General features: G+C 42.3%; 2 protein-coding genes across 7 annotated transcripts; one reads left to right on the forward strand and one right to left on the reverse strand.

The window, feature by feature from the left end:
• Nucleotides 1-27,394: 27,394 nt before the first annotated feature.
• On the forward strand, nucleotides 27,395-33,384 carry LOC147619343 (BTB/POZ domain-containing protein At5g48800-like). 4 transcript variants are annotated; one of them, XR_015261839.1, is made up of 10 exons: nucleotides 27,722-27,937; nucleotides 28,056-28,095; nucleotides 28,227-28,322; nucleotides 28,805-28,877; nucleotides 29,555-30,895; nucleotides 31,058-31,174; nucleotides 31,343-31,570; nucleotides 32,210-32,426; nucleotides 32,601-32,644; nucleotides 32,754-33,384. XR_015261839.1 is itself a non-coding variant. In XM_086772969.1 (8 exons), exons 1-8 carry the CDS (start codon nucleotides 27,913-27,915, stop codon nucleotides 32,417-32,419), a joined length of 2,130 nt encoding a protein of 709 aa, XP_086629095.1. In that variant the 5' UTR covers nucleotides 27,722-27,912; the 3' UTR covers nucleotides 32,420-32,599. The 4 variants fall into 4 exon arrangements, 3 of the variants coding, with proteins under 3 accessions (XP_086629096.1, XP_086629097.1, XP_086629095.1); XM_086772969.1 differs by lacking the exons at nucleotides 32,601-32,644; nucleotides 32,754-33,384 and having other exon boundaries at nucleotides 32,210-32,599; XM_086772970.1 differs by lacking the exons at nucleotides 28,056-28,095; nucleotides 32,601-32,644; nucleotides 32,754-33,384 and having other exon boundaries at nucleotides 27,395-27,993; nucleotides 32,210-32,599.
• A 2,329-nt stretch (nucleotides 33,385-35,713) lies between these two features.
• Nucleotides 35,714-93,163, reverse strand: GC6 (golgin Putative 6). 3 transcript variants are annotated; one of them, XM_086772972.1, is made up of 19 exons: nucleotides 92,848-93,163; nucleotides 91,671-91,726; nucleotides 70,296-70,423; nucleotides 70,124-70,176; nucleotides 56,483-56,629; nucleotides 56,158-56,231; nucleotides 56,001-56,070; nucleotides 55,799-55,852; nucleotides 55,521-55,616; nucleotides 55,340-55,390; nucleotides 55,155-55,244; nucleotides 54,911-55,024; nucleotides 54,736-54,807; nucleotides 38,680-38,865; nucleotides 38,483-38,592; nucleotides 38,343-38,391; nucleotides 37,773-37,838; nucleotides 36,838-37,641; nucleotides 35,714-36,721 (listed from the first exon to the last, which is right to left on the reverse strand). In XM_086772972.1, the coding sequence occupies exons 1-19, from the start codon at nucleotides 92,890-92,892 to the stop codon at nucleotides 36,122-36,124; spliced, it is 2,865 nt and encodes a 954-aa protein (XP_086629098.1). In that variant the 5' UTR covers nucleotides 92,893-93,163; the 3' UTR covers nucleotides 35,714-36,121. The 3 variants fall into 3 exon arrangements, with proteins under 3 accessions (XP_086629098.1, XP_086629100.1, XP_086629099.1); XM_086772974.1 differs by having other exon boundaries at nucleotides 56,001-56,063; nucleotides 92,848-93,104; XM_086772973.1 differs by lacking the exons at nucleotides 70,296-70,423; nucleotides 91,671-91,726; nucleotides 92,848-93,163 and having other exon boundaries at nucleotides 70,111-70,165.
• Nucleotides 93,164-144,179: the final 51,016 nt, after the last annotated feature.

A 144,179-nucleotide genomic window follows, 5' to 3' on the forward strand; every position in this document is an offset into this window, starting at 1 on the left:
TGGATCAATAATGACATTGGATCTAGCTGCATTATTGGCTTTCTATTCCTAGTACACGATTTCTCATTATACGATTAATTGATGCTCTGTAAAAGCGAGAAACTCTTTGTCTTATAACCACATTAGTCATGAGATTGCCAGATTGAGGGAGTAGGCATAGGCTGGGGGGGATTTGAATGAATTAATGATACATGTATTTTATGGGGTTTTAAAATATGACATTCATCTATTAGGTACTTGGTTTATTTATGTACTTTAGCCTAAGGTTGAGTGTGCCAATTAGGGAGTGTGTAGTTTAGCGACATTTGGTTGGACACATGGCTCACATGCAAAAGTCTTATCTTTTTATGTAAGGGTGCTACCCTCATTGTATGGTGAGAGATAATCTTGGAGATGATTCAAGTTTCATTGGGTGCCATGTCTTGTGTTCTCATGTCCATGATGCTTCTCTGTCTCCCTCCTTCCTCCACATATTGGTTATCTCTTTGTGAGTTCCTTGTCACATGAGATCTGGTTCCATGTGAGTGTAGCTTCTTGGAAGCTTTATGGTTTAAGCCTCTCTCCCAAATTTTTCTAATTAAATGGGAAGATTTGGACACACATCTGACATAATTTGAAAGTATGTGGTTGATGAATGGAATGAGGCCCACAATTTTAGACAAATGAAACTTAGCATTATGTGGAACCTTATGAAAAATTCCACTGACTCATTATATCATTAGAATCATTTTGCCACATATAATGACTTTAAAGAAGCCTTATTTCTCAATTCCAAATGGATAAAACATCTATGTAATGGCTAGATAAGCTGCACAACCTACATAAAAAATATCACTTGTAGAAAACTATGCCATGGAATTTTAAACCCTCATGACTCACTTAGAAGTGGCAAAAAGGCCAATAAAAGTAAGCATAGAGGAATGGTTCATCAGACGCATGCAAAAACACCTTAAGTCATCTATTGCCTTAGTGAATCAATCAATGGCTTTAATGGGTTGGTGGAAGTAGCTAAACATGCCGGAAAAGAACCTTTAATAGTCCAAACAAAAGAATTCTAAGAAAAATAAATAGGAATCTAACTCTAAATACTCTAAAGAAGAAGAGTCAGACTGAGACCAAGAATCTAGTTTTGATTTAGAAGGAAAGAAAAAGAAGAAGTCCCATCTCTGTGAGACAGTACTAATAACATTCATGAGGTGAAGACGCTTCTTAAGAAGACGTTTGAAATTTGGGTGAGTTGTGATACTTCATGGATATAGAGGTGATTACAACAAACACGTAATGGATATAGAGGTGATTACAGCACGCAATGGGATTTGACTTAGGGAGATGAAATATGCTTTGAACGTGTTGTTTAGTATGATATGACGGTGTAATCCACCAATCCCTGTGCCATTAGAGTAGAACATAAGGTTGTCTATAGATACAGGTGATCTCTTGGAGGAGACCCTACTATGTAGAGGTGCATAATAGGTAGTTTGATTTACATGACTATCACTAGGCCTGATTTGAGCTATTTGGTTAGATTATTTAGCTGGATTATTTAGTCCAAGGAAGTCACATCTAGATGTGGCTAGGAGGATAGTCAAGTACATAAAGTCCAAAATACATTATGGACTTTTCTATGAGGCTGGAGTATAGGTAAATGTATATGTGCGTACAAGCATAGATGTAGATTGGGTTGATAGTGTCTTAATGTAGATTGGGTTGATAGAGTCTCAAACATGAGATCTACTAGTCGCTTTATGTAGATTGGGTTGATAGTGTCTTAATGTAGATTGGGTTGATAGAGTCTCAAACATGAGATCTACTAGTGGCTTTATGTTCTCTCTTGGGGGTGCTACTCTTAGATGGAGTAGTAAGAAGCAAGTAGCTTACGTATGAGTACTGCTTTAGTGACATATTCTTCAGAGGGAGAGGGGGTCTCTCCTCCATTTTCCATCTTAGACATGTCCCCCATCTCGGGCATTACTAGCAATTTGAGGGGGGATCAAGCTATCCCTCTTCTTGCTCTCAGATCTCTTGTGGCGATGCTACTTTGTTAACTCTTCTCCATGTCCTTCCCTTGATTAGCTCTCCACAGTTTTGTGATCCACTTGGTATCCTGGATGTTTTTGATTCCACCACCTCCTCTCTTCCCTTATTTAGGTTGTCTCCTCCTACTTTCCCAAGACAATCTCTCATTTCCAACCTTGGTGTTCCACAAGGAAAGTCGTGCACAACCATTTCCAGTACTATGTAGGGGATGGAAGAAGAAGGAAGGAGGGTTGTCATGCTTATGGTAACCATAGGCTTAGATCAAGGGGAAGAACTAAACCAGTCCTCACATCTCAAAGCTAATGACCAAATTGGATAGAAATGGAAATCCCATAGAAAAGTTTAATAAAGTTTGTGAAGCTCATAGGAGCCTTCCTAAAATCTATGCATTTGGACTTTGGAAGAAAGGAAAAGTAGGTAAGAGGTATAGATCCCTAAACCCACTAGAAAAGAGTTCGTATGAGATCTTGATTCATAGTAAGAGCCTCATTGTTCAAACCTATAACCTCAAGCAGGAGGAAGGATAATCCATTTGGGACTATATTACCAGATCCTAGTATCTCCATATGAGATGCGGTGCCCAACAAAGACTGAATGATTTATCTAAAGAGCAAGAGACTACTTGACCATTTGACACATCATCTTTGTTGATGAGTATTGACATGAGGTAGTTGACTTAGGAGACAATCTATAAGACAAGGATGTAGAAGTTGCCCATCTAAACAAAGGGGATGCATCATCCAAAGCCTCCATATTAAAAGGAGCCCACCAACCACTATTAGAGGGACTTGGTCAAGGAAATGAGCATTGATGAGTTGGCAAACAACCTGGTTAATTGATTAAGCCAACATTGGCATGGTCAGCCCCAAGGCCACATTAGTTTTGTAGCCTATACATCCTTACCTACTTCCATAGGGAGATATGGTTTGGTGTGGAATCTATTGCCAAAGTCATACAAGCGTGAAGTATCCACACGAGTGTCTGATGTTGAGGCCTTTATGAAAAAAATTTGTGCTCATTTCTAGTGCTATGGGAACCATGATAAGCCTAACACAGTGGGCTCTGACAATGCCCACACCGACTAGAACCCCTTAATGAGAGGAATGTATAGACCACCACAGATGCCATTGCCACCCTTGGTGCTACCACCTGAACAAGTTCCATTGATAATCACACTACTACAACAATACTCTTCTGTAACCTTGCCATACTCAAAGAACTTGGAACATGAGAGCTATGAGTCTTATGACGAGTAAGACCATATAAGTCGTACTATCCATATGGGTATCTTGAATTGAACAAGGCCATAGATTATGCTTCATTATTTAAAGCCATGACTCTTATGAGCATTAAGACCATATGAGCAGTATGAACCATATGGGTTGGTGCATGTACCCAGGCAAGGGGGGCCCGAGCCCTTCAGGAAGCCCTGTGGTGGCTGGGGCCTAAAGCACACTATGCTTCAACAAGTGGGTATCTTGAACTGAACTAGGCCATAGATTATGCTTCCTTATACAAATCCTTGGTGCATCACAGAGAAAGAGACCTCAATAATATTTCGCGAAACTCTCAAAGTTAGCAATCAATAGCTCATATGCTCAAATATTTCCACTTTTGACTTTCCATGAACCTCAATTAATGAAATCTATCAACACACAAACCACGATAGACTTTAAGAGCTAGATCTTCATTATGTTTATCACATTGAGAGCTATTAACTCAAAGATAGTGAGTAAATTGACACAAGAAAAAGATGGACATATTGAGGAGGTATGTCAAGGGTCACACGCACCAGTATACCCACACTCATAACCCAAGTGAGTCAATACCAATAATGTGTGTGCAATAAGAGAGGCAAGAGGGAGGGGAACCCCACACAATAAAAGAATCCCCATTGTAAAATACCTCTCAAATAACTAAAATGTGTGTGTGAGGTAGCAAGAACTTAAACGACAAATTGTGAAGCAAGTGGAAGAATATCACCAATGAAATAATGAAAATTAATGAACCGACATATGTATAATGAAAATCAATGAACCAACATGAGGGAGTAGATCTATGCTTACATCCATGTTATGGCTCACCCAAACCCCCTTCGAAATACATCCAACAAGAAGATTACCTGGTGAACCATAACTGTCATGAGGATCTTTCCATCGGCTGAGCTCGTAACCCTTGAGTTCTCCAAGCTCCACAACTCTTTAAGAAGCAATTCCACTGCACCTCCCGTCGCGCGAGCGTTTTCACACCGTCGCGTTGCACTACGTGTACTCGTCGCTACTCTCACCTCACTTCACTCACACGCACTCACTAGCATGGATTAAAGAGAGATTATCAAAAAGATTAGCAAGAGCAAGACTCTATTGCACAATGGGAGAGTCCTTTGTATTATGAGAGATATTCACTTATATGCATGGCCATAAGTGTTCACACCTCACTTAAACTATGGCCGACTGGGCACTTTAGGCTCATAAGAGGCCTAATGCTATTACAATGACTACTCTCATAATATATCCATGATGTACGTCACGTGGGACTTCATCCTAACTTGCTACCACACGCTCTTGAAGCGAGAATTGCCATAAATATTCCGTCGGGCCATTACGGATGCTCGTCCAAGTTGTCGATATGGACACCGTTGCTTCATATCTTGAATGTATGACCTTTTGGTGTATTTACCTTGACTCCTTATTAATGTAAGATAATGGGTTAACATTCCCCCCTTTCTTGTTAACCCTAGAAATGGATATGTACTTATGGAGCAACTGTTATATTAATTTAGCCAAAAGAATAGTAAGCTATAAGCTTAACAAAAATGTATTAGCTCTACTGAAGATCGTTGGGAGTTTCTTGTGATATTCTACCATTTTTAGATAGGCCATGTGTGTGACTCCCTTGTGTTTTTATCTTTTTCTTGTTTTTTTTTGTTTTTTCCTCTTTTTAATTTTTATTTTTATAAATTTTTGGTTACCACCTTGCAAGCAACACGTTCTTGTGGCTACTCTCCTTGTTGAGAGAATTGGTTCTTATATTTTTCACGTAGCTTCTTCACTCATGCTTCTCATACAGAGGGGTGAAAAAGCATTGTAAGTTTGTCCTTGATGCATTCATAAGTCACCATTTGTAGACGTAGGAATTGATTCTTGAATTTGTGGCTCAATTATTATCGAGGTAGTAGGGATAGCTTCTGGTTGGTTGCCATTGGTGTTGACTGAACATGCAAGCTCTTGTGCATGTAGGGATAGCTTCTGGTTGGTTGCCATTGGTGTTGACTGAACATGCAAGCTCTTGTGCATGTGTTGTATGCATGAGAGAGCTTGAGTGGCTTACTTGGTGTTGCTTGGGCCTCCATTCTTGTCGAACTTTAGGTGAAGCTACTCGGGGTTGAAGCTGTTGGTGTGGTGAAGCGTTCCTCCCTTTGTTCAATCTTGGCAAACCATATGATGGGATTTTAATCATAGTATCCTTGTTCTTGAAGCACGTGCATAATGTTGAGATATCGAGCTCATCTAATGAGGCGGTGGACACTGATGAACCGCCTGGGGAATAGGCCCCACACTTACACCACTGGCATGGTTGGTGAGATCATGGGTGATATGCGGCCAGTGGGATGACAGGCTGTGTGATAGCCATTCTAGAGACTGGCATAGTTATAGTGCCAGCTCATTTAGTTGGGTTCACATTATAGAGAACCCTATTATGTATGTGGTTGAGTACCTTTCATATGTGAGTACTCTTATCTTTGTATATGGAGTGTTGAGTGTTGAGTGAAGAAGAAGAATATTTTTAGTCTCTCACCTTGTGTGTTCTCTATTAGGGTTTTGTGAGTGTGTGTGTGCTTGTAAGAGCTCAAGCTCTCTTCTCCCCTGTATCTTTTCATGGTATCAGAGCTTGGTTCATGCTAAGGGTTGAGCTGCAAGCAAGAGAAGCATAGGAAGCAGTACAAGGGTAAGAGCTTCAACCACTCTTCCCTATTTGTGTTGGCGACTAGACCCTATCGGGAGCTCTACAGGAGGCACCGAGGCAAATGATCTCTGATTGAGGAGCTTTCTTCGCGGGAGTAAAGCTATAGAGCAACTATGTCATCCTATCGAATAGCAGTTTTTTGGGCCAAAAACGCGTTTCAGGCACGTCTGGACCTCCGTTTTTTAGAAAGTAGGCGATTTCGAGCACTGCAGGGGTAAGTCATCATTGCAGAACTCTGTTTTAAGAACTGCAAGAAGACAGTTGGCTGTACAGACACTGTGTGTGCTGCAAGGAGATCAACAATTGCCATTGGGTGTATGTATGCACATTGAGGTCACTGGTTGTGACATTTGAGTCTACTACAGTACCATTGCAGAAAATACAGTAGTGTGTGCAGGACAAACCAGAGTGCCGTTTCTGGTAAATTTGTGTGTCTGGCAAGATGTTAAATGATGGCATAAATCAGATTGTTGCTGAGAAGCTTGATAAGAACAACTTCCATGCTTGGAGGTTCAGGTTGATAAATTTCCTGATGGGAAAGTGCTATTGGGACTATATAGAAGGTGAGCATGAAGAGGCACCGGAGATACCGTACATCAATCCGACTGCTGCAGATGTGAAAGAGTTCAAGGATTGGAACCAAGGAGCCAGAAAAGTTATGTATTGGCTCTCTATCAGTATACAGGACACTATGATTGGCCACATTCAGGATGCTAAGTCCCCTAAGGAGGCGTGGGACACCTTGGTATGTAAAACTCTATGAAATGAATACCAAGGCACACAAGATACAGTTGAAGAATGGACTTCATACTGTGGAGAAAAAGAGTATATGCGTGAATGACTATGCATTGAAGATAAAGGGTATTGTGGAATCCCTTGCATCTATTGGTGTTTCAGTAGATGATGATGACAAGGTGGAAGTCTGTCTACATGGTCTCGCGCCACAATACAAGGCATTCAAGACGTCTATTTAGACTCGGGAAAACATTCCCAATTTTATAGATTTGGTGTCTATGTTGATAATAGAAGAGAAGATCTTGGGTGGAGACCAACATTCTTCACAAAACAAAAACAGTTCAGAGCAACATGCCTTCTACACAAGTTCAGGAAGAGGACAAGGTAGAGGAGGCCGTGGACGCGGTCAAAGAGGTGGCCGAACAGGTAATCAAAATTATGGCCAGCAACAGCAACAACAACAGTCCCAGAATTCACAACAACAACAACAACACGCAGGTGGAAGAGGCCAATTCAGAGGCAGGGGGAGTCAAAGAGGTCATGGAAATTGGCAAAGGCAGTATAATGATACACATGGATGATTTTATTGTGGTAAGCCTAGACATGTGCATGCAGATTGTTAAGAAGCAGGCTGACATGCAAAATGGGAAATTGCAGCAAAACAACTATGCATCCTCGAGCAGAAACAATGAGGATAATGAAAGGTTGTTTGTTATGTAGCATGTCATTAATGCCATGTCTGAAAATGTAGAAGCAGCACATAAAGATGATGTATGGTACGTTGATTCAGGTGCTTCGAACCACATGACAAGTCATGGGGAGTGGTTCCAGGAGATAAAGAATCTTGAAAGACGAGGTTTTGTGGAAACAGGGGATGACACTGCTCATCCAATTGCCCATGTTGGAGATGTGCCATTGTCTATGCAGGATGGCAAAGTGAAGTACCTTGCAGATGTACTTCATGTTCCAAACATAACAAAGAATCTGGTTTCAGTTGGCCAAATGATTGAGCAGGGTTTGCAGGTTCGGTTTAACCCTGATGGTTGTTATGTTGAAGACTTTAAAGACAAGTGCAGGTTGGTTGCAAAAGGCAACAGAGTGGGCAGAATGTTTACGTTGAATGTAAACATGCCTGAAGTGAGTGCTGCGATGTTTGCAAATGGTTCAGGAATTATTACAGACACAGACATTTGGCATAAAAGAATTGGACATGTGAATGTGCAGAGAATGAAGTCTATGCAGACTAAAGGAATTGTGACAGGGCTGCCAAAGTTTAAAGTTGAAGGTATGCAGAAAATATGTGAAGCATGCCAATTTGGAAAGCAAACAAAGCATGTATTTCCACGTAACAGAAATGTGAGCAAAAATGCACTAGATGTTGTGCATTCAGATGTATGGGGTCCTACGAAGACCATGTCTATGGGAGGCTACAAGTATTATGTGACATTTATTGATGACCACACAAGGACCATGTCTATGGGAGGCTGCAAGTATTATGTGACATTTATTGATGACCACACAAGAAAAGTGTGGGTATTCTTCATGAAGGAGAAGAGTGAGGTGTTCACTCACTTTCAGAATTTCAGAGTTATGGTTGAAAAGCAAACAGGGAAATATGTAAAGTGCCTAAGGTCAGATGGAGGGGGAGAGTACTTCTCCAATGAGTTCTCTGAATTTTTGAAGAAAAATAGTATTCGGAGACAGTTTATGTTGGAATTAGGGTTGCAGGAATGCACACACAACTTCAAGAAGATGAGGAAGCTTGAGCACAACACAGTAGTGTATTATGAGTGCCAAAAATGAAAGATAACAAGCCCTAGAAGATAATGGGCGTATATACAATGCACGGGGGAAAAAACCTCCTAGTGAGGGAAAAAGTGCCCCGGCGGTCCTAAGTGTGTTCACACACATCACTACTATAATATGGTAACAAATCCCCCCCTGGAGTGATGCGGTGAACAAGAGCTAGCACTCATGTATAGGGAAGTGTCTAGCTATGTGGACGAATCCACAAAAGGGAGTAAGCCCAAAGCTTTGCGAAAAGCTTCGAACTTCTCACGAGGCAGAGCCTTTGTGAAAAGGTCTGCAAGGTTATCCTGTGTTGGCACATAAGCCAAACTGATCTCTCCTGCAGAGAGTCTCTCCCTGACATAATGGTAGTGCACCTCAATGTGCTTCGTACGAGCATGGAACACTGGGTTCCGCGCAACTGCCAATGCGCTCTGACTGTCAGTGAAGATGGTGGTGGCAGATGGCTGCCCAAATCAGCCATAAGGCGTCTGAGCCACACACACTCAACCGTAGCTGTGAAAGCTGCCCTGTACTCAGCTTCACAACTAGAAGTGGCCACAGTAGGCTGCTTCTTGCTCAACCATGATATGGCTTTCTGTTGGACTATTCTGAAACCCATGTGCAGTCAAATATGCATGTATTTTTTCATACCAAGCTCGTGGAGCTTGCTTTAAACCATATAAAGCCTTTTTTAACCTGCACACTTTGTTTTCCTGCCCTCTTTGAACAAAACCACGAGGCTGCGATACATACACCTCCTCATGCAAATCTCCATTTAAGAACGCAGTCTTTATGTCCAGCTGATGTACATTCCAACCATTATGAGCTGCTAATGCACAGATGCTACGAACAGTGGTCATACGACATGTGGGAGCAAAAGTCTCATCAAAATCAATGCCCTTCTCTTGAGCATAACCTTTTGCAACAAGCCTAGCCTTATGGCGATCCACTGTGCCATCAGGCTTACGCTTCAATTTGTATACCCACTTAGTGCCAATGGCCTTCTTGCCAGGGGGCAAGTCACATAAAGACCATGTACTATTCTTCATAATAGCATCGTATTCTGCTTGCATAGCAGCCATCCAATTTTCTGAACTTTGTGCCTCATCAAATGAAACAGGCTCACTTTCATCGCACATACTAGAAACAGCCAATGCATAACAATCTGACGCATAAGAGGCACCATGAGAGCCAGAACGAGTGCGACTAGACAAAGGGGCATCCAACTTGCTGTCACGCAAAGTCTGCACCAGCCATCTAGGCATGTTCCTAGAGCCCTCAATCTCTTGTCTCTCATCCTCAAGTGCATCATGCACATCTGCATCAGATATAGGCTGATCTGTGCCATCATTTAAAACCTGCATAGGCTGAAAAACTGCCTCATGAGGTATTGCACTTGACTGTGCACCACTGAAAAGAGGCAACAATGTATCATAGACATCACGTGAGCTGATATCTGTCTCCTTAGTACATGAAACCAAGGGCTGAACTGCATCTTCCACAAATACAACATCACGGCTAACCAAAATGCGCTTTGTCTGTGGATGATACAAACGATAGCCTTTGCTCTCAGCACTATATCCAACAAAAATACATTTGACAGCTTTGTCATCCAATTTTCTGCGATGTTGCACAGGCACTAATGCATATGCCAGGCAACCAAAAACACGTAAATGGCCAACAGATGGCTTGCGGCTATGCCAAGCCTCATATGGAGTGACAACCTGTAATGCTTTGGTGGGACACCTGTTTAGTACATAAGTGGCACACATGACAGCCTCAAGCCAAAAACCATGTGGTAGACTTTGACTCTTAACCATACATCTTGCCATTTCCATGAGAGACCTGTTTTTTCTCTCAGCCACACCATTTTGCTGTGGTGTATACGGCACTGTACATTGGTGTTTTATCCCACGCTCAGCCAGAAATGCATTAAATTCTGAAGACATATACTCCCCCCCTCGATCTGAACGGAGGGTGCCCATTTTACTTTCTGACACATTTTCAGCCATAACCAAAAACTGTTTGAAGCACAAAAACACTTCGGACTTTGCCTTCAAAGGATATACCCATGCATGCCTGGTAAAATCATCAATGAAAGTCACGAAGTAAAGGTAGTTTCCAAATGATGGAGTTTGCATGGGACCACAAACATCACTGTGAACAAGCTGCAATCTGCGTTCAGCTCTCACTGATCCATCTTTGGGAAAGGAAGCACACTGCATTTTACCCAATATGCAGCCCTCACAAACATGCTTGACAGGTGCCTCAAGCTTAGGCAAAGAAGACACCATTTCAGATTTCTGCAGGCGCAGCAAACTTGCAAAATTCATATGACCAAAACGTGCATGCCACAGTTTTGCATTTGAAATAGCCTGCGTATCCATAATAGCACATGCTGAATCCTCTACACATTTGCCATCCATATTGAGCTTATACAGCCCTCGACATAGTGAACCAGATGCTACAATGATGTCACCACAAGAGAGATCATGAACAGTACATCTGTCATCCACAAATTTTACAACCAAACCTGTTTTGGCAAATGCGGAGACTGACAGCAGATTCTTTTTGATCCCTGGCATATACAATGCATCAAAAAGTGTAAAGGTGTTGCAATTTGCAACATTCAGCACAATCTGTCCAACTCCTTTAACGGGATAAGAGGAGTTATTGGCACAAGTGACAGTATTCCCTGTGGGAGCAGACTCAAGGAAAGTGAATAAACTGCGCTGCGAGGTGATATGCTTAGTGGCACCACTGTCAAAGTACCATACATCTGAATCTACTGCAGACATACATGTGTCATGCAAAGATGGGTCATAACTGCACTGCGCATTGAATGCCCATTCTGTATCTTGAACAACATTAGCAGGTTCATTGTTAGAAGGAGAGGCATCTGCAACAGCCATACCAGCCTCTTTCTTCTTAGCCTCTTTCGCAGCCAGCTTAGGACACGCTTTGATGACATGATCATTTCCCTTACAGTACTTGCAAAATGTCTTCTGTTTGTCACCCTTCTTCTCATCTTTGTCTTCCTTCTTTGGTTGCGCAGCATTTGCAGATTTCTGCTTACTAGAAGAAAAGCCAGCTTTACCTTTCCTGCTTCTCTGACTAGCAACGAAAGCTTGATCTGCGACACGCATAATATTCCTGTTTTGCCTTGACTGGTCTTCTTGCAGCAAAACAGAAACTAACTCCTCAAATGATAAGGCATTGGGATTGCCTTTCATCATCAAGCGAAGAGTGGAAGCAAAACCCTGATAAGAATCTGGTAGACCATTCAAAGCAGTCTGCACAAGTGAACTGTCTGACAGGATTTCATCTGCAGAAATGAGCTGCTCTTTGAAATCCTTGATCTTTGTCAAAAAGCTATCCATAGAATCACCTTCGTTCATATGCTCACTCTCCAACTGTTTTCGGAGGTAAGCAACACGAGCCTCATTTCTTGCCTGATACAATGTGGCAAGTACATCCCAAGCATCCTTAGAAGTCCTGCAGGAGCGAATATGTGGGATAATGGTACGTTTGACAGACAGCGCAATCAAGGCATGAGCCTGCGCATCTCTACCATCCCAACGAATCTGCTTTGCTGAAAGTGGTGGTTCTCGAACAGCTGCTACAGCACTTGTGCCTGCACCATCATCAACAGTACCTGTTTCTGATGTGTTTGCAGCATTCCCAGCCACAATAGGACGTGCATCAATACCCTGCACAATGTTCCATAACCCCTTTGCTACCAATACATGTCGCATCATATATGCCCACAATGGATAGTTGGTGCCATCCAACTTATCCTCAGCAGCCAACATGCGGAATACATCATTGTTGTCAGCCATGGCCAATGACTGTACTACTAGATGTAAATGCTGTCTGTAAGAGGTAAACCTGTATAAAATCGACCTGTGCTATGTAGCACAGCCCAAAACAGACGAATGGGCACCTGTCCTGCAGATTTTAATCTTGACAGAAAATCTGCACAGTAGGACGATTTTGCCTGCGCAGTACTTGGAATGCAAAAACGGAGGGCGAAATGACTTCAGATCAAAATTCTGAAACGAACAAGCCCTGCGGCCTTCCCACGGCATATACTAACCTGCAGACGCTCGTGAAACCTCGTCGCAATCGGAGGAGATGAAGCGCAGGTGCCGGTGATGCTGCCCGGGAGGAGGAAGCCTGCTCTGATACCAATTGTTGGAATTAGGGTTGCAGGAATGCACACACAACTTCAAGAAGATGAGGAAGCTTGAGCACAACACAGTAGTGTATTATGAGTGCCAAAAATGAAAGATAACAAGCCCTAGAAGATAATGGGCGTATATACAATGCACGGGGGAAAAAACCTCCTAGTGAGGGAAAAAGTGCCCCGGCGGTCCTAAGTGTGTTCACACACATCACTACTATAATATGGTAACAGTTTACATGCAGATACACTCTGTAGTAAAATGGAGTTGCTGAGCGGAAAAACAGGCACATTGCTGAGATTGCGCGAGCATTGATGGAAGAGAAGAATATGTCGCATAGCTATTGGGCTGAGGCTATTTCTATAGCAGTTTACATTATGAACAGGACTCTAACTGTGCAGCCATACATGATGTAACTCCAGAGGAGAGGTTTACTGGCAGAAAACCTGATTTGTCTCATCTGAAAGTCTTTGGATGCATTGCATATGTGTATGTGCCAGATGAGCTGAGAACTAAGCTGGATCCAAAAGCTGAAAAATGTGTGTTTATTGGATATTCCCTTGAGCAAAAGGGATACAGGTGTTATAACCCTGTTACACGTGAGTTGAGGGTAAGCATGGATGTTGTTTTTGATGAGATCAGCAGGTATGCTGCTGAAAAAGAAGCTGTTGGGGCTGATGTGAGTGGAAATGTGGTGGCACAGAATGCAAGTCAGCAATCACAGTCTTTGAGTGGACCAGGAGAGTCCTTATCTAGTGGTTCAGTTGATAGACCATGGAGTGGCAGGCATGGAGTGGCAGGCTGCGTTATAATACCAGTCCTGCAAATGTGATTAGTACATCACGTAAAGGAAAAGAGAAAGTGGTTGAGCCCCTTAGTATGCCTGACATTTCTGCAGGGCATTCTCATGTTGATGGAGAGTCTAGTGGCTCAGAGATGAGCCTTGATGAGGAGCTTGGGATCCCAGAACACCTGGTGTAAAGAAGGCTATGGAATCCATGAATGAAAAGCTGCGAAGATCTGGGAGAGTGAAGAACCCTGTGCAGAGGTTTACCTATGATGGTTATGTGGCACATCACTATGCATACATGGCAAAGGTTGTGCAGGTTGTAGAGCCCACATGCATTGATGAGGCTGTTGGAAATGTGTGTTGGGAGAAAGCTATGGATGAGGAGATGGATGCACTATATGGAAATGAGACTTGGGATTTAGTGCAATTGCCTAAAGGCAAGAAAGCCATTGGATGCAAGTGGGTGTACAAAGTAAAACATAACAGTGATGAAAGTATAAGCAGGTACAAGGCTAGATTGGTAGCCAAAGGATATGTGCAGACATATGGCATTGATTATGAGGAAACTTTCAGCCCAATTGCCAAGATGGCAACACTGAGAGTTGTGATAGTAGTGGCTGCGTCAAAGCAATGGTCTTTACATCAGATGGATGTAAAGAATGCATTCTTGCATGGGGATTTGCAGGAAGAGGTGTATATGTTACAGCCACTTGGTTATGAGGATGTGAGTCACCTCGAGCATGTTTGCAGGTTGAAGAAAGCCTTGTATGGCTTAAAACAAGCACCAAGAGCATGGTCTGACAAGATTTCTGAATATCTTGTCACTATTGGCTTTCATGTAGCCAATGCAGATTTCTCGCTGTATGTGAGACACGGTGATAGAGGGGTTATGCTTGTTGTCATCTATGTAGATGACTTGATCATTATGGGGGACCATGATGCAGAGATCTTTGATGTAAAGATCTTGCTTAGACAAAAGTTTGAGATGAAGGATCTGGGGGAGCTGAGATATTTCTTGGGCATTGAGGTGATTAGGTCACCACATGGTATTGGATTACTGCAGAGACAGTATGGCTTGGACATGTTGTCCAAGTATGGTATGACAGGGTGTAAACCTATCTTAGTACCAGTGGATCAAAATGGCAAGTTGAGTGCAGATTCAGGAGAGATTTTGGAGGATCCTACTATGTATAGGCGCATAGTAGGAAGCTTGATCTACATGATGATCACCATGCCAGATTTGAGCTATGCTGTTGGGTTGGTGAGTCAGTTTATGCAGGTTCCTCGGAAGCCGCACTTGGATGCATTGAGACGCATACTGAGGTATGCGAGGTCTACTTTGCATTGTGGACTGTTTTATGAAACTGGGACAGAGATCTGTGTACATGGGTACACAGATGCTGATTGGGCTGGTAGTATCTCAGATAGAAGATCTACTAGTGGCTTCATGTTTTCCTTGGGGAGTGCTGCTATGACTTGGAGCAGCAAGAAGCAGCCTACGGTTGCTCTATCCAGTATAGAGGCTGAGTATAGAGGAGCTGCTATGGCAGCATGTGAGGTAGCTTGCTTGAGAAAGCTACTTGCAGATTTGGGTCTATCAGTGGATAGACAAGTTGTCATTTTCTGTGACAACATTAGCAGTATACAGTTGGCCAGGAACCCAGTTTTTCATGCTCGTACGAAGCATATAGAGGTCCACTACCATTTTGTCAGAGATATTTTGTCAGAGAGAAGGTCTTGGCAGGAGATGTTGACCTTGTTTATGTCAGCACACAGGATCAGGTAGCTGACATCTTCACCAAAGCATTGGGTACAGAGAAGCTCAAAGATTCAGGGCTTCGCTTGGTGTACATGAGATGGAGTTAAGCTCGAGGGAGTGTTGAGATATCGAGCTCATCTAGTGAAGCGGTGGACACTGATGACCCGCCTGGGGGATAGGCCCCACACTTACACCACTAGATGAGTCAGAACATCTTTTCTGAGAGAGAAACCCCACAACCCAATGTAACCTGCCCCAACAAAGTAAAACCACCTCTGAGCCATTGATATGCGGTAGATGTATGTGTTAATGCTTTAGTCAAGGTCATGTGCACTTGTAGTAGCCTTAGACACATAGAGAGACAAGGACTATGAGAGTTAGGGACTTGAGGCACTGGTCACGGGCTACCAAGTAAGAGGGAAACTTGGTATAGGGTCTAGGTGTGCTAGAATTATTAACGAGGGGAGGTGTTGAAATATGCAAGTGAATGGGTGTGTGCGGGAACAAGCCCTTAGCAAGAGACTGTAAAAGGGAGTCTGTAATTAAGTGGGTAACAATGAAAAGGTGAAAAGAATCTACTGAGATGAGAGAATCAAGGGTAGCATGAGTGAATATAGGGGTGTGGAAAGATTCTAGGAAAAGGTGTCCCTAGACGTAGGGGAGGTGGCAAAAATCAAGGAGAAATCAGTGGGATTAGATGCTTAGCATCTTGTGGATGTAAAACCTATAAATTGAGGCATTGGCCTAATGAGAAATTTGATGGTTTTTGAGTATCCATGTCTACTTTAAGCTATTAGATTAATTATACACTAATCTCATCTTAATCACCTCTTAATTACATGCTAATCATGTTGATCCTTGCATTTGATCCACCATAGCCCACTTTTGCTTACATTTCAACATGATAGAATCTTCAAGTGGAACCATGGACGTTCTCATATCCGATTCAGTTTCAATACTTATTCTAGTTTCATGTTTCCATTCACTTTCATCCTTCCCGTGGCTCTCAGCTTTTTCAAAAGTGCCCACTGTGTACAATGGCACACTCGGTCCTTTGACAACTTTAATTGAGGTATGTTTGGAAACTTGCGAATCCTTCCAGTCCTATTTTATGTAGCTCTTGAGATCTTGGTACAATTCATAGTTAGCCATTAAAGCTGCAAGGGTTGAAGCTATGCTAGATTCAACATGAGAGAAGAATACTCCTCTAAATGAGGATTTGAGAGATTGTTTAAATTTTGTAAATTCCTCACGTGCATTTTCAACTATATCATTCGTGCAATCTTCCTCTGATGACTCTTCTTAGCTTGATGAGTTCATTTCTGTAGGGAGTACGTCTTCCTCTTGAAAGGGGACACGATACTCCTCCGGTTTTTGTATTCTGGTTGCTTTTTTTAGGTTTGACATTATGAGGCTAAATCACAACCGGTGATCTTGTATGACACATTGTTCTCCACAAGCTCCTATGTCTTGTCCTTTATTTCAACCTTGGTTTCTACAGTTTGTTGGCCCTTGTTTTTCTTGGGTTTAGAAGGTTTTGTATCTTCTTTTGGTTTTTGTTTTAAAACATGCTCTTCTACCCATTTCAAAGTGTGTCCTTTTGCATTCTTTTTGACTGTTTCTTGTGCCTGGGCTTGCAAGCATGTAAGCACATTCAAGGGTATCATGGATAATTACCCGTTTTGCACACTCAAGATGTTAAGAGTTGTACTCTACGAGACAGGTTGCATTGAAGCAACTAGCCTTGGGTAATCTTGGAATATGTGATCGATACCACATCATTTGCATATGGGTTGCAAAGTGTCAGTGAGACTGTGGGCATGGAAGTATTCCAAATTATGCAGTTTGCCACTTTGTACGATCCACGACAATAGAAACACTGAAGTGTTTGCTTAACTACTTCCCGACGAGCAGTTTCTACCTTTGGACTGTTTCTGTTCGAGGTAAGGATGATTGTAGTATTGATGTAACTATAGGTGAATTAAGACATCGAGACGTGTCGTGACCCAAGGTTTGACAATGTATGCAGTACAAAAAGATAGGCCTAGGGTATGCACACTGGGGATTGGGATGGACGTAGTGATGCAATGAACACAAGGCATTTTGCCCATCACTTTGAGAGGCATTAAGGATGTTTGGTTTGAGGGAGCTCATCCTCTCTTGGAGATTTCGGTTCAAAGCTTTTAAGCAAGGCTGTGGAGATGAGGAACATCACATATCGTGATCTTCCTCCATCATGTTATCATCTAAACATATTGTTTCTTTACAACATTGATCGAATGTTTTCGAATTGGATACAATGATCAAGTTGTGTAAGATGTTGTTTTTTATGCCATCATGAAACATCTTTTCAATTGAGAATTGTTTAGTTTCTCCCATGGCTCAATTGTGAGTCCAAGATTTTATCTGAAGGATAAAATCTCTAATGGTTTTGTTTTGTTTACGCCTAATTGAATAGAGCTCTCTTGCTACACTCCACCGATCACATTGTCTTGAAAAGCCGTGGATAAAGGCTATTTTTAAGGTCCTGAAGTTTGTCTTAATCGACACGCAGGCATTAATGTGATGAACCATCGACTAGCCTTTTCCACTAAGCAAAGGTTCAGTGCATGTACCTTGGTGGGGCAGTTTGGATTTCCAAAGGCTTCACATCTCTGTTCAAACATTTGCATGAATTAAACAAGATCAGTCGTTCCATCATATTTTCCCATGATTTTGGAAATATGTACGGCCGTGTTGTTGGATGAGTCACTGAGGCTGTGTGTGGGTGTTAATGTGGTTAGGACCTCAATTAGTCCTTGGGAAAACCCCCTTCCTAGATTAGTCAATATGTCCAAGGTTTGGGCATTTAGGGGTTGCAAAGAGTTGGTAGCTAGCACTTCAAAAGGTTTAGGTCTTGTGGTAGTGCTAGGCAAGGGACCAAATCCCAGAGGGATTGATGTGACAGGGGATGCAAAACCGGATGACACGCTTGTTGACGGCATGGAAAAAGGTATTGGGAGATGCATGTGGGGCATGAATCTTAATGGCTCGAAGATTTCAGCCATTGGGTTCAGTGTGGGTGTGGGTCTACATAATTCCTTTATTGTTGCCATATCTTGACGTTGCCAATTGCTCCTTAATGAGCAAGCACATGTGGTGTTTTTTTTTTCTTTTTACGTTTTCTTTGGTGTCCCTATAGCCCACTATACAGCCTCAAGAGCCCTGACACACCCTTCTCTGGGTTAACGAGGGTTCATTTGCCCTAATTTACGTAGGCGCTAAGCGCGCATGAACCTCTTAGAGGTATTTTTTCGAAAAAAGTGCATGCCACTAGTGTTCTAGATGGAAGTCGAGGTCTTAAAAGCGCATGTGAACACCCTTAGGATGAAATTTTCTAGAAAAAGTGTATGCCAGTAACATCCCAGATGGAAGAGAAGGTCTTAATACCTGTTTTCCCTCACTGTCTCAAGATGATTTTTTTTTTCAGAAAGCTTTTTCTATTTCACAGCCCATTTTTAAATGTGTTTCAAAGGAATTTGGAAAAACGTTGTGTGAGAGAGTTGTAGTATTTTTGGAGTACTACAACTTTGTCTCTTTGCTGTTTTCGTGATTTTGTCGTTTAGACACTCAAAAAGTAGCCCGAATATGGTTCGTGGTCTTTTTCGGGCTGTTTTTGACAATTTTATGCTAGGTCTGTTTTTTGCCTCGATTTTCAGGTCAAATTTTGAGGTTGCTGGTTAGAGGCCGAAACGATGGATGTTGCCCTCGGATGCTCAAGACCAATTTCGAAGAGCTCGATGCAGGCTTTCTGATGAGCACTAGCACGTGTTCGGATTTATGGTTTGCGAGATATGAACCTCCAAAGAGGGCTGTTTTCTAGACTCTCTTTTTTTTTGGCCCATCGACTTGTTTCACGCTTGTGAAAGTGCAAGTATCTTTCACGCCATGAAATGGATCTCACAGATTTAATTGAATTTAATTAATTTTTTTACGTGGGCCTGTTTCATGACGTGAAAGTGTGGGGTTTTACAATGTGAAATAGAGTTTCATGGATTTTTTTTCGCAAGCCTCTTTCACGACGTGAACTAGCAGGTGTTTTTTTTTGCGCAGACCTATTTCACGACGTGAACTAGTAGGTGCGTTTCACAACGTGAAATAGGTGTTTCACATATATATATTTTCGTACGGACCTATTTCACGACGTGAACTAGAAGGTGCATTTTACGACATGAAATAGATGTTTCACGGATTTTTTTTACACGAGGACTGTTTCACGTCGTGAAATGAGTGTTTCATGGATTTTTTTTTTGTAGGTCTGTTTTATGACATGAATCAGTAGGTGCATTTCATGACGTGAAATAGGTGTTTCACAAAATTTTTTTAAAATAAATTTTAATATTTTTGGGAGTCTAGAGGGAAATTCGAGTTTCCTTATGTGGAGGGAATATTTTTTTGAATGGGGAGATATCGACATTTTTCCAAAAAGGTAAGTGGAAATAAAAAAGTCAACACTTTTATGACACCCCCTTACATCCTTTATAAATGACCCCCAAAATGGACAAATTGACAACTCATTGACAGCTTTTCATTCAATGCTCATTAGCCTTAATGAGCTATGAAAAAAGTGCTTAAGAATTAATCAAAGATTAATCCTTTTACTAATCTTTTTTCCTTTTGAATTAGTCAAGAGCTCTAAGTAACCACTAATTACTAATTAATTCACACCATTAAGCACATCATTGGATAGGGCATGATATTGCTAACCTATGTGCATCAACTAATGTTTAAATGAATCCATAATTAGACATTAAATAAACTCTTAATTTTAGCCTCTTCTCTTTATGCAAATTAAACAAAAGAGAGCAAAATTCCTCCAATTGATGAAGATATTGATGCAATTAGATGTTTTGATGCATGTAGATGCTATCAAAACACCGAAAAACATTAAACATGATCGATTTTGACCCCAAAAAACACATTTTCTAGTTTTTTGTCTCTTGAACTAGATTAATCACCCCTTAAGGATAAAAACTAGTCAATTAAGGAAGATTAGTCGATTTCAAGTGCAAACTAAACCTAACACCCTCTATGTGCACACTTAACAACAATAAAAACTAGATTAAAACTATAAAAACAACACATTTAAGCCACACACACACACACACACACACACACACACACAACAAGCAAGGGGATGAAACCACTCAGAACGAATAGTGAAAAATCATTCTTTTACAAAACAAAAAAGAGAGCTATTTCTCACAAAATCATACACAAATCTCCATCAAAACCACATCTTTTTCATGGAAAACCACTAATCAAGACAATGGGCAATGGATTTGCGTAGATTAGAGAGAAAATAGTTGAAAAAACCAAGGGATGGCTCCCTGACAGCGGCGCCAAAAATGTTATGGCTCACCCAAACCCCCTTTGAAACACATCCAACAAGAAGATTACCTGGCGAACCGCATAACTGTCATAAGGATAGTTCCATTGGCTGAGCTCGTAACTTGAGGTCTCCAAGCTCCATAACTCCCTGAGAAGCAATTCCACCGCGCCTCCCGCGAGCATTGTCACACTGCCTCGTTGCACTACATGTACTCGTCCCTCCTCTCACCTCACTTAGGCTCACACACACTCACTAGCATGGATTAGAGAGAGATTAGCAAGAGGATCCAGCAAGAGTAAGACTCTATTGCACAGTGGGAGAGTCTTTTGTATTATGAAAGATATTCACTTATATACATGGCCATAAGTATTCACACTCACTTAAACTATGGCCAACTGGGCACTTTAGGCTCATAAGGGGCCTACTGCTATTACAATGACTACTCTCATAATATATCCATGAAGTACATCACTTGGGACTTCATCCTAGCTTGCTACCACACGCTCTTGAAGTGGGAATCACCATAAATATTCCGTCGGACCATTACAGGCACTCGTCCAAGTTGTAGATATGGACACCGTTACTTCATCTCTTGAATGTATGACCTTTTGGTGTATCTACCTTAACTCCTTGATGTAAGATAATGGTGGTAGCTCTTGTTAACCCTAGAAATGGGTTAACAATCCATCAAAACACCAACACAAATAACGATGGGTTAGTCTAGGGCATGTAGGTGTTAAGATTTTATCATGTTAATATACTTATCGCATGTAGGATCAAAAGAGAGTCATTATACTTATTGCATGTAGGATCAGAAAGAGAGACATTATGTATACTTATTGCATGTAGGATCAGAAAGAGAGACATTATGTATACTTATCGCATGTAGGATCAAAAAGGGAGACCATATGTTTGGATCTCAACCATGGAGAGAATATAACAACCAATATGTTGCTATACCTTAGCATTTTTATAAACTTTTGCATGGTGCTATGTTTCTTTGCACAGAGAGGGGGGTGAGTGGCATGTAAGCATCCTGAGAGAGAGAGAGAGAGAGAGAGAGAGAGAGAGAGAGAGAGAGAGTCCATGTTTTTTTGAGTGTGCACAAGTGTGCTATTCTAATAAATTTGGTATCATGGTCTTTTTAAGTGTGCACATGTGTGCTATTCTAATAAATTTGATATCATAAGTTGTTGAACTACTAGTAGTGATTATATTTGTTCCACCATACTTAGAAAAATACTTCTTCTATGAAGAAAAATACTTGTTCTATGAATAAAAAGTGGCCATTATGTATTTTTTAACAAATTAAATAAAAAAGTGATCACTTCATATAGGCTTTTTGAGAGACTTTTTTTCATTTTTGAAGGAAACTTTGGTGTTCAGAATGATTTAACATGGTGTTATATTTTAGCATGCATTAAACATTCACTAGCTATGTGTTTAATATTTTGAAAGTTTGCCGAGTTTGTCAAATGAAAAATTAGTGTCCTAAATGCTATAATGCTTCAAGCATGCTCCATGACTTTGGAACACTATAAGACCAAGGTGCACATGAATCTCTTTAAAAATGATCAAAAGCATAGGTTGTAAGTATAAGCACTAAAGTTGGTCTCAACAAGTTCCTATGTGATTAACAAAATAGTAAAATTAGTGTCCTAAATGTTACAATGCTTTAAGCATGCATGAATTTGGAACAATGTAAGACCAAGGTGCACATGAATCTCTTTAAAAATGATCAAAAGCATAGGTTGTACGTATAAGCACTTAAGTTGGTCTCAACAAGTTTCCATGTGATTAACAAAATAGTAAAATTAACTATCCAAATTTGTTATATTATTCACACTATGTATGGATCATTGATAGTATGTTATTAACTAACATTAATTATTCACACTATGTATGGATCATTAATAGTATGTTATTAACTAACATTAATTCTTTAATTTGTTATAAAAGATGGCATTTCACAATCTATAATGCTTGTGTTAACATGACACATTTTATCACTTGTGTTAACTAATGCTAAATCTTTCTTGAATTATTATAGCATTACTTGTTTGGTCCTTCTTTTTATATTTTGTAAATGTTGACAACAGTCATTTTGGTAGAAAATGGATTATTTCAACCCATGCCTTTGATGACTATAGCTATAGGTAAATGTCTCCAAATCTATGCAATGTTCTTTATAATAGTTTACTTTTAACATGGCTTATTACTTAGTCTTCTATTTTTGCACTAGAATATGCACATAAGTCTCAATCTCAATTTCAATCAAATAATAATTTTGTGGGCTCATTTGGCATATGTACTATGTTAGTATCGGTGTCCCATCCTCATCATCTTGTGCCTTGGATCTAGTTTGCTCATGCATGGAAGGCCCCTTCATGAGAAGGAGAAGACGCCATGTTCAAGCAGCTTGCATGCCCAACATTTGGTTTAATAATGGAGTAGACTTATTGAAATCACATTTTGTATTAATAACAAATGATACTTATTGAGATTAGGTGTCTTGTATTTGAAAGGTTGGCACATCCCCGAGTGGTGGCATTTGCATATAAAATTATTGCTCTCAATTTTGGCATTTAAGGAGTGGTCTCTAATACACATTGTCCTTGGGTTATGGGGCAAACCTTTGGTATTAGAGATGAGGATTTATGGGGTTTAAATCTCATTGGTGTTATATATGCATCTTTGCCAACTTGATTGATGGTATTACCTATCATATTGGAGTCCATATATGGGACCCCTTGTTTCTGTGAGGTGGGATTTCTATCCGAAGGGACATGGTGCCTTGAGGGTATGCTAGCCCGCCCCGAATAGTTTGCCTCTATATGGGGAGGAGGTGCAAGGAGAGGCAAAGCACGGACTTATGGTAGGCACCTTAGGAATGCACTCACACGGCACCTTAGGAGTGCACTCATGCGTGAGTGCGTTCCTAAGGTGCCTACCATAAGTCCGTGCTTTGCCTCTCCTTGTACCTCCTCCCCATATAGAGGCAAACTATTCGGGGCGGGCTAGCATACCCTCAAGGCACCATGTCCCTTCGGATAGAAATCCCACCTCATAGTTTCCTCATTATCCACTAGGTATTTGAAAATTTTCTTGTTTCCCACATTTGTCCTGAACCCTTCTTATAACTTCTAATTTCCAATCTAAGCTATCTTATAAGAAGTGCACACATCGATAGGAAGTAGCAATTTGTTGTTGTATGGCATTCGACACACTTCTATTTGATTTAAACCTCTTGATCTATCATTTGAATGTTGTGTCGTGTGCATAGAAAGATCCTTTATGATTGTGAGTGTGATATGTTGTAACGCCTACAACTATGCTTTCCTAAATAGAAACTTGGAAATCATACTGTGAAAGTTAGGAACCTTATCATTGATGAACATTTCATGCATTATGAATGCTCACAAACCATGAGAAAGCATATTCCTTGATTTGATTTTTGTGAGAGTGAAGGGAATCATTGAATCATGACAAGTCCACATTTACACTTGATTTTTGCGAGAGTGAAGGGAATCATTGAATCATGACGAGTCCACATTTACACTTCTTAACCATGTCACCCAATTTTTTTTATAAAAATGTTATTGCATATAACCTTCAACATGTTGATGTATATGAGTTTGGCTAATTGAAAGCTAGCTTTTTGACATCTGATTGCATTTGTAATAAGCTCTATAGGAACTTCAATCTCACATAGAGAAGGTTTGGAAGAACTTATGTTGCATGTCCCATGACTCAATGTAATTGTTGCTTTATGTAATTGTTGCATGTCCCATGACTCAATGTAATTGTTGCTTTATGTACATTTAAGAGAAAGCACAACATTAGCAAGTTTCTTGTGCTTCCTTCCTTCACATGTGCTTCCTTCCGTCACATGTATAACTTATGTTGCATGTCCCATGACTCAATGTAATTGTTGCTTTATGTACATTTAAGAGAAAGCACAACATTAGCAAGTTTCTTGTGCTTCCTTCAGTCACATGTATAACTTCAAGGCACATGAAGTTTTGAAATTTCATAAATAAGTACTGATGTGAAGGTTTGTATGAGAGACAAAGGCAAATCAACTTTTCAATATATTGTACTCTAGTATCGATTTGAAGATTTTAGAAGAGACGTAGGGAGTACGGTGCTTAAAGTAGGCTTTCTTACTTTTACAACACACCTAAGCATGCACTCTTGTGTTTCTACTTAACGTAGTCCATATTGAAGCATAAATCCTTGGAAATGATTGGACTTTAAAAAAAATTTACATGTAGTTCTTAATGTATGGAATGGGAAGAACCTATGAGGATGCTAGAATTCTAATACTCCAATGAAGCCTTCATTTGAAAGGCCAAGACAAAAACATTTTTCTTTAAGCGACACATGTGGGCCTCACCTTCACATGTGAGACTGCTTTTCCACAAGCTTGTCTTCTTATCTAAATAAAAGCTCATAATTGTGTGTTCCCTACCTACATAACCCTTTGACAAGCTAAAAATTATTATAATGCTTTCACCTAATTATACCAACTTTGTTTGGACCCCCCTTTAAAAAGAATGAAAGGCTTTATGTTGATTCCTAGACATAGTTCTCCTCTTGTGTTACTTCAATTCACTATTTGATATAGTTGAATAATCTTTTGATCATCTCAATAGACTTGTGCCCTTTTCCTAATCATTGAAGCCCCCTTAAATGCATGAGTTGATAGTCCACTGTGATCCTATCATATGTTTTGAATGGATGCTACTGTGGAGGCAACCAAGAAGAGTGTGTCAAGATGCATCTTGGACAAGATTTCAAAAATGGTGACCAAACTCCACCTTACTTAAATGTAAAGACTAAAAGAAAGTTTTCTTTACAAGAAGCCCAAAAAATGAACTGTCTAGTCATACTTTTATAAGCTAGAAGTTGGAATTACAACTACTTCTACTTACTAAAAGATTGCAAAATCGAATAATTTAATATATGCATACATTGCAAAGGAGTAGATGTCAATAGCATGCACACAATACCATGTATGCATGCTTTGCAAAGTGTGGAAAGAGGCATACTTCTACTTACTAAAAGATTGCAAAATCGAATAATTTAATATATGCATACATTGCAAAGGAGTAGATGTCAATAGCATGCACACAATACCATGTATGCATGCTTTGCAAAGTGTGGAAAGAGGCATACGCAACACAAGGTCTTAAAAGCAACATGGGGGAAGAGGTGGAGGTGTTGGCCACATGGTGGCCAAGTGAAATGCTCTTGTAAGAGGCTTTAAGAAGTAGTGGAGTGTCTAGAGGAGTGTGGATAACAATTCCCAAGGAAAGGGGTGGCGGAGTAGCCTAGCAGTAAAGTGTTCGAGCTTTACTATGTGGGCATGAGTTCAAATCAAGAATGCCCACCCCCAAAGCGCGCACGCATGCACACACACACACACACACACACACAACACATACATCACCATAAAGTGTGTGATTAAAGAAGTGAAATCTTTACCAAGTATTAAAAAAATAACTTTGACTGAAGAGCATTAGAATTTAGGATGTGTAAGGGGTGAAGTGAGGGACAAAAGGCCAAGGAATGTAGGCAGAAATGGTGCATGTGAACCCATGTGGGAGAGGAAGGAGGGGGGTATTTTATATGGATTAAAAATTATAAAGTTTTAATTTGCAAAGGTGGGATATTCGAAGAAGGCAAGCGCCTTTTTGGCGGCGAAAAATGGGCCCTTTGATAATTCATACTATATTTGAGGTGTTTTATATTTTAATGTATCATGATTGGACATCTTGTCCATGACTCATGCGTCATGACTAGACCCTAAAGTTGAGATATTGGATAATTTCTAGCTTATTTATATTGATTTATTTTTATATAAGAAGTACACGTGTACGAAGAAAGGGAGAAAATTAAAAAATTGATTGAGAAATATTAAACTTTTTTTCCATCGACATGAACAATAAATATTTTTTGAGATAGAACAAGAAGGGCAGAAGAAATAACAAAATTTATTGAGAATATGGAAAAAATTAAGTTGGAGATATTTAATGTATTAATATTTAAAAATCTTCCCACTTCTCTAATATAATTCCAGTCTTTAAAAAAAAAACAAGTTTACTTATGCTTTTTTAAGCGGATAGGAGGAGAAGAAATGGAAAAAATAATAAAATTATGTCGAATAACATTTATTGAGAAGGTGGAATATAGTAAAAAAAAGATAGTAAAAGCAACATTTACAAGTGTGTGAATATATATATCTATATCTAATATATAGATATTAGACATATCTATCTCTAATATATAATATCTATATCTAATATATAATACATATTACAAAATATAGATATATTACCATTTTCTTTTTTAACAGGAAATGGCGATTGGGCGGATTTATCCATGGGCGATGCATGCATACATACATGCTACATGATCAGAGCATGATACCATGCACATACATACCCTGCCAGTGCACTTGCACGTGCGCATGCCTAAGGGCCCCGTCACGTGGGGCGTGGCCGTACAAGGTGTGAGCTGGCCGTGATGGTATGACGTGGCAAGTGAAGATTGGGTACCGCAGCCCGGTGTTGCAGGTGGGTACGACGTATAACGACGTAGAGATACGAACGCACACGTATACGGCACCCTTTTATACAGGGTCTTCTTCCTGACTCCCTAGGTTGGTAAAAGGCCTGCTGCGGGCCACCACAAATTATAGCTACTTATAATAAGTTGAAAATAACTATATTATAAATACTATTTTAATAATTATTTTCCTCCTCCTCCCCATTTTTCTGAAATAAAATACTGTTCTCTCTGTTACTGTTTTAGCTCACTTCTTACTTAGCCATGCAAAGCTACTGAAATAACCTTGTTTTTTTTAAAAAAAAAAGGCAAGGCTAGTTTCTGATTTTAAGCCCTCCCCCCCCTATATACTAAGCTTTTTACATTCTTCTGTATTGTTTGTTTTTCTTATTTTTCTCATCTCTCTCTCTCTCTCTCTCTCTCTCTCTGTGTGTGTGTGTGTGTGTGTGTCTGTCCCTCTGTGTGGTGTCTTTCATTTCTTATTTTTATTTTTATTTTTTTGGGCATTTTGTCATGTAATAGGAAGTGTTGGACTTTCTTGGGTATTATTATTATTTTCATTTGGAGCTCAATTTCTTTCAAATTGTGTGTGTGTGTGTGTGTGTGTATTGATGGGTAGTGGTTGTGTTGCAACAGTAGAGATGGCCCAACACAATAAAGCCCAAGACTGTTCAGGGGCTCACCTCTTCTACAAAAAAAGATCATATGCATGCTATCCTTCCTTACAATTTCAGGTCAAGTTTTTGCACTGCAAAGCACTGCTTGCCACAGCCCCATAATTGAATCCAAGGTGAGCAAATCTACAGTACATCTTGCTAATAAATTCAACCATTTTGGCCCTTTCTTTTGCAGCTATTTTTCCTGGCTTTGTTTACATGTTTTGCATGCCAAAGTAAGTGTATTCTTTAATTTTATGCCCCCCACAATGCATCTGCCTTTTGGCTGAAGAGAGAAATTATGGCTTGAGTGCAGGAATTGTTGTATTTTTTCCCTGATTTCTCAGAAGATTTTTTTTCTTTAAAGGGGGGGTGGAGGGTTTCTAGCCATGGCGGACAAGTTTTCTTTTCCCAGAAGAAGCTCCAACTTCAATCTTCCAACAACAAAACGAAACTCAGAAGGGTAGGCGCCTTGTATTTGCTTAATTTCTGCTTTAATTTGATGCATTTTTAAGTCTAATTACATGCTAATATTTTGCATCATGAGCATTGGAAATTATATTTTTTGATGCCTTTATTCAAGGTTTAATTACTTGTCAATGCGTAATAATTCTTGCTGCGACTTAAATTGGCCTTTGGAACACTATCAAACTGATCTATTTGGTGCATTATTATTATCACCACCACCGCTACTATTATCAATATTATCATTGCTGCCTTTAATTATGGCTTAATGATTCATCATATGCCTTAATTGTTTTACTGTCTTGTGTAATGCAATGTTGGCTCCGCCAAAATATTGAAAATTTGTGAGCACAATTGAAGCTTGCATTTCAATAGAGTCAAAATCAAGAATCGACTGCATTTGATAAGTATTTCAAATTTTTGAAAATACAAAAATAGGGTTTTTTTAATAAAGGCTTTGGGTTTGAAAATTTATGGCAGGAATAATTTCTCCTCAGAAGTACAAAGTGACATCATTTTGAATGTTGATGGAGTTGCCTTTTCTCTTCACAAGGTATTTTTTATTTTAAATTTTTCTTTTTTAGGGAAGGGACACTGTATTTGGTATATTTGATTGATCTATAATTTAAGTAGTAAATTCTGCTTAGCATTTTTTATTGCAGGTATTTGGAAAAATTGATTGTGTAAAATATGGGGTTTTAAAAGCTCCTTGAATCTACAATGCTTAAGTATCTAATCTTTCTTAGCATTTTAACTGTGGATTTGATGCTTCTTGGCTACATTCCAATTGGATACTTATTTTACTCGATCATATTTGTAAGTATTTGGCATATTGATAGGGAGTTTTTGGAAGCTCCTTAGATTTCTAATGCACAAGTATTCAATATTTCTGAGCATTTTTAAGTGGATTTTTGAATTTTTAATTGGATAGCTAAGGCCCTTGACCATAGTTATGACCCGTGATCATATAATGAGTACAATTTGTTTTCTGAAAGTATGATGACTACATTTTTTTTGGAGATCATATGACTACAACTTTTAATTGGATAATTATGGCCCTTGATCATATTTATATTCATATCCATATACATATTCATACTCATATTTATATTTTTGTGTACATTTATATGCATATTCATAGTCATAATTTAAAACAATATTTATAAAGTTGTTTTCATATCATATTTCATGTGCAGAGTTGATGATGCTTATTGTTGTCAAAAAATGCAGTTTCCTCTCATGACAAGAAGTGGGAGGATCAGAAGGCTTGTGGGGGAGGAGCTCAAACAAGCCGACTCCATCATGAGTTCCCCTGTGATAGAGTTCTCAAACTTCCCCGGAGGCCCGGACATCTTCGAGCTAGCAGCCAAGTTCTGCTACGGGATAAACTTTGAGATCACGACAGCCAAGGTCGCCTGCCTCCGCTGTGCGGCCGAGTTCCTCGAGATGACAGACGATTACGGCGAGGAGAACCTCATCAGCCGGACAGAAGCTTTCCTGAGTGAGGTAGTGTTCAAGAGCCTAGACAAATCCGCAGAGGTTCTGCACTCATGTGAGGCCATCCTGCCATTGGCCGAGGAGGTGAGGATGGTGAACCGATGCATCGATGTGGTGGCATCGAAGGTGTGCAGCGAGCAGCAGAAGCTGTCTAGTTTACTCCGAATGGAAGGCAGCAACTCGGGCCGGTGGAACCACGACAACCACGACACTGTCGCCACCTCTCATTGGAATCAGGACGGTGATGCTACCCCTCATCAGCCTTCTTCATCTGTCAAAGCCAAGGTGGAATGGTGGGCGGAATACCTCTTGCCGCTCCGAATTGATCTTTATCAACGAGTTTTTGCTGCCATGAAGGCCAGTGGTCTAAGAAGTGAGAGTTTAGCAGGCTCCCTCATGCACTATGCGCAGACCTCATTGAAATGCCTAGCAAATCAAAGTACAAAGCAAAGCAATGTGTTGCCGGCAACAATGGCAACAACAGCAATTAGATTCAAAACAAAGCATCACTTGGATATAAGCTTTGGCAATAGCCCCAAGTCCATACAGCAGCATGAGCAGAGAATCCTTGTAGAGACCATTGTGAGCTTGCTTCCTGTAGAGAAGAACACCTTCCCAACAAATTTTTTGCTGTCCTTGCTAAGGAATGCCATTGTTTTGGACACAACGGTTGCCTGCAGGCTTGATTTAGAACGGAGGATTGGACTACAACTGGAGCAAGCCACGGTGGATGACCTCCTCATCCCAGCTTTGTCACCACATGCAGGGGACGCTATGTTTGATGTTGATGTGGTCCATAGAGTTCTTATGACCTACTTGCAGCAAGAGGAGAAGGTCAACCACGAGCATTTCAGTCTTAACATGGCAGCCAGTGACAATGACGATCTGATTGGCTCCCCAAGCTCCCAAAAGGGGATCACCAAGGTTGCTAAAGTGATGGACATGTATTTGGCCGAGATCGCTCCAGACCCAAATTTGAAGGCCTCCAAATTCGCCTCTTTGGCGGAGCAATTGCCGAGCTATGCCCGGGTGCTTGATGATGGCCTCTACCGGGCAATCGACATCTTCCTTAAGGTATGGCCCATGAATGGCTACCTTTTTGCGTCACTATGAGGGGAAGCCTTATGGAAAAACAATTTATGCTAATTATTCTTTGTTTGAAAATAATCAATCATTCTTGTGTTGGAAATCGGAGAGGAATGCAGGCATGTTTATCCTTATAAGAACTTTTTGCAGGCTCACCCCACTTTGTCGGATGTCGAAAGGAGGAAGATTTGTAAAGTGCTGGATTGTCAAAAGCTCTCCAAAGAGGCATGTATTCATGCCGCCCAAAACGAGCGGCTACCTGTACAGGTTAGTATGGTAAACAAAGCCTCCTGGGGCTTTCATTATTCACCTAAGAAAAACAAACCAAAACCCTTCACTTTTGAACTCAGAATTTGCATAGCATCATGCATCCATGTACTCACAATTCAAGTTTTACATGTAACAACCTATACAAGTTTGCAACCATTGGTGTAGATGGTGGTGCAAGTGCTCTACTTTGAGCAGATCAGGATGAGAAATGCTATGGGCGGGGGAGATGACACCCATCATCATCCATTCTATCACCAGGAATCTGGACCAGGGAGAACCTTTACAAGTCGGCATCTCTTCAAGACAAGCGGCATTGTTTCACCCAGGCTCGACACCTATTCAAGCCTTCGACGAGAGAACCGAGAACTTAAGGAGGAGGTGGCAAGATTGCAGGTGTGCTAGGAGAGCTCTTTTTTTCTACTAAGGATGGTGAAAGAAATTAAAATAATTGGGGTGAGAAGGTCTATCTAAGGGTAAACCACTAAGCTTATGAGTAAGGTTTAGCTATGTTTATATAGAAGGTTTGGAATCAAGAGCGAAACTTATAATACATCTGAGCTTATTGAAATTTTATAAATTTATCAACTTAGCCTCTGGGTTTTTTAGCTATCAAGGATGCACTGCATGTGGATGAGACTTATGGCACATCTAACCTCAATGTAAAAGCATAACCAAAACCATTGAAAAATTATGAGTTTGAGTTTCAAGTTCTAGAAGCTTCTTCACACATTGCCTGCCCACCATAAGACATGAAATCACCCGTCCATCCACTTCTTGTGGTTGGGATGGGCCCTGGTGTGTGTGTTAAGGCTCTAGAGTATGAATTGCCTGTTGATGCCTATTAAAAGGTCACATCAAAATCATTAGATTTATTTCTAGTTGTAACAACTCATGGGGGCATAAGATGGCCGGTCCATCCATAACTTGCAGTTTGTGTAAAAGTCCATTGTTTAAATACCTTCAAGGTTTTTTTTTAATGCTTAAGAAAATAAATTTGCACATGGGATGATTGATCTTTTCTTTGCTCCATAGCTTCGACTTGCAGAGCTCCAAAAAGAGAATGTAGCACTCAAGCAAGATGCAGATAAATTAACAGGCGCAAATGGGAACTCTGGCCGGTTCTTCTCCTCGGTTTCCCGGCGGCTTGGCAAGATGAACCCCTTCTCATCCAAACCCAAAGAAACTATGAAGCGGTCGGAAACTCGCTTTCCACCAAGACAAAGGCGCCATTCTGTATCTTGACAAAGTCGTACCCATACACCTCTCTCATCTATTTGATTGATCGAAATGATAGCTTTACTTCACGTTTGCTAGGCTGAATACCTTTGCCTTGAAGGGATTGTTGTTACCACTACTTTGTCTACCCTGGAAGTTAGCTTCATAAAATAAAGAATAAGTGCATTTCCTTCACACACAACTAAAGACTGGGAATGAGATTTCAATGCACCTTTTACCTGGTCCAGCAAGGTAGGTCAACATGCGTTATGAACTCTGTTGATAAAAAAAACTTTTGCACGTGTTGTTAAGATGCTCTTTCTCCTTGAATCATGTGTTCACCATTATTTTTTTTGTGCAGCAAAACATGGGTAGCTTATGCCAATATAAGACAAACCACCAGATTCTATGGATATTGCTTCCAAGGTTGTAAAATGAGGGTGGGACACAAGGGCATATGCACATGCATACAAGCATCATTCAGATGCCTTGTCTCAGGGCCCAGCGTTGACAAATGCATTCCCGTGCTCAAAATAAATTGCCGAACTGCCCCTAATCTCAATCATTACTCTTTAGCAAATACTGTCAATAACTCTTTTTTATGGATCAAGCCAACAAGAGGATAGGTCCAAATTCTGTACCTATGTGGAATCAGTTGTGGATGTCATCTTAACACTTTGCAACTTCAGTAGGGCTAATATATTTGAGTGACTAGGCTCTTCACCAGTAAGGTTGTTTGCATACAACTAGCATACTATCAAGGGGAATGTGTGTGACCTTCCCATCAAAAGTCCCTAGATTTTACCAAAGTTTGGTGCACTGCAATGATTTTTGGCTTGGCTTGAAAAGGTAGCAATAGTGATGGTTTAAGCCAAACATGTTTGGCTTTAGCTCAAATTAAATTTGATTTTTCAATGCTAGCTTTTTTTCACTTAAGAGGGTGATTCACTTCAATAATACTATAATTTTGCCAACCATTCTTTCTTAAATGAGTGATTCCCTTCTGACACTATAATGTTGTCAACCATTCTTTCATAAACGAGTGATTCCCTGTAACGTTTATGCTCATAATCTCTCTCTCTCTCTCTCCCCAAAGTACCAGAGATCTGTCTCTTGCTTAAATGAAAGTTACGGCTTAGTGCCTTCACTACTGTGCTAATCTCTTAAGGAAACTCACTTTCAAAGAATGGGTTCAATTGCAAATCCTTTAATCCTTTAGACAGAGAACTTGAAGATTGATTGATATATATGGTGGATGCACCACCAAAGAAAAAGGCAAACGAAATGAAACTAGAATTTCAAGTGCTGATTTCACCCTCATGAGCATGACAAGAATTCAAGGAGTTTGGGAGATTTGACAAAAATTCTAGTGCTAGTCTAACCCTCATGAGTCCAACAAGAATCTTGAGGAGTTCAGAAGGGAGATCTGACAAAATTTGAGGGCGTTTGTCAAATGAAGGCCAAGACATGGTAGCATGTTGTCATGTACTCAAGCTTGAGCTAACTATTAGGCAAGATCCAAGGATGAGTATGTGCATATTAGAGTAGTTTTGGCAGCCCCATAGGCTCCTAGAGGTGCTTAGGAGATGCACCAATTGTTGGAATATTTATTGAGCACAATTTGAACATTTTTGGCAACCTTTTGAGGATATTTTATGACCTAAAAATGGATTGTCGACTTGAATGTTACTTGGCTTGAGATCCATAGATATAGGAATGTCAAGAATCATGCACGTGCATGCAAAGATAGAGGTTGTAGTGCCAAGACCAGGGGCTAGAGAGGAAAGGCCAAAGGCAGTAGTAGCCAAGGTGTACCTAGATCACTAGAGAAGCTGTGAATTTAGTAAGACATCTTTTGGTATGCGTCAGTAGTCAGGCAAGCATGAGTTGGATTTGAATTCACATTCAAGAAGCATCTTTTATATATGCAACATATGGTACGTTCGGGTCACATCTCGTCTCTCTTCTCCTTTGTGTTTCCTAGATCATTAGGATCATTGTATATCTAGTTTGCTAAGTATTAATTACGTGTTTAAGTCTTCATGGTTAGCACTCACGACATTGATATGAAAGCGTCTAGGTCAACTAGGGCTAGATGTTCCGTAAGGGTTTGTGTTTTTATATAGGCAACCAAATTAGAATTTGCATCTTTACAGTGGCTAGCACTTGTGTGACAAAGCAAAGCCTTTTTGCCTTACAAATCCCCCAATGGCTCGCCATGACTAAGCCACACCATGGATCACTATATGATTATCAATACCCAATGTCCATAAAAAAAATGAATAATAGGCACTACATAATTACATGACTGGCCCACATATGTGCCCCTTGATAAAAACTCTAGAGAAATGAACTTCACAACCCTTGTAAATTCAACTATTACCACGACATAGGAGAGGAGCTCACACAAATAAAACACAGAGAAGTGCAAGCTGGAAAACAACTAAGAAAGCTAGAAAAAAGAAGGCAATGTTCCTTGAGAGGCATGCTCTCAAAATGTGAGATATGATGGGGCCAGCTCTGGGTAGTTTTCCTCCGATTTCATTCAAACTACCTCCGATTTCATTCTAGTAATCCACTACAATGGTTGAGTGTTGATGGTCTTGAGTTACCACTTGTATTAACCATACAGGTATGTAATCCTGTAAAAAGAGTATGCTTAGTGTATCCACACGCACAGTTTTCTAGTTCTTTAGTTTTACATTGTCAATTGTGAAGCATTATGGTGTCCAAGTTGCAGATAATATTTGTTCACAAGGAAATTTCTTTCATTGCTACAAGAAGACCCTTCGGTATAACGTATAATAAAGAGAGGAAGCCCAAAATCAAAGAACATCCCAGTAGCAAGAATTCCATGTCTTCATTACATGGATGTGTACTTGAGATCTGATAGAATTTGGGAAGAAATCTTCATTTCATATAGTAAATGTATGTTACATACAGTTAATGAACACAACACATTCCCACAATTGTGTGCACACAAAGCTTGAGTGAGGGCCATGATATTGAGGGATGACTATCCCACCCAAATTTATGAATGCTTAGGAAGGCACACCCAATCTCAATTTAGATACCAATAAGACTTTTAAGGACTGAGGGGGGGATCATCCACCCTAATGTCCAAAAAAACTCCACATTACATTACAAGCATACTGTCAAACCTTGGCTTTTAGATCAGCAAACACCATGCCCTTGGGATGGATTGTGACAAGGTCCGCATGCCCTAGCTCAAGTGGTAACATCCTGGCTTGCCAATATGCAGGTCCAGGGCTCAGGCCCTAGCACCTTAACATCATGATAAATGAAAATGGGCACGTGCACTCAGGCAAAAGAATTCCTAACATCCATAGGCAAAAGAATTCATAACATCCATGTGTTCAGCTTGTTTGCAATTATTGTTGAAGTTTCCTAATAAAACCAATCTGCAAGCCTGTATACAATGAAACACAACTATCCAGTTCACTCAATTTTTTGTGTGTGAAGTTGAGACATGATGTGTCACGTATGCCCACATGCCTTCTTTTGACTTATGGGTCGATTCCACCTCACAAGAACTTTACATCAACCCTTTGGAGTTGAACACTGTCTGAATAAAGTCCCACACACTTTCTTGACATCACCCCTCGGGGTCAAGGACTCATCAGAAGATCATACACCCCACCTTTAAAGACTCAATGACTTTACCCTATCCTTGAAGACGCACTTCTGTACACTGACATAACATCCACTTCATTCCTCGTCTACTTCTTCCCCATCCTCTTCTTCTTCGGGTTCTTCCCCTATGCCTTGTAGTAGTGCCTCCACGTCCTCACCCAACTCCTCCAAGCGAGCCCTCAGCTTCTCTACCTTGCTTTCCTCTTGCCCAAGACAAACAAGCAGATCATTCATCTCTGTTTCATTCTCTTTTTGCGCTTCACGCCTTCCCTCTTCCTTAGCTGCCTCCAGCTCACTTGGGCTCAACCCTGTTGTTGCCATTCCTTGCGTAATACTTCGGAGATTCCTCACCTCCATATCTAGGTGGTAATTTTCTTGCTCAAGGCTATTGTAAGCATCAGATAGACTCTTGAGATCCGCTTCATGCTTTGCAGCCAGCTGCTTGTAATAAAAAACCTCCGATTCCTTCTCATTTTGCTTTCTTTCCATGTCTTTGAAGGTGTGCTGATGCTCTTGAATCTGTTGTTTCAAAGCTTCAAGCTCTACTCTAGAGGCAAACAGCTCTTTAGGATCCCTTGAAGGGCCAGGATTACTGACTTTCTCAGTTAGCAAATCCACATTACCTCCTTTACTCACAAGCTCTTCAGCCAATGTAGCATTCCTAGATATTATTTCCTGTTGAAAAAGTATACAAATCACTCATTAATTACCTCCACACGCACCCGCACCGGCACATCCGAGACTCTACAAATTTGGATGAACAAAATAGAAGCTGAATTAAAAACACAAACCTGCATTTCCATAGCTTGCTTCTGCATCAAAGCTTGCAGCCTTCCAATGTAATCAGCTTCGCTTTCTCCGTCTTTCCTGTCACAAAGTGATGGCAGAAGACTCGTCTTGGATTTCGGGTGGCTGAATAATTGGATAATCCGATCCCTTACAACAGGATCCAGTTTCTGGACCAGCTTTACAAACTCTGCATCATAAAAAGTAGTCACCACAAGCTCGGCAGAAGTCTCAGACTCCTCATCCTCTTGCAGTCCATTGGTTGGACCCGATTCATCCCCTGAGACAACCGCCACCGCTGCTGACCGCGTCAAAGGTTTCGGAAGCCTGGAAGTTGAGGTGGCTGACAAGAACATTGCATTGGTTTGAAGGGCCTCCCACCTTGCAAAATATGCGCTAATACCAACTCGCTGGCTGATAACATCTACTACCACGGAAGCACTCTGTGTGCTATCTAGACCTGCATTGTATACTATACACTCTCCTAAGAGTACAGCTGCTAGACCACTCACATGGACACTTGCTGGAGAGTCTGAACTAGTTAACAGTTCAACTATATATGGTAAATGTGCTGCAGGCTCCAGCAAGGAGGCAACAGCTCTAGGACAATCAGCAAGCCATGTTACTAGAAGGCGTAACAAAATTGGCTGTAGCCACATTTTGCCATCCTGAGGTGTCTGTCTGTGGTGTGCCAAGCTTTCTGCATGTGATTGTGCCGCTGCTGCTGCAAGATACCTCATACATCGAGACATTAAATGCTCTGGAGCAACCAAAGGAGATGCCGAGATTTCGAGAGGGATTTGCAAGACCTACGGAGATGCAACACTTTTAACATTGGTTTATGGTTAGGAACAGGAAACCTCCTGCCCACCCATGCAGTCGCTGACAAGCAAGAGGGAAAACAAGAGCGAGAGAGAGAGAGAGAGAGAGAGGTGTTTACCTTTTCTTTGCAATCAAGATTGTCCTTCAAAATGTGCGTTAGAACGCTTATAGCCCTGCAACCAGCCTGCATCATGGTACAGCAATTAGAAATTTGGACAAATTTTATGTTTGACAACATGATCTGTATCTCTCATTATCTTTGTAATCACATACAGACAGCCTATGGTAGAACATCTGCAGTTTTTGATCTCATAGACCATCTTCCATCTCCACAAACAAGCAAACATTCCTCCCTACATGAACTTCCAGAGTGGCAATCCATTGAAAGCAACCCCCCACCCCCCCAAAAAAAAAACCCATCTCAAGAATGGTAATTTATGCAGGGGAAATCTTCATGTCATAATGATTTATAAGGGAAACTTGATATAACCGGGAGGGGGGGGAGGTGGGGGGGGAAGGAGGGGAAACTTTGTGTTTGTGTGTATGCGCATGTTCTTTTGTTTGTTGTTCTCTTTTTGTGCTTTGTGTTGTGTGTGTGTGTGTTGGGGTGGGGGCGGGACTGACTTTGTGTTTGTGTGTATGCGTATGTTTTTTTGTTTGTTGGCAATCAAGTAATTCAATTAAATACCTCAAGATCCTTTTGCCCGTTGCTTGAATTAAGTGCATGAAGAAGCATGCTGCATCACCAAAACCAGCATTCAATGGCCAGATCATTGTGACGGCGCAAGAATACCAGCTCAATTATTGTGCTATTTGAATGTGCTTTACCTCCCAAAGGACATGTGCTTATTGGCCTCCAGCATTCTGCTTCCGCTTGTATTAGACTCAGGTGAAGGTGTGATGGTTGAAGCCAGCACGATTTGTCCTTCTGGATTCCCCTGATGAGGTTACATCAAAGAATTTAGCCATGATAATGCTGTAAAGTGACCAAAACCGTGCACAAAATTGAAAACATATCCAATTACCTCACAAAAGCATTTAATAGCATACTCAGCAGCAATGCATTCACCCGGATCAGATGTGTGCAACAATACACGAAGGACACCATGAAGTGCTGGCTCTCCATCCGGTTCCTCCCCTATTATTTTTCTGCCAAGGATTTCACTGTTCCTGGAATGACCGTGAACAAGATCACCTATGCACCTTAGGGCCTGCCCTCCCAAACAAAGTCACAAAACAACATATGAGATCATAAAGACAACAGTCGACCTTTTCTGGACAAAAGTTAAACCATAAAAGACTGTAATATGTACATATGCCATGATGAAACAAGTAATATCTTGATGAACTTTATTAATTAATTGTTAATTAATAATCAGTATAGTAGTTGAAGTAAGAAAGAACCTTAATGAGTAAAAGGCTGTTAGCATACTAGTCCTCTCAGAGGTTAGGAAGCTAACCTTGCCCACCAATGGTGACAATGCCTTGTGTACACTGTAAACAGATGGTTCGTGTGCATTGTGGGTTCACCATGAAATGAAAGAAGCCACTCCTGCGATATCACATGTTGGGGCCATCCACCAAGTTACAAAGACCTTGGATTCAAGCTTTTCCACACTCCAAATGTACGAATTGGAATGGTGTTTTCAGGCCCAAGATTCTCTACAAAACCTGCAGAGGCAACCTGCTTAGCTGGAGGATGTGCATCATTAGCATAACTTTGCAAGGCCTCTCCCTAGATGCACTACAACCAAGACCACAAGTGTTGTAAGACCCCTCCCGAAGATCACCTAATACACAAGCTATACATAGGGGAACAACTCGATGCAATGATCCTCAGGACGACTGGGTGGGAGCTGCAGTGGGAGATCATCCTTTAGCATGATGTCTTGAAACTATGCTAGAAGACCATCCAGTTTTTGCTTCAAAGGGGTTGCTGACTGAATAGTAGACTACTGGCTACGGACATAAATCAACGCACACTCCACTCCTTTTCTAATAGCTCATTGGGCATGGATGTGCGAGCTGAGTGGAATATCTGGAATGCTCCTATCCCCATGAATCATGACAGGCTCAGGAAAACCATCAACAATAGTGAAAGTGTCTTGCCTCCAATCACGAATGGGTGCATAATCCCTAAACCATTGAATTCTGAGAATCATATCACACCGCAAAAGAGGTGAGACAATGAAGTCTCGTTGAAATGTGGCCTTTTGAACCACAAATGAGTATTGTTAAGCCTTTCGAGAAATGTAAGTGCACAGATCGGGTGTGAAGTTGTGAACCCGTCCACGTCCAGATGATGGGGTACAAGTATCTTCTTAGCCAACGGAGGAGAAATGGCATCCTCAGAGCTGCCACTCTTACCCCCCTTAAACGCGGTACCCACAGTGGTATTTGACAATAAGCAGGAGGGTGAAGTTGAGGAGCAAAATAAAGCCCTCATTCTGTTTGCTCTTCTAGTTGGAGATATCCACCAACGATGACCTCCTTGGCCTTTTCCTCAGGTGTTTTCTTAGGCGTGAAGTTTTTATCCTTCTTGCCTCCTAAAGCTCTGGGATTCTTTCTTATTGTCTTTGCTATTTTGAGCTCCCTTCCCCCGCTGAGATGATGACTGTTGGGTGGTGGATGACTGTTGTTGGGATTTGGAGCTAGCCTGAATCTGCTTGGGCTTACCTCTGTTTAGCATCAATTCTTGATTCTCACCAAGGGTGAGAGCCTTGTCATAGGACTGTGGCACAAAATTACGTACAGTAACCTAATGTTAGTATCCAGACCTCTAATAAATTGTTTCAACTTATCCTTCTCAGATGTACCTAACTATTGTGTTGGTGTGACAATTTGTTAGATATGTCAGCACGGGTGACGCATTTTGGGAGAGTCTGTAAAACTCATCCTCAAGGTTGGTCAAGTACTATGGAGGTAGATACCGTTTTTTGAGATCGTACACAAAGGTGTCCCATACGTACTACGGAGCCCCTACTCGACCAATCCTACCACCAGGTGACTGCTTTGCCCGAAAGGTAAGGTGCTGCCAAGTGGACTCGATTGCTAGGATCTAAAAGCTTAGCCAATGGAAAATATGCTACAAACCGATGAATGAATTGCATTACTACAACATGATCACACTTTATTATACTTTACTAAAGTTCGGTTGAGCTCGTATGAAGGTGGTGGTTGGGTGGTCGAGGAACTTGTTCCGTGGTGTGCCAAGGTAGGAAGAAGAGAACACATTCGCCTAAATAGCACCTATCAACTGTTGGTTTTGGAGTTGCATAGTGTCACATTCAAGAATGCTATCACTTTAGGGTAGCCAAGTTGGGTTACAACCTGCAGCTCTGATACCAATGTAGCATGCAATAGATTGATCGTTGTAACGCGCAACAAAGCCTTCTTTATATCCGTGAGTTTATGCAATTCCACTTTGAGAGAGAAGGGAAGAGAGAGAGAGAGAGAGAAGATAGATAGTCGACACAGTATTGGTCCCAATTATCCACTGAAAGCCCCCTCCCCCCGTGCGCCCCCCCGGGGGGGTGTATATTTCTTTCGAGAACTTTGTACAATGGGTATGAAAGATGACCGGGGACTGCCAAACGCAAGGACGAAGTAGACTGAACACAGGCTGAACCAGATGCTATCCAAACTCCTTTGAATAGCTCTTCGATGACCACTATGCAAACCCAAAACTGAGGAATGCATATATGCTGGCTGAATGCTCAAGAATGCTGTTCGCGGAGGCCTTGGGGCTGTAGCACACTAAGGTGCTAAATGCTGAATGTATGTGCAAGAAGCCGGAGGCTCTAGGCACACATAACTGCTTGAGAACTGCTGAATACTGATTTTATGAATGATAATTTTAGCTGAGAACTGAGAGCTTGCTTTTATATGCATGTATGCTTCTGGTTAGTGAGCTGAGAGGCTGTCAGCCTGTTTTATGGACAAATAAAATGCTAAACAGCAGCATTTAATGCTGCACAAATTATTGCCTTGTTAATGCTGGCCAACTGCAATCTCTCCATGACCTGCTGCTGAGTGATGTTTAGGCTGGCCGCATGGATGCTCCCTAATGCTGTCAGCTAGTTCTATCTACTGTCCAGGGCTGTAAACAGTCCCCAAACAGGCTGCTGACTGAGGCTATGGCCTTTGGCTGGCCCATAGGCATGCTTTAACATGCATCTAGCCTCTACGTGCTTGCTAATGCAATTTATAAAGCCAAGGTTGACTTTTACATGCATCTATCTAATAAATTCTCCAAGTGGGTAAGAGGATTGACCATAGTCACAAGGGACGGGGGACGGTGGACGGGGATGGGACGGGGGACGGCCATAAGTAGGGAACGGGGACGGGGGTGGGGAATGGCACTCAAAAAATATTTTTTTAAAAGTTTTTCTACTCTACACTTATTCTACTTTGGAAGTACACCAAAATGAGCACAAATTTACACTAAAATGGTAAGCTTTTGAGTCATATTAACAAAATACGCCAATCAAAGAGTGAAGGCATTCACGGTTGATTGTATTAATAATTAAGTAGATACAAAATGAGTCATGACTCAAGAGTCAGGACTAAGCCTTAAGGAGGCAGAATACATGGACGGACTCAAATGAGTCAATGACAAAAAAGTGCTAAAGTCTAGAGGCTAGAGGCTAGAGCTAAGTAGTAAGGCCCATGAATCATGATCCATGAATGATCATCCACGTGTAGTGCTCGCCTCATGGTCATGGGTAGCTTGTGCAATCCTCAGTCTCATTCTCGCTGGCATGCTGCTCTTGCACCTCATCCTCTTGTTGCTCTTCTTGTTGACTCATCCCCCACTCGGTGAAGGGATTTGCCTTCTTGGTCACGCTCTTGCAAAGCATTCGCAAGTTCGCGCTGATGATGAAGACAAGGTCATTGGCACACTCTACCCCAAGTCGGTTCCTCTTCCTAGAGGCAATGTGGTTGTAGGTACTCCAAAGTTGCTCCAAGCAAGAGGAGCTGACGGCTTGGCTAAGGCTCTACTAGCTCCAGTCCATCCGAACCAAAGTCCTCTCACCATAGAGCAGCACCAACTTTGGAGCGGTCTACCTGTGCATCATGACAGCCATAGGAGCCATGAAATGACCTGTACATGGAAAGCTGGTCCCTGATCTTGCGCCTAACCGATGCATCAGGCACAAGACGATCCAAGATGATCCTCCATCCAGCGCTCACCTCCCGGTCGCTCTCTTGCTTGTTGTCTTGGAATTCTGGGTCCACCACATAAACTGCTGCAAGCAATGGAGAGTAGTAGGAATTCCACCTTCCTAGACACAAGGCATGAATCTCCTCGTATCTGTCTTCATCAGGCACGAAGTCTTTCAACTTCTCTATCATGCGATCCATGGCCTCGTAGACCTTGCCTATGCATGGTTGCATAGCGTCTACAATCCTTAATAGGTGGACTATGGGCCTCACCATAGCATCTGTGGTCTTCACACGCTCCCACCAAGAGGCGTCATCCGCCTATAGCCTACACTCTTGGCCAATGTTTGTACGGGACTCTTGCATGGCGACAAACTCGTCGCTAAGAAAAAGCCCCCTCAAAGCACCGCTACAATCCTTCAACTGGCCCAACATGAGAAAGTTGTAGGCAAACCGGGTGTCGGAATATTTGAGAGGAGAGAGAGACGGGACCTCTTGTTGAACTCATGCCGAAGTCTTTGGTGGTTGAGGACAAAGGAGACCATGGTGTTGGCCTCCTCAATGAGCGAGCTGATCCATAGCAATGCCCGATGTGCTTGAGGAGGTTGTTTAGGCAATGAGCCATACAAAAGGACACTGTGACATGTCCATACATACCTTGGAGAATAGCTCCCGCCGCCCTATTGGAAGGCTCCCCATCCGCAACAAAGCCCACTACATGCTCGGGGCCAACGATCTCCATGGTGGAAGCCCACTCCGCTGCAAGCACATCCGTGCTCTTCCCGGTGCTGGATGCATCATGAGATGAGATGAAGTACATCTCTCCGCGGGAATATGCAACCACGCCGTGAATACTCCTCTTGCGGGTGTCACTCCATCCATCAACAATGAGGGAGACTCCGTTCCTCTCCCATTGCCGCTCGCACAAGCTCTCGGATGAGGGGGGACGTATAGGTTGAGCCATACTCCCCAATCTTCTTAACCATGACCTTGAAGTATTCCGACCTATTTAAGAAAGTAATTTACTAATGAGAAGGGGACTAGGATGATGAAAACATGAATGATGAATTGGCAATGATCGATTGCACTTACCTAGCTGCTTGAAAGGCAATGTGGTTGTGGAAGAAGAAGCGGGCCACCACCATATCCACCTCCTCCTTCAACTTGGGGTTCCAATTCCCCCCAAGTGTAGATTGTCGTCGTGGGCCACGTAAAGGTTGAGAGGCAGTGGAGATGGAGGGTGCCGGCGTCGTGGATGGAGTAACATTCCGACTTGATGGTGAAGGTTATGGTGTGCATGATCCCGATCCACCACATGACTCTATTGTAAAGGCTTGAGTTCCTCTCCCCATCGTCGCGGCCACTCGTGGTGTCCTTCTTGCCGCTTCAACCGCCTCGTAGACGCTAAGCTTGTCAAGAAGTTCCCGTCTCTTCTCGGGCGTGACATTCGTGCAAAACCTCACCTCATGCCCACTCTCATGCAAGAGGTGGGCTCACACTTTGTCGGCGCCACCCGTTTGCTGGTACGGGCAAAGCTTGCATGCTCATGGCCGAGAACCGCCTCCATGAGCGGATGGGGTGTAGTTAACCTCCTCCCACAATGTCCATCCCGTTGTCCTTCTACGGGAAGCCCCGGCACGTGAGGAGGATGCCATGGTTGAAGATGGCTTGACTCTTGAGCCTTGAGGAATGAGAGAGAGAGAGAGAGAGAGAGAGAGAGAGAGAGAGAGAGGCCTAGACTCTAGAGCCTAGAGGCTTGGAAGTTGGAAGACTCAAGAGGCTTGAGGGCGAGGTGAGAGAGAAAGAAAAGAAAGAAAGATTTTATTAACGTCTTCCAAAAGACCGAACTCGGCCTATGAGACAAATCGGAGTACCTGTATGGGGTATCCTCTGTCATCCCAACAAAATGAAAAAATACTGAACAAAAAAGCTGAATCTGGGTGTGCAGGGGATGGAGCTCTACTACTAGGAGAATACAAAGCTATATGCATGGAGTATACAATCATGATATGCAACCTAGCTAGCTCCATCCTGTACCATACTGGGGGTATAAAATGGTATACATCAGTGAAGGGGGTGTCCACAGCTCCCTGAAGAACATGCCTAGGTGTGCTCTGAAGCGAGCCAGTCGCTCCGCACCCCCTCTGTGAAACTGAGCTCTGATCTCTGTCATCTCTCTCTGGTATAGGCGTGGTGTCCGAAAGCCAGGTGTCCTCTGTCTCCTGCGGGCTCTAAGTGTCTCTGCTCTCTGGAGAGTAATTCCCTGCCGTGTAGGGGCTGGGAGGGGGATGGATCTCTGAAAAAATGTAGTAATCTGTGTCTGTCGCCCCCCCTCTGGAGCTGTCTGAGCCTGTAATAATGTCTCTCTGTGGCGCTGTATGTCTAGAATGTATCTCCCCAGTATGCGCTCGTCTGCTGTCTCAAAGATCTGGCGTAGGGAATGTGGCTCTTTGAATAAAATGGGATATCTCTCTCTGATGGCTGTATATGCTCTGCGTCTACATACATAATGCTCCTCACTCTCCACCTCCTCTCTGCACAATCTGCATACCCTCTCCTCTCGGGGGATCCGTGCTGCTCTGCCAGTCTCAATCTCCAATCGGTGTGATGAAACTCTGAGCTGACCAATAGCCACTCGAGAGCCGTGTGGTAAAAAGCCCTCCATGTATCTAGGCCTCTCTATAAATCCATCATCAGTGATACTCATGAAGTGATCTCTGTAGTATAGCATCTTCGGTGGAAGAGGTTGTGTAGGCGATATCCATGTCTCTCGTGTATAGAGCTGCCATAGATCTTGTCTCAATACTCTGTTCCTCTCACTATGAGAGAGACGGATATGTGGTGCATCCCTGTCATACTGGAATGGTGGTAGATGATCCATGTCTAGGCCATGCTGTGAGAACCAATGTGTGACCTGTGCATACCATGATCCTCTGTCTCCTGCCTCAGCCAGCTGTCTAGATGCCTCAAAAGCTCTGTATGACGATCTGTCCTGTGGCATCTCTCTGAATCTGTCTAGCAGGCATATAGTCTGAAATATGGCCTCTACCATCATAGGAGGCGCAGCAAACTCTGCTCGGATAATGTCATGAGGTACTGACGGTTTGCTGCGTATCATGCGTGCCATCATGAGGGCCTGTGGCCTCTCTATCTGTGTCCACCAATGGGTAGCAAGACCTGGCACCCATACCGCTGCTCCATACATCAATGCCAGTGTGACTAATGTGTCAAATAGCCACCCCTTCGTCCGGGGCTCCTAAAAATGCGCCTGGTGGGGCAGTCTCTCTAGCATAGCCAATGCTGCATATCCCCGTGTCAATCTAGCTCTGGCTGCTGAACCCATGGTGAAGCGTGTGGCTGCTGCAGAGAAGGTAACCCCTAGGTACACGTATGATGTCACCACCTCCACCTGGCATCCTGCGAGAGTGAATGTCAGCTGACTCCTGCCCTGTCTCGATGTATGAAAGACCATAACCTTGGTTTTCCCAAGGTTCACAGTAAGACCCCTCTGTGTGCAGAAATCATCGAGTGCATGTAGATGCTGCTGTAGACCACCTGGAGACTCAGACACTAATACAATATCATCAGCATAAAGCATAATATGTACTGAGGTACCTGCTAAATCAACTCCATCTCCGCCTCCCCGTGTAATGAAGTCAGCCACCTCATCAATGTATAACCCAAATAGTGTGGGGGAAAGTGGGCATCCTTGCTTCACACCAATGGTGCTAGCAATAGTCTCGGACATACCTCCTGGACATCTGACTCGCCCAAAAACCTGCTCATATAATGCATAGATGCCCCATGTCATATCTGCTGGTATGCCAAGAGACTGTAGGCGCTGAAAGAGCCTCTCTCGTGGTACTGTGTCAAATGCCTTGCGGAAATCCACAAAGCAGCAATAGAGCTTTCTCTTCCTCACTCTGGCCTGATCAATCATATATCTCAAAGTGAATACATGGTCAGTGGTAGAGAAAGCTCTCTTGAAGCCTGCTGCCCTGATGAGCGTAAACCTGCTCGCTCAGCATATAAGCTAAGCTCTTGCTCCAGCACTGCACCATAGAGTTTGGCCAGCACGTGGCCAACCATAACCGTCCTGTAGTTGCTCGGATCGAGCATATCCCCTGTTTTGTGAATCGGCACAATGGTGTGCATCGTCCACTCCGCACGCAAACCATCTGCTAGTGCCCTGTTAAACAGGTGTGCAATAAAAGGAGCTAAAGAATCTACTGCATATATGAGATGCTCACCCTGCAGGCCCATATGGTCGGCGGCCCGTCCATGCTGTAGGCGGCGGATAGCTTCCTGTACCATCATCGAGTGGGTAAAGAAGCTAGATGTGGTAGGTCGAGGCTCCTGTGGCTGAGGTATAGGTGGCTGCTGTGGGGCATGGTATAGACCCTCTGCATATGTGTGCCATGTCTGTGGGTCTGCAAATAGGTGTCGGGGTCCGGGGCTCTCTGAAGTGCCGCCATGAGACAGGGCTATCTCTACTCATGAAGAAATGAAAGATCTCTAGCTCCTGTATCTCTGCGAAGGCCCGCCTTTTGCGGCGAGTAAGTCTCCTCATCTCTCTCCTCGACTCCTGCTCTGTGATGGCTCCCAAGGCTCTCTGTATGCGGAGCCGTGAGTATAGGGCTCTGCACTCGTCATCATACCATCTGTTCTGGGGCATAGTCCCAGGTCTCGCAGGCTCTCCTCAGTGTACACGATGTGGGAAGCTCTGTAATGCAGGCTGCAGCCGTGTGTAGGAGTGATGCCAGCTGGGCTGTAATGGTATCCATAGGTGCCAGGGGATCCATGAGTAGGAGTCCATCCTCTACTCTGCCAGTGTATATGTCTGCCATGTCATGTGTGAAGTAGATGGTAGTGTGTGGCGTCGGTATGTGGGGGGCTGGTGATATTGGTGATCCGGCTAGTGAAAATGCCAAGTATGTATGATCTGCCCCAATAGGACGAGGTGGAATGGAGAATGAGGTGACAAGCTGTGATGCCTCCACAGACCCCATAATGTAGTCTACCACCGTGCCTCCGGTCCGTGTATGACCCCCATGTGGGAAGCATGTCAGCCCTCCTGATCCCGGCCACTATAACATCCCGTTATAAATAACGAGACGATGCCTGGCTCCCAACTCTAGTAAGTGGTCCCCATAATGTCCCCTGTCTGGTCCAGTGTCCTCTGATGCCCGACTAGCCCCTATCTCCTCTGGATCCACAGGGTGGAGGATCTCCATGTCATCATAGTCATACACCTCACACTGTCTACTCTGTGTGTGGGCATTGAAGTCGCCCGTAAGAAATACTTCCCCTAGTGTAGAATAATGCATAATCTCCTCTGACAGACAAGTGTATGGCGAGGCTCCTGTCTCCTCCTCTTGTGGCATGTCCTCTGTAATGACATAGGAGGATCCTGATGGAGAAAAGTAACATAGAGCTATGTATATAACCCTGTCCTATGAGAGCTGTAAGCTGATCCACATGTATCTGGCCTCTGGATCCTGTGCTACCACTCTCAGTCTCCCCTGTAGCTCCCGTCTGAATAGGACTGCTACTCCCCCCGACCCTCTCGAGGTACCCTGGCGTGTGGTCCTCCTGTATGCTGACTCCCACTGGAATCCCTCTACTCGAGGTAGCCCTCTCTCTGGGCTCTGATGTGTCTCTGTCAGAAGTATGATGTCTCTCCCCACCATAACATGCTCCAGTCGTCCAGGTTGCACCCATAGTGAACCATTACAGTTCCATACTGCCATGTGTATCTCTGTCAGTTGCCTGGTCTGTGTCCCATAGGTCCCAAACCGCTAATCCATGGGCCGGCCATCAATGATGACCCGACCATCTCGATAGAAGGCCTTCTTGCCTTCTCTCCTCGCGTGTAAGACTCGTGGCATGCAAGTTCTCCTATGCTCAAGCTGCATCCTCGTGAGATCATTATCCAAGAAAATAGGAGCTCTCTCTAAACCTCGTAGTATGACCCTCTTCCTCATGAAGGTGACCCTCTCCGTCTCTCCTGCAAACTGTAGGATGAGGGCTCGCTTGCGTGTTGAGTCTTTCCCGGCTCTCCATGCTTTGGTGAAGGGGAGAGGGTGCTCTTCCTTGTAGCCGAGCTTCATGCATAGAAGCTGTCCATCTTTCTCGGGAGTGGAGTCGGGTGTCTCGGCTATACCTGTGACTCGAATGTTGAGGCGACGGGCATGCCTCATCTTCTCCTCAATGGTGGTGTGAATGATTTGGTGTTCTTCCCTTTGAGTCTCCTCCCTCACTTCTTTACGGATGTTCTTCTTCACCACCTCGACCCATCCTGATTGCTTGGCTTCGAGCTTTTCCTCCATGTCCTTTGTGATCTCCTTGGAGATCTCTTCTTTGATGGCCGTGAGAGTGTTGTCATTGATCTCCCCTTCTTCCTTCTCAGCATTCTTGATGGCTACCATTTCCACTTTCAATGCACTCACCTCCTCCTTGAGTGCCGTGTTCTCTTGTTCGAGGTTCGTGACCCGTGCTTCGAGAGCTATGATGTGCCGATGTAGTTTGTTTTCCACCTCATTGAGGTTGGAATCGGATGTCTTCTTGTTCTCCTTGATTAGTGTCTTCATCGCCATCTCGAGGGCCTCGAGTTTCTCTTGGAGACTCGGGGCCATCCCTCTAGGTCACTCTGCAGTCCTTCCCACAGGCAGGGAGGAGAGAGAGAGAGAGAGAGAGAGAGAGAGAGAGTTATGTTGCTGCCTTGGGGGCCTGAGCAAGGGTGGGTGGGGAAAGGGGCGGGCGGCAGGAGCAAAAAAACTGGGACGAAATGGCGAACTGGGGGGCAGAGGCGAAATGGGGTGAAATGGCGAAATGGCGGGAGGAAAGGGGGGGGGGGGGGGCAGGAGCAAAAAAACTAGGGCGAAATGGCGAACTGGGGGGCAGAGGCGAAATGGGGCGAAATGGCGGGCAGAGGCGAACTGGGGGGCAGAGGCGAAATGGCGGGGCAGAGGCGGAATGGTGAACTGGGGCGAACTGGGGAAAGAGGGGCAGAGGCAAAAAACCGGGGTGAAATGGCGAAATGGCGTGGCAGAGGCGAAGGGCAAGAGCAAGGGTGGGTGGGGAAAGGGGGGGGCAGGAGCAAAAAACTGGGGCGAAATGGCGAACTGGGGGGCAGAGGCGAAATGGGGCGAAATGGCGAAATGGCGGGCAGAGGCGAACTGGCGGGGCAGAGGCGAAATGGCGAAATGGCGTGGCAGAGGCGAAGGGCAGGAGCAAGGGTGGGTGGGGAAAGGGGGGGGGGGGCAGGAGCAAAAAACTGGGCGAAATGAAATGATATATTAACGTCTCTAAGAGGCCATGATAGCCTATGAGAGAGAGAGAGAGAGTCTAGATAGTAGAGAGTGGCGGGCCTTGTGTGAGAGGCTTGGAACTTGGAAGTTGGAAGCTAGAAGAAGCTTGAAAGCTGAAAGTTGTGTGTGCTTGTAGCCTTGTAGAGGCTTGTTCTTATATAGATAGGCAAGAGAGAGAGGCAAGCCTCAAGGGCAAGAGAGAGAGAGAGAGAGAGAGGGCCAAGGCCCAAGGGCCAAGCCATCAACCATAAATGGTGAACGAAACGGCTAGAAACGGGGAGAAAATCGCGCAACGGCTCCCTGCCGTCCCCCCACAGAGCCGTCCCCCACCGACGTCCCCGTTCTTGAAGGCGTCCCCGTCCCCGTCCCTTGTGAGTGACGATTCCTAAGGGACGTCCGTCCGTCCCCGTCCCCGTCCCCGTCCCTTGTGAGTGACGATTCCTAAGAGACGTCCGTCCGTCCGTCCCCGTCACCGGGGTCAGTCCCGTTTCGGCATCCCTCCGTTCCAATCCCTCGTCCCTTCCGTCCCCTGTGACTATGGGACTGACACAGACAGACTCTATGGCTATGGAGACTGACCTATGTAGCTCGTGCCTGGCATGTCCCGGACCGGGACTCACAATAGGGCCATAGCATAGGACAAATATTCCTAAAAAAGGTAATCCTATTGTATACATGTTGCGTTGATGTAGAGCCAGTGTGTCACACAATTCAGCCTCCTAGACAATTGTTTACTTACTGAAGCATACGCTCTGTGCAGTCTCGTAAAGAAAGTCAAGAGAATTATAGTGCCTTCTCCTTCTTGGAAAGTAGTGTATTTCGTTCACTTGTTAATTTCAGCTCTCTTACCATTTTAATTTCTTGGAGCCCTAAACCAATGAACTACAGCACTCTTATCATTTTTCCTTGCACGTCTCTCCATTCGTCAATTTCAGCCCTCTTACCATTTTAACCCCTTGGAGCCCTAAATCTATAAATTGCAGCACTCTCCCTTCATTTCGACAAGCTCTTTTGTGCAAATCAGCCTCTACCTTGCTGGTTGTTCATATTTTCCACTACTACAGCTTGTGAGTAGCTTCAACAGTACAACACTCCTCTCCAAAGATGGTTTCTCTACTTCTCTAGCCTCTTTATTAATATTTTCTCAAAATTAAACTAAAATTTCTGATCTTTCTCCTACCCAAGGGAATTTTCCTCGCAAATTTGAGCCCTTAACAATGGCTAGTACTTTCCTATTTCACTATACACAGTTATTGACACAAACGGGTATATATGAATGCTTATCCTCAGAAGCTTGTTAATGTGAATTTCCTACAATATACCTTATTTGGGCTCTTCCTTGCTGTTTTTCTCATGGCACAGTTATTGACACAAACAGGTATCATATGAATGCTTACCCTCAGAAGCTTGTTAATGTGAATTTCCTACAATATACCTTATTTGGGCTCTTCCTTGCTGTTTTTCTCATGGTTGGTGACATCTCTTTTGCAAGTTTGATTTAAAAAATCATTGGTAGGCTATGTATGTAGCAACCAAAGAGCTACAAATGCAATTGACGGAGGAAAGAATCGAGCATTGCAAGTTGTGGGTTATGCAAGTAAAGAGCTGAAGGTTAAGAATTGTGTGTTGCGCATGTAAGACCATGACCAAGCAAAGCAGAAGCACACTTGGAAGGTTTCTTCAATGTCCTTCTAGACGGCCTTGTTCCCTATCTCAATAGCCTTTTTAGTCTCTTCCATTCCTTCCGGAGCTTTGCATTAGCCTCTTTCAGTTGTCCCACCTCTAACGCATGGGTTGTTCGTGCCGATATTTCACATTCTTCCATTACTTGCTCATTAATGGAATTTTTAAGAACACCAAACTCCAATCGGAGTTCACCCATGTCCATGGATATAATCGCTTTACATATAGCAATTATATGATCTTTTTGTTGCTTCATCCATGATTCCAATGGCTCCTTGTTCTATGCTTAGAACTTCACCTTAAGAACTGAAGCTGTTTTTGTAACTCGGTTTGATTCAGCTTTCTTCAAACGATCATGTACCAATGGACCCTGACGGTAGAGCTTCGATTCTTCTTCTTGTGCATAAGAAGAGCCCGCGTACGAGTAAGTTCATCCCTTAAGGCTATGGACTCTCCTTCCTGCATTTTCTCTTTACCACAGGACGGTTGTCCCACATGTTCATATTCCCTAGGATGCACCACATGAGTATGTTCTTTCTTGTAAAGCATTGAAAGCATGCATATCATTGTCCCTGCCTCTTGTTGGCATGTTCAACATTCATTGTACTGCTGTCCATAGTGTTCTAAGTGTAGAGATAGCTAGTGTTCCCAATGATCATCTTTCACGATGGCAGTCAAAGAGAGCCTTATGCTCTGATACCAATGTAATTCCACTGGTCGGTGTGGAATGTTTGGTTGAACACAATGCTAATCAATATACTTAAATACACTGAGATTTTATGGATAACAAGCACAATATAAGATGTAATTTGTTGAATTGACAAGAGACGCACAATGAGCCGGAATAGCCGGCCCCTCCCTCAAATAGTGTATATTAATCTTGGGAGAATCATGTACATAGTGTCATGGGAATTTTTGGCCAGATTTCCATACCAATGCATATGAATACAATATTGCAAATAATATAGTTGTCGGTGAAGATTTTCAACTCACACTACTCTCTCAAGTGTCCATATTCGCTACCATCTACTCTCTATTGTTCCACCCAGACATGGTAGAAACCATATGCAAGAGAGCATGTAGGACGAGGGAACACTACGCAAGCTATGTGAACATGGACTCCTGTTCCTCCCTCCTGCTACTTGCTTCCATAATTGAGCATTAAGGCTTACCAATTACAAGTAGAGTTGATGTTAGCGGAAGTCTACGCGATGGAAGCGTCTTGGAGTATTGAAATATTCAGTTTGTTGTGATCCTTCGCGACAAAAGTCTTCAAGTAGATGCAGAGAACCTTGGGAAAGTTTCCCCTATGGTTCAACTTGAGAAAGGAAGGCTGAAATTAGGGTTTGTAGCCAAAGGAGGACTGCTTTGAGATTGGGAGTGTGTAGGAGATAAATACGGCCTGGAATCACTCTTGGGAGGTTGGAAAACACTCTTACAAGCTTGGATATGAAGTACGGAAGGAGAAAGTGCAGAAAATACAGCCAAAGAGCCTCATGAAAGCGCAACTTCTCTCTCTCTCTCGATGATGAGATGTCCACCTTGGGCGTCAGGCAGAGAGGGAAAGCTAGTTGGTGTCTAAGCTAGTATTGATACATGGCTGGTTGCTCTCTTTGAACAAAGGGGATAAGGTATGGGCGGTGGACATTGAGCTCTGTCCACCTCGAGACATCAGTGAATGCAGGTCCTAAGGCTAGGTTTTGACCAATACTTACCACCTGTCACATGCCACATAACCATGTTAGCAGACAATTTCATACGCAAAGTTCATGGGCGAGCGTCTCCTTACCCGAAACTACACATTAGTCAAGCAAGCATGAAAACAACATGCAAATTTAATTTGCAGGCAAGCACATAAAGATGCTATGCAAAGCAACATTGGTATGGAGTCTGGACAATCCCCATTCATGAGACTATACCAATCCAGGCAAGTACACGAGGTACCAGACCCAATGGAACACCAATTCTCCAGGTATTTTCGAGCATGTACACAAGCACAAGTCCAAGCGGAAAGCTAAATCCACAGTATCATATGACTGACATCAATCCCCTGCATATGCAACTGCCATGGACACCAGTCCAATGTATATACATAATGAGAAAGCACAGGTGGACCAGTTGCATAGCCAAATGGTGCCATACCTACTCGAGCTCAGACGTCATAGGGATGCATTACTGAGACAGCATACCAAGAGGCAAATTCAGCATGATATTTCCCAGATTACAAATTCTTCAATTGTCATGCAGCCTCCACATCACAGCCCACCGCCCACACTAGCGATCTGGCCTCCGCCCTAGAGGGGTCCTCAATAATAGAGCACCATCTATTTTGCGGGCAAAACGTCCTCGACCCAAAGTATCACAACCGTCCACTAGATAGATGCAGATCCAGGAGGTTCTTCGATGCCTAGTTGATGGTCACATGCTGACATCACATCTGTATACACTAGTGATAGTCGTTTTTCCTTTTCTCTCAGTTACTTTTTACATGGCTCAGTATATCCATGGTATCATTGTACCACTTCTGTTCTCATAGACCCTTCACATCTTTTGTAGAGTTAATATTACTTTGTTTCTTTCTTTCTCTACGCGTGCGAGCACATGTGGGAGGTGGTTTCAATTCAAGCAATCTCTTATCAAGTGATGTGTCCGATCCTAACTACACAAACATTGTCAAAAAGTTTTTTCATATCCATGTCCAGTATTTCTTGGTAAAAGCCCTGCTGTGATGAGCTGCAAGGACACACAAAGAGAACTAATCGTGCTCCAGCTGAAATAGAACTGCACACATGCGTCTTCGTTTTTCAGTAATTATCAAAAAGTCTTGCCATTGAGTCAGAAGCATCATGGCTAGGGAAGGTGAGTGAACAAAAAGAACTTCTCGACTGTACTTTTGAAAGATTTTCTTGAGCTGCAAGAACTTACCCCACAACGGACAGCAACTGCAGACACTCTTCCCTCCACGGAGAGTGCTAAGAGATGATCTAGCAAATTGTTCTGTGACATATGAACAACCCAAGTGCTTCATTCTGATACTGTGACTTTGAGGTAGAAAAGGAAATGCAATACCAGAGATATTCCACAGGAGGCACCGACATACCTGAGCTAATACTGTCTGGTTGGCAATCACATTAGCATCCTTTCCAAGCTCCTTCTCTGGAGTTCGAGCAAGCAGCAAAGTAACAGTTTCCAAAAGGCACAGCAAGTTTACGATCTGTCGTGAACAACCACTGTCCTTGAGCAGATTTGAAGGATGAAAGGGAGTTTGGATTCGGACTCAGAAATGCAATGCATGCATGTATGTACGTATGTATGCATGACATTACACACCACTAGTTTATTACCTTTTGTTGTGAGAAATTATGATTGTTACTCTTCCTGAGTTTCAAGAGGGATGCAACAGGTTGAAGGCCCAAAGTCTCTCTCAGAAAACTCTACATCCATCACAACAACCCAGAAACTATTCTCACTTTGATTTGAGAAAACAACCAGTCCACCATATTCAAGAAAGCATATGTTGATACACAACCTGATTTGATGGATTGTCCCTTATGATATTGTTCAGCAATTCCAAGCAATCCTGCAGTCAGACAACAAATGCCATGCCATTCCTTAGACAGCAATTTTCCTAAAGAACTGAAGCTACTCACACACACAATCCACAAAGAAAGAATGCCCTTACTTATGAGTAATCACACAATGCAGCCCACCTGGACAACTATGCCTCCTTCAGAGCCGCCCTCTTCAACAATGATGTTGAAAAGCTTTTCAAACACGCCTTCGAACACAGCAATTTTCTGAATTTCCTGAAATTTTGCAAAGAGACAACACTGCATAACAGTAAAAAGAACTGAAGGCATGCTTGCCGCCCTGACAAGAGTGGCAATAGCTTTAGAGGAAATATAGCATCTTCGAGTAATTCGGTAGAGCAATTAAAGGTCCATAGCCCTATGAATGTGGCTGAGAAATACTACCAATTCAGGAGTACCTCAGCTGATCGTGTCAAGTAGGTCAGAAGCAGCAATGCTTCATTGCGAATGACCTGATACCTCCCACCCCCGCCCAACCCAAAAAAAAAAAAAAAAAAAACTCTCAAAAAAGGTCCAAGTACATAGGAACAATGTAGGTGTCCATACAAGGTTTCACCATCCATAATTGCATGGAAAAAAAGCAAGCTTTATCTATATCACCTCGCGATCCTGCATCATGTCCATGAGTCGGGTGAGTCCTTGTGGGGTTGCCAAGACTGCCTCCTGCAACCTTCCCAATGCACACTCCCTTATGTCATATAAACAACATCAAATACAGTAATATTCTGCAGACAAAGTAATCAAAAATGTCCAATACCTGACTGAAGAGTTGGTGGACAACATCGTCAGCAAACGCAACGTGTGGTAGCGTACATAAAAATCCTCTTCCTCCTAACAATCATTCGCAAGTTCAGTACACGCTCCAGTACACGCTCGACTTAGGCTCTTTACAGACGACCAACCCACCCACCCTTCCCGACCACTGTGCACATCATGGTGGTGGACTTGGGCAGGGGAACTCCCCCATCCAAGGCTTTACAGGTAGTCAAGATGGGCCTGTCAGCCTGGGTTCACATTCTGTCTGTAAAGGGCCTTAAATGAAAAGGGATATCAAAGAGCCAAACCAACATAGCTGCACCCACCAGAAGGCTCAGCAGTAACGAAGCACTCCCAGGCTCTCTTGCTAGCAACTCAGAGTTCAGCATACCCGGCTGAACCTGGCTCTTGTTGCCATGAAAATGTCCTTCTGATCCCAACGCATTGACAAGTGTTTCAAGCGCCCCTCTCACCTGTTCACATCAAGCCTCACCTTTAGGTTCCGAGGTCAGACATCCTCATACATGTAAGCACACATGTGCATCAGCACTTTAATACACGTGCATAAAACAACTAAAAGTCAGGTACACATTCTACTTAATATGGGGTTCAAGACAAAAGATGTCTACTGCGAAGCCAGTGGCAACAACTTTCCTTGACAATCAGGAACGCTCACAAGCCTGCACCTGGGCCTGACACCTAGATGGGCGATATCAAGAGGCGACCCCTCAAAGGGAGAAAGATCAAAAATGGTGGGGCAGCCAGGCAGGGCAAGCCTAAGTAACAAGAACAAATGGGAAGGTATTGCTCCTCATAACTATAATTTTATTCCACCTTCTGTTTCAGAAATTAGAACGAAATTGATTTTTAATCATTGGAGCCTTCCCTCTTTATTTAAAAAAAGCAACCAATATCTAATGTTGCACACTTAAAAAAACAAGTTAAAAGTGCCATGACAACAAAGACCAGGATACATCAGGACTTCAGGCACCTTATTGGCAAATGTGATAAAGTAGAGGATCCAAAAAGGGTTCAATATCCTCAAGGCCTCGAAGCTAGTCTTGCACACGGTAGATACACACTATGCACATGACATATCAAACCCCCATAGAATCTCCTCGTAGAACGCTCCGTGGGCAAGCCCACAAGACTTGGCTGTCCCCACCGAGCCACGAGCTAAGCTAACTAGATGGACGTACCGACCAATCTCTACCATGTGACGTCCCATACCGCCACGAAGCTACCCATGCGAGCCTTGAGATTGCTGCCGGCCTCGGCTGCATAAAGCAAGTGCACGTCTGCACTAGATCCAGGCTCCTGACCATAGAGCTCTCACAAAGACATGCGAGACTCTATGAACTAATGACTAACCTTGGCCACCCTTTTATAGGCTCTTGGCCGGTCATCGGGCGTCCACACTTGGGCGCCTGCCCGTCCAGCTCCAAGCTTCCCCAAACCTCGAAGCTAGTCTTGTGTGCGTGTAGCACACGGTAGATACACATTGTGCACATGACATACTCCCCTTCCTCTAAGAGCTCACTCCTGACCTCACTAAAAAGCCAAGGTAATCTCTCTGAAGAGTAGTCAATGTCTCCCATGTAACGTCCTCCTCAATACGATAGCTAAACAAGACAACCCTTTACAGGAACAAAATCCCCAACATGGGTTCCAACAATGCAAAAATAACATGCTGTAATCAGAAAAAACAGTAGTATAAACAGAAAAACAACAAGCTTCTCGAACTCATACCTTTTCTTAGACCTCATCTTCTCTACCTACCGACTTGCTCCTTCTCGAGGCTTGCTTTGATACCACTGTCAAACCTCCATAGGATCTCCTCGTAGAACGCTCCTGGTACAAGACTCGAAACCTGCAAACAAACCAAACAAACATGAAGGGCGTGCACGCCTGACTCACCTCCGAACCTTGACAACCGTGGGCAAGCCCACAAGTCTTGGCTGTCCCCACCGAGCCACGAGCTGAGCTAACTAGATGGACGTACCGACCAATCTCTACCATGTGACGTCCCATACCGCCACGAACCTACCCATGCGGGCCTCGAGACTGCTGCCGGCCTCGGCTGCATAAAGCAGGTGCACGTTTGCACTAGATCCAGGCTCCTGACCATAGAGCTCTCACAAAGACATGCGAGACTCTATAAACTAATTACTAACCTTGGCCACCCTTTTATAGGCTCTTGGCTGGTCATCGGGCGTCCACACTTGGGCGCTCGCCCGTCCATACTTGGGTGCCCGCCTGTTAGTCTATCCCTAACTCAGCTCGCCAATCAGCCTACCTAGCTCCAAGCTTCCCCAAACCTCGAAGCTAGTCTTGTGTGCGTGTAGCACACGGTAGATACACACTGTGCACATGACACCAAGTGTGAAAGGGACAAAAAGAGGATTTTAATTTAAAGGTTTTAAAACCTTAGATGATTTTAAAATATTATATTTGGAAGCATGCGTTTTGCTATTTGCTTTTAGTTTTTTTTGGAGAAAAGCGAATCGCATCCTTGTTATAAGGCGAAGGGTGGCAGAATTTGTGGGTGTGGTGTCGTGTGGTGTGGCGCATCACCTTGGCGATCACTGTTGCAGATACGTGGGCTGAGGGAAGACAGTACAGGAGATGGGTATACAGCAGCAGCAGCCAGTCGCCAAAAAGCAGCTCGACACAGGCAAACCAGGTTTAGCCGGTCGCTAGAGAGATAGTCACACCACTTACACACCCAATATGAAATTGCCTTTTTCACAGAATCAGCTATCTTTAAAACAATCATTTAATGAAACCATAGTATCACTAATTATAAACCTCCAAAATATCTGGTTGAGGCGACACCAGATCAGCAGTGCAGGGTATTGAAACCGGCTTGCTGCAGGGAGCATTGGGCTGGACCGCAAGGTGGCGCAAGGCTGCGGATGTTTGGACTGCTCCTCCTCCCCCTTACGTGCGTTGTTGCTTGTGCGTGGGCATTCGCGCTACTGTGTGGTGCTTCTGTTGGGCTACTATTGTGAGCGCCTCCGTGCTGTTTTCGGCTACAGGTTCTCTCTCCCATGTGTGTGGGCACATGCTCGCATGTGTGTGAGTACCGGTGGGTGCTCATGCGCACACATGGATTGTTGGAGGAGGCACTGTTGATCTCGGCTACTGTTGTGGCAGCTTTGTGTGGGTTGTACGGCCGTGCACGATTGCTGTTGATGTTCCTCTTGATGTTGTATGACAGTGCTGCTGTTTCAAACCATGGGGACCAATGGTGGTGGCCTTATTTTCCCAAACCTTTTTGGTGCAGGAGACTAGAGATAGGCTTTTCTCTTTCTCTCTTTCATCGTGGATTGCAGGCCCTGTTGAAGAGATTTGGATACAGAGATCAAGCTACATATACACGGGATGATGTTCATGGAAGAGATGTGTTGTTCCTCTTCGTCTTGAACTTATGTGTATTCAGGGGTTGCTTGACACGTCTTCTATCTTTATCTCTATGAGTTATGGAAAAAGCACAGGGTATTGCTGTGGAAAACAACCCTGGTTTTGGCACCGTGCTTGGATGGTGTATTTGTGGGTTTCTCATGGAAACAGGACTTTGGTATCGAGGGAAATAGGCCTATGGTTTATGGGATACAGGTCTTTGGTTTATCAGATACAGGTCTTTGGTTTCATATGGAAAGCATGTCTTTGGATTCATGTGAACAGGTTGTAGTCTTCTCGAGGTTACATGCAAGCTGTGACTATAGGGAAGGACATATGGTTTGGTACAGCTCTACTGCTGTTTGGGAAAAGGTTTGAAGGATCCATGGTAGAGATGGAGAAGACCTTTTCAAGTAGGGAGGTGTTGTATAGGTGTGCCTTCTCCATGGTATGCTGTGCTGTAATAACGAGAGTTCTCTTTTGGAAGTCCTGGGTGAAACTATAAGGGATCCTATTGGTGGAGGATTCTACAAGTTGTACTTTGTACTCAAATTTGATCAAGTAAAGAAATACCGCAAGGGGCGCCATTGCGTTTTGGGGCCAATCGGTGCCCTTGTACTATTTGCAGGAGCACTCTAGCTCCCCCTATTTATTTTCCTTTTCCAGGTCCCCATGGGTGTTGAAGTGTTTTGTGTGCGAGTGTTTGTTTCACAACCCGCCAAATTTTCTGAAGCTCAACAGTTTGGATTCAAGGTTCAAAAGGCCCATTTCAACGGGACTTCATTGTCTCACCTCTTTTGCGGTGAGATATGATTCTCAACATTCAGTGATTTAGGGAGTATACACACATTCCTGATTGGAGGCAGGACACTTTCAGAATTGTTGATGGTATTCCTGAGCTTGTCTTGATTCGTGGAGCATTCCCGACATTTCACTCATGTCCCATATCCAGGCCCAAAGATCCATCATAAAAAGAGCCAAATGTGCTTTGATTTATGTCCATAGCTAGCAATTTATTGTTCAACGAGCAACACCTTTAACACAAAGGTTGGATGGTCTCCTTGCACTAATTTCAAAATATTATACTAAAGGATGATCTCCCGCCTCAGCTCCCACCCAGTCGCCCTAAGGTTCATTGCATTGAGTTGCCCCCAGGACAGAACCGCCCAATAAGTTCCCTCTATCGCCTTTCTCAAACATTGGAGGGCGAAGTAGAGCAGCAGCTTTTCCAGTTACTCCGACCTGTATTTATCGAGCCCTCATCCTCGCCGTTTGTTGCACCTATTTTATTTGTGCAAAAGAAAGACAAGTCCGCATGATTATGCGTGGACTACAAGACATTCAATAAGCTCACAGTTAAAAACAGGTTCCCAATGCCCAGGATTGAGTATGTTTTTGAGCAACGCGAAGTTCTTTTCGAAGATAGATCTCAAAAGTGGTTATCATCAGGTTTGGATCTTTACGGTTGACATTCCAAAATAGCCTTTAAGACTGAACGCGGCCACTACGAGTTTTTGGTGATGCCATTCGGATTCACAAATGCACCGGCAACGTTTAACAAGATGATGTCTCGGGTTTTTGCGGAGCTCATAGGAAAGTGTGTGTTCATCTTTTTGGATGATATATTCATATTTTCTGCTACTGCAAAGCAGCATGAGCGAGAAGTTGAAAGGTCTTGCAACTATTGCAAAACAATGAGCTCTATATTAATGCCCAAAAAAAAAAAAAAAGAGCGAATAGGAAATCCACTATCTGCGAGATATGGCATCGGTGCAGACGGGATTAGCCTTGACCCTGGAAAGGTAAGGGCAATTCTCGAATGGGATGTTCCCAAAAATGCTTCGGAGATCCACTCTCTTTCAAGCATACACTTCCCACATGGACAAAGTTTCAAATCTTGCAGCACCTCTTACAAGGGCGTGAAGATGCGTCGGCAAAAAGTGTCCGTTATGGACAAAGCACTCGAGACATTCCATGCAATGAAGAAAGTTGCCTCTGAGTTTGCGGTTCTCAAGTTGGCATCATGGGATGATCTTTTTGAGGTGATTACTGATACCAACAATTAAGCCTTCTTTGCATCATTTAATTTTCGGCTATAATAAGTCACTAGGCGTCTTGCCTGCTATATATGACAAAGAGTTATTGGGGGTGATGGGATGATCTTTTTGAGGTGATTACTGATGCCAACAATTTAACCATAGGAGTTGTCCTCCAGCAAGAAGATGCCCAATGGCTTATTATAGCTGAAAATTAAATGACGCAGAGAAGAATAATTCAATGTATGACAAAGAGTTATTGGGGGTGATGACGGCTCTTAAGCATTGAAAACCTTTCCTTTACGAGAGGGAGTTCACAATTAAGACAAATCATCAAGCACTTAAATGGCTGCAAACCATGCCTAGTGCCCAAGGGAGTGACAGACAAGGCAGATGGAGTTAAATCTTCCAATACTTTAGAGGTATGAATGAATACATTCCTCGCAAGAATAACCCCCTTGCCAATGCTCTCAGTCGCAAAGGTACCATTCAAACTCCACAAGAGTCCATTGTGCTTGAAATACAAGGAAAAGATTTAGATAGTTTCAAGGCACGGTATGAGGATACAAAAATTGGCTATGCCTTACTAAGGGAAAAGCGACGGGCACTTCTTCACGATGCCCATGACTCTCTTGTCAAAGGTCATCGTGGCATCAACAGTACATTGGAGAAGTTAAAGCATTCATTTTATTGGCCAATATGAGAAGGGATGTCTATCAACATGTCCAATCATGTCAGATTTACCAAAAGGTGAAGGTTTCTCATACGAAACAAGTAGGGTTGCTACAGCCTTTGCCAATTCTAGGAGAACCTTGCCAGGACATCAGCATGGACTTTGTAGAGCCCCTTCCAGCAGCATTTCAATCTAGAAGCACACAATGCATGACTATTATTGACCGATTCAGTAAGTTTTGCATGCTCATTCCATGCAAGCAAACGGCCACAACAGAAGATATCGCTCACTTGTTTCTTCACCTTTGGTATTTCATATCTGGTTTGTCCAAGGACAATTACATCTGATAGGGATCCAAAGTTTAATTCACATTTCTAGAGAGCATTATTCGACAACTTTGGAACCAAGTTACAGCTATCCAACTCAGACAGATGGCCAAATAGAAATATGTTCTCAAGTCGTATTGCCATGATCAGCAATCGAAGTGGAAACATTATCTTCCTTTGTAACAGGCAATTTTGAACTATACTCACTCAACTAGTATTGGTCAAACTCCATATGAGGCAGTATTTGGTAACCGTTTCTCATCATTTCTTACGAGGATGGTGTCGCCTTCCTTGGAGGCCAACAAGGCCATAGAAGCATTTTCAGAAATCATTGGGTCAGTAAAGGAGTGCCTCGCTAAAGCGTAGAAAGCATATACTAGGCAAGCCAACAAGTTTAGAAGAGATGTAAATAAGAAAAGGATTAGCTGTATCTCCAGATCATAAAGCAAAGATTGAAGCAAGTGGGCACGCGTTGTCCCAAGCTCTCATTTCGAAGCTTTAGCCCTTTTCCGATCATCCAAAAGAAGGTGCAAAAAAGATTCGTCTCTCGGAGGACCGAAATGACCGGGCAACTCATCTCATTGGGTTGATCCTTGCTGACAGTCTTATACATCATCTTGATGTCAAAAAGTCTCCAAAGGAGGTATGGGAAAAAAGAGAAAATTGTGAATTCAAAAGTATTCTTAAAGCAAAAATTCTTTGATTTAAAGATGAATGAGAGTGATACCTCAGTGAACATTTAGGCAATATTGGGCCTGTCACTCAACAACTCTCCAGTCTTAGAGTGGTTGTTGAAGATGATGACAAAATTGCCGTGCTCCTCAAGAGCATAGAAAAGGTATCACGTTTTTCCCAAATCTAAATTGTTCTCCGGTTAGCCAAAGATACATCTTATGAAGACATAGTAGCTATGCTCATTAAAGAAGCCAGAAGACTCAAGGAGCAGAGAGTGACAGTAGCATTGATCTTGACAGAGCTATGCTAAGCAAATGGAAAGACAAGAAAGGAAGAAAGATCAGGTGTCAATAGTGTAAAAAACCTGGGCACAAGGAAGCTCAATGCTTCAAGAAGATGGAACACACCTGGTAGCTGAAGAAAATGAAGAAAAAGAACATGTGGAGCAGAAGATAAAACCACCGTGGAGGTACATGGTCTCTGTCACCAACCTGGACATTTTCTAGTACGAAAGGGGTCTGGTGGACTCCAGGATGTCTAAATATTTGGAAAGTACAAGCTTTGGGAATGGGGGATTATCCTAGAATACAAAGGACCACACTCCTAAAATTTAGGAGAGTTGCTATTTTTGGCCCGACTCCGATTGAAATTCTGTTCGCGATATTACATCTGGAATTGAGCAGATACCAAGAGTTGGCAAAGTGCCTATGACAGAATGTCTACCAGTTGGGATATTTTTAGAGATAAAGTTTATGGAAGGACCCATCTCTTAGATTGGGACATGTGGCAAGAAAGTGGACCAAAGTGAGACAAGTGGCCTGACACTTGTTAGAAAGTGGATCAAAGTGAGACAAGTGGCCTCACACTTGTCACTTCAGCTATTGTGTGGCTCTCCACTTGTCATTGTAGCCTTCTCTTGCCATTTTAGCTCATGGGAGGCCCAAATCTATAAATTGGAGCCCTCTCTCTTCATTAATGGAGGCTCTCTTGCTTTACACTAGCCTCTACCACCATTACAGGCTGCCCTAATGATGGCTACTCTCTTTCTCTCTCACTTGAAGGCTGCCCATGAAGAATACCAGCTGTTGGGGACTGTTTTGGAGGCTTCCATCGCGAAGAAATACTGAAGGCAAGGGTATTTAATCATTTATTATGATTTCTAGCCCTTGTACTTGTTGTACCAGTCTTTGTATCTGCTTTACCAACCATTGTACTTGTTGTACTTGATGTACCATCCATTGTACCGATTGTACCAACTTCTGTACTTGTTGTACCAACCGCTGTACTTGCTGTACTAGTCACTGTACTTGCTGTACCAGCATTTGTACTTGCTGTACCTACTGTACCAACCACCATACCGACTGTACCAACCACTGTACCTACTGTACTAGCCACTATACCGGCTGAATGGAGAGTTGTACTTGCTGTACTAGCTCTATTGCATGAAGACCTGTGGTTTTTGGGGAAGAATGAGTACCCACACGGAGGTATATGGATTATGTTGTTGGCTCGGCATTTCTACAGCCTATGTTCCGGCTTGGTTGCCTCGTGTTGGGTTGTGTTATGGCATTTGTATATGGATAATCCGGCATCTCCTGTGGGGAGAGTAAGGCCCTCAAAGCTTGTACATGATATTATTCTCCTTGGGTAATAAAATACTCCAACAGGGGGGTCGGCCCATTCCGGCCTCTATGTGGTGTCACACGTGCAAGCTCCATTTTCAGCATTTGTGGATGTTTTGTCGAGCTTTTATGTTTAAATGTTTTAATATGCATTGATGGTATCAACAAGTGTGTCAAAGGCCCTAGTCCCCCGCCCACCGCCTGCGAGTTTCATTGGATACCAATGAAACTCGCGGCGGGTGCCTGGGGGACTAGGGCCTTTGACACACTTGTTGATACCATCAATGCATATTCACCCGCCGCGAGTTTCATTGGTATCAGAGCATAGGCTTTCTTGGAAGCGGAGGCTTCCTTCTATCAATAAGGAAGAGAAAAGATCTCAAGTGGGGACCACACTTACCATCATTGCTATTAAGCATGGCCAGCCACTTCAGAGCCTATGAAGCAAGAGCATGAGCAATAGACAACTTGGTCTAAGGATTTATGAATTCACAAAATTTATCTTGGAAGTATGGAGTTGGCTTTATGTGCAAACGTTTAGCACTCTTCCATATGGATATTGTGGATTATATTATCAAGCTTACAAGATTTATATAGATATTGGGCTTCACAAGCAATTTCTATGAACGAATCTGTCCAAGTTTATAGAGAAGAAAATCTTTGGATATCTCATGGATATGATGCTTTTATGGATAAAGTCCACCTCTACTCCAAGGTGTGTGGTTAGCACAGAGTATGTGGTAAGAGTTATGGTATACAAGTCTATGGATTCCTGGACTTCTTTTCTAGGGATTTGGATCCATCCTCTGGTTTATGGATTATGTTTATGACTCCCTTTTACTAGAATGCATTATTCTTTATAGCTCCCTTTATTTGGGATGCATTGGACTTATTAAACTCATGGTTCACATACCCTGTGTAGTGTTCTCTTGTCCTACGTGCTCTCTTGAAGATTGTTTCTACCATGTGTGGGTGGAACAATAGAGAGCAGATGGAAGGGAACATGGGCACTTCAGAGGGTAGTGTCGAGCAGCACATGCCGTGTGTAGTGTTCTCTTGTCCTACGTGCTCTCTTGAAGATTGTTTATACCATATCTGGGTGGAACAATAGAGAGCAGATAGAAGGGAACATGAGCACTTGAGAGGGTAGTGTGAGTTGGTGGCCGAAATGCCTACAAACTATTGGTGGCCGAAATGCCTATAAACTATGTGTAGCAGAAATGCTTATGGAACACCAGGTTATCTATGCCTGCGAGAGATTGTTTTATCTTGTTACTTGAGCCCACCTCTCATCCAAGGTGTGGTCAGGAGTACCAACACGGAGTGCAAGTGGTAAAGTGGACATGACGCCTGGTTGGCACGGAACTTATATCTATGCCAAGGGTCATGTGGACCGATGCCTTATTGGCAAGAGACTTATTTTGTCTCGCCCATTTACTTGGGACATGGATTATGATATCTGGACTTATGGGACTGATTTGTCTCGCCCATTTATTTTGGGACATGATATTGCTATTATGGAGACTTATTTAGTCTCACCCATTTCTTTGGGACATGGATTCTTCAGTTATATTGGATTTTTGAGACTGTCTCGTCTCGCCCACTTGATGGGACATGATTATATGTTGAATATATGGCTTAAAGCTTAAAGTTGCGAACAACTTTTAAGAAGTTGGGAAGAATGTCACCAGCCTGGACATTTCCCACTATGAAAGGGGTCTGGTGGACTCCAGGATGTCTAAATATTTGGAAAGTACAAGCTTTGGGAATGGGGGATTATCCTAGAATACAAAGGACCACACTCCTTAAATTTAGGAGGGTTGCTATTTTTGGCCCGACTCCGATGGAAATTCTGTTTGCGTCATTACATCTGGAATTGAGCAAATACCAAGAGTTGGCAAAGTGCCTATGACAGAATGTCTACCAGTTGGGATATTTTTAGAGGTAAAGTTTATGGAAGGACCTATCTCTTAGATTGGGACATGTGGCAAGAAAGTGGACCAAAGTGAGACAAGTGGCCTGACACTTGTTAACAAAGTGGACCAAAGTGAGACAAGTGGCCTCACACTTGTCACTTCAGCTATTGTGTGGCTCTCCACTTGTCATTGTAGCCTTCTCTTGCCATTTTAGCTCATGGGAGGCCCAAATCTATAAATTTCTCTTCATTAATGAGGCTCTCTTACTGCACACTAGCCTCTACCACCGTTACAGGCTGCCCTAATGATGGCTACTCTCTTTCTCTCTCTCTCTTGAAGGCTGCCCATGAAGAATACCGGCTGTTGGGGACTGTTTTGGAGGCTTCCATTGCGAAGAAATACTGAAGGCAAGGGTATTTAATCATTTATTATGATTTCTAGCCATTGTATTACCAGCCACTGTACCTACTGTACTAGTCACTGTACATGCTGTACCAGCATTTGTACTTATTGTACCTGCTGTACCAACCACTGCACCTGCTGTACCAACCACTGTACCGGCTGTACTAGCCATTGTACCTGTTGTACCGGCTGAATGGAGAGTTGTACTTGCTGTACCGGCTCTATTGCATGAAGACCCGTGGTTTTTGGGGAAGAATCAGTACCCACACGGAGGTATATGGATTATATTGTTGGTTCGGCATTTCTACAGCCTATGTTCCGGCTTGGTAGCCTCGTATTGGGCTGTGTTATGGCATTTGTATATGGATAATCCGGCATCTCCCGTGGGGAGAGTAAGGCCCTCAAAGCTTGTACATGATATTATTCTCCTTGGGTAATAAAATACTCCAAGAGGGGGGGGGGGGGGGGGGGGGGGTCGGCCCATTCCGGCCTCTATGTGGTGTCACGTGTGCAAGCTTCATTTTCAGCATTTGTGGATGTTTTATCGCTTTTATGTTTTATGCAAAGTGATGATGGATATGTGTTAAGGCTGTGGCTATGTTTAAATGTTTTAATATGCATTGATGGTATCAACAAGTGTGTCAAAGGTTCTAGCACCCGCCGCGAGTTTCATATATATGAAACTCGCGGCGGGTGCCCGGGTGACTAGGACCTTTGACACACTTGTTGATACCATCAATGCATATTAAAACATTTAAACATAAAAGCTCGACAAAACATCCACAAATGCTGAAAATGGAGCTTGCACGTGTGACACCACATAGAGGCCGGAATGGGCCGACCCCCCCCCTTGGAGTATTTTAGTACCCAAGGAGAATAATATCATGTACAAGCTTTGAGGGCCTTACTCTCCCCACGGGAGATGCCGGATTATCCATATACAAATGCCATAACACAGCCCAACACGAGGCAACCAAGCCGGAACATAGGCTGTAGAAATGCCGAGCCAACAACATAATCCATATACCTCCGTGTGGGTACTGATTCTTCCCCAAAAACCACGGGTCTTCATGCAATAGAGCTGGTATAGCAAGTACAACTCTCCATTCATCCGGTACAACAGGTACAATGGCTGGTACAGTCGATACAATGGTTGGTACAATAGGTACAATGGCTGGTACAGCCGGTACGATGGCTGGTACAACAAGTACAAGTACAAATGCTGGTACAGCATGTACAATGACTAATACAACAGGTACAGTGGCTGGTACAGCAAGTACAAAAGCTGATACAACAAGTACAATGGGTGATACAAGTACAAGGACTGGTACAACCAGTACAATGGTTGGTACAGCAAATACAAAGATTGGTTCAACAAGTACAATGGCTAGAAATCATAATAAATGTTTAAATACCCTTGCCTTCAGTATTTCTTCGCGATGGAAGAAAGCCTCCATTAATGAAGAGAGAGGGCTCCAATTTATAGATTTGGGCCTCCCATGAGCTAAAATGGCAAGAGAAGGCTACAATGACAAGTGGAGAGCCACACAATAGTTGAAGTGACAAGTGTGAGGCCACTTGTCTCACTTTGATCCATTTTCTAACAAGTGTGAGGCCACTTGTCTCACTTTGATCCACTTTCTAACAAGTGTCAGGCCACTTGTCTCACTTTGGTCCACTTTCTTGCCACATGTCCCAATCTAAGAGATGGGTCCTTCCATAAACTTTATCTCTAAAAATATCCCAACTGGTAGACATTCTGTCATAGGCACTTTGCCAACTCTTGGTATCTACTCAATTCCAGATGTAATGACGCGAACAGAATTTCCATCGGAGTCGGGCCAAAAATAGCAACTCTCCTAAATTTTAGGAGTGTGGTCCTTTGTATTCTAGGATAATCCCCCATTCCCAAAGCTTGTACTTTCCAAATATTTAGACATCCTGGAGTCCACTAGACCCCTTTCATATTGGAAAATGTCCAGGTTGGTGACAGTCTCTTTCTTAATGAGATTATGCCTGGGCTTTCTAAACATTTATGTCTGGATCGAGGGTTCTCGGTCCGAATTGTCCCCCAAAATGAGATATAAGAATCTCTCGTGTGTTATTTTTTTGTGAGTTTTCCGATCTGTATAAAAGGGCCGTGATCGTATAAAAGGTTCCATTCCCATATCATTTCCTTGCCTCTTGAATGAGTGCAAACTGTTGCACCTAGCAAGTTACGAGGATGGGGGGGGTTTTTTTTACTGAGGGGAAGCTCTTGGAGTTTGCAGCTCTAGTGGAGCTCTTTTATCATGCCTTGCGGACCTGAGGTCTGGGTGTTGGCACCAGTGGTGTGCAGTCCGGAGGCCATTATTGTTGATGTTGCTAGAGGCCTTCTCAAGTACTACCTCTAGTGTGTAAGTGTGCTTATGTGTGTGAACAGCCTCTTAAGACTAGATTCTATGTGTGTGTATGTAAACAATGATGTCATAGCCCATGCCATGTGTCATTGCCTTCTGTGTGACTTAGTCAAAAGATAAGGCTCTAAGCCTATAAAAATATTGTACTTGGTGAAGGATTCACATATCATTAATCTAATCATCATTGAGTCGTGCAGCACACTGAGCTTCATCTCTCTTGCTACGCCTGCACACACTCACACCATGGAGAACTTCCATCCACCTTAGCCTGTAAACCCTAACCCTGAACTCAAAAATACTCAAGAGTGTGTACATGTGACTCTCCTTGGGAAAAAGGGTACAATGACCGACTGATTTTTGAATTGGCACACACTTCACACCTTAGGCTTGAAAAAAAAATATTTCCGATAAATTATGTGTGGTGTTGTCGTGGCAAAAACAAGAGCAGGTGAAGCCACTGTCATATCAAACACACAAACAAAAATCTGGAAATCAAGGATTACAATAGCTGCCAACCAGGTCTACATCGCTGCGTTCCTCCCTTAAGACCGAAAGAATGATTGGTAGTCCTGCACAGACATCATGACACTGTAATTCAGCATACATTCCCGTAGAGCAGATTGTCCTTAGAGCCCACAAAACAACAGTTATCACATTCTTAACATATTTTGAATGATTGTAGTATTACCCATGGCCCCAAAAGCTAACTGGGCTGAGCGGCTCTCTGCTACGATATCTTGAAGCTCTGCCATTGCATGGCGCCGATCTTCAGCCAAGACTCCATTGTTTATTCGTTCCAAAAGTTGCTCCACGCCACTTGACAATCCAAAAAATCCACCTCAAGCCATGCCAATTTACATCGCTTTGAACCAAGAAAAAATCCCAAAAATTAAAAGTATATGTGCACTCCAATAAAGAAGATCACCTTGCACTGTCAAATGTAGCTACAATCACATGAAAAAATCAACCTTCAGAAACCAATCCTTAAACACAAGTATTGTCAGAGAGTCTAGCTGAAGCAATTCAACTAGCAACTAATTAAATGGATAAGAATGAATTAGATAGCCCTTTAAATGATCATGTTCGCACAAACAACACCCCACCCCCCCTTCCTTCCCTTGTGGAGTTGCTGGATATGAGAATGAAGGTTACAATGGCTATAAATCTACAAATACTAGTTACTTCAGTGTGCACTCTATGTTTTACCAAGCTGAGAACCTGGGCTGATTCCATCACCTTCTGCTAGAATCCGTCCATTTGATGAATAAATCATTGCTACTACACCCTACCTGCTACAATTGTGTTCCTAAGCTATACAATATCCACAGCGATTGCCATGTGCGTCACTACCTCTCATCAAATTACAGACAAAGCTTGCAACAATGGTTGTCGAATCAATGCCTCTGAATGCATGTAGGTGTACACTGCTGGGGCCAGATAGGAAGAGTTAAAACAAGCCAAAATTCAAAAAGCGCAAGTTGTCAAAGTTCGGATTTTTAATAATTATTGATGGAAAGCAAGCTTCATTTTAATTAATCGTGTACAATGACATCTTGCACTGTTCCGGAAAATAAGCTTCATTTTAATTTATCTTTACAATGACCATCTTACCCTCCTTGATTCCACTTGGACTTCTCTTTCTTGTTGGCATAATGCTTTTGTCAATCTTAAGTGGCACAATGTAAGTGGAGTGGCATATTCTTGATTGCATAAAAGCTTGGAAAGGTGACATGTCATGTGGAACACTTGCGCCTCTACACTAGGTTTTTCCAGAGAGAAAAAAGAGTGCGGCTGAATCACACATACAACACACATAGGAGTCCTAAATGTCACATGCACCCTGCACTGGAGTGCTATGTGACACACTGGCTCTACATCAGTGCAACATTTATACAGTAGGAATACCTTCTTAGGAATATTTTGTCGCATGCCATGGCCCCATTGTGAGCCCCAGTCCAAGATATGCCAATCACAACTCACGACCTACATAGGTCAGTTTCCAAAGCCATAGAGAGTCTGCATGTGTTAGTCCTCTTACCCACTTGGAGAATTCATCAGATAGGTTCATGTAGAGGTCAACCCTAGCATTAGGTGCATTTAGAAGCTCAGACATGTAGATGCAATGTGCATGTAAAGCATGCCTATGGACACATGCCCATGGGGCATAGTAGGCAGCATGACCAGCCCATCGAAGGGGCTAATGTCCAGTCAGCAGCCCCTAGCAGCAGGCCGACAGCATAAACATGCTACAAGCAACAGTCGGCCAGCATAAAATGCCTACAGGCATTAGTCAGCCAGCATACACTGTTGCACAGTAGTCGGGTAAATGATCTTGCAGTCGGCCAGCATGAAGAGGACAACATAAGAAGTGTGCACAGCATTTAATGCTGAAAGATGGCATCTTCTTGTCCACAAAACAGGCCGACAGCAGTAGAAATAACTGACCAGCAGCATAAATCCATATAAATACAAGCGCTTCATTCATGGCATAAATCATTCTCATAAATCAGTCTACAAGCAGTCACAAGAGCAGTACTGTGTGCCTAGAGCCTCTGGCCTTGTGCATACATTCAGCAAAGCAGCACTTTATTGTGCTACAGCCCCAAGGCCCACGCGAAGAGCTTCTTCAGCATTGAGCCAGCATATGTGCTTCCCTCAGTTTTGGGTTTGGATAGTGGTCATTGAAGGGGAAATCAAGGGATCTTGGACAGTTCATCCTTGCATTGGGAAGTCCTCAATCATCTTTCATACTCATTGTACAAAGTTCTCCAAAGAAATATAAGCAAATACTCCTGCTTGCAGGGGGGCAGAGAGAGGGGGGGGGGGGGGGGGGGGGGGGAGCACGTCTATGGGTAATTGGGACCTAATACTGTGTAGACTCTATCTTCTCTCTCTCTTCTCTTCTCTCTCAAGTAAAGTGGAATTGCATAAACTCACGGGTATAAAGGCGGCTTTGTTGCACGTTTACGACAATCAACCTATTGCATGCTACATTGGTATCAAAGCTGCAAATTGTGACCCAACTTGGCTACCCAAAAGTGAGAGCATTCCATGGATGGTAATACTTGTTGGAAATTGGGGGCCACTTCCCGGGAGGTCACCCATCCCAGTAGTGTTCACGCCACTGTGTGCTTAACCTCCACCACTCTAATCCCTTCCAAGCCACGAAAATTGGTGGAGGAGGGATAAGAATCGCCCTAGTCTTCTATTACTTATAGATGATCCCATTGCTTGGGACTCTATGCATGTGGGATGTAGGCGGCCAGGCCACAACCTTCCAACACCCTTTCTTGACGGCCAAGACGTAGGGTACCCAGAGGCTCTAATGATACGAGGTTCTCTCGCACACAGCCTTCTTTTTGGCCTGTGATTACACCTGGCATGTCAGCAATCTTGTCCATCCTCTCATACACGCATTCGGCCTTTGTTCAACTCCGTTGAGAAAAATTGGCAAGTCGACCAGCTCCGCTAACAACATCCCAACATGCCCTCCCTGGCTTTGATACCATATTGGAAATTGGGGGCCACTTCCCGAGACGTCACCCATCCCAGTAGTTTTCACACCACTGCGCGCTTAACCTCCACCACTCTAATCCCTTCCAAGACACGAAAATTGGTGGAGAAGGGATGAGAATGGCCCTAGTCTTCTATTACTTATAGATGATCCCATTGCTTGGGACTCTATGCATGTGGGATGTAGGCGGCCAAGCCACGACCTTCCAACAATACTGCAATCAAGAAAAACCACCCATGCCTCCACAATGTCAAGAGAGAGATCGTCAAAAAGCTACAAAGAAGATATGGAAGGAGAGATCTACAAGAAAGACACCACCACTACAAAAACGCTTCCGGCAAAGCAATGAAGATTTCATCAAATTACTCTTGGAACACAACAGATTACAAAGGCGACAGATAAAGGCATGCAACTCCAAAACCACCAGTTGATAGCCGCTATGTAGGCAAAAGTGCTCTCTCTTCTTCTTACACTAGCGCACCAAGGACCAAGTTCCTCCACCACCGTCATACGAGCTCAAATGAACTTTAGTAACTATGATGGTAAGTAAGATCATGCTGCAGTGATGCAATTCATTCATCAATTTGAAGCATATTTTCTGTTGGCTAAGCTTTCAAATCCTCAAGATCGAGTCCACCTGGTGGCACCTCACCTGCTCGGCAAAGCGGTTACTTGGTGGCAGCATTGGTCGAGTCTACATATAGACCCGATCACAAGGGATCCTCGGTATGTATGGGACACCTTCCTGTCCGATCTCAAAAAACGGTTTTTACCTCCCTAATACATGACCAACCTTGAGGAAGACACTCCCAAAATGCGTCTCCCGTACTGACATACTCTAATAGAGTAATCACGTCAGCACAACAGTTAGGTATATCCGAGGAGGATAAACTAAAACAATTCATTAGAGGTTTGGATACTAACATTAGGTTTATTGTATGTAATTTTGAGCCACAGTCATATGACAGGGCTCTTGCTCTCGCTCTCGCTTTCGCTCAAAATCACGAAATGATGCTGAACGAAGGTAAGCCCAAGCGAATCCAGGCTAGCTCCAAACCCCAACAGCTATCATCCACCACCCAACAATCATCATCTCGGGGGTAGCAAAGACAACAAGAAAGATTCCCAGAGCACCTCATGAGGCAAGAAAGATAAAGACTTTAAGCCTAAGGAAACACCTGAGAAAAAGGCCAAGCAGGGCATCACTGGTGGATATCTCCGGCCAAAAGAACAAACACAGTATAAGGGGGAGAACAGATGTTTCTTCGGGGCATGGTAAGAAAGATTGTACCAAGTGGCAGGTTGTACAAGCCTCCAAGACCTCTGCCTCCACAATAGCCACAACACCTCCCACATCGGCCACTAACGCCATCCAACTCTTATCCGCCTTAAATGTCATACCCACAATGATATTTGACGATAAGCAAGAGGGTGAGGTTGAGGAGCAAAAGAAAGCTCTCATTCGCACTTATGGCACATCCAAGGGACAATAATTCTTTGTCCTCTTCGATATGGGTAGCTATGAGGATGCCATTTCTCCTCAGTTGGCTAAGAAGATGAGTTGTACACTTGTACCCCATCATCTCGACGTAGACAGGTTCACACCCAGTCTTTGCACTCACATATCTCATAAGGCTCAACAGTTTAAATTCATGGTTCAAAAGGCCACATTTCAGCAAGACTTCATTATCTCACCTCTTTTGGGATGTGATATGATTCTCGGCATTCAGTGGTTTAGGGATTATGCACCCATTCCTCATTGGAGGCAGGACACTTTCACTATTATTGATGGTGTTCCTAAGCCTATCTTAATTCGTGAGGATAGGAGCATTCTAGGTATTCCACTCATCTCACACATCCAAGCCTAAAGAACTATTGGAAAAGGAGCCGAGTGCGTTTTGATTTATGTCCGTAGCCAACAATCTGTTGTTCAGTCAACAACCCCCTTTGAAGCAAAATCTAGATGGTCTCCTAGCACAATTTCAAGACATCATGCTAAAGGATGATCTCCCACCACAGCTCCCACCTAGTCGCCCTAAAGATCATCGCATTCAGTTGGTCCCCAGGACAGAACCACCCAATAAGTTACCCTATCGTCTTTCCAAGGCATTGGAGGGCAAACTAGAGCAGCAGCTTTCCCAGTTACTCCGAGTTGGATTTATCCAGCCCCCATCCTCGCCCTTTGCTGCACCTATCTTGTTTGTGCAAAAGAAAGACAAGTACGCAGGATTATGCGTGGACTACAAGGCACTTAATAAGCTCAGAGTGAAGAACAAGTTCCCAAATGTCCCAGATTGAGTATATCCTTGAGCGACTCAATGGTGCAAAGTTCTTTTCAAAGATAGATCTCAAGAGTGACTATCATCAGGTTCCAATCTTTACGGCTGATATATCAAAAACAGCCTTCAAGACTAAATGCAGCCATTATGAGTTTGTGGTGATGCCATTCGGCCTCACCAATGCATCAGCGACGTTTAACAAGATGATGTCTCAGGTGTTTGTGGAGCTTATAGGAAAGTGTGTGTTCATTTTTTTAGATGATATGCTCATCTTTTCTGCTCCTGCAAAGCAGCATGTTGAAAAGGTCTTGCAACTTTTGCGAGACAATGTGATCTACATCAATGCAAAAAAAAAAAAAGCGAATTTGGAGTAGAAGAAATTCATTATCTGGGATATTTTATCAGTGCAAACGGGATAAGCCTCCACCTTGAATGGAATGTTCCCAAAAATGCTAAGGATAGGTCTCTATCAAGCATACATTTCACATATCAACAAATTTTCTGACCTTGCGGCACCTCTTACAGATCTGCTCAAGGGCACGACAGAAAGTGCCCGTCACAAGCAAAGCACTCGAGGCATTCCATGCAACGAAGAAAGTTGCCTATGAGTCTCCAGTTCTAGAATTGGCTTCATGGGATGATTCTTTCTAGGTGATTACCAATGCTAGCAATTTAGCCATAGGAGTTGTCCTCCAGCAAGAAGAGTGTCCAATGGCTTATTATAGCTGGAAATTAAATGACGCAGAAAAGAATTACTAACAAAGAGTTATTGGGAGTGATGACAACTCATACGCGTTGAAAACCTTTCCTTTATGGGAGAGAGTTCACAATTGCAAACCATGCCTAGTGCCCAATGGAGTAATAAACAACCCACATGGAGTTAGATGTTTCAACAGTTTGGAGGTATGATTAAATACATTCTTTGCAAGAGTCGACGATATCACGTTCCGATTCACCTTAGACATCTGTGGAAGGAGGTTTAACATAGTGCTTCAGCCAAGCGACATGAAACACATCATACATGGTCCAACTGGACGGTAACTTCAACCTCATGGACACCTCCTTGATCTTCTTCAAATTGAAAAAAGGTCTGAAACTCCGAAACGACAACTTTCGGCATCGCTTGTACATTTGTCCTTTGTTTCATAATCCTAGAATATACCCAATCCCCTTCCGAGAATTTCACACCCCTTCTATCCTTGTTGGCCTGCCAAGAATAGGCCTCATGTGCTTTGGCTAACCTGTCCTTCACAGACTCCAAAATATCCTGGTAAGTTAGCATCGGGCACTAAAGACAATGTCTTGGTCAATAATCACTCGAATGGTCTTCCAAACACCACCTCATATGGAGTCATGCCAATAGCTGAAGAAAAAGAGTCATTTAAAACAGCTTGAACCAAAGGCAAAAACTGTTTCCACTTACCTTGTTAATCATGGACATAACACTTCAGCACGTCGAACGGCAATTAATTATAAATCTCTGTCGAGCTGTTTGTCTCTGGGTGGAATGCACTCAAAAAAATCAACTTATTACTAAAATTAACAAATAATATCCTCCGAAAATGACTAGTAACTTCGCATCACGATCTGATACAATGGTCCTAGGTATGCCACGACTAGGTACCAATGCTGAATAAACAGCTTTGCAACATCTTCACCAATCACATTAGCCCTCTAGGAAATAAGTACAACAAAAACCGTTTAACATTGTGTGTTACGCAATTACCTGGACTAGGAGGTAAATTTGTCACAAAATCCATAGAGATATCCTCCAAACGGCCATCAAGAACTGGCAATGGTTGTAAAAAACCCGCTTTCATTCCATGTGACGCTTTCATCTTTCGACAAACTAGACAATGTTGCACATATGTGTAACATGCAACGGAAGTATTCGTAACTAAGGATCCTGTCACACAAGTCTCACACCGCCTTCTGTATCCTGAGTTTCGTGAGTTTAGCAATCCACTTTTATGACTTCAAACTTTAAAAGATTGAGAGAGAGAGATAGAAACTGTACACCAGATTGGGTCCTAAGTTACCCACTGAAGGGTCCCCTATCCCATACCCGAATAGTATTTGCTTTATTACTTTGAAGAGAATGACTTTGGACTGACGATAAGCCAAACGCAAGATCTCAGAGGACCAAGAGTCAGGCTGAACTGTACATAGCTGTAGAAGCACCAATAATGACCGATGTCATGCCTATGCACTCTTCCCAATGGAACGAGGGAAGGCTGCAAATCTAAGGCTGAGGTATGGACTGTTTGGGACTGTTCTAACCTATGTATGAATGCTGAAAATGAATGAATGAATGCGGGTTACCTTCACCGAAGTGAAGTAGCAAAATGATGATGATACTGAAAACTGCTCCTATGCAGAAAACGCACGTCTTCTGATGGGCTGAATGCTGGGAACTGATGCGTTTTGTTGATGGAGGCTGAGTGCACATGCGTAGATGCTCCTAGATGCTGTAGGATGAAACGCTGGCTGAAATCGTTGATGCTCCTTAGGCTGAAGGCTCCAACGCTTGATGCTTGACTACTGAATTATGAGATGATGGATGGAATGGTGCAAAGCAAGCCTATTTATACTAACTGTGAGCTGGTCGGTTGGCATTTAATGCTAGTCAACTGTGGCATAAATTGCTACACAACTTGTTCATCATGGATAATGGTATTAAATGCTGAAAAAATATGGAAAAAAAGCCAGATAAATGCTAATAAATATCCTAAAAATACCAGATGCTATTTCAAGGCTTCTGCAATGGTCTATGTGCAATGGATGAATGATATGCAATATGTAGAGTGCTTTCTAATGCAAACCCTAAGGTCTACTCACTCTACATGCTTGAATGATTCTCTCCGACTGGGTTAAGGGACTTGACTGACTTGACTGACTCACTCACTATGGTTGAGGAATGACCTACATAGCTCGTGCCTGACATATCTTGGAATGAGGATTACAATGGGGTCACTGCGTACAACAAATATCATCCTAAAGGGTGCTAATACTGTACAATGTTGCACTGATGATGATGAGCCATCTTGTCACCATGCACTACAGTGCAGCCTAAATGTGACATTCCCTCCTGCTTAGCTTGGCGGCAAGTACATGGCTTCCAAGTAGTCCACCACAATAACTAGGGATATTCTTGAAAGAACTCCTCGTCTAGCCAAACGGCTTCGTGGCTATCTCGATCTCGGAACTTCATGTAGAACTGATGTATTCTTCGACCGGAACCATGCTTCCAACGATGAAGAAGGATCTACTCACGCTCAATAATTTCTGCTTCGTCCACCACGTCTGGCTGCTGTTCATCTGAAACATCAAACACTTTTTTTTTTTCCGAGAAAAGATCCTTTCATTAGTTATGTAAAAAACGCCCGTAGGGCTACAAAAGAGATCTCTCCTGCTCCTAACAGAGAGAAGAGCAGTGAATACATCATGGCAGCCCGGGAGACTCTCCCTAGGTGCTGCAAAATACAAGCATCAGTCTAAAGGACTGAGCGGCTAAATCATACAATGGGGGGGGGAAAGAGCCAAACAGGTGGCCTGTAGTGCCAACGGGGGGATCCCGTGTGTAGGGTGTAGAACGGGCCGCAACGCCAAGTGGTATGAAAGGCCTGGCGCCGTAAGATCGCCTCATCCGAGTCTCCCCGGATGCGGTCGTACTGTCCTGGCAGGGTGTGGATCAACTCCTGCCAAATCCCCCGAACAGTCTCTGCTGGTGGCTCTAATCTCCCCTCAAAGGCCGTGAAGCACCGGGCCCTCCAGGTGAACCAGATGGTGAGGCTGCTGAGGAGCTCCCATCGTAAATCCCTCTCCTGTGTCCAGCTGGCGGACGAGAAATCCGGTGCCGGAACCAGGCGAGGCTGGCCCCTAATAAATCTGATGGCCTGACTACCCTGCTCCATCTCATAGCCCATAGCAGGCCCTGACGAAGTCGACCAAGCAGCGGCACCCCACGTAAACATACCCTCTGGAGAGAGGGGGGCTAGAATACGCAGCATCCGCAGCCAAATCTGTTGTGCCTGAGGGCAGTCCCAAAGGCAATGTCTCTGTGTCTCCATAGGGTGGCCGCATCGGACGCAGGCCGCCGGAAGACCGTTGTAAACAAGCCAAGTGCCAACTGCTGAGCCCCTGTGGGCGACCAGCCACTGAAAAGCCGAGATCCTGCGGGCCTGTCGACTAGCCCAGAGCCGAGCCCAGAAATCCTCCAGGAACTCCTGTGATAGTCCCTGCAATCGCCAATGCCCCGCTGCCGCTGGAGAAACCGTCCTCCTCGCCGTCAAAATATGCCGTCCCAGCCGAACAGTATACTGGAAAAATGTGATCTCTGTGGCCTCAAGGGATGCATAAGGATCATGCCACTCGTACTCTCCGGGGTCCCACTGTAGCCGGGCCAAGGGGCGCGCTGCATATGCCCATATACGCCAATCCGGGAGCACGTCAGCAGGGTCGGGGTCAATATGCCACTTCCGAGAAGCGGCAGCCACTACCCGAATCCTCTGAAAGGTGCACTCTGCAACCAAAGGCGACTCCACCTCCACTCTCTGGAGTCGGCCCTCATCCTGAATCTCATAATAGAGGCATCTGCCATCCTCAGTGCTAGCTCTGACAGCAATCAGGATCTCCAACTGTGTAAAGGCTCCCATCCACCGTGGGGCCACTGGCTCGAGAGGTGTGAACCACTCCTCTGTAAGTGCCTCCTGAATATCATCCCTCATAATCAACCCCCCTCTGAAGTGACTCAACCTCTCCACCTGGGTCTCCTCTGGTAGACTGCAGAAAGCCTGCCAGTCTCCAAAACTACGAGCTGGGCCTGCCGCTAAAGGTCCCCAGGCTAGACGAGGCCGAGAACCCAGCATATGACCCTGCTCTGTACGAACCGCTGGGCTCCAGATGAGCGGCTGCCTGGCCCGTTCCTCAACACAAGAAGGAGGCCGCTGAGAGAGCCCCGGTCTCAGCAGCTCCCAAGCTCTCAGGATACTCAAAGCAAATCTGTCCTCCCATCCTCTACTGAGGCCTGTCCTCCTCATCTCTATGAAGATCCAGCGAATCTCTGGTGCCCAAGTACCCCCTGCAGGAGGCGCCCGGGCCTGCAGTCGCTGCAAGAGGAGCTCTTTCCAAGGCTCAGCGCCTGGAAGCAACCCCCGAACAATAAGCTTCCCCAATAAGGCTCTACTCTGATCGACTGGATCTATAATACCCAAACCGCCCTGAGCCAGCGGAAGTGTAATAACTGCCCATGCAACCTTTGCCCGAGCTGGCTGACCGTCCCGCCCAGACCACAGAAAGTTCCTGATCAGCCTCTGTACCTGGCTGATGCAAGAGCTCGAGAAAATCCAGCAAGACGTAATGTACCACATAGTCGCTAACAGCACCTGATTTGCCACCACCACCCTCCCAGCCAAGGATAGTCGAGCTGTACTCCAATACAATAGCTTCTTCCGAATGCTCAGAAGAAGCGGGGCAATCTGCTGCTCAGGTGACAAATCGAGGCCAATCTGGCATCCCAAATACCGCACTGCTGTGCCGGGAGGAATCCATCTAAAACCGGGGTCCGGACTCCATGCCGGAGTGGGAGCACTACTGATCCAAAAGGCCACTGTCTTGCGCCAATTGATCAATGCTCCCGAAGCTGCACTAAAAACCTGGAGCGACTGCTCTGCCCGAATAAGATTGGCCTCTTGGCCATGCAAAAATAAGCCCGTGTCGTCTGCAAACTCAGCATCAAGCAAATCCTCCCCCCGGACTGGGAGCTGAAGTCCTCTCAAACCAACCTCCTCTGCCGTCAAATACATACTCATAGCCTCCGCAAAGAAGAGAAAAAGGAAGGGGGCGAGAGGACACCCCTGACGGACTGATCTGGTCAGCTCAAAACTCGGCCCCCGACCTCCTGCAATCAGCACCTGGCTGCGAGCTGTGGAATACAAAGCTGCCACCCCTCTGATCCATCCTGGCTCAAAGCCCAGGCGTAGCATAGTGCCCTCTAAGAATCCCCAATCAACTCTATCGTATGCCTTCTCAAAATCGAGAAGCATCACGACCAAGTCCTCGCCAAGAAACCTAGCTCGGGCCGTCGCCTCCCAGAAAGTAAAGATGTTGTCAAGGATACTGCGCTCCTTGACAAATCCTGTCTGAGTAGCATGAATCAACTCCCCCAGGAAGGGCTGGATCCTCAAACTCAAGGCCTTTGCCAAGACCTTGTAGACAGTATTGAGGATCGTAATAGGCCTCCAATGCCGAATATCATCTGATACTCCCTCTCCCTTGGGGATAAGATAGATCAAGCCCTCGGAAAAGCTCTGCGGCATCACCCCAGTGTCCAAAACATGCTGAAAGCCCCTGCGGAGGCCTGGCCCCAAAAGGTCCCAATAGCGCATAAAAAAGGCCGGCGTCAGTCCGTCCTCCCCTGGGCAACTATGTCGCGGCAGGACCCTCAAGGCCTCGGCAAGCTCAATCTCTGACAGAGGCGCACCTAGAACTGTGCGCATATGGTCTGTGACCCTCCTCTGCACATGGGCCACACAGTCTGTCTGCATACATCTCGATCCTCAGTGGCTAGCTCCGCTGAAAGCAAGTCACGATAAAAAGCAGTGGCAATGGCTCTGATCTCCCCGAGCTCAGTAGCTATCGATCCATCCGGTCTACCAAGCTGGCGAACCCTTGCTCGCGCATGACGGGGTCCAGTGATCTCAAAAAACTCCCCAGTCACTCTATCACCAAGCTGCGTCCACTGAGAGGCCTGACGACGATAGTAAAACTCATGTCTCTGCTCCTCTGCCTCTCTAACCTCCTGGCGTGCCTGGCTCAGCTGGGACGCCACCCACTCACATGCAGGCTGCTGCTCCTGAAGGCGCTGTAGCGAAGCAAGGCTGCGTCTCAGCCGTTGCTCCCGCTCGCGAATCTCTCCCAGTCGTGTCAAAGCTGCAGCGTGTAGAAAAGAGCTAAGATCAATGAGTCCCTGGGCACACTGCTGAAACATCAAACACTTTTGGTCCAACATACGATTTTAGCCAAGAAACATGGAAAACATCATGCATCATCCAACTGTTAGGCAACTTTAACTTCATGGAGACATCACTTATCTTTTTAACTGTTGGAAAAGGTCCAAAACTACAAAAAGAAAGCTTGGGACAACGTTTGCCCACTTGTTTCAATCTTTGTTTCATGATGCGTAGATAGACCCAATCCCCTTCCTTGAAGTGGACATCTCATCTAGACTTATTTGCCTATCTGCTACTATAAGCTTCCTCGGCTTTGGTCAAGTGGTCTTTAACTGACTCAATGATTTCATAAAATGCTTCCGACATTTTGTTAGCCTCGAGGGATGGAGACACCATTCTCGTCAAAAGAGAAGAGAAACGGCGACCAAAGGCTGCCTCATACGGAGTCCATCCAACACTGGATGAATGAGTATCGTTCAAGATGGCTTGGACCAAGATAATATTTCCATTTGGACTACTGGTCATGAAAATATGACTCGAGAACATCAAAGGCCAACTGGTTATAAATTTCTATCTGTGGTGGATGGAATGCACTAGACAACTCTGACTTGGTTCCAAAGTTCTCGAACAATGCCCTCCAGAAATGCGAGGTAAACTTGGAATCCTTGTCTAATGTAATGGTGCTAGGCAAACCACAAATGGGGTACCAATGCTTGAGAAAAAGGCGGACTACGTTCTCAGTTATGGCCGTATGCATGCATGGGATGAGCATGCAGAACTTACTGAAGCGATCCACAATGGTAAAACACTGAGTGTTACGGGATCCGATGGATGCTGGTAGAGGCTCTACAAAGTCCATAGAAATGTCGATGAAAGGTCCGTAAGGGATAGGCAAAGGTTGAAATAACCCGGCCTTCTTTGTATGTGGAACCTCAACTTTTTGACAAATCTTACAGGCTTGAACATGTAAATATACATCACGCCTCATTTTTGGCCAATAAAAGGACCGTTCCAATTTCTCGAGGATACTATTGATACCACGATGTCCTCCAACTAAGGAGTCATGGGCATCGTGGAGAAGAGCTGCTCGCTTTTCCCGAATGACACAGAGACGATTCTTGTAGAACAACCAACCATTTTGCACTGAGTAATGGCCAGGCTCAGCGGTGAGGACCAAATTGTATTGAGTACCAAACTCAAGGGAGTCGACATACTAGTCTTTCATGCTATCTAAGTCTTTCCCCATGATTTCGAGAATGGTAGACTCCTGCAGTGCTTGGATGCTGGCCTTTCGACTACGAGCATCTGCGACTGGATTATGGTTACCAGGAATGTACTCGATCATGCCTCCAAATTGTTGGAAGAGCCATTTGGCTTCACTCCATTGGGCACTAGGCATGGTTTGAAGCCACTTCAGTACTTGGTGGTCTGTTTTGACTGTGAAAATCTGTCCATAAAGAAAAGGCTTCCAATGTTTGAGCGTTGTGATCACACCCAAAAGCTCTTTGTCATAAACCGAATAATTCTTTTCGGCGACATTCAACTTTCGACTATAGTAGGCTACGGGTCTGTTGTCCTGCTAGAGAACTGCACCTACGGCTACAGTGTTGGCATCGGTAATGACCTCAAAAGGTTCATCCCAAAGATGCTAACTTCAAAACAAGCGCTTCTGAGGCAGCTTTCTCGAGTGCACGGAATGCATCAAGCGCCTTGCCTACGATTGAGATTTTTTGTCAACGAGTCTTCACCCCCTTGAGCAAGTCGGTGAGAGGTGCTGCAACGCTGGAAAACTTGTGAACATGGGTGCTGTAGGCTTGGCAAAGACCTACGAAAGAACGGATCTCTTGGGCGGTCTGAGGGATGTCCCAATCCTTGCAAGGTCTCTTGAACCTTTAGAGGGGTCCAATCAAATCCCATCGAAACCGATGATATAGCCCAAGTATTGAACCTCTTTAACGCCGAAGATAGACTTTTGGCGTTTATGTAGAGTCCATTATCTCACAAAAGTTGCAAGACTTTCTCCACATCTTTCTCATGCTGCTCCACAGTGGCTGAGAAGACAAGTATGTCATCAAGAAATATGAAAACACACTTACCAATGAGGACTGCGAAAATCCTGGACATCATTTTATTGAAGATTGTGGGTGCATTGGTAAGCCCACAAGGCATGACTACGAATTCGTAGTGACCACGCTCTATCCGAAAAGGTGTTTTTGGAATGTCATCTTCGAAAATGCAAACTTGATGGTAACCACTCTTGAGGTCGATCTTAGTGAAAAAATTTGCACCGTCTAAACGCTCCAAAATGTACTCAATCCTTGGCATAGGAAACTTATTCTAATGGTGAGTTTATTCAATGCCCTGTAGTCTACACAAAGTCGTACAGACTTGTCCTTTTGGACAAATAGGATGGGTGCAACGAATCGTGAGGAAGAAGGCCGAACGAATCCGGCTCAGAGGAGCTCACATAACTGCTTTTCTAGCTCGCCCTCTAAAGTCTTGGAAAGACGATAGGGAAACCTACTAGGAGGTTCTGATCCAGGGACCAAATCAATATGATGGTCCTCAAGACGAGATGAGGGGAGACTGGGCGGGAGATCGTCCCTAAGCATAATATCATGATATCTAGACAAGAGGTCTACTATCTGTGGGACTGAAGATGAGATAGCTGCCACCGATGAGGTAGAGGCTGTCTGAGCACGAACATAAAGTAGTGCTCTTTCCGCTCCCTTGCGGATAGCTCGTTGGGCCTGGAAATAAGAAATCAATGGAATGCCAAGAATGCTTCTATCCCTACGAATCATGACGGGCTCAGGAAAGCCTTTACAGATAGTAAAAGTGTCTTGCCCCCAATCAGGAATAGGCTCATATTGATGAAACCATTGGATTCCTAAGATTATGTCACACAAAAGGCGAGACAATGAAATCTCATTGGAATGAGGCCTTTTGAACTACAAAGGCTGAGTGGACACCAATTCTTTGTAGAGGAATTAGTAAAAAACAAGTGAATTATCAAGTGAATTCAATGTTTTTGGCTCTCGGGAGGAGTAGAGTAACAATGCATAAACACTATTAAGCTTTTACAAAGGAGGAGGCTTCTATTTATACGAAAAAGTGAGCCTCAAACCAAGCAAACTGATTCTAGAATTTTCCAGATCAGTTTGGTCAATTTTTGACCATTTTTGGGTCAGTTTAGCTTACTTTTTGGAACTAGACTTGAATTAGGAGAGAGGAGAGATGAAATATCTCATTTTATTGATTTAAAATGGAAAGAAATGATGAGAAAAAAGGTGCCTCCTTCATGAGGGGGAATCCCCATTTTAAAGGCAAACTGTTGTGCCTTCTAAGATATGTGGGTGCGGAGACCAGGTGTGAACCCGTCCACATCCAAATGATATGACACTAATGTGCAGCTCATTTTGTTAGCCAACTGGGGAGAGAGGTGTCAAAGGATTGACAATGGCAACCAAACAAAGAGCAAGCTTGCAACGGAAGCTATGGTAGCAAGGAGATGTTGAGCACGACCAACACATGATCATCACCATAGATGAGGGAGATGATTACCACCATTGTGCTAGTGTGTGTGAGAGCAATAATACCATGAAAGAGCAAGTGGAGAAAGAGAGAGAACTCAAGTTTGGATACAAGAATAATGATCTTAGATTTCAGCCAAAGCAATGGCTTACCCCACACAATGGTGTGTTAGGGTTACCTCCCCTTTATATAGTGGCTAGGGTATCACCACAACCCTAATTAGGGTTTCCTCGTTACATGCAAGCCTTAGTGCTTGTTCACACGCACACACACCTTCTCTCATCCCACATACATGTATTGCTTCATTTTCAACACCCCCCTTCAATGCCTACCATGGGACTATGCCTCATGGAGCATGGTATAGCATTGGATACAATACAAGATCAAAACAATAGACCCCTCTTCAATGGAATTAGGTAGCCTTTATAAATGTAGGCTTTTACAAAAGAGATCGAGTTATAGTATGTCTTCAAGTACTATTCATGGTCATGCATGCTTCTCTCCCTTCATTACAGGAGATGATTGGATGAAGATGATTCCACCCAATTTCCAAGAATGAAGACAGCTTCGAGCGTGCTTGTCCTTCGCTTGACATGCTTCAACCATACATGCCATTTGCCATATGAGACATGCTTGCATACATGCCTCCCACATACTTGCTACCTTGGGCACTCTCACACCATGACCAACACATGGCTGCCACCCATGCTTGAGTAGATTACAAATGGATCTCCATGAGCATATGTCAACATGGTTCTTGCATCTCTTCTCCCCATTCCTCTTTGCACATCTCCTCCAATCGGTGAGGGTAGCATCACCTCCTCCTTTGGCCATGAGGGCATTCCTCTTACAAGGATAGCAACACCTCCTCCATTGGCAATGAGGGCATCCCACACCCGCATGGCAATGAGATACAAAATCATGGGTTTGATGGAAATAGGAGGGTCTTACCGCTTGCCTCCTTTTGGGAGTGCTAAGGGCAGTGTCTACTCCTTTACAATCTAGAGAGCTTCTATGCACATTGAATGAATGATGCTCAAGTGGATTTACAATAAGGATAAGCTTCCAAGCTGATGCTTCAATTACAAGAATGGGAAAAGAACCAAGAGATAGAGACAACCACGACTTTACCCATGCATTTACCAATTGGTGAAGAGCTCCATACACTCCTCCCTTGTACATAGGCTTCATATGATGATTGCCTCTTCCATGACTCTTCATGGACTTCAATCGGCACATCCCCACCATGATGTACATGTCCATAACCTCTTTGAAACATGGCTTCATGCTCCTCCTTGGCTTGTGCATGCTTTGCCAAGGATGCTTACCATGATGATAAGGGATTGAGGTTGAAATGGTGTGGGGTTTCACTTGAGCAAGGAACAAGCTTCACTTTGTAGAGTAGAGCAATACTTGAACCAAGAGAGAGAATAGGTAAGGAAAATTGAGAATGACCTTACCAAACACCACCAAAAGTTGGTTGTCTAGAGAAAAGAAGGAGACGCCAAGACAAAACGCAACTTTGAGAATTCGGCCTGTGAAAAAACTGCAAAACAGCAGATCACCGTTTTGATCATAACTTTCTGCTCACAACTCGAAATTAGGATCCGATTGAAGTGTTAGAAAGCTTGCGAGTTGCTCTATGACTTCTTAGAAGAATGCAGAATTCAAATCAGATCAGAACGAGGTCGAAAGTTGGTCCGAATACAGGGTGGTCCATAAAAAAACGCAAATTGGTTCTTGGAGCTCCCTCTTTTGATGAGCTTGATCTTCTCCTCTCCTCCTTGATCTATGCCTTCTCCTCCTTGTGGACCTTAGCCTTGCAATGGTTCTGATACCACACCTTGTGCTGCACATAGCCTTGATTTGATGATAGAAGATGTGGGAAAGCTAGATTGAGTGAGAAACATTTTTTCTGTAGCCTCTAGTATGATGAACTTTGTCACCAAGAGGCCAAAAGTGCTGAGCATGTATAGAGCCAATTCTGATCTTGAGCTCCGCTTTGCCTACATATTCATTGTGGTGGAGAGGCTTGTGAGGGTGCACCATGGCCTAATGCGCATAGTGGTATGTCATGAGTGGACAACATCCGATGACAAAGATGCACCAAAGTCAGTTTCATTTGCTCGTATGGTCATGAGGGAGATTTGGGGGAATGATGCACAGACACTTGTCAAGACACTCAATCCCATGTATAGTGTCCTTCGACTCACAGAAATGGAGGGGAGTACCATTGGGCTCCTCTATGAGTCCATGGACAAGATTGGAGAAGCCCTCAATGCTTGTGCATTATTGTCTCCTGAGAGGTATAACTCTTATTCTTTCTCTTGAAGTTAGATAGATCATAGAACTTATAAGATTAAAGTATACGTTCATTGCTTACTTTTTGTTTTTCCACTTGCAACTTTGAACTCATATGTAGAGTTCAAGATATTAGGGAGATATGAAACCAAGGCTGGGATTGGTTTCATAGGCCAATCCACGAAGTTGCACACATTTTGCATCCTCTTTGGAGAAGTGAGGAGCAGTACTTGAGTGAAGACTCAAGAGCTACAAGCAGGATGGAGCTCTTACGTTTCCAGGCTACTGAATGGTGAAGTGCAGCTCATGAGAAAGCTAGAGGATGAGCTTCTCATATATCGGAACAGTAGCCACATGTTTGGACAGCCAACAGCACAACTGAGGGACACACAATTGGAGCCTATGTCTTGGTGGGAGAAATACGGCATTGGTACTCCAAACTTGGTAAGTAACAAGTTACTAAGTATAACTTTTCTAAGAATATTGACAGTCTTATACTTCTATTCAATGATGAATGGTGTTGATTTTTATTTGCAAAGACACATTGCCATGAGAGTTCTCTCACAAGACTATAGTTCAGGACCTTGTGAGAGAAACTGGAGTACATGGGTACTTTTCCACACTAAGAAGAGGAATAGGCTCTCAACTGCACAATTGGAGAGGCTTGTGTTATGTCATTGCAACTTCCAATTGATAGAGCAGAAAGGCAACCCCATCGAGCCTCGCCAAGTCAATCCTGACAAGATTGATATCACAAAGTGCAAGGAGATCCCCGACAGCCCTCAAGAGGAGAGAGAGATCTATTCCATGTTGTATGAGGATTTACAGCTTCTCATGGTACACGATCCCAGGCACTTGCTAGTACCAGTGCAACACCTGCATATCATGAGGATGAGGCATTTGAGGATGACTTAGCCAGTGGTACTAGTAGTGAGAGTGAGGATGAGCGTGATGGAGAGGTTGATGAGGATGATGGGCAAGAGGATTGAGTCTTAAACTCTCATGAGTCATGAGCCTTGAGTCATTTATCTATGTACTTTTTTTTGGATTTGGTGGACTGTGGGACATTGTGTGATTGTCATGACTCTTGGGAGTCATCATGATTTATCTTTATTATGATGCTTTTTATCATTGTGTCAAGTGAAGTACCAGACTCTTGGCTGCCCAGTATCATGTATGAAATGTGGATTCTAGAGAGATGAATATGGGTATTGTTTTCCAGCATTGAATCACCGTTTACATTGAATAATAATGAATCCAATGTGTTTCTCATGAGTCGTGTTTTTCAAGTATTCTGCTTGCTGAAATAGGCTAAGTAGTAAGGCCTGACCACTTATTTCTTGTACTACATACATACATATATATATATATATATATATGCATTTTTGTTTAAAACTTTTTTTTGCCGTTTCAAAAAAATATGAAACTTCTGAAACGTTTCTAAAACCCGTTTCAAATCAGGCATTTCTAAAACTCCTGGTAACTGTGTTCCCAGTCAGTACTGAATTCATCGCAATCCACGTTCTTGTGCTTCATCTCATGTAGTCATGTACCAATGAGCTCCATCCATGTGGACTAGGTGTAGGAAATGATTCCTTTCCTGCTTAATGCATCGGCCACTGGGTTGGCCTTACCTGGAAGATACTCAATCATGCCACTGAATTGCTCGAAGATCTGGCTCCAGTAGTGTTGCCAGTCAAGTCACTCCATTGCGCACTTAGCATTGTCTGAAGCCAATGCAAAGCCTAATGATTCAGTATGCGAATCTCAAAATCGCGCCCATATAGGAAATGTTTCCAACGCTTCAAGACCAAGATCACACCAAGGAGATCCCAATCGTAGACCCAGTAATTCCTCTTTGCAGGAATCAGCTTACAAGACATGTAAACAACTATGACCATTCGCAACCTTGAAGTCCTTGAAAGCCTACAGTCCATGCGGAGTCATGTGGATGCGCTGCCTACGAGTTTTGACACCCTTGAGCAGATCTATGGGAGCTACCGAGAGGTTGAAGAACCTGTCAATGTGGGTGGAATATGTCTGGCAAATTCCCACAAACGATCGTACATCATACGCTCAACATACTAAGCATCGTAAAGGTTGTCTTCCAAGATTTGCGCTCCATTTAGGATTGAAAGGAAGATAAGTGATGTTGCGAGAGATAGTGGTTCATCCTATCTTTCATGTCAACAAACTAATATGCACTATTAGGCGATTCCGATATGGTTGTTCCTATCTAGGAATTAGTTTGGGAAGAACAAACTGTGTATATTCCCCAAGAACCCAAGCGGTTCTTGATCAACGTACTAAGCATCCTAAAGGCCAACCAACCAGCCCATAATACAGGGCAAGGGATTGGGAGTCATTCATGTAGAGTTTAGGAATGTGCTCGGAGCCAGTGGATAGCCAGCAAACCTATGGGCTCCCTGACATATCGTGAGTAGAGGCATTATCCACATCATCATCAAGACAGTGGTTCATTCTAGGAATTTACTTTCCATTCATTGGAAGTACATTCTATCAATGCATATAGTAGATAAGGTTAAATCTCTCTCGTCTATTGTGTCTATCAAGCATCTTTGCATTAATCTATGACTAATTGCATTAATCTCATCTTAAGTATTCTGTTGTTAGCTGCATGTTACATTTCATGTCCACAATGAGGAGGCACATGACACCCCTTTGTAACTTCCTTCTTGAGAGTGGCTATGTTTCTTCACCACAAGTTAGCCCTTTCTTATGGAATAGGATGATCTACAGTCCCCTACTGATGTGGCTGTCTAGATGAGTGCAAACTCCTGTCCAAGTGATAAGAATCCTTCATCAATAATAGGTGACATATACTGCATGTACCTGTGGCCCCTTAGAGAGAGCATATGCAACTACCTTCTTTCTAGTGTATGCAAAATCTTGAAATGAGGCATAGATAGAAATCGCCTACCTAATATGCTTTTCTGAGGTGCACACACACTGCTCCAAGCAGATCATGAATGCGAAGCATACAAGAAAGAAAAACCTGATGCTTTTTGGCAAGTATATCATCAAGCCGTCGCCCATGGGTGTGTAGCCTAGCAGCATGGTTTTGTGACGGGGGAGGGGGAGGTCCCAAGTTCAAATCCCCGTGGGCTGCCCGGCGGCATGTGGGCTGTTTGTGGCAATAATTGTAACGCCTTCGGGCAGGAGACCAAGCCGCCTTCGGCTGGGCACTCAAGATACTATTACAGAGGGATCTACTCATGAAAAAAAAGAAAATTGTATATCAAGCTGCCATAAGAAACGAAACCCTCTAGACAAATGGGATGGCACTCTAGCAAAGATGCATGCACGAGGCATGTCTCTTACTTATCATTCTCAGCAACTGGATGATCTTTCAAAAAATAGAGCTCTAATGAAAAATAATAAGCAGAACACAAAAACATGAGAGAGTTTCAGAGCTTTGCATAGGCAACAAATTTGAAGCAATGCTCCTGACGAAGCTCACATACCCGTCATCTTCCTGAGACGTTTGCTCGTTATTTCCAAAAACCAGCCCACCAACTCCCTGTCACCATTCACAATATCACCGTAAGACACTGCAATGAAGATGACAGATCAACAGCCTAAAGAAACACCAAAACAAACAACTCATTGCACTGCAAAAGTCCTACTTCAAAGTATAGCAAAGATCTCATGAAGTTGACAATCAAAGCTTTTCATGGATTAACATCTCAGGCGACCATCCTTCCTTCATTGAAGGAAATGGACCACAAATTCAAGTGAAGGCGAGTGAGGTCAATTAAAAACCTGACCCTGCCCAACAAAGTCTGCCGATCTTGGGCACATCCCCCAACCATTCACCCACTGCTAGCTCGCTGTTCACATGATTGTGTGCAAGTGACCTGTCACCCAAGCCTGGGTACACAGCATCCACCAGAGTGCATCGGGCCCACAAAGATGGATCATGGAAGAGGACAAGTTACAATGCCTGCCCATATATTAAACTAGCCTGATTTCATGTGAAACATTGAGATGGAGATACTGACCAAGAAAACACAGCAAGGGCTGACAATGCAATGCACAACTCTCACCTACTCTGATATTCTGACATAAGGACTTAGTTCCATCCAAGGGCAGACCCTGCCGCCCGATGAAGTCCAGCACGTCACCCAGAGTGTCAATGTCTGCTTGCTTTCAGTACTAAAAGTTGCATAGTGGATACTATACGTTACTAAAACTAGTGCAAATACCTGCAGTGCTGGAGCCAGTAGAAACCCTAGACGAGCTTCCATGGATCACCCAAAAAAAAAAAGGAAAAAGGCATGGACCTATTATTTTAATTTCAGATTAATGAAATGCCAAACTCATGATAGACATTATATTAACATTTTCATGCAATTCTATGTGATGTAAGACTCAAGATGTCAGTTAAATAAACCCCTTTTTTTGTTTTGGTGGAGGGGGGGGGGGGGTGTTTGGGGGAAGGGGGGTATAATAAATAAATTTTAGACATAAAAGGGATGTTGAATTTCAGCAATAAATCTATTAATGCAAATTCATGATACCTGTGGCAAAGGGTAGCTTTAGTTTTTCAGATGCATTCGAAAAACGCTTAAGTCTGAAAAACCAGGGGCTGCTTCTGACAAATTGGGCAAGCAAATCTGAAGCAGAAAAAGGAAGACCCACCTGCGCTACTGCGTTAAAATTGATAGGCCCGAGCTTGAACGCCATAGCTCACTCTGAATTTGCAGAACTTTCTTCGGCTAATTATCAATCTTCTGTTCTCAAAGACCTAGGGAAATGATTGCCCACCAAATCTATTTCTGTCTGAGGGGCTGGCTTTGTGGTTTGACCTCGGAGTGATTTCTGAATATATCGTAGCCACCGTGATTTTACCAACACAAGGGTTTCGTGTAATTTCACCATGTGATATTTATGTAAATAAGTGTTTTTTTGCAAACCATATGGGCTTATGTGCGAGAACGTTCTTTTCTCATTAATTAATCAATAACAAGACAAGAAGCTCCTTAGCATTTATAAGGTTTCACAAAATCTTCCATAAAAAGTATTAGCCTATGCGTCTCTGGAATCTCCTAGTAAGGGTAGACGTGGAGACATCGTAGGGTGACGCGTGAGACAAATGAGAATCCATTGTTCCATTTGTTTGCATATTATCATCAATTCTTTTGCCCTTCATCTTCGTGAACTGATGAGTTCGAAGGAAATGCACTATAGCAGCCATGGCACCCCTAAAGAGGCTTATTCTACCATGATCACTTTGCATAGTTTTGTTTACCAGGAGGAGTCTGGTACATATTTCTTCGGAATTGCCTTGTCTGTTTGAGCTTTAGCGCTCCCTATCCTCCTCCTTTTGAGTAGTGTTCTTGAGATAGAACGAGGGTGGGGGGAGAGAGGAAGAGAGAGACGGGGAGAGAGAGGTGAGCACGCATGGAGAGACTGAGAAGCACTGGAGGGAGGGTGTAGGGAAGGATGACGAGAGAGTTGGGGGAGGGCGCTGGCGAGAGAGCTGGGGGAGGACGGGGTTGGGAGGAGACGGGAGAGTTGGGCACTTATTGCGTATTTTACCCTTTAATGCCACGTTAGTGGCATTAATTAATGAGCACTAGTCACAAAACTGAATATGCACTAGTCACAAAACTGAATATGGACAACTGTTGTTTTGGGCTCGCTACCAATGCCTCCTACAATTGATCATATTGGCCTTTCAAATATCTTCATGATCTTCCAAAATAGAAATTTTTTATTTTTTCCCCTTACTTTTACGTGTTGCTCTTCGCACCTCACTCTCTCTCTCTCTCTCTCTCCTCTTTATGTGATGCAATGGAGCCATCTCTCTCTCTCGGCTTTCTCTTGCTTTGGGCACCCTGGACTTTATCGAAGAGCTTCTCATTTTCCATCTATACTTTCATTGTCTCAACCATCAAGGCTACATTGACAATGTGCGTGGAGGTTGTCTTCTTCTCCTCTATTCTCTTAGATTTACAAACTTATGTTGGCTCTTATGTGATTATCGGCAAAGCTTTCCCATCCAAGATCTGCTTTGCCCATTTAGGATATGATCCCTTATGTGGTGTTGAAAGCTTGTCTTCTTCATCATCTCTGATGAATCTACCTCTTGTGGAGTTGGTACTATCATTGGTGGATCCTATGGAGTCGGTACTATCATTGGTAGATTACGTTCGATGGACTATAAGTGGGAGCTACATGCATGAGGGGGGAGATTGCAATAGTGTGTTGATGGTGATGTTTACTCTATCTCATGTTTTATTTTTATGCTCAATCTTATCAATTTGATTTAAGTCTATGGTTTATTCCTTGATATATTTATGAGTTTAATTAATTTCTTCAAGAAGTACATGAGGTCCCGTGATATGAGAGCTATGGGTACTTGCAGTTAAAAGAAAAGCAAGAAGCTCACAAAAATCTAGAGGATAAAGAAGACAACATCTCAAGAACTGTTAGATAAAGGTTGAGGTTCATGGGAATTTTGTGGACCCTTGGATGGAGGTTTGAATCAAGGGAATAGAGAGATTATCACCCTTTCTTCCAATACCACTTTTAAGAACCCAAAAACCACCCTCTTCTTAAACAAGCGGTTTTCTTCAATCTTTCACCAATTGGCAATCCAACGGCATGGATTGATTCAGCAATAAATGGAGATTATATTGCTCTACTCTCAATTTTGCACAGGAGCTTCATCAAAATATTTTTCTATAATCGATGGATGTTGCTAGTGGTTTCTTTCCAAGAAGGACCAAGAAATTATTTTATTTTATTTTATTTTATAGCTTAATTTTTTTTGCCTTTTCCCTCCATCTTCTAGCAGCGACTGCATTGAGCGAAGATAGGCGCAGGCAGATTTCTCTCTCAGCGACATCGATTTTCTTCTTGTTTGTTTTTCATAGGCACGTAGCGCGAAGAAACTTCTTCTTTTTTTTTGATTTTTTTTAAATGGCTAACTTAAAGCTTTGAAAAGCTTTAAAGCTTATTACAATTATAAGCTTTTAAAAACTTACTACTTTCCAACGCTTTTATTTCATATAAGCTTTAAAAGCGGGGGGGGGGGGAAGAGAGGGAGTTTTACAAAAGAAAATATACAGTAAGTGGAGAAAACTTCATGGAGGATTCTTCTACAAAATATTACAAACTTTTGAAAACTTCTTCACCATGTATTCACTTGGATTATTTCGGAGATTCTTGCTACAAAAAAGGAGGAGTAAGCATCATAAAGCTCTGCAGCTCTCAGCCAAAAAACTCTTAGCCAGTAGTTTGTGTGTGTTGTGTGTGTATGAGTGTGAGAGAGAGAAAGAATGAGTGTGAGAGGGAGAAAGAAGAACGTGTAGTTTTTTTTATTCCTTCTATCATCTTTTGGCTTTAACCCTATTTTCACTCACATCTCCACCCTCCATCTACTTTACATATTGTCCCTTTATTTCTTTGGGTTTTTTTTTCACTCTAGCCCATCTTGCCCATTTTGCAGCTTGTTCCCACGTAGCTTTTGTTGTGCTCTTGTGCTGCCGAAGTAATTTCGTGAGTTCCTTCTTTGGATTTGGATTTTTTTGAGCTTGCCGATCGTTCTCACACGCATTTTGGCCCTTGTTCACATGCACACTTTTGGCCATTTGGTTTATTTTTTTGGACATTCACACACGCATCTTGGCCTTTGTTTAGTGTATTTTGGGCATTTGGTTTATTTTTGGGCGTTCACACGCACATTTTTGGCCATTTGAGCATATTGGTGTTTTTCCACACATGGTGTGGGATTCTTGTGCACATTTGGGAGTGTTTTCACACTTTCGGGCATTGGAGGGATGATATGGGTATCCATTACTACCTCTACCCCACCTACGATTGCCATGATACCCACCATCATTGTCGTCAACATCACTACGACTCCATCCCAGACGACACTGATCGTGCGGCATCCGCCCATACCCTATCACTCTAGCTCTATGCCTGTCATCTTGATTTGCCATTTCATGTGAGGAGATGCATATCATTTTTCGAGTTCATACATACATTTGGCACATTGCGGCTTCGACCTCTAGATCCTTCTTCACTGATATCATGCTATGATGACACATCATATTCATGTCAGTTCAGGATGTTTGAGCTTGAGATGTAGTTGCCTAGCCAGTTTAGACACTTATTTGATAAGGGGGATGTCCATGCTAGATGGTCGAGATGTTTTACATATGGTTATTTTGTTGAGGATCTATGTGGTTATCTTTACACGGATGGTTCATCATTGCTTACATGGGATGATGTATGTGGGGGCTTGATTGAGTGCCCTACATTTGTGAGCAGAGATGACTATATACCTGAGGATGGGTATCACTATGACATGCATTTAGATGATAAGGATAGTGATGATGATGTTCATGCTATGACTATAGATGATTATATGGGTGATGATGATCATAGTGATCATTCATGGGATACATTTTTTGAGTTATGGCATGACAAGTTTAGATCCTTAGAGGACATGGATCGAGCATGCTACCACTTTCGTTGCTATCACAGTGGTGTTCGCATGGGCCTTGAGAGCTTCTACGACGCACCCACGACATTGACTAGCCACCATCATCTCATTGATTCTCATTTACTTAAACCAACTCATTCATTGTATTATGATGGGGATGATGAGGATGATGTTGTATTGTACACACACACACACACACATGATGATATTGATGTATCGCACACACATACACATGATGATAGTGATACATGTGCTCTTGATGCCACTGACACATATGCACATGCTGATGATGTATGTGATAGTGATAGTGATAGTGAGGGTGATGTGTGTGAGTTAGTTCATGTGGACATGATCTCGAGGGCAGAGATGGCATCAAGCACATCGAGCATTACGAGCATCATAGAGCTACCTATCTCTATTTCTAGTGATCATAGGGATACATTAGATGACCATAGTGATGCATTCCATGATCTTGATGGGCATTTGACTAGTCATGATCATTCGGCTAGTTATATATCCCTAGTTACACATGGGATTGACACTTCACATGTCATTGAGCACATCATAGACCATGAGGAGCATAGACCCGAGGTTCTAGCATTAGATCTGTTGGGCTACTCCTCTAGAGTTGTTACATGTGGAGAGATTTTGGATACGACCACTATTCTTAGTTTTCATAGCATCCCTGGCAGCATTCGAGTGGATCGAGTTGTTGTGATTGAGCAGTCAACGATAATGCATGAGAGTAGTGATGAGTTTGTAGAGGTGAGACATCGTAGGAGTATGCATATCGGTCATATTTTTAGCATATCCTATGATGTTGACCTCAAGAGCTTTACATTTGATCTAGGTATTTTCTTAGATCCAATGTTATTGGAGATTGATTTATCATAGGATTTAGGTCATATAGGGACACCATTGATGGAGATTGTCAATACTTTTGGGGATGACCTTAGTGGCCTTGGAGGTTCCATTGATAGTGAGTTGTTTGATACCACTTATCTCTCTTGTGTAGACACTTTGTCAGTGCTTAGTGATGATGATCCTTATGATGATCCAACTTTTATTTTAAAGGGACACACACATATAGAATGTCTTGCACATGGAGATATTGTGCATGGGTCGGATCATGCTCATACATACATTGATATAGTGGATCATGCCTTCGACTTTTCGAGTGGTGCTACATGTGACGGTGGCATGAGTTCACATTTGACTCTACACGAGGCCAACCTTGAGATATGTTCTTTTGGATTCTACAAATGTCGACAGGAGCCTATGTTCTTGGGAGCCAGGACGTTTTCCTTTGGATGCATTCTTTGCCATCTCAGGAGCATAGTTTTTGGATATGTAGCTCGACATTCATATGCATCTATGACATATTCCAGTCTTTGCCTACACGATGATTATTTTGGGCAAGACCATTTGACATTCTGGCCAGGAGTTTCAAGCTTCTTCGGCAAATAACTTTCGTGCCAGATTCACACTGTAGTCGTGAGGATGGGCTTATGAGTTTTCCTTTCGACCCTGGGGCTACTATCTCTTTGGGGTCGAGCTTTCCTTTTTATCCAGGAGCTACTACCATTTCAGCTTCGACGGTTCAGGGTGTATACCATACATATCCCTTTGATTCTGGAGGATACTCGACTAGCTTCGTCATCGACAATGGTTCCTTATCCTCTCCACTTGCACCAGATTATCATGGGACCACTGACTTGGATTTTGCATGCCTCGGATTTCCTTTTGATCCAGGAGGTTGCATGCCTCGGATTTCCTTTTGATCCAGGAGGTTGCATAGATAGCCTCATCATCGATGGGAGCTCTCTATCCTTTCCATTTGACCCAGGGGGTCATATGATTCATGTATGGGTCTTCCACTACATCAACATTCAGTCTCATGGATGTGATTTTTGGCTTTTGTACCTAGCCACTTGTATATGTCTTTTCTTTGGGCACGACCATTCTTTGATTTTGAGGATGAAATCATTGTAGGAGGGGATGGTTTGTAATGAAGTAGGTTTGGGTGCACATGCACATGGGGAATGGGGCCTAGATACTTGGACTTAGTGACATTTACATGTGTACTTTTGGGGGCCTTCAGCTATATTAGGCATAGGGCTCATGGACATTATACCATTTTTTATCATATTCACTCTATAGACATTCATGTCTTCTTGGTGCTCATGCCCAAGATTTCAAGGTGAACTTCTCCCATATGAGATGTGAGGATGGTGACCCGCACCCATGTTGTCACCCCATGCTTTGAGTGGCCAACCCTAGTCTCTTGCATGCTAAAAAGAAGGAGTCAAAACGAACTATCCAACAGGATGGATTGGGAATTCATTGTGCACTACAATTATGATCGTTATGTCCATGATGCTAGTGAGATAGATCAACATGTCTAATACTTTGATAATGGTGCTAGTAAGCACATTACTTCTCATGGCTGTGGTTGATGCATCAGCACCAAGTGTCAAAAAGAAGGAGTCAACGAACTATCCACATGATGATTGGGCATTTACTGTACATTATAGTTACGATCCTTATATCTATAATGTTAGTGATAGATCAGCATGTCTACTACTTTGATAGTGGTGCTAGCAAGCATATTACTTCTCAATGTGATTTAGTTTCATTACTTGGGTCTGTTCCTCAAGGAGGTATGGTTATGTGTAAACAACTCCTTGTATCTAGCAAAAAAAGTTGGTAAGGTTATTCTCTCACTACTACAAATGGTGGGATAATCACTCTCTTAGAAGTCTTATTTGTGAGACAGGCATAAAAAATAACTTGTTCTTAGTCTCTGCCATTGCTAGGGGCAAGATGGTCAGACTTGTTGATAATAACAAGTGTATAGTTTATGACTGGAGTGATAGAGGCATCACTCTGGTTATGGAGACATCATAGTAATGGAGACATCACTGTGGTATCTAGTTATAAAGGTTGGACATATATGAGAGATTAGCACATTGTGCTTGTTCAATTACTACCATGCATGCTACGAGTGATGTAGAGCTGTGGCATGCCCACTTTGGTCACTTGAATTTTGGTAGTTTGTTGTGCATTTAAAGGCAAGAGATGGTGTCAGAGTTGCCAAAGCTTGATGCCCTTGTAAAAAATGTATGTGAGGGATACATTTTAAGCAAGATGCAAATGGGCATCATTCTTAAAAGATTTATCGGTTAGGGTTGTTTAGAAATTACACCTTATACACAGTGATGTATGTGGTTCCTCCATGAGGGAACCATTGCTCAAGGGATATCTCTATATTGTGACTTTTATTGATGACTACTCTAGGCATCCCTGGGGGTGTATCCGTTGAAGGCAAAGTCATAGATTTTTACATGCTTTAAACACTTTATTTCTATGGCTAAAAATGTAATTATATGTAAAGTTGAAACCCTTTATACAAATGGAGGGGGAGAATATGTATAGGCATAAAACATCAATGCACGTGACTTATACACGTCAGCAAAATGGTGTGACTAAAAGAGGAAGAATAAGTCTCTCATGGAGATGGCACATTGTGTGGTTAAAGGCCAGGATTTGGCTTATGTTTTTTGGAGGTAGTTATGTGTGCCACTTATGTGCTAAATAGATGCCCCACCAAGGCTTTATAAATAATTACCCCTTATGAAGCTTGGAATTGTAGAAAGCCCTCTGTGGCTCATTTGCATGTTTTTGGTTATCTTGCTTATGCTCTTGTGCCTAAGCAACAACACAATTAGCTAGACGATAACGTGGTAAAATGTATTTTTGTGGGATAGAGGTCAGAAAGAAAAGGGTATAGACTCTATCATCAGGCACCACAAAGCGAATTTTGGTGAGTACAAATGTTGTCTTTGTTGTAAACTCAATTCAACCCATGCTTTTATGTAAAAAATAGCAAAATGTGTACTCTCACGACATCTTTGATACCCTCCTACCTTTGTACAATGTTAGGTAGCTATATGTAGAGCATATGAATACTCAAAAGGTGTTGTAAATCAGCCCATAATGGCTGAAAATTAGCTCGAATTTCAGCCCAAGATCAACCTATTGATGAGACAATTACGGATGATATAACAGATGAGGAAACGGCAGCCATATAGGCGTCCAAGAGTATGCCAAAATGGTTGGTGTAGACATTGCATAACAACAAATTAGCTACTCCTTTATCTAGTTAGACACATTCTAGATAAAGAAGGACACATAAAATTCTCGTCTGCATCTTATTATTTTGTGGATCATGCTCTCGTTCATGCTTTCATTGCCAGTATATACAATGAAGAGGAATTTATTTTCTTTAAGGAAGCACCATAAAATGATCATTGGATACAAGCCATGTAGGATGAGTATGACTCAATCATGAAAAATAATAGGCACTTCATTTGCATGCCTTTTTCCTTTTTGACCAAGTCATTAAATCTTTGAAAGTGAGCAAACACCTCACTTTTCTTGTTTATGAAATAAATCCACACTTGACCCCATCAATGAATGTAACATAATGTGTGCAACAACCTGCAATCCTTGCAGTCTTAGTGGGTCCTCCCCAAACATTCGAATGTATAACATCTAATGGTCTTGCATTGACATGCTTTTCATGTGGGAAAGCATGTTTAGCTTGCTTACTAATCTGGCATGCTTCACATACTTTATGCATACCATCAACCTTAAACTTTGGTAAACCTACAAAAATATTTTGGGCCTACATAGACTTCTGCCCGTTTTATATATTCACATGACCAATGTGCTTGTATTTCATGTTAATATATGCAATAACACCTATTCCTTGCATAAACATGCTACCTTCACCTTGGGCATATTCACATCCAAAGTAAATATATTGTCATTTCTATTACCCTTTACAACCAAGCAGTATTACTTTTTTAAGTCTTCCATAAAATACCCTTTGAGGATTGAACCTCACTTGCAGACCTTGCTCAACTTTATCTAATAAAAAACAGGTTCTTTGTAATGTTTAGAATATGAAGTATATCTACTAAGTAATTAATTCTACCATTATGCATAGACAATGGCACTTTACCACCACCAACATGTGTAATGGGGTCCACATTATCATCACTTGTTTCTACATAACCTGGTTTTTCGACTTTTTGCGTATCTCTAAATGAGTCACCATGACTGGTCATGTGGTTAGAGGTGCCCAAATCCATATACCAAATATCTTCTAATCTTGACTCTTGATCCTGACAAATGTCTTGTCAATGTCGTTGAATTGAGCATATGCTGCATCACAAATAGTTACTTCTATCATTATCCTGTTTGCTTGATGATGCATAATTGTCTTGTTAACTTTTCATGTTTGGTATTATTTTGCTTTTTATAGCAGTCCTTTGCAATGTGCCTTGGTTTACCATAGTAATAGTACTCTATGCTATTTACATTTTGATTTCTTTACCAACCCCCTTGACCTCTTTAGCTTCCCCTACCTCTAGAGTGGCCTCTTCCATTCGATTCTTGTTGTTATTGCTACCCATGATTTTTGTTTCCAAAACGGCCTCCACCTTGGCCTCTAGATGATGATCTGCCTCTGCCTCTACCTGTATCTGAGTAGAAGGCCTACTCATTTGAATTTACAGAGGATGAACCTCCCCTAATATTCATCTCCTCACGAATGAGAAGTGCAACCACTTCCTGAAAATTTAGAAAGTCCTCTCAAACTCCGATGGAGGTTTGAAATTGCCTGTATTCCTTGCTAAGATCATTCAAGGTCACCAAAACCATATCATCATCATCTAATAGTGGTGATCCAATAGAAGCTTCTTGAGGAGCATATTCACCTCATGAATGGCAACATCATTGTTCCCTGTTGTGACAATCAAGTCATCAACATAGATGACTACTAGAACAATGCCACCTGACATTTTTTTTGACATAAATTGAAAATTTTGATGTGGATGCACACACACACACACACCCCACAACACTCTCAAGCCTTCTAGCATTAGAAACGTTACATACATTTGAAAATCCACAAGAAAATTTTAATTTTCAAGAATAAAATAGGGTCTAAGGTCAACTAAATATGCATTATAAATAATGATAAATTAAAAGTGATTTTGGTAAGGTAGATTTCACCCTTACACACACACACACACACACACACACACACACACAAAACAAACACCCTCAAGCCTTCTAAGACTAGAAACATTACATGCATGTGAGTGTGTGTGTAAGGGTAGAATTTACCCTTACACACACACACAACACAACAAACACCCTCAAGCCTTCTAGCACTAGAAATATTACATACATTTGAAAATCCACAAGAAAATTTCAATTTGTAAGAATAAAATAGGGCCCAAGGTCAGCTAAATACACATTAGAAATAATGATAAATTAAAAGTGATTTTGGTAAGGATAGATTTTACCTCACAAATAATAAAACTATTGATGATGATTTAAAAGTTTTGAGAAGGATAGATTTTACCTCATAAATAATAAAAGTATTGATGATGATCTAAAATTATAATGAGAAGGTAATGTATCTTGCTTTGCACAGAATTGAGTGAAAAAAGACAATAGGTCATACTCTTAGGCAAGAATATCATCATTCTAAATTTTTCTTTAAATGAGCATGGCAATAAGCCAAGGCTAATTGTAACGTAGATAGATTCATAATTTAAAAATGGACAAAACTTTGAAATGATTTCTTTTTCTCTGAGTTTACATGGAAATGAGTTGTGAATTTCTAGGTCATGCTCTTAGGCAAGCATATCATGCTCAAGCATGGTAGTGACTGTTTACAGGTATATATTTTATCATATTTTTGATGTTTAATAATCATAGAAAAATATGCTTGATTTAATGTGTGTAGGAATCGGCTTAATGGAATGTGAAAATGTGCACAAGATTATTATATGTGTAAATGGCAAATGTGCACAAAGTTATTTCATGTTTAAAGGCCCATTAGCATTAATATTTGGGCAAAGGTTTTTATATGTACAAACCTTAGAAACTTTGATATGGTTAATAATATGTAAAGCAAAACCCAAAAGTGGGAAAAGTAAGCCCAAATTGTACTCACAACTATTATTAGCTCCTTGGGCTATTTTTATGAAATACAATTCTCTAAATACTCAAGTGGTGGAAGTGGGAGCTACACGCTTAAGAGGGGAGATTGCACGCTTAAGAGGGGAGATTGCACCCAATCTTGTCTTGATGGTGATATTATTCTATTTCTCTTGTCTTATGCTATGCTGTGCTCTTTGATATATCAATTTGATTCAAGTCTTTATTTTAATGTCTAGAACCCCTTTCCCCACTCTTACAACTTCAGAAGGCTAATGGATCTTGAAATTCATCATGGACGGATGAGGTTTGTGCAGAGATTTTTTTTTCCAAATTACTTTTTTGCTTTTCGTTTCTTCTTCTCAGTTGAGCTCTAAGCGCAGATTGCCTTTTTTTTTCATAGGCTATAAGTAGGCTTTGGAGTTATATATATATATATAATCTGTATTTATTTAAAAATAAAAAAATGCTTATTTTTTTTCCTCCTCTCTACTTGCTGCCTTCGAATTTGGCTTCTCCCTTCCTTTCTCTAAATTGTGCTACTGAAAAACTCTTTCAAGTTGGCTTGCATTAGTTAATGCACATTAATTTCCTAATATTTATACATGATTAATCAATTTCTTGAATAAGGACTAAGACTTGGTTTACACAAGTGTCTTGTCCAATTAAAGAAGATTAGCCATTTGAACTTCATCAAATTGTTTTGAAAAGTTGTGGCCCTCTCAACATAGCCTACCCATTACGAACTTAAAAAGAGACCCAACAAGTTCAAACAAACATGAGACAAAGACTAAGTATTAAGATTTTTTGTTGAAAGTGTTTCAAAACAGCTTAAGATGGATTGGTTAATAAATTATGGGTGTATATAGGGCAGAGGGGGAAGGGGCGAGCGAGGGAAGTGTAGGGTGAAGAAGGACATACAAATTTTTTTAAGGGTGGAGGATGTATAGGGGGCAAAGGGGGAAGGGGCGAGTCAGGGAAGTGTAGGTTGAAGAAGGACATACAATTGTTTTTTAAATCCAAAGGCATAAACCTTAGGAGGTATAAATAATTAAATTATAGGAGATTGGGCCTCTATAGGCACCCAAATTCCTTTTTGAAATTATTTTTCATGTAATATGTCTTGCGATTAAGGTTTTAAACCTTGAAACACGGAATATTTTCATGTAATATGCCTTGGGATTAAGGTTTTAAACTGTGAAACACGGAATATGCCTTTGGATTAAGGTTTTAAAACCTTGAAACAAGCGAGATTTGGGATTTTTTTTCATTATGATGAGTAATTTGGCATGCGATTATGACACGTGGGGTTTGGGTGATTTAGTTTTTTTATCTCTGTCTCGTTTGGGTGCAACACCTAAGATATGTTGAGAAAAAAGGAGGCCAGCGCACCTATCTCTAGTTTGTGCACAAGAGGCCCAACCTCTCTCTCTCTCTCTCTCTCTCTCTCTCTCTCTCTCTCTCTCTCTCTCTCTCCCCCCCAAAGGCACACATGCCCTTTCTTTCCTTTAGCTGGGGGCAACCAGCCGCTCTCCCTTCCCATTTGGCTGAGGGCATGCGGCGCCTCTCTGCCTCTACCTCATGGACACACAACTGCATGCAAAAGAGAGACCTTCTCTCTCACTCGCTCAACATGGGTGCTCAATGGGAAAGGTTCTCTCTCTCTCTCTCTCCGTCTCTCCCAAAGGCACACATGCCCTTTCTTTCCTTTAGTTAGGGGCAACCAGCCGCATTATAGTGTCGTGAATAAATAGTACCCTTAGGGGGTTTAAATCATGTATGTATAATGGGTGGTAGTCATTAATTAATTTATGAACCTTAGTGGTGGTAATTAGTTCATTAATTTATTCATGAATCTTTTTTTATTTTGCACAAGAAAGGTTAGATTTGTATTAATATATAAGGATGAATTACAAAAGAGATAGTGTCGCCCGACAAGGCCTGCTCAAAGCTATCACAGCAGCAACTGATGCTTAGCAGCATCTAACTTTGGATGTCCCGACTTGCGCCATAGGTCTTTGGATCCTTTCATGTTCAATGATCCTATGTATGCAATCACAGATGCTCTCCCAACAAGCTTGTACATAATTTTATTAGTCAAAACATGTTTGGCCTTGAAATGTGACTGGCTACTTAAAAGGAAATAGCTTCTCCACTTTCTTCTTGGTTGTGTGTGGCGACAAAAACACCATACGCTAGTAGGATAGTCCGCCAACAAATGATAGGTAGGTCTAGTTCCAATGGGCCATTTTGGTTTGGATTTTTTGATAGAACTAGTTAAATCTCTCCTTGCTACTGATAGGGCTGACCATGCGGGATTCAATTGAAGCCATACTTGGTGTCCGATATCTCGTTAGCTTCTTTGTCTAGTAGTACAACTTCTGCCTTGTGGGTGGTGTTAATTGACCTTGATAGCTCACAGAATCACACAACACATGCAAGAGCATGTCAACGTTAGACTTCTCATACTTTAGAATGGAGCTATTATCATCCGCAAAGAATTGGGCAATCATCTCTCCATCTCCCTCAGGAAGGGGAAGTCCCTTGATGAGGCCTTTCTCTTGAAAATATCGGACATTGGCTAGGAGGGGTTCAGTCACAATAGAGAATAATAGGGGGACTAAAGGACAACCTTGTCAGACTAACCGCTTGAGGGCAAAATCCGTAACTACAGTTCCATTGATTATAATCTCAGAGGTGGCTCTATCCACCAAGGCTCAGACCATCCCTACCAATGCTTGGCCAAAGCCCAACTTACCCTACACCAAATGAATGGGGGAGTGATCAGAGCACCCTTGATTAGGTAGGGCAAAACAAAAACGAGGCTATTATTATTATTTATGAATCTTACAACCACCATTTCATCAGCGTCTTGATTGATTGAACGATTGAACGATGAAGTCTTTCTTTTGATTTTGATTTTGATTTTTTTGATTTTTTATTTTTAAGGGGGGGGCCTCAGCTCTAAATGACACGCTCATCTCTTGAGGGGATCAAGGGTGGAGAGAGAAAAAAAGTCAAATCATGGCATATGGGCCGTCGATCGGCATTTTAAAAATTCGAGAAAATTGGTAAATTTGGGAAAGTTGGTAAATTCGGGTGTAGGACAGCGAACGGCGGATGGCGCCAATAAATGAGAAGGAATAATATATTTTTTGAAGTAACAGCCCCAAAAGTGAGATGGGTATGTATTAATGACCAATTGTAGTAGGTAGTGTGAAGAATTCAGAAGTTAAGCATAAGAAGTTAAGCAAGATACGCTCGCAACTAGTAAATTTGGGATGTCAAGTAAATTCCAAACTCTCTTCCCCAGCTCTATTCCGAACACGCTCTCTCTCTCGATTATCAACGGGTCCTGCCTGCCTCTCTTTAACCCTCGCCGCCTCCTCCTTCTTCCTCTCCCTCTTCATGTTTCCTTAGAATCGTCTGTGTATTCCATACATACCCTTTACCTTCACACAATCGCCTCATCCCCTATCCTGCACCCCCTTCTCTCATAGCCTAGAGTTTACAGTTCTCCAACTCCAACCGCTCGGGGTTGTAGATTGTTGCCGCCTCCAACTCTAGCCAAAGGAATTTCACAACCGCACCTTGTAGATTCTTGCCTTGCCTAAGCAAAGTGCCTAAGGTACTAAACACAATCCACAATTGACTCAAAGTCTCCATCTCTCGTGCACCAAATAGAAACAGTGCAAAGGGTAGAAACTGCTCAGGAAGCAGTTAATCGAACACTTCAGTGTTTCTATTGTCGTGGACCTCACAAGGTGGCAGACTGCACAGTTTGGAATACTTCCATGTCCATAGTCACTGACACTTTGCGACCCATATGTGAACGATGTGGTATTGATCACATGTTCCAAGATTGCCCAAGACGAGTTGCTTTAATGCAACCTGTCTCACAAAATACAACTCGGTGGCGATATGGAATTGACATTCCATGTTACCCTAGATTCCCTTGAGTATGATGTCATCCTTGGTGGAACTTGGATAGGGAGAGAGAAGGATATTCCTATGTCTCTTCTTCTCTCTCTATATATATAGAGAGAAAAATCGAGAGAGAGAGAGAGATTTCTCTCTCTCTATATGTATATATATATAGAGAGAGAGGAAGAGACATAAGGATATCATATATATATATATATATATATATATATAAAAGAGAGAGAGAGAGAGAGCTTTCTCTCTCTCTCTCTCTCTAAGTTGCAAAAAATGAAGCATGACCAAGTTGCGATATTGAGATGGATCTACTCAAGGCATGGAGTAGGCATGGGTGTAGATCACCATCCTAAGGCAATAGCCAAGAAGACTGTGAAAGCTTGGGCATAAACTCTAAGTAGACAAGATGTTTATATCAAATTATAAGCTGATAAAAAGGTACAATAGCCTAGACCAAGGTCACTTATATAGTACGTGGCCATTTCATACTAGCTAATCAATATGCCATTGTCTATAATAATCTATGCTCAAGGGACCCAAGGTCCATATGCCTAGGCTTATACCCATACATGTACATGTGCATATATAAATGCTTCATTACATAAGTGCTTCATTACATAAGTGCTCTGTGTGTGTGTGTGTGTGTGTGTGTGTGTGTATAGAGAGAGAGACAAAGGGATATATATACACACACACACACACACACACATATATATCTCCCTTTGTGTGTGCGTCTCTCTCTCTCTATACACACACATACACACACACACACACACACACACACACACACACACACATCTTCCTTTGTCTCTCTCGCTCTCTCTCTCTCTCTCTCTCTCTCTCTCTCTCGCTCGCTCTCTGTATATATACAGAGAGAGAGAGAGAGAGAGAGAGAGAGAGAGCGAGAGACAAAGGAAAAGAGAGAGAGAGAGAATACTCTCTCTCTCTCTCTTTTCCTTTGTCTCTCGCTCTCTCTCTCTCTCTCTCTCTCTCTCTCTCTGTATATATACAGAGAGCGAGCGAGAGAGAGAGAGTATACTCTCTCTCTCTCTCTTCCTTTGTCTCTCGCTCTCTCTCTCTCTCTCTCTCTCTGTATATATACAGAGAGCGAGCGAGAGAGAGAGAGAGAGAGAGAGAGAGAGAGAGAGAGAGAGTGTATACAGTGTATATATACAGAGAGCGAGCGAGAGAGAGAGAGAGAGAGAGAGAGAGAGAGAGAGAGAGAGAGAGAGTGTATACAGAGAGAGAGAGAGAGAGAGAGAGAGAGAGAGAGAGAGAGAGAGGTACACACACATATATATATATGTAGAGAGAGATATATATAGAGAGCGAGAGAGAGAGAGAGAGAGAGAGAGAGAGAGAGAGAGAGAGAGAGAGAGAGAGAGAGAGAGAGAGAGGTACACACACACATATATATGTAGAGAGAGACAGAGGGATGAGTATCTATATATATATAGATAGAGAGAGAGAGAGAGAGAGAGAGAGAGAAAGAGCTAGTGGATATATATATATATATATAGAGGGGGGATATATATATAGAGAGAGAGATGATAGATATAGATATAGATATAGATATATATATATATATCTAATATATATTTATGCGACATTATATGGAAATATAATGTCGCCACAAAATGTGCACACATGTGCAACCATCATTGAGTCGCCCACACTAGCCTTACCACTGATCTGCTATCAAAAACACATGTCAGATATTATATCCAGAGACTATCTACCCAACACGATGCGACTAGTACCTTGTGGTAAGTCACTAACCATGCTAAATAAATAATCAAAAATAAATATCCATGATAAATGAAACATATCACAAAAATATGATTTCAATAATTTTAATAATTTTCATTTTGCCTTGGGGTTGAAATGCAATTGGTTGAATATGAACTCAGGAAGATGCCTCATTCGACGAGTCTTCTTCTCGTTAATAGACTTGATAATGCCACAATCGGTGAGTCCTACACACAATGGCCCTGATAGTGTGTTGCCGCAATCAGTGAGTCTCCACACGAGAGTGGATATCTGGAGAGTCTGTGTACATAGTGTACCACAATCGGCGAGTATGTATACTTGTAATTGGAATCAAGGCAACTGTGAATGATTATTAATTAGGGTATTGTAGGTGGACAACGATCATCTGGGAGCCATTATGCTTCCTCAATAGAGTTATTTTTGTACTTAATCAAGCATCAATGAATAATTCTAGTATGGGTTATGGTGTGGTCATGGTCAATGACTGATTCCAGGATTAAGATTTTGGAGTCTTCTTGTAAAAGGGCGGGTCATCTAGGACATGGTAAACTGGAGGAGTTTCCTTAAATGGGTGTAGTAAACTAATATGAAAAAAGTTATCTATATGCCAATGAGAGGGAATTTCTCATCGGAAGGCATTGTCATTAATTTTCTCAAGAATCTTAAATGGCCCATAAAATCATGGAGCAAGTTTAAGTTTCGGATGCTTTTCAATGCTCTTGAGTCTACGTTTCTCAATTCGTAACTAGACAAAAATCATTTTCTTGAAATTACATAAGTGTTTGTTTCTTATTAACTTGCTTGGTATATCTTTCTTGAGTTCTTTGAGTAGATTGAGTGACTTTAGCCAAGATCTGAGTATGGTCATGAGCAAGATTATTACTTGTGTTCCAATCCTAGACGCAAGGATAGATAGCTTTTTACTATAGATGATTTCAAAGGGGGCTTTAAATGGGGGGTATTGTTATAAGAAAATTGTAAGATATACAAATGCTCATCCCAATTAGAGGGTGAAGTAATAGTATAAGATCGCAGAATATCCATGATAGTGCTATTAGTAGAGCCGCGGTTTGGCCATTGCTCTCAGGATGGAAAGCAGAACTGAAGCCCATTTTAGTAGCTAAATTAGAGAATAAAGCAATCCAAAATGACTGCAAAAGCGGGAGTCTCCGTCGGAAACAATGAGTCTAGGAAAACCATGATGATTGAAAATAGTTTTAATAAATAACTTAGAAGCAAGTGGAGCAGTTTAATGTTTTCTTACATGGAACAAAATAAGCTTGTTTGCTAAATCTATCTACTATGGTCCAAATCATATCATTATGTGATGTAGTAGGAAATCATATCATTATGTGATGAAGTAGTAGGAAATCCTATAATTAAATCCATTGAAATTTCTTTCCATAGACCATTTGGAATTGGCAAGGGCATTAAAAGACCATATGGTTTTCCATGATGACGCTTAACACTGTGACAAAACAATGTAAGTAGAAACAAAATCCTATAATTAAAGAAATGGGATTTCCTACTACTTCATCTTGCTAGGACATGGGCTCCAAATGGTGAACTACTAGACTTATCTAGTAATTCCTTAATTTGACGATGAATTTCTTGTTGTTGTAAAGGATTTTGGTCTATAACGTGCACAATGTGGTGGTTGCTGGTATGAGTTCTATTTTGTGATACTTTTGATTGACTTTATCGACCTTTGTCACATAAATCATGCATGCATGGTTTTCCTTCTGAGGTTCTCTTTTTGCTTGAGTGTGTGTAATCAATGGAAAAAGTTCAAGTGAAGAATCACCAGAAAGAAAAATCAATGTACCATTATGTGTGAATTGCATAGTGTGAGTGTGGTAGTAAATGCTAGGATTGTGTTAGTGACGGAATGGTATGCCAAGAATAATATACTTGGAATGCAATGGTGCAATCAAGAAATTACGATGCTCTTTGTATGGTCCTATCTGAATTAAAGACTTTTAACTTCACGTGTACCATTGCAACGAGTTTCTTGTTGAAATGCAGATTCGACTTTATATATAGAACGAGAGGTGTACAATTGTAATTTTTTAATAAGCTTTTTTGAAATAAAATCATGTAAGCTTCCATTGTCATGTAAAAAACAAACTTGACTACCATTGACGGATCCGTTCACGCACAATAATGAATCGAAAGATTGGGGAATACCTGGAGGGTTAGTTGATTCTTGATTAACCTCATTATAAAGAGTATCCTTAGTCCAATCTTGAGCGACATCACAATCGACCTCATGATCTTCTTCTTCTTCGATGTAGTGGATTGCGGCAGTTGGTTTCTTTGGAGGCAGTAACTTAGTAGCAATTCACCACAATGTGGCTCAGATTTTTACAACAGTGACAAATAACACCAGGTCTAGGGGGTTTTGGTGAAGCATTGTGGGTGCTATCTATTATGACTAGGCATCCCAATCCCCATTGCGCATACAAGGCACCGGTTCTTCTATACTGCATATATTGTAAGACCTTTGACCCACAATACTAAAAAGTGTCCCGCTTCATCCACAATTGACTCAAAATCTCCATCTCTCGTGCACCAAATAGAAACAGTGCAAAGGGTAGAAACTGCTCAGGAAGCAGTTAATCGAACACTTCAGTGTTTCTATTGTCGTGGACCTCACAAGGTGGCAGACTGCACAGTTTGGAATACTTCCATGTCCATAGTCACTGACACTTTGCGACCCATATGTGAACGATGTGGTATTGATCACATGTTCCAAGATTGCCCAAGACGAGTTGCTTTAATGCAACCTGTCTCACAAAATACAACTCGGTGGCGATATGGAATTGACATAACCTTGAGTATGATGTCATCCTTGGTGGAACTTGGATAGGTGAATCATTGTATTCAATAGATGAATCCATATAAACAGTCACCTTGAACACTCCTACAAGTAATGTAAAATTGCTATTACGGGAGGAAGAGACCTTGCAGGAGCTGGAACTTCCAACATATCTACTGAAAAGATCTCTAGGATTCTGGTTGGATTGGAAATTTCAAATAAAATCACCATAGCTCAAGCACAGCTTTACCCAACACAAGAATACAATCTCATGACCCTCGAGCTGTGGGATTTGTTAGGGCAACCAACACTCACGGCACATCCGAAAAGAATTCCCTTTACACAAGACCTAAACATGCCATGTTTAGGGTACTTTGAACATAGAATGTATATTGAAACTAACCCCCTTACTGCAAGTTTTTTGTGGTTGAATATGTGTTGGAAGCAGATTTGATCTTGGGGCATAAATGGACTATTGCTGCCCAAGCACCACTGTGCTTTGCTAGTGATAGAGTCATCCTCATGATGGTCAACGATAAAAAGTTGACAATACCATACTGTAAGGAAGAGGATCCAACTTTAATGGATATCTATGATGTTGAATGCAAAAGAATACAAGCCTCTTCCACAAAAGCCCCTCTACACAATGACCTACCATCTGCGGCGTCAATGACCGACTCCGATAAAGCCTCTACTCTTTCAACCCCATCCTCACCTATGAAGTTCGATGCCAAAACATCGCAATCAACATCTATTCCTGAAGAAGTTCCCATAGCTCAACCATCTATCTCTAATATAAGGAACTTAAAGGAAAGGCCCCATAGCCTATGCATCTTCGTCGACAAACCTTACCAAAGGAGACAACCACATGCTCAAAGGCCTCGTCATCTACTGCCACTCCACAAGAGACTCTAGCCTCATCATTGTCAACAATGCTCATGAGTCTCAAAGATGCAGCCTCAATGCGCCAACCAAAGTCAAGGAGGGCCCCAAACCTTCCACATCAACCCAAAAGAAAACTCTACCAAGACAACCACAATCACGATATCTTAATAGTATCAAGATGTGGGTGGAGAAGCAGCTACTTGTAGCTCAAGGCTACTATGAAGGTGTCAATCAAATTTGGGTGCCTCGACAGTCAAAGCCTCTTCCTCAACGCAGCACTCGGAGGCCAAGGAAAAAGAAAAGTACTCCACAACACAATCCACAAAAGCCTATGTGAGTTCCTCAAAAAACACCATTGTCATCAAGTGTAGGTACCAAAAACACTGCTACAGGCACAACGGTACTACCAAATCTTGGGTCCCCAAGCGCATCACAAAGTCCCCTAAGCTTGCACAAAGAAAAAAGCCTCAACACCAAGCACATCGGCCACCAGTTTTATAATGTTCATCAAAGATGGTTGCCTATGCATGTGCTTCAACAACAAGGATACTATGATGGTAATTCCATCATATGGTTGCCAAAATCGAATAATGTGAAGAAAACCTCACCACCGACTTCAACCCCAATAGCTTCACCTAAAGTTTGACAAGAATGGAGGCATAAGCAACAACAAGCAAATAGGTCACCTATTCGGTAATCACGCAACGAAGTGATAGGGCGTAAAGTTTGATAATCCGATAAGTCTTTGGTTTGAAACCAAAAAAGGAACATGTATGGTATTGCTACCAGAGTTAGCGCATGCGGCTTTGACAAGCAAATCATTGAACCACTCTCGTGCATTCAGTACCAACACAAGAGCTTGTGTGTTCAAGCAAACAATCAACAGTCTTACCTACTGCCTTGACAACATTTGAGCAACAAATTCAAGAATCAATACCCACGTCTACGGAGACTTATGTGTGCATCAAGAACAAAATAACAATGCTCTTGTCACCCCTCTGGATGTGAGAAATGAGTGCATAAGAACCTGTTGCTCGCAAGTCAGGACCTAGTTGTCCCATAAAATCAATAAAAAAAAACCATCGAGGTCAAAACCTGCAACTTCACGGAATTCCATCTCACGGAACTACATCTCACAGAATTCCATTTCACGGAATTCCATCTCACAGAATTCCATCTCACGGCATGCACTTTCACCGAATACCATCTCACGTAATAACCCTTCACGGCAAAAAAACTTGCAATCGCACGAGTTCAAGTTTCTCACAAATTACAGTCTCACGGCTTAAGAACCTAACATATCTATCGCTCCTTTGCTTTGATTATTTGTTTCAACTCCAATAATAAACTTCTTGAAATCTCTGTATTGTTTGAGTGATTCTTGTACATCTCATCAAGCGTCATTTATCCTTGCAAGATGATACACTCCTTAGTAAGATCCTCTAATGATGGCATGGTCATAACGCATAAAAAACACAGAAGTGGGCATCTACACGCTGATGGAGAATAAAGAGAAATTCGGCCTTGATTATTCACATTGATAAGAGAGGGGGCGCTTGGAGAGGGCGATAGGAAGTGGGCGTCTACATGCTGATGGAGAATTTTAAAAAAATCGACCTAAATTACTTTCAGTGATAGGAGAGGGGGCACTTAGAGAGGGTGATAGAAGAGAGGATGCTTGGGAGAGGGTGTGTTTGTTGGTGAGAGAGGTGGAGGGGGTGCTTGGGAGGGGACGCTTGGAGGAGATGGCGCTTAGGCCCTCCTCCCACGTGGCCTGTGGCATGTAGGACATGCCACAGGTCACCTGCATGTGCCACTGGCTTGGCGAGTGACCGGTGGCATGCACGCCACATGGCACATGCCATGCGTGGCATGGGTGCATGCCACACAGCCATGCCACGCATGGCTACCATGTATACTACCCAAGACGGGCAGTACACGTGGTGCTAATTAGTTGGTGCCACGTGTGATTCAGAGCCACATGTGCCACATGTGTCACCATCGATGACACACATGGCATAATGTGGCATGCCACATGGACTATAGTCCATGTGGCGTGGCCACGTGTAATGCCAGAGGGGCATTACATGTGGCAGTGCCACTTGGACTAAATAGTCCACATGGACTGTTTAGTCCATGTGGCATGGCCACGTAGACTATTTAGTCCACATGGCCATGCCACATGGTCTTGTGGGCTAACCATGTGGACTTAACAGTCCACATGGCCTCGTGGTTAGCCACGTGGACTTGCCACATGTAATGCCCATACTCGGGCATTACATGTGGCATGGCCTCGTGGACTGTTAAGTCCACATGGTCGTACCACACGTATAATGCCCGAGTGTAGGCATTACATGTGGCAAGGCCACATGGATTGTTTAGTCCACATGGTCACACCGTGTGGCCTTTGCCACATGCATGGCACGTAGCGAAGGCCACATGCCACGTAATTGGCACGTATGCCACATGGATTTGGCTATGCAACGGCTTTTAAAGTCATTGCACAGCCAACGTTGAGGGCTAACAAAGAACCCTCAACAGTCGCCCTCTCTCTCTCTAAACCCATCAATAGTCACCCTCTCTCTCTCCCACAAAGAGCCGCCCTCTCTCTCTCTCCCACAAAGAGTCACCCTCTCTCTCTTTCTCAAGCTCTCTTAATACTCGCGGGGCCTTAACGGTTGGAAGTGGCCTCAACGGCTTCAACGCCCTCAAGCGGTAGCGATCCTCACTTACCCTCAACGCCAAAGAGTTCTCAATCATCCAAAATCTCCTTTGTTTATGAAATGAACAAACATTGTGTATGTTGCCTTGTTTAAAATGCATGCAAAATTTTAGGGTCACTACCATTTATGTGCTGAACACAATGGCACATGATATATTTATGATGCAGCGTGTGGGTCTTGTCGATCCACAATCGTTGTTGTCAAAGTTTAGTGATGTTGATCGTGTGGATGGGGCCAGAAAGTGCTTACTCATGGAGGACCCAATAGATCCAAGTGGTTGAAGCTTCCCATGGAACTCTTGTCACACTTAGTTTTCAAGGTGTGTGCACATTGCAATATGTTTTAATTTCAAATTATGTTTCTTAATGTTTTGATTTCGAAGTATGTTTCTTAAATAAATATAAATGCATTGCAGTCGGGACTTTGATGCCACGTTCCAAGCCAAGATCAGTGGCTTGCCTGAGCGAGGGAATAGAGAATACATGTGATGAATGTAGAAATGCTCGACAAGAACTATAGGGATGCCCTAAAGGAGACATACACACTTTTCACTAAAAGGGGACATAAGTGAGCACAAATTGCCAACCCGAACTGTGGGAAAGAGTTCTTTAAAAAAGCGATCTCGTACCAAGGTTGGGGTAAAAAGGCTATCAAATTTACTACTTCGAAGCTAGCAGAGATTGCTTGAGCACATGTTTCAACTGAAGAGTAAGATCTCCAGCTCTCTTGATGCATTTCATTTTAAAAAAAAGTAATTAGAAACCTAATGCCTGTTTACAATGCAGGAAATGTAGGTTGCTTGACATATTGGATGGTGGCAAGTTTGCTATGAGAGATGCGAAGATTCCACCACCCGACAGAGCCTTCTTAATGTGGATCCATCGTCATGTGTACTGGTTCCAATTGACTGAGTACATGCTAAAACTATACGCGAAGCTGGAGGCGGCGGGCTCACCTCCTGCAATAGCCGGCATGCACGAAAGAGCCACAGTAGACTCGGGAGTAGGTATCACGGATGCCCTAAAATCTTACAGGAAGTCTCATTTTAAGAAGGCATTCATTAGGTGGAAAGGACAAATGTGTGCCACCTTGGATTCTGATCAGTAACCACACCTGCCGTGCATAGCACAACACCTCTTGTATAGGTATAAAGTACCACAACTCTTTTTTTCCACCTTGCATGGTGGAGAAGTTGTCATGCCTCTTGTATTGGTTTCTTAGACTTCTTTGGTTGTGTATTAGGTAGTGGAGAAGTAGTGTACGTGAGTGGATCTACATTCCCGAGCACCCTTCAGATGCATGGGTGTTATCTGAGGTAGAGGAGACAGGATTATACCCCGAAGAGTGGATCGACAAGCTTCGGGGCAAGGACACATGGATACTTTGCCCATGGTGGTTAGACCACCCAAAGGGGGATTTTCCTCTAGAGGAGGGAGAACAGTTTTAGAGTACATTTTCTTTTTTATAGTATTTAATTTGTATGAAGTATGAAGATTGATTTTAGAGAATTTAAAGTTCTAATGTTGGTTGACTGTAGTGGTGAAAAAGCACAAGAAGCTTGCCATTGAGCAAGAATTGACCCCCGAGAAGAAAAAGGGTATGCAAATCACGCCTCGATCATCCCAAAAAAGGTCATGGCCAAAGTGGGAAGGGGATGACTTTATTAACCCATTCCTAGGGTTAACAAGAGCTACCACCATTATCTTACATCAAGGAGTCAAGGTAGATACACCAAGGGTCATTTCAAGATATGAAGCAATGGTGTCCAAAGCTATAACTTGGACGAGCGCCCGTAATGGTCCAATGGAATACTTAAGGCGATTCCTGCTTTAAGAGCATGTGGTAGCATCATGTAGGATGAAGTCCTAAGTGATGTACTTCATGGATATATTATGAGAGTAGTCATTGTAATAGCATTAGGCCTCTTATGAGTCTAAAGTGCTCGATCGGCAGCAACAGTTTAAGTGAGTGTGAACACTTATGGCAATGTATATAAGTGAATTTCTCTCATAATACAAGATATTCTCCCATTGTGCAATTGAGTCTTTCTCTTGCTAATCCTCTTGCTAATCTCTCTCCCTAATTCATGCTAGTGAGTGTGTGTGAGTGATGTGAGGTGAGAGGAGGGACGAGTACCCGTAGTGCAACATGCCTGTGTGACAACGCTCTCGCGGGGGGGACACACGGTGGAATTGCTTCTCAAGGAGTTGTATAGCTTGGAGACCTCAAGGGTTACGAACTCAACCATTAGAAAGATCCTCACAACAGTTGCAAATCACGAGGCAAAAGCAAAATTCTGGTTTTTGAAGCTTTCCATTAAAGCTTGGCAACATTGATGTATGGTAGAAATACATGTAAATCTGGCAAAACAAACATGTATCTGTCAATGAGGGATGTAATGGCAACTCTTATGCAAGCCCTATTGTGATTTTGGAGCAATTTGAATGCATTTCAAAGTGTGAAAATCTCTGGTTTTTGAGCTCTCACAAAACAGTGAAAAAGAAGCCCAAAATTGAAGCATTTGGAGTGTGATTTTGGCTCAAATCCGACCATTGGTGGATTGCACATGTACCTAGGTGTGTTGGGCATCTATTATCATCATCAATTAGCATCACAAACTCTCCTAAACCCCCCTACAGTAGGCGGCACAGCCAGAACAGAGGAAACAGTGCAGATTTTGATCATTTTGCCTATGAGGAGATCCGATTCTCATTGGTTGGTTGATACCTTTCAATTTTGCTTTAGCAATTGGATGCTTTACACTTTGGAGAAGAGGGCTATGTGATTTGTTTGGTCAATGATGATTAATTGAGCTGGGAATGAGCTGATTAAAATAGGCTGTCCACTGGTTGCAGAGAAACAGAGCATTTTTAATTGAGCAATTAATCCTTGGTGTTTTACAATTGGACAAATTCCTCTTACATGGAGTTGATGGACACAAATTCTAAGCTAATGAATGCCTGGTTGCCCAATTTGGACAAATATGAAGGAATTAGAGCAAATTTTCTACTGGTTTTTCTGGTTTTTCTGGTTTTTTCAAAAACAGAGAAAGGGGTTTTCAAAAATCGATATGTACACATGTCAGATGGTGTTGATACTCAACATTGAGGTTGATTAGGTGTCAATGCAAGTTGCCCATACTTGATTGCACCATTACATTGTGATTTGGAGCCTTGGAAGGCGTGTAAATTCAGGGTATCTTGCACTGAGTGAGTCAGTTTATCTTGGATGATTACAGGTTGATTTTCTACATCAAATTTGGAGTTTGCTGGCTACCTTGGAGTATCTGGAACATTCATTGGAGTGAGGTTGAGCTGAGGAAGGCTCACTTACAGATTTGAAGTGTGCGGAAGGTGTATGCATTGAGCAACATGTCGGATAATCCAGTACAGATTGTTGGTGAAAAGCTGGATAGGAAGAACTTCCAGGCATGGAAGTACAGGATAAAGAGTTTCTTGAAAGGAAAAGGATTTTGGAATCTCATTACAGGTGCTGAGCCAAAGCCTGAGCTACCTCGGCAACCTACACAGCAGCAGCTTATTGCTCATAAGCAATGGTCAGAGAGAGCATTCAAAGTGCTGCATTATCTGTCTATATGCATTTCTGATGCTATGCTCATACACATTCAGGATGCTAAGAATCCCAAAGATGCATGGGATACTTTGGTCAAGATGTTTGATACAGATACGAGTGCTCGCAAGTCTCAATTGCAACAACATATACACAATGTGAAAAGGAATAAAAGGAGCATACATGATTATGTGCAAGAAATCAAGAAGTTTGCGGATGCATTGGCCACAATAAATGCCCCCATGCCTGATGATGATTTGGTGGATATTACCTTGCGTGGTCTTGGCAAGGAATACAAATCCTTTGATACATCTATCTCAGTTGAGGAGTACAGGTTTATCCGACTTCGATGAGTTGGTTTCACTCTTGTTGGTTGAGGAAATCAAGCTCAGTGATTCATTTCTGGATGCATCTTCTAGCCATGATGATGGCAGAAATCAGGCTTTCTACTCGCAGAGAGGCTTTAGAGGTAGGGGGAGATTTGCATCACGTGGACGTGGTAGTAATGGTCGTGGATGGCAGGACAGGCCTCCACAACAGAATTTTCAGCCTTCATATGGTGCTCGAGGTGGTCGTGGATATGCACCTCAGCGAGGCAGAGGTACCCCCCACCGTGGTCGAGGACGTTGGCAAGGCCAACAAAATTCTATGCAAGATGTGGAATGCCATTATTGTGGCAAATATGGTCATATGGCGAGAGATTGTTTCCGCAAACAGAATGATTTGAGAGGGGGAAGAGCACAACGTGGTGGTCATTATGGTGGAAACTATGCACAACATGGTGGTAACTATGCATCAAGTAGCAATGATGGAACTGCAAATCATTTGTTTGCCATGAAGCATGTTGTGGGTTCTATGACAACAAATGCTGAGAATGATGACACATGGTATATGGACTCAGGAGCATCAAACCATATGACATGTCATGGTGAATGGTTTGAGCATATGAAGCCAATGGATGTAAAAGGCTATGTGGAAACAGGTGATGATACCCAGCATGTCATTACACATGTTGGAAGTGTACCATTGTCATGCATAATGGTCAAACAAAGTCTATGTCAGATGTGCTGTATGTGCCTTCGATCACTAAAAGCTTGGCCGCAGTTGGTCAAATGGTGGAACAAGGATTACAGGTTCGTTTCAACGAGCATGGATGCTTCGTTGGATGTAAATGGGTTTACAAAGTGAAGTGCAAATCTGATGGTTCTATTGAGAGACATAAAGCAAGATTGGTAGCAAAGGGTTATGCACAGACCCAAGGATTGGATTATGATGAGACGTTTAGTCCAGTGGCTAAGATGGGCACAGTGAGAGCAGTCATTGCTATGGCTGCAGCTAATGGCTGGGAAATGCATTAGATGGATGTCAAGAATGCATTTCTGAATGGACATGGTACAGCCAGAAGGGTATGTACACCCTAGATATCCCACTCACGTATGTAGGTTGAAAAAGGCATTGTATGGTCTAAAGCAAGCACCTCGTGCTTGGAGTGATAAGATGAGCAGATATCTTATCTCACTTGGTTTTCAGATTTCTACAGCAGATTCTTCACTCTATGTGAAGAAGACACAGCATGGGATTGTTTTACTAGTCATCTATGTGGATGACTTGATTATCACAGGTGATCATGGTGCAGATGTGATGCATGTCAAGAAAGCTTTGAGTGGGAAATTTGACATGAAAGATCTTGGTGAGTTGAGATACTTCCTTGGAATTGAAGTGGTAAAAGATCATGCAGGTACTTGGTTAGTACAGCGCCAATATGCATTGGATATGTTGGCAAAGTATGGCATGACAGGGTGTAAGCCTATGAGTACACCCTTGGAGCAAAATGTGAAGTTACGAGCTGATTATGGCGAGGAATTGGATGATCCTTCTATGTACATGAAGATGGTTGGTAGTCTCATATATATGACTATCACACGCCCGGATTTGAGTTATGTTGTGGGGCTAGTCAGCCAGTTTATGCAGAGCCCCAGGAAACCACATTTGGATGCAGTGAGACGCATCATGAGATATGTGAAGACCACAGCACATTATGGTCTATTTTATGAGAGTGGTAAAAGCTTGGACATACATGGCTACACAGATGCTGATTGGGCAGGTAGCGCATATGACAGGAGGTCTACTAGTGGATATGCTTTTACACTTGGAAGTGCTGTGGTGAGTTGGAGTAGCAAGAAGCAACCTACAGTTGCTTTATCCAGTACTACAGAGGCTGAGTACAGGGGTGCAGCCATTGCTACTTGTGAGGCTGTATGGTTAAAGAGTCTCTTGACAGATTTACGTGAGCCTTTTGATGGCAAAGTTGTCACTCATTGTGACAACATGAGCAGTATACAGTTGGCCAAGAATCCAGTGTTTCATGCGAGGACCAAACACATAGAGGTCCATTATCACTTTGTTAGAGAAAAGGTGCTGGATGGTACAATTGATCTTCAGTATGTGAAGACTGATAGGTGGCAGACATCTTTACGAAGCCACTTAGCAGAGAGAAGTTTGAGTACTTCCGGACTATGTTGGGAGTACATGGGATGAGCTTGAGGTGGAGTGTTGAGAGTCTTGATATCCCAAGCTCATCTCTCGGCAGTACATCATGAGCTTGAGAGGGGCTGTTGAGATTCAAGCTCGATGTCAGTGTGAGCCAGCTATGCTATGTGGTGGCAGATTAGGTAGGAACATGTGTGAGACATAAATGACCGCGTGTCCAACTGGTCATAGTGTGTGGACATTAGCTAGGGTTAGTAGAGTGTGGACACAACTCATTGTGTGTTGTGTGGATTATCGATTAGTGCATTATGCTTTGTGTGCATTATGCTTTGTGTTGTGTGCATTATGCTTTGTGTGAGAGTGGACATGGCTTCCCTCTATGGTTAGGGTTTGTAATATACATTAGGGTTTGCTCCTGTGTGTGTGTCTCCTCCCCCTCTACCGTTCTTTCAACAGATGTTAGGGTCAGGCATCTAAGGATCACACATGGGAAATGGAGCATGGGTTAGGACTAACCGTAAGGGTTGATGTTAGGGTCAGGCATCTAAGGGTCACACATGGGAAATGGAGAGTCAAGAGTCACTTGAGGGCCCTCCTAAATAATAAGGGCATGGGGCACACTCAAGGTTGGTTGGGTTATGTTATGTTCTCTTGTGTAGAGGATTGTATCTACTCTGATACCACCATTAAAACCCTAAGATCTATCTAGATAATTGTCATGCATAAACCAGGCATAAACTCATCCACCCAACCACACATGTGTTTCATTTTCTTACTTTGGAGTTTTGCTTGAACAACACCATGTTCATATACTTTGGATTGATGAGTTGGCCACCAATTTTAATGCTTCTTTTGGCATGATTAATGACCAATAGATGGCATGCATTGATTTTTATGGATCAACTATTGTTTTCATGGATTTGAGATGCTTTTATGCTTCTATCCATGGTTTTATGAGGATCTTTTGATCTTTTGGATAATATCATGTGCTTTGAAGGTAGGGTTTGCCTTCGTTTTTGCACGTAATTTTGGAGTATGTTCCTTGTACTCTTGTATATATTCCAACTTGGATACCTAGTTGCTTATGTATCTAGGTGAGTTATTTTTTCTACCCCAATTTTATTGTGTTTATTGGGTAGTTATCATTAGAAAGGCGCCAATAATTCAAATTATTTTCTAATGATGTACTCGGAAAGAGTTATTCCTTGATGTGGTCTCAGGTATATAGAGACATGTTTTAGTATGTGGAAGTCTAGGAGGATAAGGCCATCTCATTCCTTTTATGCAGGATTTTATTCATATTTCCTAAACGACGTACTAGGGAGTTCCAAATTGGTAAGGAATGTATGGGTGGTATCATGGTGGTATGGGACGCTAGAGATTCCTCGCATATATTATCTTATCGGATAATATGGGCTCAAGATTGTTGCCTTGCTAGCATTACTTGGCATGCTAATCTCAACATTCAAAGACAATCTCATTTTTTTTAATTCACTTGAAGTTGTGTAGGCATTCTCTAGATAAACTTCTTTTATCTATAGCCTGCATGTTTTGATGAATGTAATCTCGTCGGTATTTTCACTTGTTGAAATCTCTTTCTCTAGAGTTCAACGAGTTTATCTTGTGTTTCGATTAAGGAATTTTGGATTCTTCCTTTGTTGGCATTTCTTTCTCTAGTTTCATCCTTTAGGTGATTTATACAGTCCACCTGATGGTTTACGGATGTACATATGTGACTCATCGAGACGTTAATCACTCCTTATGTTGATATGGGTAACTTGGGACACCGATAATTCCTTGTGCAAATGTGGGTACGTTGGGCCACTGATGGATCCCTGGTTCCTATCGTTATAATGCCATGTCTTCCTCTTAATTTATTCCGAATGGTTTACAATGAGGAAACTACTTTGAGTATGAGTTGCTCTGATCATCCGCAGTGTCTGATGGACAAACATAGCATGTGAATCAGATTGTAGAGGATATGCTAATATGTCTATAGAAAATCATTAAATTGGGAAAATTATCTTCCAATGATGGAATTTGCCTATAACAGTTCTAAACATACGACTATTGGTTTTAGTCCATTCATGCTTATGTATGGGTATCAACCCAGGGCACCTATTGATGTCGGTCTTAAGGACATTGAGGTTGATGCATCGAGGGATTTCTTGCGCGTGATATGCAGCAGGAAATGCTGATCGAAGCTCGAGATTCTACCAGGAGTGCTCAAGATAGGGCACGGTTTTATGCTGATAGAGGATGCTCACCTCGGTCTTTTGAACCAGGAGCGTTGGTTTATTTAAAAGTTCCTAAAGATTCTTAGACTTTATCAACAGGAAAATGCTCGAAATTGTCTCCTATATATTGTGGTCCATTTCGAGTTATATGTCGGATTGGCATGGTTGCGTATGAACTAAAACTGCCTCCACACGTTAGAGTTCATTTCAATAATCCCTGAGGTTAAAATTATGTGGAAAGATAGGGAAATAGAGGATTCGACTTGGGAGTCGATTGAGAATGTTCAGTGCAGATGTCCTTCTTTTCATTGTAAGAGTGCAATGTTTTGAGAGAGGCAAAGGATGTTATGTGCACATCATATGTGCATATACTAGGAGGCTAACCCACATTAGGCTTGTGAGCATGGGAGCATGGGAACAAGCTCTAGTGGAGCATGGGTTAGGACTAACCTTAAGGGTTGAGGTTAGGGTTAGGCATCCAAGGGTCACACATGGGAAATGGAGAGTCAAGGGTCACTTGAGGGTCCTCCTATATAATAGGGGCATGGGGCACACTCAAGGGAGGCTGGGTTATGTTATGTTCTCTTGTGTAGAGGATTGTATCTACTCTCATGCCATTTCACACTACATCTACATGCTGCTGGATTGGAGTCATACCTCTTGGCGGTATGGGACATCAAGGTTAAGGTATGGGGTACTTTATTGTAATTCATGTGTGTATCCCTTGGGCTCGGGGGTGGTTGGGTAGATGAGTTTATGCCTGGTTTATGCATGACAATTATCTAGACAGATCTTAGGGTTTTAACACCTTCCCACAATGTTCAAGCTTCTGAACAAAGGGGTGCTCCAATTTGTTGATGTAGTGGAGAAGGTCACAAGGCACCCACTTAACCTCGCTTGAGGGTAATGTGATGGAGTGGGGTGCCAAGTACCACTCCATGTACTTGATGGTTTCTTGATAGTCTTTGTGTGCAAGACCAATTATCTTGGAAAGATCAATGGAGCGGTTGAGAACATGTATAAATATTCACTCTGCTCGAGGTAGTCTCTGTAGTTGGCAAGGAAAATCATAAAAGCATCCTACTCTGCCATGGTGCTAGGAGATCTAGAGTGTGGTTTAAGAAAGGTGTAAGAGGAGGTCTATTACATTGTTTGACAAAGGTGTGCTAGGAACTCTAGGGGATGAGTTGAGAAAAGTGAACCCCAAAGTAGCTATTTATAATTTGAAAGGAAGACATGGCCATATTACGTTCACAAATAGCCATTGTTCGGGCACCCAAAACCTAACCTTCTTAGACACTAAAAGTTAAAATTAATTAACAAATATTATCATTACAAAAGGGCACAAAAAGAGAGCTGCGTTGTCGCACCCAAAACCTACTTTTGTAGACATTGATAATTAAATTTAATTAACAAAATAACATCATTTCAAAATAGCAGAGAAAAGGCACAAAGTAAGCAAGATGGAACTTCTATTCAACATTAACAAATTACATCATTTTTGTATCAAAATTTGACGGTTGAATAAAAATATAGAAAATCTACTTTGTGAGGCTAAACAAAACATCTAAACTCAAATAGTTTGGGGAGAACGATCAAGAGACCATTTGCAGGTCATCATGCGTCCATGAGTCATTTACCATAGTGGTTGGATCCATCCGCTTTCCAAACTATAAGAGTAGAAAAGGAACCCAATATTAGAAATGAGTGAGAAAGCAACAAATTTAATGCAAGTGAAAGAATTCACCTTTCTTCTTTTCAATTTGAAGCGTGCCTCCTTTATTTCATTGAGCCCCATGATGTTACAGTACTCATGGAGATCTGCAAGGCTCCAATGCTTGCTAGCATTCACTCTTTCCACCAAGCCACAGGCATCCTAATAGATACCTCAATTGGTACGAGATCCTTCTCTGATGCTTGAAGTCGTATCCACTTTCCATGCTTCTTCATCCATCATTCTTCATAATGGAAGCAAACATACAAAGCGCGCAGAGAGTGCTTTCAAGTATTATAAAGTGTCAGATGAATCTACAACTTTGCATTTATAGATGTCTATACTTGTGCACCCCCTCCAATTGTCCCCCTAGTAAGACAAGAATTTGCATCCCTTTCTGACACTACATATGAACATAGTGTGAGCTTGGGTGAATGCAACACAACAAAAAATATGCACAAAAACGTGAATGGGACAAAACCAACAGAGGCCTAGCAACTTAGATGGCTTTGAATACTTCAAAGATGTGTGGATATCACAAGCCATCTTTAATTTCAAAGAAGTGACTGACCAAGTGTACTCTAGACTAGAAAGTGGAGGACTGGGATGGGTTCAAGCTTCCCAAACCCACCCTCCTAGGTGGGTGTGAGGCATGAGTGAGAGTAAAAGAAAACTCTACTATGTGTGAAAGCTCTATGGGCTATGTGAAGGAAGCATTGACTCACCAATACTTGCATAGGTAGCTTGAAATGTCCCTACTATGAGGATCCTTAGTGGTTGTTCCTCAACCATGTTTGATGGGAATATGGCTACAAATGAGGCACAAACACAAACACAAAAACTCATCAAACGATAAAACCCAAGTTTGGAATGAAAGCTAGAACATTAGGACAAATATGAATGTAGGGTGCTTAAAATTGCAAGGAAACTTGGTTCCTCCATGCTAGGGTCTAATATGGATATCGGCGAGCCCATACAGTATGTTAATCCCATTTTGGATTTTGACTTGTAATATCCTGAATTGAGGGAAGTTATAGCATACGTGGGAATCACGTTTCTTTGCCTCGTGGAACTATAAAGGAGTGAGCTACCTTTTCATTGGCATATATAGTGGGTCTACTCTTTGTGTTGGTGGGGAGCACTAGTACTGAAAGCTGTACTCTGTAAATGTGAGATACTCCTTTCCCCAGTCAAGCTGCATTCCAAAGTCCAGTAGGAGAGGTTTGGTATCATCTGTTACTACTGTTGTGTATCCACACCATGTATGTATTGGTGGATGCTGCTTGCGCCACCTACGAAAATAATAACTGATCGTAAATGTGTATGTATCGTACTCTACAGCAGCATCGATAATGACTCAATAAAATTTTCATCAGTAAAAGCTTGTAAATCATTAGGAGGAGGTAGATTATGTAACTCATCGAGATGTCGTGGGGGGTGGAGATAGAGTAGTTTCCGGCAACTCCTCAAGGTCGAGAGGGTTAGTGGGAAAATCAACAGGGGTAAAAGAGTAACGAGAAAATATATAGTTTGCCTTAGTTTGGTTAGTAGGAGATACACTAGGATAGGGGTTTAGCAGTTAAATTACTTGAAAGGGAAGTAAACATGAGGTAAGTTACAGAGGTTGAGGATCTTGGATTATCCTCTTGGCCTTCCCCTGAACTGGGTGGAGGTTGTGGGGGTTTCATAGTTTTCATAAACTCATGGAAGTCTTTGATTTCCTCTTGGACTATAGTTGGATATTCAATATGTTAACAATCAAAATCATATATAACATTAGTTAGCATTGCCTCGAGATGTTTATGTATCTTTTTATATATTTTCAGAATACCTAGGGGATGATATAAAGTTGATTCAGATAGATCTAGATATCGGTGTGTCTCATAAAATTAAACCCACCCATGGCTAATGATCCATTGGTAGCTTCGAGAAACAACCTCATAGTTGGCTGGTGTGGATATCATGTCATCTGGCATAAATAGGTCAAGTTTGTTAACATCGTCATCTAAAATGACTGTGAGATCCCTGCCCCCTTTGCGCATCGAACTCTGAAGTGCTGGCAGCGGAAGTAGCAACCTTGCGTGCAGGGCAGAGCTTCCCAATCGGGGCCTCGCCCCCACACACGAATGTCCAGACAAGAGACTAATCCGGCGGCTCTTCCAAAACCAAACGCGGAAAAAACTTCCCTCACCTAGAAATCATAGGCGATTCCTCTAGGAAAATCTTCTAACCTAGTCAAGGGCCTTATCTATCCTTTGTATTCCGACCGAATCCGTGGGTCACATGGCCGAATCAAGGAGGAACTTGCACTTGGTTCATAGAAATAATCACTTTTTTCCCTGAAGCGAGGCACATCCGCCGTTGATTCTTTCCCATAGAACAAAATCTCCTTGTGACTTACTTTAACTATCGTAACTTAAACCTAACTAAATTTTGTTATAGGAATCCACCGCCGATTTAGCCTACCGGCCCATGGGTTAGCCAACCACCCAACCATAGTATTGGTGGGATTCTTTTTTATAAAAATTTGGTTGTGTTTTGTCCCGGGTACCAAAGGAAAAGAGTTCCCAGGCTCCCTAGCCGGCACTCATGCAATTATATTAAACAGACACACCACTTACACACCTAATATGAAATTGCCTTTTTCTCAGATTCAACTACCTTCAAGATAGAATTAGAATAAAACCATAGTGTTTCCATCATGATTCTCAATGTTCCAGTTCCATTGTTTTACAAACAAGTCTCATCCGGACTCTCCGTGTTGAAGACCAACTAGTCAACAAACGAGATCCAATTTCATAGTTTTACAGTTCACGTAAATAATTCTCTTGTCAATCCATGAACATCTTCCTCGACATATGCATGGTTGTCCTAGCAGCCGCTCTACGAGCCCATGCATCGCCTAGTCAGAACCCTCTAGGATCCTCCTTAGGTGTCCTAGCACTTCACTCAGGGACCGCTTCGTCGGCCCTCACCCATCATACACCGGCGGAAGCACACCATTTTCAACCATACCGAGGCTGGTTAAGACCTTGGTAGGCTTTGCCGGCGGGAAACGTCCTTTGATGACTCCTCCACGACCTATTGTAACATAACTCTACTTAGATTAAACCATAAGCCAAATGCTTCCTCCAGTATTCTAGCGTAAGATAGTCCTTTACAAAAACAGAGTTTCTATGCAAGTAAGAATTTCCCATTGAGTTGATTTTTCAAGACCCCCTGTCTCTGGGGATGATAAGCTATACTGAGATCCAAGGAAGTTCCTACTACTTTGAAGAATGCAGTCTAGAACCTTGAAATCTGTCCTGCATGATCTTCTCTTTCGCTTCACTGATCAATGGATTTGACACCAATGTTATTGCAAGCGGAGGCTTTCCTACACTGAAGCACATCGGCTATCACATTTTCTTTCCTTGGCCGGTACTTTATGTCAAAATCAAATTCCTGTAGGGTCTGCATCCACCTTCTTTGACACATGTTGACATCCCTTTGGGTGAAGATCCGCTTCAGACTTTGATGATCTGTCATCAAGGTGAATCTCTATCTCCTAAGAGATAATGTCTCCACAACTTTAGAGTATAAACTACTGAGAGTAACTCCAAGTCATGGACAACATAATTCCTCTCATGCATTCTGAGTTTTTTGGATTCATAGGCTACTGCACGACCTTCCTGATAAGTGCACCTCCTAGGGCAAAAGCACTGGCATCTGTCACTACCTCAAAGGGTAAGAAAAAATCTGGCAATTTTAGGACAGGGTTGGTTACTAAAGCTATCTTCAGCTTATCAAAAGCACTCTGACACATAGCAGTCCAATGAAATAGGGTACTCTTCTTGAGAAGGAGGTTAGTCAAAGGGGATGCTATTTGAGCATACCTGGGTATAAAGATTCTATACCACCCGATTAATCCTAGGAATCCTTTGACTTCTTTCACTGTCTTGGGCGCTCTGTCCAATCCACGACTACTTGGATTTTAGCGAGGTTAGGAGAAGTACCATCCTTAGATACTATAAATCCCAAGTACTCGACATGGTCAGCAAAGAAAGTGCCCTTGCTCTTCTTTGCAAAGAGTTGGTGCTTCCTTAGGATCTCTAGGACTTTGTGCACATGATCTTCATGATGATCAGCTGCATTCTTGGAGTATACCAGGATGTCATCGAAGAAGACAACAAATTCATCCAAGTATTTTATGAGAATCTCCTGCATGAGGTGATTAAATGTTGCTAGGGCATTTGTCAGTACGAATAGCATGAATGTAAATTCATAATGCCTATATTGAGTTTTGATGGCTATCTTGGGGATATCTCGATCCTTAATTTTGACATGGTAATATCCAGATTTCAGATTTATTTTTATGAACATTTGGGTTCCACTTAACCGATCCAAAAGTTCATCAGTCCTAGGGATATGATATTTATTTTTAACTGTTAACTGATTTAATCCTCTGTAATCAATACAGAGTCTTAACATTCCATCTTTCTTTTTTTGAAAGAGAATGGGCGCACCCCAAGGTGAAACATGTTGAAATTTGAGCATAATGATGAGCTATGGGGTGGATCAAACACTAGAATCAACATCATTAATAAAGTGATTAGCAAATAATTAAGACGTAATTAGTGAATAATTAGCAAATAGGTTAATGTAGGCATGGATACTCAAAAACCAGCAAATTCTCATTAGGGCTATGCCTCAATTTATAGAGTTTACATCAAGCATCTAATCCCATTGATTTCTCCATGATTTACTGCCAGAATATCTCCACCTTTTGCCTGATTCTCTCCACCTCTTCTCTTTTCCGAATATCTCCCAGAATATCTCCACACTCCTAAATTCCCTCATGCTACCCATTATTCTCTCCCAGTAGATTCTTCTCACCTTTTCACAGGTTCTTTCACAATTACATCTTCTCTTTTACAGCCTCTATCCAAGAGCTTGTTCCCACACACACCCTATTCACTTGTATTTTTCAACACCTCCCCTCAAGTGAATACTCCTAGTACACCTAGACCCTATACCAAGTTTGTCTCCCCTTACTTGATAGTCCGCGACCAGTGTCTACTCCTCCCCTCAAGTTATCTCAACACACCTGGACCCTGTATCAAGTTTCTTTCTTACTTGATAGTCCGCGACCAGTGCCTCAAGTCCCTAAACTCCATAGTCCTTGACACTCTCTCTCTCTATGTGTCCAAGGCTACTATAAGTGCCCGCGACCTTGACTAAAGTGCTCACACATACATCTACCACGTGGCCTACATCATCGGTGGCTCAGAGGTGGTTTTACTTTATTGGGGCAGGTTACATTGGGTTGTGGGGTCTCTCTCTCTCTCTCTCTCTGAGATTTTCACATGGCTCCTCACTCTTTGGAGCCTCACATCTTCTCTTGTCTTCAGTCTTCTTCTCGTGGCAGCATCTCTCTCCACGTGTCCGTCTCTTCTTTCAGTCTTCTTGGGGCAGCTTCTCTTCTCGTGGCAGCTTCTCTTCTCGTATCCATGTCTTCCTTCAGCTTTTCTTCTTGGTGTGGATCCTCTTCTTGGGAAGAGATATTCTTCTTCTTTCATGGCTGGGGCCATGAGCTCGTCTGTCAGGTCATTTTGCTCCATGTGAGCAACATGTTTCAATGTTTTGCTGACAGTTCCTTTGGGCTTTTTATGTTTATCTTGTATCATTATGCAATGCAAACCCAAATTTATGCGGGAGGTCTTACCTCTTGCCTTATTTTGGACAAGGGCAGTGTCTGTTTCCATTTTTACACTGATGCAATGTGCCCAATACATAATGCACGTATAGCATTCATTCTCATGCACATTCCAAATGCAACTCTGGCTGTGAATAATCTTGAATTTGAGGGAGATTTACAGGCATTAACCAAGGGTTAAATGCAAAATGATGATTTTCACAAATTTTATCAACACAATTTTACCAGAAATTACATTAAATCAAGGGTAACCAATTTGTACGGGATGGTTGGAGTATCAAACCAACTCCGATTTGCAATCTAAAGTTATAGGGATCTGTATCAGATACCTAATGGTTAATTTGAACCCTCAATTGCACCAAAATACAGTGATTAGCACTGATTAATCACTGATTAGCAAATTAATGCTCTGTTTTGTGTGCAGAAAATAGAGTATGTGGGGAGTCCAGATCTGGTGCCTTCCACTTCAAATGAGCTCAAATGCTTTCAAAGGCATCAATAGCAACTAGTAGATTCTTCTCACCTTTTCACAGGTTCTTTCACAATTACATCTTCTCTTTTACAGCCTCTATCCAAGAGCTTGTTCCCACACACACCCTATTCACTTGTATTTTTCAACAAAACACTGGGTCTTATGAATCCTTGCTCTAGCAGTTGTCTTAACTGTTCCTTTAGTCCTATGGGACATCTTGTATGCACATTGGGCTATTGGCTGAGCTCCAAGTGTTAGCTCTATCTCATGATCTACTTTACGAGTCGGAGGCATCTCGATCAGCTCTTCTGGGAATGCATCAGCATACTCACTTGGTCATTTTGGTTCCTTAGCCTTGCATTTTCTGTCTACTGGATTCATTTTAATGACACAGATAGTTTACCTCTTTTTGAGTCCCTTTAGCAATTTAGAAGCTTTGACTAACCTGCGGAACTGTGGATCCGAAAATTCCAGTTCCTAGAACTTGATTCTCGTGAAGGTCGAGGAACGAGATGGTTCCATTGACAATGACTATTAGCCTGATTCTTATGGAGTCAATCCATTCCAAGGATTTCATCATAGATTCCCAAGGGTAAGACTCTGAACTGGCAGTCTGTCTCATTCCCATCTAGATTAAACTGAATGCGGTCTGTCTCATGGTGTGTGAAAAGAATCTTCCCATTGGCCAATTCTACTTGCATAGGTTTCCCTATTTTCTGATCTAGGACTAACTTACACAAGCATCCAGGGGAAATAAAAGAATGTGTATTGCCTGAATCAATCAAAAGCTTAAAGTGCTTACCCTTGTACTCTGCTCGAGTTTGAAGGACTGAGAGACGATTTTGCCCTTGATGTTCAATGGCGGCATAAATCTATCCTCTTTCTTCCTCCATTGCGTCAGCTATTGTGATGGCTTTGGCTGCTCTACCGTCTGGGGTGGAATTCTCTCTCTCTGGCTTCCCCAATTCTGGGAGGGGATTCTTGCTAAAGAAGAAGCCGACCAAAGATACACAGAACTAGCAGAGCTACTCGGGATGTAGTATAGGAGGCAGCCGTCTCTCCATGCTCCTCAATGATAAGGACTCCATAATCCACCATGAATTAGAATAAAGGCTTGCCATCCAAGAATTCCCTCAAAGGAGTGACCAAACCGATAAGCTTTGTCAACTCATTGAGCGCGCTTTGGAGATAGGCTCTTTGCCAATGACTCCTCGAGCCCCTCCTCAAACTCTAACATTGTTTTTATCTATACTAACACTCTCTCTCCTTAAAAATGAAATTAATCTCACATAAGACCTGAGTTTAGGATATCTAACCCTTATACATCAGAATACAGAGAGAGATCATGACCCAACATTGGTAATGGAGATGCTAAGGGGAGACATAATTCTTACTAATCTAGCTAATATCTTCTTTTTCTAGTTACACCCAATCGTGCTCAACCTTTCTAGTTGGTGTCAGGTGTTACAACACTCTGTCATTGTAAGGTCCCTCCTCAGCTCCTAAAAGATGTATAAGTTCTCCTCTGAGTCCCCTGTAACCATTCCCTATTTCAGAATGCAAGAAAACATTGTTTTCCCTTGTTTTTAGCCTAGAGAGAGAAAATATTCTAGAGAGAGATAATACAGTTTTGAGATATTTTTGGATATAAAGTTATCCCTTTTATTTAAGATTAATTTCCATGAAATAGAAGTTTAAAAAGAGTTTTCCAATGTGCATTAGAAATTAATTGAATATGTGTATTAGACACCCTTAGCCTAAGGGTCCGCATTTTCAGAAATTTTTGATTAAGGTCCAAAGAGTGTTCTAAAGGGCCAATAGGAATAATTCAAGTGTTGGAATAACAAAAATGTAAAGAATAAAGGAAAATCTCCCAAAAATGAGTAAATTCTCACATAAGATGAAGAGTTGACTTGTACTAGGGTTTATTAGTAAAAAATGAGGTTTATTATTAAAAAAATAAATTTTTGACACCTCAAGGAGGGGGCTCATGAAGGAGGTGCCTAAAATCCATCATTACTTCACATTTTTAATTCAAAAAATGAGATATTTTCATCTCTCCTCTCTCCTCTTTCAAAACTAGATCAAAAAGTGAGCCAAATTGGTCCAAAACTTGTCAAAATGGATCAAACTGAAGCTGGAAGCCTCTAGATCCGAATTGGAATTGGTTGGTGGCCTCCCTCACCTATAAATAGACCCTCATTACTTTGTATTTTCATCTTTGTGTATTTACATGCTAGTATAATCTTTGTGTATTTACATGCTACTTTGTATTTTCATCTTTGTGTATTTACATGTGTATTTACATGCTAGTATAATCTTCAATTTAGTGTAATTTTATTATCCCTCTATTTTGCCTCTCCTTTGGGAAGCTTTGGAGCTTCAATAATCTTCATCCTCTCTTGGAGATTACCCTCTTCATCTTGGTGGCCAAGCTTTCTCTTGGGGGATTCACTTCTTCTTAAAGAATCAAGCCAAAAACCAAGGGTAAGCCTTAAATCAATGGTGTTTTTCTCTTTTTTGGAATGGTAATCTTCTTCCCAACCTCTCTAATGCTTGGAAAATATTTCACGATGTGAATTAGCCTGTAGCATTTCATGACGTGAAAACCTCTTGTCCCCTGATGCATGCACTTGTTGATACCCTAGGGAGTCCTATATGCTCAAATATTCCAAAATCAAATATTGTGCATTAAGAGGAGGAGAACTAAGAATATGAAACGTATGAACATGTTTCACGACATCAAATGGGTTGGACATTTTATGACGTGAAGTGCATAACCCGTTACCTCTTGTACCCATTTAAATTGGAAGTTATGGCTTGGTTTTTCCATACTCTTTATCACCCTCCTTCTGTCTTATTTCCAGGGAAACCAAGTTGATACTTTGGAGCTTGTGGTGGGTAGGCATTGTTGTAGATGTTTTAGTTATGAGTGAGAACTTCTTAGCTTTCCTTCCATCCAGTACAGGAGTACATCTATTGAATCTTCATGAACCTATTACGTTTCTAGTGCATGTGGCTTCACTTGGATATACTTGATCTCTTTTTGGTGTGATGTTGGAGGTGTTGCACTCCCTTGTTTGCTTGGGTGAATGGTTTTCTTCCTCCAAACAAATTTTGGTGCTACCATGACACTTGATATATCTGGGCCTTGATTCTGCTTGTGTCCATGGCTCTCGTTTGTTCCATTGGAGGTAAATGCTGCTTTGGATCTTGTGTTGGTTTTTGCTACCAATACTTTTGCATTTCCTTGATAGTAGCCATGTGTTGCTAGTAAGTCTTTTCTTACCCACCTCTTTTTAATGTCAAGGTGTGTTCGGGCGTGCTTGAGTTACTTTCTCTCCCTGGTTTGATTCCCTTGGCTCTTGCATGTAGCTTTGTGTATTTTCCCTGATACCCATGAGGTTTTGTCACTATTATAGTATCCTTGGGCTTTAAGCTAGGATTTGGGAACCCACTATTGTCTGACTTGATACATTCACACTACCTTTTCTGTGGTCCTCTTGAATGGCAATTATGGTTTGAGGTGGATGCATGTTCTATTGATTCTTTGCTTTGCTTAGCATTGGTGGCTCCATGTTGCATGTAACTACCTGCTTTCCCTTATTCAGTGAACTCCATAATGGGATGGTCATGGTGTCATTGCCATCATTGAGTTGTACTATACTTTTTTCCCATTAGATGTTACAGTTGCTAGCACAAATCCAGGATTGTCCAAGAATCATCTCCTCTACCATGGTTCCTATAGGCATGACAAATACCTTTCCAACCAAGGGATTATTTCTGATGGAGATGTCAACATTAAAAAATCCTAATATTTGCGTAACTAATAAATGCATACTATGAACCTGTGCACTAGTTGCCTCTAGGTGGGGTTTGTTTACAGCTACCCATGTTTCATAGCAAATCAAGTTATGACTTGATCCCGTTTCAATCAATTCAATGCACTTTGTGTGACTACCCTTTGTAGAGACATTTACACTAAGGCATGCTGGCTCAATATCCAAGTTATTCTCTTCAGGCAAAGTGAGTGAAGCCATGTTTACCTGTAGCGTTCTCCCTTGGAGTCTCAGTTTTTCTTTGGCTTCCCTTGACTTGGCTTCCTCTTGAGCTTGTCTAATATTTTCCTTGACTACCTCTTTCTTTTGTTTTAGAATATGCTCTTGTTCAAGCATTTCCTGGGTCACAGGTCCACAATATTTTTTAAGCTTACTTTCGTTGATATATCCCTCCATTTCTACCCCATCGATGGTTTTAATTAAGACTGACCCTTGAGGGGTGATTTAGGATACTCTAAAATGTCCAAACCCCCAGTTATTCAATTTCTTTTTCTTGGTGCTTCCAACACCATCATACATGAGCATAAGGTCCCCCATTTTCTAGTTCTTTGTGTTTTAGGTTATGGTCAAACCAATGTTCTCTCCGTAATTTCTCGACCATAAGCCCATACGATGCAATAAGCCTAGTTTCATCAAGTTTTTCTAAGTCAATCAGCCTCTCGACTAACGCATTTTCTATAAGCCTTTCTTTTACCACAATACACATGCTCGCAACTAAAAATTCCATAGGCATTACTGCATTCAATACCACAATACGCAGGCTCGTAACTAAAAATTCCATAGGCATTACTGCATCAATACCATAAGTTAGATGAAAGGGTGTGTATCTTGTGGTTACCTCTTACACGACATATGATAGGCCCATAGTGTTGCATTTAGCTTGTGTTCCCAATCCATTCGATTGGCTTCTAAGGTCTTGGTCAAGATAGCACATAAATCTTGTTAGTGCTCTTAGCTTGGCCATTTTCCTATGGATAATAAGATGATTATTTTAAATGGATTACAAGGAATCCCGTGAGTAAATGTTCAATCACCTCATTGATGAAATGTGAACCTCGGTCACTAACTAATTCTAGTGGACAGCCAAATTTAGAAATGATATGTTCATACAAGAACTTGGTTGTAGTTCGAGCATTAGCTTTTTTAGAGGCTCTCGCCTCTGCCCACTTGATGAAATAATCCGTGGTCACGATCACATAACGAGCTTGTGATGGATTCGTTTTGCTAGACTAATTAGTCCAACAAAATCAATACCCCATTTCTCAAAGGGTTGTCTCACAATTATAGGGGTAAGTGGCATTTTGTCCTTCTGTTGCAGAATAGCAAATCGTTGACCTTCCTCGCATCTTTTCACAAATTCTATGGCATCTCCAAATAACATAGACCACCATAGCCCTGCTTAAAGTATTTTTGTGAGCAGTAACTTCTTTAACAAAATGTCCTCCGACTATTCCCGAGTGTGCCTCTTCTAATACCGTGTGATGAACTCATCTTCTTGCACACACCTCCTAAGGATATCATCTTTGCCTAGCTTGTATAGTTCTCCCGCAATCAATTGATATGGTGCTGCCAGCTTAATGAGCCGATGCATCTTATCCTTGTTCAAGGACTGCTCTTGTGGAAAACCATGAGCTATGTACTCAGATATTTCTTCTCTCCAATCAAGCACCATATAAATTTTGAATAGACATGCATTGGGAGGTCATCATCAATGCCAGTGTAGGTTCTTCATTTGGAATTCTAGACATATGTTCTGCCAAAACATGTTGTGTTCTTTTTCTCACCATGACCGTAAAGTCGAATTCCAGGAGTAAAAGCAACCGTCGTGTGATTCTCCCCATGGTGTATGTTCACTAGATGTAATAAGACTTCATCATATTCTATGCTGAAATTGCCAGGCCATTGTACAAACTACGCACCGCTTGTCCTTGGACCCCGCGTGTCCTGATGACTAGAGACTCGTGATGTTGCTACCACACCGAAGCTACCTTGGCATCTTCTAGTACAGAAACTCAAGCATGTTATCTTCAATGGCCCAACTTATAGCATGTATCCAGAGTAGTCGGTCGGGCTAATACCAGATAATCCCTCTCCCAAAGTAGGGCAATAACTGATATCATCAGTTAGCCTTTCTCTTGAGTTTAAGTGCTTGAGCTCAGAAATATAATCCTGCATGGATTCGTTTTCTCTTTTATTTATGTTATGGAGTTGAGCCATAGGACTCCACCTATCACCACTTCGAGCAAAGCTCGGTATGAACACATTCTTAAGCCATATGAAATTGACTTTATCTTTAGGCTTTAAGGTTCGATACCATTGGTGAGCTTTCCCTTCTAAAGTTAGAGAGAAGGCATGTATCATAGTCACGTCGCTCACTGGCCCACATGTTTCACATGTTGACTCAATGATCTCTATATGTTGGATAGGGTCCCCATCTCCTGAGAATTTCTGCACGACTTTTGAAATAATGTGTGGTTTCATTTGAGATGGTATGGATTCAAGGGTCGTGCCTAGTTCCCTTACCATACCCATTTTTGTGGCTATATTCAATTAATCCACCCTTGTGGCTGCATTTAGATCTGTGTGGGGATCTATTATTGGCCTCCAAGGAGCTACCCCCCCTTCTAGACCTCGTCCTCTACCTGCGTAGTTTTCCATCTATCTAGTCTAGGTCTATGGTTGGGTCCGGGCAATTCCTCATCACTTGGCTCATTATTAGCAGCCTCAACCTGCCTTTGTTGAATTAAGAGTTCCATTCTTCGCAAGAAAGTGGGATTATTGATCATTTTGTTTATCTCCTCTCTTGTGTAGAGCCGATTCTCACCTCCGGTAGATGCCCTAGGTAGATTGTCTAGTTCTTCGGGCAATTTGAGGTCTTCCTCAACCTTGGGCTCCTCATTTATGGGTTATAGGGTTGGTATTCTTCAATTTTCTATTCCCACCCCCATGTTATCCAAGCTTCTCTAGATGTTTCTATTTCCTTGCCACGTGGCCGCAAATTCAAATTACCAATCTCCCTCTGTTCCGCCATCAATAAATCTTCACGCATTGAGCTCTTGCCTATCAAAATTTGCATTTGACGCTCTGCTTCCGCCATCTTTATGTCAAATTCTAATTCCTCAGATGTGGGGAAGAAGATTTGATCCGTCTGGATAGATTTTTCCTTGTCTCGTCTCACCCTAGGAGTCAATCCACTCGGTCTTAAGTGGTTAGTGTTTTTGGGTCCAGATATTAGGGATATATGTGTTAGTAAGTCTGGTTTTGGAGGACCATGTCTTGCGCTTGTTGACGAGCCCATGCCCGCAGACTGCACTTCATCTTATGTGCTGTGTTGGAGACCAAAAAAATCCCCTGGCCATGTCAAAGATTTCACTGGACCCCAGAGAAATTGGTTTCCCTTTCTCTCCAAATCCGAAGAACCTTAAACCTTCCTCCATATATTCTTCACTACTAGTTTTTGTAGTGGTCAGATTTCTCCAAGCTGCAACACTCAATTGAGTGCTCGTTCGCTAAGCGAGACCTGAACCAACACTTCTTTGGTAGGAGGAACCTGGGTGATTAGATGCACTGTCGTTTTGGGAGCAAGTTTGTCTCCAATAAGTTTCCCTAACCGTAGGTGCATGAGAATACAATTCAACATGCTCACTCACTACTTCAATTGTTAATCTCAGATTTCTATCGGACTAATGTTTCATGTCGTGAAATAGCAGATTGTGTTTCATGTCATGAAATGTATTTCATGCTGTGAACAACTTATGTTTCACGCTTCAAATTTTAGGTTTAGAATTGCATTAATCCGAGTCGAGGAGACTCCTATAATGCACATGTGAACCTCTCTAACCTCGGGTTTGATAATCCTTTACTCGTGAAATAGTAGGTCTCTGTGAATTAGTAGATTGCGTTTCCTAGGTGATTAGATGCAATGTTGTTTGGGAGTAAGTTTGTCTCCAATAAGTTTCCTTGACCTTAAGTGCATGAGAATACAATTCAACACGCTAACTCACTACTTCAATTGTTAAGCGCTCAAATTTCTGTTGGACTAATGTTTCACGTCGTGAAATAGCAGATTGTGTTTCATGTCATGAAATGTATTTCACACCATGAACAACTTGTGTTTCACGCTTCAAATTTTAGGTTTAGAATCGCATTAATCTGAGTCGAGGAGACTCAGATTAATGCACGTGTGAACCTCTCGAACCTCGGGTTTGACAATCGCATTAATCTGAGTCGAGGAGACTCCTATAATGCACGTGTGAACCTCTCGAACCTCGGGTTTGACAATCCTTTACTCGTGAAATAGTAGGTCTCCGTGAATTAGCAGACTGTGTTTCACGTTGTGAAATGTAATTCATGCCGTGAACTATTTCGTTGCACTTTCACGAGATAAGTCTTTTCTGTTTTCTTATGTCAATCGTTGTCAGGATAAGACACACTAACTTTAGTAAGGCAATCTTAAAACTTCTGGCGCTAATGGTGGGCGATGCTTCACATCATGAAATGCGTTTCACGGCGTGAAACGCTTTACTTAGTCTACATATGTGACCAGGGTGGTCATAGAGAACTGCACATGCAAATGCACACAGGTAAAAAAATATAACTCTCTCTCACACACAATGAAACTCTATAAATGCTATAGCCTTCTCTATCTCTCTCTATCTCTACCCCTTTAACATTCGAAAGCAATTTGACCGAAAGGCTTTCGAAGCCATATATATAGGTGTTTTTCAATCGAACACTTTTCGATTGGAAGCCTTTCGATCGAAAAGCACAAATTCTAAACATTATTCGTTATACAATATACGTGAATACATGAATACATGAATACATGAATACATGAATATCTCACATTATTTGTTTAGAAATCATTATACGGGTCATATAATATAATGTAGAACTACATTAGTAGTCATGTGATTTTGTATTAAGTATTATAGTCATATAGCAATCATGGCTACTATTTTCTACATGTAGGCATGGCTTCTTAATATAGCACTCTCAAAATGTGGGCTTCATAGTACTATGATTGCTACATAGTAGTCATGACTACTAAAGAGCAATTAGAGAGAGTTAAGACCCCTATATATGGCTGCAATATATTCTTGGATTATTACAAATTACATGAGTAGTTATTTAGCAATCTAGACTTTTTATTCATTATTATAATCATATAGTAGGCACATGATTGATATTTATATAAGTCTTTAAAATAATTTATAGTGCTAGAATATGATAACAATGTATGCATTTAACTAGTAACTATAGAGTATTATAGTTTGGATAGAGTTTGGACGAGCTAGTTGGTCCACATGACCACCGCACTTGATTCAACAAGCTAGCTAGTCCTTACTCCATCCAAACTTTAATGCATATATATAACTTTAAAATATAGAAGTCATAAATCTCTCTAAGATTCCTATATTCAACAGAAAGACATAAATTAATTTAAGAAAATGTGTGCATACCTTTAATTCTTGAACATTTCTTGTAAGAATTCTAATATACATCATAGCATTATTGAGCTATAATGTTTTGAGAAAGCTAAAGGTCACATCAATTTCAATTTGGAGGTATTTTGAGGTGCTTACAAAAATATTAATATGTTTTTACAAACCACTTGCATGGCTCACCTCCCTACCTTAATTCACCACTCTTACTCCCATGCTGTAAGATACAAACTACCCACACCACAAAACATGGTGCTTACTAAAGCCCACAGAAAGGATGAACAAACCCATTAAATGGTTGTGCCAATTAATCCTTTAAATATTCAATGGCCAAGACCTTGTCTTGATTTTCTTGTGAAGATTATAACATCTCGTAATGCTTTGATGACATCTGTATACCCATTTTTGCACTACTAATTGTGTTTCTTTTTAGATTTCTATGCTGGTAATAGAGCTTTACCCTCATGAAACTCACTCCAAGGGACACCCTCTCTATCTACTTGTGTTCAATGTTATAATTACCTATAGTTTAATGTTTAGTACTAAAAAATACATTTCTTTTACCTTAGGTAAACCTCATTTCGTGGTTTTGTGTAACACTAATTGTTGACCTCCCTCCCTTATACAACCCTAGAACACACCTTCCCTACCCAACCCTATTCCTATTTTAAGCTGGTAGAAATTTTGGTCCTCCAAATTTTCCTTATACTTCTATTCGCCCTTGGCAAACACTCACTCTTACTTTCTCTCCCTACACGTGCATGTGTACACACATGTACACAAGATAAGGTGCCATGTTTTTTCATTTTTCTAAATTTGTATGTATACACACGTGCACGTGCACACACATGTACACAAGATAAGGTGCCATGTACACAAGATAAGGTGCCATGTTTTTTCATTTTTCCAATTTTGAGTCTCATATTTACTTCTCTCCTTAGATTTCAAATTATTCCTACTATTGCCCTTATATCTTACCCTTATATAAATTTTTAATTTTATTCTCCTATATACTTCTCTCTTTACATTTCAAATTATTATTACTATGCTTATATAAATCATTACTACTACCCTTATATAAATTTCTCATACTCTCACATATTCTAAGACACCACACACACACACACACACACACACACACACACACACACACACACACACACACACACATTTATGTGTATTTATTTTACGAGAGTATAATTTTAACTATTTCACTTATTGTACCCTAATTGGCCTTACTAACTTTATCTCACTTATTGTTTACTTCCCTGATTAGTGTAACTAACTTTTACTCACCCCATTAACCTTTACTTAATCTAACCTTCTACACTCTCACTCACTTTCTTAACTATTCTCATAATTTTTATCAGCAATATTTGTTTCTTCATTATATTTGGGCTTCTTTAAGGCCTTAACTAAAAAGGTCATCAACATGAAAGCCATGAGAAAGAAGAAGGAAACCAAGGAACTCGACTCCAAAAGGGAACATTTAAGTGTTTCAAAGTTAGCATATGAGGAGAGCTTAAATTAAGACAAGTTGCACAAAATTATTGTAGCACTAAATAAAAACATCAAGAAGTGCCACATTGATCCAAAAACTTACCTAAAAGTAAGATTAAAAATAATGAGGTAGATAAGAATATTTAATATGCCCAGTGCAATAGACCATTAAGTCGATACGAATTTCCATGATCCACACTTCAATAGCGGTTACAAGATTGTGATTTACCATTAGAGAAGTTAGGAAGGGGATGACATGTAAGCCCGTTTAATATTTGATTGCTCACTAATTTAGAGACATAACATACTAGGTGTCAACAACATCACCAAGAGGATGTGCCAAAAGCTTTAGATACCTAAGGAAAAGCACACCCTTCATCATACAAATGGCTAGTGTGAGTAAGAGGCAATCACATGAGTTTAAACACCACCACTTATAAACTATTAGCCCAATTTGAGAGATTACATATGAAACATCAGCCCACTGATCACCCTTTCGGGATCTTGTGTCCCACTTTGAGAAATTGCATATGAAACATCTTAAACCCATGCACACTTGGAGCCATTGATCACCCTTTAAGGATTTTGTGTTCCATATATTATAAGTTATATATCTTTGTAACTATACACTAGTAGATAAAACATTGTGAATATTATGCTCTTATAAATTAAAGACCTATTACATGAACTTGTAAAGAAAAGAAATTTGTTCACAAATGATAAAGATCCCCCAAGTTGAGAAATTGATAACTTTGTTAAGTGTTTGAGTTTAAGGTAAAGCCTCCCACACCCAATATCCAATTCATGTTTTATGTCCTCAAAGTTTCTTCCATTTGAGCCTTTTATCATGAAAGGTTTGGAATGAAAGACAAAATTATCATCGTATCCATGCTTTCTTTCTTGTTAAAATCAATATCAATAAAGAAAGAAAAGTTTAGCTAAGTATAAGAAAGACTTCTTTTTTAATGGGGAGTGACGGAACGGAGTATTGGGATTTACGGTACTTAAGAAGAGATTAAAGTAAAAGAGATACATAAACTGAATTTTACTTCAAGAATAACTTGGAATAAGTGAAAGGTGAGGGTATCCAAAGAACAAAGAAAAATGAAAAAGGGGGAATAATTCTAGCTATGATCATGTGCATACTTTTTGTACTAAGGTGGGAGATACACAAATCAATTGAGTAGAAAGAAGGTGCCCAGGTGGGGAGAACTTTAAGCACAAATGGTACAACGGGTTGGCCATGAAGCTTTTTCAAGTAGATGGCTATGGCGGTGGATTCAACCGACAAAACTATATTTCACTTATACACTTGATTCCATTTACCTAGCATGTTTTTTTATCATCAAAAGGTGGAAAATGAAGGCCTAAAGTAGTAGGGTACAATGTGTACACAATTGGGCCT

Source organism: Cibotium barometz, chromosome 33, assembly GCF_041138505.1.
Source record: "Cibotium barometz isolate CiBa-2024 chromosome 33, ASM4113850v1, whole genome shotgun sequence".
Lineage (NCBI taxonomy): Eukaryota > Viridiplantae > Streptophyta > Polypodiopsida > Cyatheales > Cibotiaceae > Cibotium > Cibotium barometz.

Excerpts from the sequence above, each read along its gene's own strand:
- LOC147619343 (XM_086772969.1), top strand. The coding sequence starts at position 27,913 with ATGCTATCCTTCCTTACAATTTCAG. Across the intron at positions 27,938-28,055 it reads ATCCTTCCTTACAATTTCAG|CTATTTTTCCTGGCTTTGTT; the intron begins GTCAAGTTTTTG and ends TTTCTTTTGCAG. Across the intron at positions 28,878-29,554 it reads TTGCCTTTTCTCTTCACAAG|TTTCCTCTCATGACAAGAAG; the intron begins GTATTTTTTATT and ends CAAAAAATGCAG.
- GC6 (XM_086772972.1), bottom strand. The coding sequence starts at position 92,892 with ATGGCGTTCAAGCTCGGGCCTATCAATTTTAACGCAGTAGCGCAG. Across the intron at positions 56,071-56,157 it reads TCCACCAACTCTTCAGTCAG|GTTGCAGGAGGCAGTCTTGG; the intron begins GTATTGGACATT and ends TGCATTGGGAAG. Across the intron at positions 36,722-36,837 it reads AGCAAGCTATGGAAATGCAG|GAAATAATATCTAGGAATGC; the intron begins GTTTGTGTTTTT and ends CTTTTTCAACAG.